The sequence below is a fragment of the Danio aesculapii genome, chromosome 23, assembly GCF_903798145.1.
Source record: "Danio aesculapii chromosome 23, fDanAes4.1, whole genome shotgun sequence".
NCBI classification, from domain to species: Eukaryota; Metazoa; Chordata; class Actinopteri; order Cypriniformes; family Danionidae; genus Danio; species Danio aesculapii.
This window is the reverse complement of record NC_079457.1, coordinates 15,934,703-16,066,157: the sequence shown is the minus strand read 5'-3', so window position 1 is coordinate 16,066,157 and position 131,455 is coordinate 15,934,703. Positions and strand designations below refer to the sequence as shown.

The window sequence follows — 131,455 nt, the reverse complement described above, 5'->3', positions numbered from 1 at the left end:
TCTGGCAGGACTCTCCATTAGAAGTTGCAATGTTGCATTGGGGATTTGCATGCATTGAGACACGAAGATAGTGAAGTGAGCTGCTGATGTTGGTAATAGAGCTGGCCTGAAATCTGCATTCCAGTTTATCCCAAAGTGCACTGTGGGGTTCATGTTTGGCCTTTGTCAAAGACAGTCAAGCTTTCCTAAGAGTGCCATATTGCATTTTGAAGAATGTTGATTGTAAATATGAATATCAATGGTTACAGGTTTGCAACATTCTCCAAAATATCTTATTTTGTGTTCAGAAACAGAAAAGCTCAATCTGGTTTGGAACAAGTAAAGGATGAATAAATGATAACAGAATTTAAATTTTTGGGTCAACTATACCTTCAAATCATAGGTCTCAAACTCTGTTTCAGGAGGTGCTGCAGCTCTGGACAGTTTTGCTCCAACCCTAATCAAATACAGCTGATCCAACTAATCAAGGTGAGCTGCGGCCCTCCAGGAATCGAGTTTGAGACCAATGTTTTAAATCAAGTTGTCAATCAAGTTCGGTCTTGGGGGACCGGATGTCCTGCAAAGTTTTGTTCTAAACATAGTTCTTAATATACCTTAAATCTTCCATGCAGGTGTGTTGAGGGTAGAGTTGGAGCTAAACTCTGCAAGACACCGGCCCTTCCAGGACCAAGTTTAGCTGTTTAATTTGGAAAAAGCAGCCCAACTGTTTTTAACATAAATTAAAAATCATTCTTGAGCAGTAAACCAGCATATAATAAAGACTTCTGGAGGATAACGAATCATTGAAGATTGGAGTAATGATGCTAAAATCACTGACATTGCAGTAATACAATTGTATTGTATAAATATTTTAAAATAATAAACCATGAGTACCGACTCGCAGACTTTTCCCAATCCTATCCCACCTCTCTCAAACACTTCTTTTCTATCATAATAAAGACAGAAAATCTCTAAAAACAGAAAACTCTTACTTCAAATTGTAAAAAAAAAAAAAAAAAAAGTTGAGTATAACCTTTTCACTGTATTGGATCAAAACAAATGCAGTGTTGGTGAGTGCACAGGAAGCTCATGTTATTTAACTCCTTATAACACATGCTATATGGAAAAAGACAACTCTCAATTTTAAAAATTCGAAACATTCCAACCTCTTTGGTTTTGTCAGGTCATCCTTCTCAGATATTTTTAGTCATGTGCTTGCTCTGAGGTTTTTTGGATGTGTACATACCACTTAATTTCATGTAACATGCACTGTGGAACATCGCGCACTGGTCTTTTAACCATATATCACATATGTGGAGCCGGTTGCTAGGTTCAGAGTCAGGCACCTGTTGTTCAATCAAAGTGATTTATGTCCAGCCGTTAACCTGCGGGACAGCATTAGCTCCCCCTATCTGTACCTTGCTATACTGCATGTCAATTTGTGGCTCTCCAGACTACAGCATGCCTTGACCGCAGCCTGGCTTTTGAATCAGATTGAATTCATATCATCTTCCTCTGAATAGCCAGTTTGTTGTCTCGACTGGACCGTAGCTTAGCACACTGATTATGTAATGATATGCAAATGTGCTAAGATAAGGTCTCATGACTTTGGCAGGATCTTGATCTTGACCTTGAGAGGATATCGACTGAGAGCACGAGTCCCAAAAGGCTTTGCTGAAGCCAGACAGCTGCCTTGTACCTCCAAGCTCAAGCTATCAAGTGTAAACCACCAACTTGATCACTGTAGTTTTATTTCAGCCTTTTAATGAGGACATGTGTTGCTCTTGAAAGGACCGTTCATCCAAAAATAAGATAAATAGCTGGCCTCTCTTCTCAGTAGAAAGTCTTGCTGGGAAGACAACATGCTTTTCAGGGCAACCTGCAAGTTAGCATCCACCATGATGTTAAAGGGGAAATGAAGCACTCAGTCAAGTTTACATTATTTTGTATATTGGATTCCACTGTAATGAAAATATATTAAACTCGATTAATGTAACCATTTGGAAGAAAACGGCATGTTTTACTTCAGATTTTAGACCTAGGGCGCCGTCATCTTGGAATGTCGCTATGTCTGACGTCACAGGGTTGGTTCCGTTCCCTCAGTTAAACAGATACAGTGGAAGTAAAGGGCTGAACACGCAGACTGGAAAGCCTAATTTAACCCAATGTGTGAAGTTGTGGAGCTGGAGCACAACTTCTAAATGGTTACATTAATCGAGTTTGTTACATATATTTCCAATAAAGTGGCAATCAATTAACAAAATAATGTAAACTTGACTGAGTGCTTAATTTCTCCTTTAAAAGGTTTTAAATCCCATTATCTGCAAAAGCAAAAAGATAAGCATTGGCTATAAAAAATAGATGCAAGTCTTCAACATTACCACCAATAAGCAAAGATCTTTCCTCAATGTTTGGCTGGAGTACGTGACAATAATCAAAATATTTTGGAAATTTTTTTAAGAGCAGGCGACAACAAAACTAAGGGTCACCAAACTTGGTCTTGAAGGGCCGGTGTCCTGTAGGCTTCAGCTCCAACTTGCCTCATAACACCAGCCTGGAGTTTTCAAGTATTTCTTGTAATAGTGCGTTCAAGTTATGTTGGATAAATCTCGGTGGGCAAAACACATCTGATGCAAATTCTTTGCTCTTAATTTTTTATAAGCAGTGCTAAAACCTGCTGTATTTTCCTGTTATTTAACAAACGTAGGTACAACGCCAACTTGTGCCACCGAATGTGACCAGTAGTCCTTATTATGATCTGTCAACTCGTAACGCCTAGTTCACACTAAAGGATTTTAATGACTTGAGCCTTATTTGCAAGTTAACAAGCTTGCTGACAGAACGGGCTGTGATTGGGGGTAAATCTGCACATACTACTGAACAACGCATCAAAGAGGCTCGCTGACGCATCGGCGACACCTTGCAAACAAAAGTCCAATATTCAGCATGCTAAATATTCTAGATCAGTTGGCCAACTCGACTCCACATATGGTCAGATGTAGTGATGAGTTGCAGCTAATGAGAGCAAATCGTGAACTGAATGGCCGTTGTGTTCAGGAGCTCAACAGAAATGTCTGTGATTGGCCAGAAGGTCTATCGATACACTCGTTCCCTCCTGCATTTACACAGATGCAAGAGTACGTTAAAGCCAAATCTATCAGATGAACCGTAAAGATATATGAACGATGACACCTCAGCTGATTGAGGATGCTTTTAAATGCTCCCTTGAACACTTTGTCAGTAATGTCATCATCACACAAGCTGCCAATAGTGTTCATCTCTTACTGACGGCTGTGTCCTGAACATTTCATTGACTGTGGTTTGGGAATTGGATCATCTGCCGATGTTTAAAGTCATGTAGTGTGAACTAGGAACATCAAGACATACTGCCCTTCTAATTTTCCCCCAGCTTCATCCAAGAAGAGTCTTGCTCATCTTTCTCCAAGCAAAATAATCCGCTATAGCAGGGGTGTCAAACTCAGTTCCTGGAGGGCTGCAGCCCTGCACAGTTTAGTTCCAACCCTGCTTCAACACACTTACCTGCAGCTTTCAAACAAGCCTAAAGGACTCAATTAGTTGGATCAGGTGTGTTTAACTAGGGTTAAAGTTAAACTGTGCAGAGCTGTGGCCCTCCAGGAACTGAGTTTGACACCTGTTCCCAATAGGATGTTATTATTTGGGGCAATTTACATTAGCTGTTAAACAATCCACTTTCTGTTCTTCACACTTTATTACAGCTGACATGTCTGAGTGAGAATCAATCCACTTTCATTATCTTTTCTAACCAAATTATTTTGTGGTGTATCGGCCACAAATGGGGAGTTAATGCCAGAGGGGGTTCATAGTTTTGTTCAGAGGGGTTAAGATGATTGTGGATGTGATGGTTTTTTCTATGTCATTTGAAAGATACTAGTGAATCAGCAGTCAGTGTGGGAATGGGAAAATCATTCGATCAGCGAGGAACATTGAATGTTAAGGTTTTATAAAGTGACTTATAGTGACTCTGTGATGGTACCACAAGTGGCACTTACTGACTGGAGGGGATCTAGACCTTAAGGAGCAAGTAAGGTAAGAGCGTGCAGTACCAGTGGCTATTCTGTAAGCAAGTATCAATGATTTGAAGTTGATCTGGGCTTTGATCGGTAACCAATGCAGAGAGATAAAGAGAGGTGTTACTTGGGCATCAAAACCTTCTCCACCAATCAAAAGGGCATATGGTGAACAATAATTTCTTTATCGCTAGAGCTGCTACTTGAACCAGGTGTCAGAAGCTTAAAGTTGTGTAGCGTCATCTAACGTCAAGGAGTGATTTTGCATACTCTTCTGCTCGACGCCAGTGAAAATCGCTTGGGTTTGAATCCGGAAAAACGTCTCAAAACGCTGACACTAAATGCAAACGAAAAGCGTCATGGTGTGTACGAGCCTTTATGCATTGCAGGCCAGTAGGTGGCAATGTCACTTTGCAAAGAAACATTTTACACCTGTGCAAATATTGCCCTGTTGTCCGGTGGTTACAGTATTGTTTTAAAAATTCTGCACTTTGAAACCCTTTATCAATTCTCAGAATTTCAGACCCACAAGACATTGTTGTATTGGGAATGAACAGTCAGAATGTATTTGAAATGTTTTTAATTTATCAACTACTAGCCTTTAAATAATACATTTCTTAATTTGTGCTAACTATTCAAAGTAGAATAAGTAAACAAGTTAACCTGTCTCACATTAAGACTGTTGAATACAACTGGCTGACTAACTTAGCCATGTGTTAGAAAATGTTTTCATAGATGGTGCTGCTGCCTAGTGACTCAAAGATCAGCAAAGCAGAGAGAATTATCAAGTGATCTACTGATTTCAAGGATCATTATCTGGGTCATTCAAACATTTTACTGACATCTCTGAATTTGAATTTGTAAAGTGGCATTGTCTTTTTATATTATTTTTATTTGTTGTCATAAACACACTTGGCAGCACGGTGGCTCAGTTTATTCGAGTCCCGAATGGCCCAGATGACATTTCTGTGTTTGCATGTTCTCCCCATGTTGGTGTGGGCTTCCTCCTGGTACTCCGGTTTCCTGCACAGTCCAAAGACATGCGGTATAGATGAACTGAATAACCTAAATTGGCTGTAGTGTATGAGTGTGAATGTGAGAGTGTGTGGTTGTTTCCCAATACTGCCTTGCGGCTATAAGGGCATCCACTGTGTAAAACATATGCTGGAATAGTTGGTGGTACATTCCGCTGTGGTGACCTCTGATAAATTAGAAACTAAGCCGAATGAAAATGAATGAACACATTCTTTGTTTCTAGAGCAAGTTGTTTGACCGTTTATTCCCAATTGTTATTTCTGGTCATTTCCCCAATAAGCATTCAAACCAGAAGTCCTAAAACAATCACAGAAAATAGCTTACTATTGGGATTTATTTCATGTCAGGTGTCAGTGTTGTCCAGTAGGTGACACAAAATGCATCTTCATCTGCCAATGAAAAATAGCTCAAATGCTTGTGAGGTGAACGAGAGCCAAAGACATCTGTTTTAATGTATCATATCACATGTGCATCCTCCAGCTTCAGACCTTTACAATATTTAATGCACTCATTGAAATATCACCATAACAAAGTTGACAAAATATTCTACTATTATTATACACCAATCAATAAATAATCATTTAAAAATAACTAATAAATAACTCTGAAGTCTTTCCGACTCAGATTGCGAGCAACAGTCTGTTCCTCACACAAAATCACAATATAGAGAAAGGAGTTTAATATCAGTATAATATTGTACGTTACATTATACTTATATTAAACCATGTACCATTTTTGTTTCATCACTATAGTCTTGATAAACTTTTTGTTTCGATTATTATTGTGTCTATTCATCAAAAATGTGGACTTGTATTGTACAGGAATCACAGAGCCTCTAAAGCGGTGCTTTCTAAAGTTCAGGCATTCCTCCAGCGGGCTTAAGTCACCATTCACCTTATCCAGTTCCACTCCTGGCGCTCCAGTAAATAGATAGAAGGCCATATATAAATATAGACTACATAAATTACAGCAGCGAGTTCGTCAAGGGACTGCAAGATCCTGAGGCTCGGGTCTATCAATCCCCCTGTTTCGCCTGAAGATGCAGAATGACTGACAATGCGTTACCAAGATGACATAAGAGACGCACAGATGCTAGGGTTGGGGGAAAGTGACGAGTAGACAATGTCAGAGATTAACTAGGATAGCAATACTTCTTAAAACAATAACTTAAGGTTTTATCAAATAAAAAATATTGGAATTTGGAAAAAAAAAAAACTTTCTGGTTCTTCAGCACATTTTGAGCCTGACTTGATCTCACATCAAGCTACCTTTATACAAGAGTCACTGTAGTCTCATTATAGGTCTCACACGCCATCTGCTGGTGGTTTCCTTCATTATACATAAGGATGATTTTGTGTCTCTGAAATTTTATTTTTCAAAAACTTATTAAAAAAAAAAAAAAAAAACTATATCAATTCTTCACTCTTAAATATGTATGTGTATTTAGGGACATTTGGACTTGAAAACAAACTTAAAGATTCCTACTTTACCTATATACAGTATTCTGTCTCTGCCTCCTGATTCATACATTCAACTTAAATAGGCTAACTTTCATCTTTTTTTTTTTTAGTTTATTGTTGTGGCAATTTAAAAATTCATCACCGAATAAAAGACAAACATGTCCAATTATATTTAAAGATGATTTTATGCTCTTGCAAGAGATTCAGACAGAAACGCAGGTTGCTGCAGAGTATGACAAGGAAAAGAGGGCTTTTCTCCACAGTTATTCAAATTACATTACAGACCTGCTGTACTTTTCCACACAAGACAAAGAAATTAACAAAAATATGTCATATCTCATGCTAAGGCCCAAAAACCACATCTTTAGAAACACAATATTTCATAAGTGTCAAAGTTTGGTAACAATACGTTTTTCCTTCACATTATGCTACAAAGTTAAACATTTGCACAAAAGATGTTGACCTACGTTCTGGTCAACTATGTTACATCATTTATTAAAATGTGTAACAATAAAGCACTGATTAAAAAAAAATGTGATTAATCTCCAATTGATTTTACTTCCACTCACGAGAAACTCTGAAAGGCAGTGAAGCAGGTCATTTAGTCTACTCTCATTAATTTGTACAAAATGTTTAGGATACACCAATAGTAGATTACCAACACAGCAATAGCGTCTGCTGCAGCAGATTTTATAGCACCAGGTTAAACTTTCTGACACCTTTATGGCAATCAAGAACATTCAAAATAAATTCAGGCCACAGCTGAAGATTGAGAAAGATCTCTGATTGGCGGTAATAAATGACTATAAAATGATATGGTTTTTAAACTGTTGCACATTTTTGTGTTTTCAATATGCTCCTGCTTATAAGCCTAATGTTGTATGAGCAACATTGGCATATTTATAACCACCTCAGAGGAATTAGGGGGTCGCAAGTCACTGGCATTGTTATTATAGGGGTCACGGGCTGAAAAGTTTGGGAACTCCTGGTAAACAGAATCAAGTGTTCCACACCACATTTAAACATGTTGTATATTATTTTACATTTACATTGCATTGTTTACTGTAAAATATACATTTGTTCTATGTTTAGGAAAATGAATGGAAAATGCTTGAAATGTCCCCACAATTCTGGAATGAGTTTATATTGTTTTTTTTTTAATAATTATTTTACCTTTATTTTGACAGGACAGTAGAGTAAATTGACAGGAAAGTGTGGGGAGCAGAGAAAGGAGAAGGATCGGCATAGGACCTCGAGTCGGGAATCGAACCCGGGTCACCGCGGACACCGGAGTACATGTGTCGGTGCACTTTCCACAACGCCATAGGCACTGACTTTTTATTGTTGAGCTGATGTCGATAGTAGTGCTGTGATTACTGGTCAGTCATCAAGTGAAGGCTGGCTAACACCTCATGAATCCCCAAATTTGATACTAGGTCACACTGCTCTGAAATGAGAAACATGTCTTTCCAAAGCCTTTGACACTTGATTCGTGTAGACATTTAACACATGGTTTAGCAGTGTTGGTGTGAATTCATAACCATATTAGACACTGGTGTGCCCTTGACGAAACACGATAGTTTTCAAGTTCCTGGACAACCTTGTGGCAGTAACCAATCTACACCCGGAAATAGAAATAATAACTGCGACAGGCTAGCATGGCACTCGACAAAACTGTCAATTAATCCTTGTGTGCTGTTAGGGATGTTTATATTCACTCTGGGGTGATTTTGAGTCTTAATTTGGCCATAACTTTCTCTGTGTTTCAGCAAATGGAATGTTTTTTTGTGACAAATCTTATTTTGATGCATGTTTTGGGTAAATGATTTGGAAAGTTCAGAATTCAACAATACACTCAGGGCAAATTGATTACCCTTTCGTTATGTTTGTGGCAGTTTTTGCCCCATTGGCTTCTATTATAATGTGATGTTATTTTTTTTTTTTAATTGCAAATCCATGACAACAAATAATCATGCATTCCTGGTTGTTGCTGGTTTTCCCTGTTGGGAAGAGGTAAACAATTTTTTTTTTTGTTGATAGTAAAAAAAAAAAAGTTGCAGTTGCAAAAAGACCTTTCTGGACAAATATTATATATGAAGTATAGTGTGTGTGAGAGAGAGACATTTGCGCACTTACCTTGATATGTTTGAGAAATAAAAAATGAGCAGCTCAGCTCTCAGAACATAGTAAGTATATTTATGTACGCACACTAGAATCTGCTGTTTTAGTCCATAAGACTCCATATAGAAGACAGAAACTTTTTTTTTTGCACACACCTATCTAAAGGGTTAATGCTGCCAACTGATGATAAACAGAAAAAATGAAAAGTTTTACCTTTTCCCAACAGGGAAAACCACCAAACAATCAAGAATGCTTGATTTTTTTTAATGTGTCATGGCTATGCAATCAAAACATGTCCTTATAATGGACGTCAATGGGGTAAAAACAGCCCCCAACATAACAAAGGGGTATGTAATTTGAACAATATAGAATGGTTTTATCTTTATAAAACTTATATCAGTTTGTTTCTTCTGTTGAACACAAAAGATATTTTGGGACTTCTAAAGTAGGAAAATGAATCGCTATGGAAGTCAATGGGTGCCAGAGAACAGCATTTTTCTAAATATCTTTTATTGTATTGAACCTGAGAAACTAAAATAGGTTGAGTTTCAAGTGAAGTAAAGGTTAAGTAAACAATAGTGGAACTTTTATTTTTGTGTGAACTTAAAGGCTATGACAGAGTTTCTGCAGGTTTTACAAAGTCAAATTGAAGACTTTTTAACACCATGAAAAATGACATTTCAGGCTTAATTAGAGCTAAATGTTAAGGATTTTTGAAATTGGCCAACAGAAAAAAAATGTACTTGCCCCATCAAAAAACTAATTCTACTTAATTTTTTCTTAACCACATATTTCATAAATGTGTCAAAACAAGCAGACTCTAGTTGTATACATACATTTTTTCAACATAAACTCTTTAAAAACTAAATGTATGCACAACAGACTGTTATCATTTTTTGTTATAAATATAGTTTTGCCAAAAGTTTTATTGACATGTATTGTTGGTAACTGGATGCGCGTTGGATTGATTGGGTAGTTTTACATAAACAAAAAAAAATTAAGACCTGTTTAAATCCGTTTAGAACTTACAAGACAATATTTCGGTCAATTTAAGACTTAAGGCCTAAATTTTGTTTTTGAAAGTGAAGACATTTTAAAGGGCATCTATTTTACCCTTTTTTTAAGATTAGTTTTTTGTGTCTCGCACTAAACTCCAGAATGTCTCCACAAAGTTTCAGCTCAAAACACACATCAGATTATTTATTATAGCTTTCAGAATTTTGTAATTTTCAGCTCCGAAAACAATGTAGCTGTTTTTGTTGCCTGTGCTTTTAATGCTAGTTCTCCCCGCCCACCGTTCCCATGTGCCTGTCAGAGTTTGCCTCAATCTCCACCTTGGCTGCCTCAGATAAACAGCACAGTGACAGATATGAAGGAAGCAGATCTCACGTAACATTTGTGAGAAATACAACTGTAAGAACTTTCCCAATGATTATTTGATGTATTTGTTGTGAAGTTAATTCAAGCCTTTCTGCAACGATGAGTCACACACAATGTCGTTACAAAGTTGACACACACACAGACACACACACACACACAGTGCATGCACTTAACTTTGCACTGTTTTTGCATGGCAGATGTGACTGGATACAGTTAATATACACTGCTGTATGGATATCCATTACGTTAATGTACAAAATAAACCTGATTTAACGTCCCCAAACCAGTATTGAAGCATCGTCTTTTATAATTGTACCAATTTTTGATGTCGTACTGAACATTTTGTTGTTGTTGTTGCTGCCATTTAAATTTTTTTTTTTTACTGTTTCTTTTTTATTACTCATCCAAATGTATCATGGTTTCATTAACAAAAAATAAAACTAAATAAAAATAAAGATGAATAAAAAGCATTAAAAAAAATCATGTGACAATGAAAATAGCAAAATAATAATTCTGACAATTTTGCTTTGTCATCAGGGATAAACATTTTAAAAAGAAAAATATTTTAAACAGTTATAAAATATTTCATAATATTATTGGTTGTATTCTTAATTAAATTAATGCAGGATTGGCATAGAGATAAATCACCCAGAGCTCATCATGAATGCGCTCAGGACAGTTTAGCTGTGAATAATATTTATAAGTCCTCAATGTATCGTTAGGAGCCCACAAGTATTATGTTTAGCTTAAAACTTTACTAAAAGTTACTGTAGGAAAAGTTCCCCATATTTTAGATTGCCTAAAAGTAAATAAATGAACTAATATGAATTTTCCTTTCCATCTAAATGTGCTAGATTGTCTTTGTACATAAAGTGTGAATAGAGTTAAGAGTTAATAGCTTGGCTCTTAGTTGGCTTCTGTACAAGTGGCTAAATTACCCATAAACACTGGTTTGTTTAGCTGGGCTGAATTTCTGCTCAGGCCAGCACAGGGTCATGTGTCCCGCTGTGTGAAGCTGCGCGAGAGGAACCGGTCCTCAAGTTACTCTGCCACTGGTGCTAATACTCCCTAAGCATCACTCCTGGATCTGTGTGAGTGGAAAGATAGCAGCTGGAAACTGGACAAACACTATAAAAAAACATATCGAGCATGCCGTAACATGATTTGCAATGAATGCATTCACAAACAGAAAACTGCAGAGAGGAATTTTAGATGAACTTTCCAGATGTTTTCAGTGATTTTACACATGCGCTCTATGAGATCACACATCACTTTCACAATGTATTTCTATGTGAAACATGAATGTTAAGGAAATTCAGTACTCTTTCTTAAAATCCACATGAACCGGAAGCTGCAACTGTTTTTTTTTGTATTGTGAAGCAGTTCTTAAGAAACAGAATATTAAATGAGTACACAGTGGGTGTGGCTTGTTATTTCTGCTGCGAGGTGATTGGATGCAGTAAAGTAGACATTTCATTCAGAAAGATCAGGAATCGAGTTTGGGGATTAGTTATTACAAAACTAAGGGGTGGAGGGGCGAAGTTAAGTATGTTAGCCATGCCTCAATATCTTTAAAAATACTACTCTGAAAATGTAACTGAAAACAAACAGGAAGTGCATTTTTAGATTACAAGGGCAAACAATTTTTTTCTTAATGACATACACAGATGAACTGTTCACCACATTTGAGTTAACAAAATCATATGGTTAGTAAAAATGACTTTTTTTTACCCTTTACTTGCTCAATAACAGTTTGAGATTTTGTGTTCTATTGAACATAAAAGAAAACTGGTAACCACTGACCTCCAAAGTAAGGAAAAACATACTATGAAAGTTAATGGTTACAGGTTTCTAACATTCTTCAAAATATTTTCTTTTGTGTTCAAAATATGCTAACTGGTTTGGAACAAGTCCGGGCTGAATAAACGATCTCAAGTTTGCATTATGATCAAATTGATGGTATTAGCCAGACATCTCGAGTTGTGACTGAATTTGATCCACTAGAGGGCAGTCTCTAAACACCAATCCACTTTCCAAATCCAAAGTTAACGATGCTGTTTGCTGACTTCGTGCCATCACTACTGTGCCAGTTTATGTATTTTTTTTGGCGGCTTTACTTCACATTTTACAATGTTTTAAATTAAACATTTAAATGTGAAAAAAAGGAAATTAAATAAATACACTCATACAATCTGGTAGATTTTTCCAACTGCTTTAAATGTGTTATATTTTATATATTTTAATACTTTTAAAGTCCTTGTGTATTTAACTATAAAAATGACACTGAAAACAGAATCCTTGAACTATAGATGTGGCGTTAGAAATATTTATACAGTGTTCAATGTAGGTCTGGGGTAAAACAATTATAATCGCATAAATTACTGTCATGAGCTGGTTTTACTCTGCTCATATTAAATAGAAAAATATGAAATGCTGGAAGTCCAAATGGAAAGCACCACGAAGTAGAAAAACACAAGAACAGAAAAACATGTTCACAAAAAAAGGCTACAATTGTATGTATTAGAAGTATTTGGAGGGCATAAAAGTCAAATGTTATAACAAATATTCACATTGAATTCTGTTAGAGATATAAAATGAGTGTTTCCCAGTGGGTTGAGGCTGGAAGGAAAATGAATGAATATTTATTGTATATATAGATCTTGTTTTTAATTTTTTTAATCTTGTTAAGAAAAAAGTGGTAGTAGTAAGAACTGTTATTTATTAAATTGATCATGAAAGTGATGTGCATGGACAGACCATTACTAATAAACAATGCAATCTCATAGAAATGCATAATGTCCACTTAAAAAAGAGGCAATGTGAATTTAATTAAAACTTACGGATGTCCCTAAGACATCATTAAAGTCATGTGGGGAAATGTCAGAAATGGGAATGAAATCTCACACTGCAGTCGGAGTGGCTTTTACACATGTTTGAGAGAGTGGGCAGTTCACCAGCCCAGAGAATGTGAGAGTGGGCACAATCAAAAGAGCTCTTTCTGAGTTCATGAGCACACTGAAACAATCAGCTTTGTGTGAGAGACACAAAACAGACCAGAACTTTCGGACTCAAATCACACTGAGTATTATTAAAAGGTTAAACTTGAAGATCTCTTCAAAGTTGTGACGTATTTGGGAAGCAGAATCATCCAGACCTTCCTTCCAACAATAAGCAACATTGTTGACCGGCTTTGCTAATTTCCACATTTTAATAGGGGCAGTGGTTGATACATGGGGCACACTTTACAATAAAGATTCAATAGTATGACCAATACTTGTACAGTATTTATTAATTATAGTTCAGAATTTACTAATGACCCATTAAAATCCAAATTCATGCTTATTTAATGCACTATGAGTTAACCTGAACTAACAATGACCCGTATTTTCATTAACTAACATGAACAAATACTATAATGAATGTATTGTTTATTGTTCATGTTAGTTAATGCATTAACTAACTAATACAACCTTATTGTAAAGCGTTACCGATATGTTACATGGTTCCAGCATGAATGCACATGAAGTTGCTTTTGTGATCGAACATATGACTCTTGCTGAAGGACAAAGTAATAATAATAAAACAAACAGTCTCACATTTATGAGAGAGCCATTTTGGGGGGCAGAATATCACCTGAAAATCTTCTGAAGACTTTTATGACTGAAACAATTATTTAAAAAAACAGAAATGTACTAAAATTACTCTCAACACCAGAAATTACCTCATGAACATCTGCAACAATCAATCATTAAGAACATCTTCCTCTGAAAGACTAGTTTATATTTACTTTTAGCCTATGCTAATATTTCACACTTAGTTTAACTTGACATTCAGGACACTGGGTGTCACTATGGACTTGTGAATGTGGAGGGTGGAGGTGCTCGTTGTTTGCATTCCCAGATCTGAACAGGAAAACAGTCAGGAAGCTACGCTGAAGCTCAAGCTGCGGCCTCCGCCAGGAAAAGGAGAGGCAGCAAGTGCTAAGAGGAACACAGCTTCAGCCAACACCTCCACCGCTGCGTCTGATTTCACTCCAAACCCAGGACCAACGCCATCTATGACTCATTCATGCAGATTCAAGCAGTCATTTTCATTTATCCTTGTGTTTTTTGCATCCTCCAACACTCTGCTTTAAGGTACAGCTCACAGAAAAAGCACAACAGAAATACTGTTTCACAGTTTCCCTGATTCACGCTGTCTTTCTGTTGCCAACTGGGTTTTAATAGTAGAATGAAGACCTTATTCAACCTCTTGTGTGTTTCGTAAGAGAATTATTTTCATCTATAATTAAAGTGACAAGCTCTCTGAACTCAGAAATGTTCCCTCAGGCATCAAGATGAAAAAAAAAGAAAGAAAATGAAACATCATGTCCTGTTCGTTCTGATGTAGCTAACCTACTCTGAGGTGACAAACCACACGATGTCTAAATCTAGCTGCATGGCTGAAGATATCATGGAGTCTAAGCAAACGGAAAACTTGTGGCAGCCAATAAGAAACCACAAAACTTCCTCTTGCTCCAGACACAGAACCTGACGCCTACGTGACAATAACGTGACGGCTGCCACTTGAATCTGTCCATTCTTTCATTGTCGTCATAATTATTTTCTTTAATTCACCATCATGTTTTACAGTATGATTTAATATCTCTCACTTTGATTAATACTGTTATGTGACTAATACAGCAGCAGTGACATGAATGGGGATTTTAGAGACGTTTCACTTGTGTCATTACAGGGGAATATTTCTGACTGTCTTAACATTTCATTTCAGATTTTTTCCTTACATGACTTTATGCACTTGCTCTTTATAATTATCCCAATAGCTCACACCAAAATTTAATTGCAGTGTTTGTTTACTCTAAGGCCATCCAAGTCCTTATCTCTATTAATAGAACATTCAATTCAAGAGTTCACACTTAGATATTGCTTGACAATAATAGCAGGCTTGGCATGCTGTCCTGGGAGAGAACCCTGAGCGTGGAGATAATTGAGCCCAGGGCTCCCGCTTGGTCAAAGAGCATGTAAGGGGGTAAGAGATCAGGTAGTTCTCGAGAGCTCCCCCTGCTAAAGGGGGAGATGGGGTGGATGGGGGATTCTACAAAAAACAAAGATTAGAGAGTAATGCTAGACAGGCTATTTATAGTGAGTTTGGAATAATCTTGATTGGCTTACTAATGATTACAGATGAGAGACCAGCCGCGATCAATCATATCACCTGCTCCTCTCAAAATTAGTTTGTTAAATTTCACTTATTTTTAGCTGAAACCATGGTTCTTGGTGATTCATTAAATGCAAGTCAATATACACTCACTGGCCACTATATTAGGTACACCTGTCCAACTGCTTGTTAACGCAAATTTCTAATCAGCCAATCAGATGGCAGCAGCTCAATGCATTTAGGCACGTAAACATGGCCGAGACGATCTGCTGCAGTTCAAACAGAGCATCAGAATGGAGAAGAAAGGGGATTAAAGTGACTTGAACATGGCATGGTTGTTGGTGCCAGATGGGCTGGTCTGAGTATTTCAGAAACTGCTGATCTACTGGGATTTTCACGCACAACCATCTCTAGGGTTTACAGAGAATGGTCTGAAAAGAGAAAATATCCAGTGAGCGGCAGTTCTGTGCCATGTTGATGCCAGAGGTCAGAGGAGAATGGCCAGACTGGTTCCAGCTGATAGAAAGACAACAGTATCTCAAATAACCACTCGTTACAACAGAGATATGTAGAAGAGCATGTCTGATGCACAACACGTCCAACCTTGAGGCGGATGGGCTACAGCAGCAGAAGACCACACCGGGTGCCTCTCCTGTTAGCCAAGAACAAGAAACTTTGGACAAATTGGACAATAGCAGATTAGAAAAATGTTGCCTGGTCTGATGAGTCTCAATTTCTACTGCGAGATACAAAAGGAGGTCCAACCTGGTCCTAGTAAGGTGTACCTAATAAAGGGGCCAGTGAGTGTATATTGCCACTGAGTCAAAAAATAAAACCACATATAGGCAAGACAAAATGAATACCCCTGGAATAAATTCATTAATAATATAATACTAATCTTCCACAGAGTGATCCCTTTCACATCATTTTACCTAAGTTTTCACTCAGTAGTCACACACATTAATTCAGTTTAGTAAACGTGGCCACTGTGCTGAGAAAACAGAAATTTCCATCTAAACACTCAAAAAAAACAATTTTTTTTTTTTCATGGAAAATTTTAAAGTACAGTGTTTCTGATTGGCTGATTGAGACTTTTGTTTGTAAAAATTTGGAGCGACAGTGATGGTTCAGTAAGAGAGAGAGAGCAGTGTGATTAGAGGCAGCTGGTCAAGATGACCTATTTTATCTGGAATTTACACTGGGAAACACGAGGGAACGACATACAGGATCTCCAAGTTCCACGCTTTCAGCTCTTTTCCTCTTGCTCCTGGAGCGTCAGGATGGCAAGGCCCTCTTGGAAAACCCTGATGCATCAACATCCGACCTCCTGATAAACATGCTTAACAGAGTTACAGAATGGACTAGGGAAGCCAAGCTGTTCAAACACACGCACACACACCAATAACATTCAGTACGTGAGACCTGGCTGGACAATATGTTCCACTTGTACTGTTTTTTGACAACGGTAGTGTTTACAACGAAGGACAAAAAAAGTAATATTATGCATTTATATTGCGTAATTACTGCGAAGACATTTCCTGGAGAGCTGAGATGGAAAGCTTTTACTAATGCATGCATTCATTTCTTTTAATAACCTAGTGGAGACACTACACCGTGCATCGTGTCTATTCTCTGATCACCACCGGGCCATCTTTGATCTCTCAGAGACAATAAACAAATTGGACAATGCAGAGCGGTCAAAATAAACTCTGATTACATGCAGCTTTATATCATTTCATTTTCATTTTGATGAAAGTCAAGGTTTCTATTGGTGCAATGCAACTGCTAGAGCATTTTAGCTTTTTCTATACTGTCCAACTCACCTACATAAACAATACGCAAGATTTTTCATGCATTAAATCCTGCTTATTTAGCATATTTAATCCAAAGTGACTTACAAGAGAGGATAAAAAAAGCACTTCAAATCATCATAGAGTACAGTATATACTGTAAATGCTTTATACTGTAAATAAGTTTATTTTTTTATTGTTATTTGAGTTTCTACCACAAAGGACTTTGCTTGAATTCCCATGTTGTCTATAAGAGACTGAACATTTCCAATTCAAAATTACGAATGTATATATTTATTAATGACATGTCAGCATCACATGCAATGTTTATACTGTAGCAAACAAATTAATTATAATTTAATTAAAATTTATTATAATGCAAATATAATTTCAGATAATTTTACACAACTACATAAACAAACTAACTAAATAATATACAAATACACACTAATAACAGTTTTATAACAATCTATCGATTTGATATTCAACAAAAATTCTAGTATTTTTTCCAGAAAAAAATCTTTTTGAAAATATTCATTATATTCAAGAATATTGTATAAAATAATATTTAAAGCTGGAAATTCTAATAAAACAGATAAGAACATTTACAAAAATCACATATCTTCCCTGTTCGATAATGAACATGATGAGTGTGACCGATTTGACATCATCTTCAGTCATATACAGTTTAGTCATTTCTATTTTCAAATTAAATTAATTTAATTAAAAAATTAACCATAGAAATTCAAAATTAATCTTACATGCTAAATGTTAAACGTTTGGCCAGCGGAGAAATTAAAATGGTCGTGGCCAACTGAGCCTGGTTTCTCTCAAGGTTTTTTTTCTTCATTTCCGCCATTAGTGAAGTTTTTTTCCCCTCTCCGCTGTTGCCACTGGCTTGCATGGTTCGGGATCTGTAGAGCTGCGCATCGTTGGATTTGCCCTTCAATATTTGGACTCTCAGTAGTGATTATTAAATCACACTGAACTGAGCTCAACTGAACTGAACTTAAACACTACAAACTGAACTACACTGTTCCAATTTACTGTGACCTTTTATGTGAAGCTGCTTTGACACAATCTACATTGTATAAGCGCTATACAAATAAAGGTGAATTGAATGGAAAAAAAAAAAATGTATCTGCTCCAGAGTCTCAGACATTTACAATCACTATAAAATTCTCATCAGTCGACCTGATGCCAGTGAATTGCAGATTGTATGCAAACATCCACATCAATATAATTAGATGCTTTCTTAACTGCGGTTTTCTCATTGCTATATGCACTGTAAAAAAAATGCAGGGTTCCACACAATTAATTAATGTTGTCCCAACACAAATCGATTAGGTTAACTTAACACTTTTAACAAATTTATGTGGATTGAACAAAAAAACATTAAAGTTGTCCCAATGAAATCTCAGGAATTGTGTTGTTTCAGCTCATTATAAATATGTAGTTTGAACAAGTAAAAAAAATAAAAAAAATTGTCATAAACTGAAAAGTATACAGCGCACATATTAACATATGATATACATTCATTAATTTTCCTTTGGCTTAGTCCCTTATTTATCAGGGGTCGCCACAGCGGAATGAACCGCCAACTATTCTAGCATATGTTTTACACAACGAATGCCCTTCCAGCCACAACCCAGTACTGGTAAATCACAGTACAACTTTCAACAGCATGGATGACGCTTTTTACCTTTAACTAATTAACGAAAGATAGGTTTTATAGCATATTTTAGGTAAATATACTGACGCAGTGAATACGAATACTTTCTGCATTTAACAGTCCTAAAAAGATACATTCAGAATTTTGTCAATATTGAAAATAGCTTGCTTTTAGCCGGAAAAATCTAGTATTTAATGTTTTGGCATAGTGCGGAGCATAATTGAGTACACCCCTTTTTGAAACTGAATATTTCTCAGTGAATATATTTCTCAGTAATGTATTTTAGTGCATTTAAACAAAACATTTATTAAACAGATATATTTATTAAAATAATATTTTAGTCATCGAGCTTCTTTAGAAATCGAAAGATAATACAATTAAAGTCATGTAAAATATTGCAAAAAAATTACAACCTACAAAATTTTAACTAAATCTTACCATTTTTTTGCTTCGCTTGAGTTTTATTCTTTTTAAAATCTGCATTTAAAATTTTTCTATAACATAAATTTGGCTGTACTAGTTTTTGGACCTATATCATGAGTTATTGTGTTAGATGAGCTCCAGATTTGGCTTCAGTACTGACTAATCTAATGTATATGCACAAATATAATGTTGTATAGCTTCCTTTGATTTCATAACTATCAGTTTGATTTGAGCAGATTGTATATACATGACAATTCACAGCAAACATTACACAGTTCATCCCTCAAAAACTGCAACCTGTGACACTGACATTATTCATAGAACAGCACTATTCATCACTTCTCTTTTATTTTGTGAACTGACCTCTAGCTCCAGAAAAAAAAATCTCAAACATTTTATGCATTTGATGAAGTAATTTTCAGTGTGTTTTCTGTGACCTCCAATTACCTACTTATCAGTGCTGTTCATGGTGAATGTCCTCAGAAGCTTCCTGCAACAACTTGATTTTCCCTTCCTGCCTTGCTCGTTAGACTTACTATAAAAAGCTTTAGGAATCGTGAAATTCTATTTTTTTCACCTGTAAGCATTGACACATGTAGTTTCCACATTATAGACCAGCTTATCATTATTATTATTATATAACTACTGTTCAGATGGCTTTCCCGTCTCAAAGGCTGTCATGGAAATAGACCTTGAAATTACGTTGGCAAACAACACAATCTCATATCCAGGTGCACACTGATTTACCAGCACCAGACAAACATTAGTCAGAAGATGAGAGGAAAAACGGTTGTAATTGTGGGCAGATGGCAAGCGCTCCAGAACTGACGTCTGGGCTGATAACCACTAGCAGAGAAGTTCTGTCATCATAAAACCACCGAAAATGAGGAACTAAGTCTGTGGCCCGACTACAGGATGGAGTGCAATTTAGATAGTCTTCTGTTTGAATGCCCAACAACAGCCTCCATATCCTGGTTTAAAAATTTCGAAATGCACACACACACACCACCAAGGTTATTTTAATAAAGGAAAACTAAAACTATAGGTCAAAATACATTTTTGTAAACTGAAATAAATCACTATGAATGAAAATCTAAAACTAAACGAAACTAATAAGAGAAACTGAAATAAAATAATTAGCAAAAATAAATACTCATTTTCAGAATTCATAAGCACTCATTCTGTGGGGGGAAATCTGACCTGTGACTATTTAGAGAAACAACTGTAGATGCGTTTTTACAGCCAATCACATCAGTCTAGCGCAAGATAATTTACAAAGACATCTTTTCTAAAAACCTGCTCTAAATTTTCTTTATTTGCCAAAAAAAGTAAACTAGGCATTTTTAACTGTATATATATCGTCTGAGCTTTAATATAAAGATGATTTCCTGAATTCATGTTGCATTTGTATGACTTTGTATTCAATGTTTGTTCAAAAAATTATTGAATTTTTATTTCTAAGAGGTTTGCAGGAGAGTTAATATAAGCTGTTCAAACACTACAGATTGCTGTGTCGACACTGGACAGGTTCTGTGAACTCTTTCAAACTCAATTACTCAAACTAAAACTGAAATAAATAAAATAGAAATAGAAATGTTTCACAAGATAAAAACAAAACAAAACTAAAACTAAACTGCACAGCAAATTGAAAAATATTATCACAATAAAAACGTATTTAAAAATGCAAAACTATAATAAACTTGCACAAACACACAATCAGTGTTGGTGAAAGTTACTTTTGAAAGTAATGCATTACAATATTGAGTTACTTCTTAAAAAAGTAACTAGTTGTGTTACTGTTTATGGTAAGTAATGCGTTACGATACTTTTGGGTTACTTTTGCATTACTTTTTATTACCTGGCTGAGGCTTGATCTCTTTAAGAACTTGTTTTTTTTCTTTCTTTTAAATAGAGGAGCTCTGCAATTAACAATGCACTGTATAACCTTTATTTACCTTAAAAAAAAAAAAAAAAAAAATAATAATAATAATAATAATAAATAATAATAATAATAATATTATATATATATATATATATATATATATATATATATATATATATATATATATATATATATATATATATATATATATATATATATATATATATATATATATATATATATATATATATAAAAAATAAAATAAAATATATTAGAGGATAATGTTTCCTGAAAACTTCCTGACCCCGGAGCTCTACATGCCGTATATACAGATTATTTAAAGTTTAAAGCAATCTGTTTGCTGCTTTTGTACTTTTTGTCTTAGGTAAAATAACTGTCCATTAACACTATAATCCCCTGTTTCTTTTCTTCACTGCGTTCAAAATAATGAGCACATTCTCTCCTTGACTGCCTGATTTATAGTGATTACTTTAATTTTAATTCAGCTATTTATTTTGTAAAAGCTAATTAATTAAAATAAAAAAAATTCAAGGTACATTTTCAAAAACCTAAATATTATTATTTATTATATGTGATGTGTTACTTGTTACTTAGAAAAGTAATATTATTATTTAACTCAAGTTACTTGTAATGTGTTACCCCAACACTGCACACAATCCTACTAAGAGTTTTGGCTCACAGCCAGAGGGTTTAATGTGTATTAGAGTCTTGTTTTGTTTGAGGGTTGCCCTTAACTTTCTGACTAAAGCCATTACTCCAGATCTTTCCAGGTTTCTGAAATCAGCGCACACACACAGGTCAAGTTATAGCCAGGCTGAGCCTTTTGCTTCACTATCCTATGAGGAAAAATTAAGATAGAGAGGTGGAAGAGGTAGACGGAAATAGCAACGTTCATCAACAAACACTAATGCACCTGTTACAGCCTGAGGCGCTCAAATGCATGTCCAGTACAACTGAATACATCTTGTAATGTGAATTGACCCTTTTCACATTTCCAGGTTTCGCAGCAGCAGAAGTTGTCATAGTTGGGTAAACTTAGAGCACAGCGAATAGGACAACAAATTATTTTCTTACAATCTTATGGGCTGAAATAAAAAAGGTAAAACTCCATGATGGTGTTATCAAGACTTTCAGAAAAAGGAAAAAAAAATGTGTGAGACTGATAACGGCAGCTAAAAAACAGAACAACGTCAAATTTACTGACCTGCCCCATAGACGCTGCATTACAAATGCAACTCACAAGTAATAATTCTTTTGTAATTTGATGCAAAGATGATATAATAAATACATATAAAAGTTCATACCTTTTTAAAAACATCCCAATATTAAAAACTTCCAAGGATTTAAGATACAAATGATCATTAAACGCATCATAACAGTGTCGTGAAAAAGGGTCCATTAAAATGATTAGCAAGCAAGCGGTGAAATATCTCACTGTGAGAGTAACTACATTATTATCTAATAAATCAAAACAGGGATGTTCCATACTCATTTGGCAAAGCACATATGCTTGTTTTGAAAGCGCTCACTTGGTACAAGGCCATTATTTACTCACCTGCTTCTGCAGGCAAAGTCATATTAAATCCTGTAGACAGAGGGAATATGGTCTCAACCAGGCAATAAGCTGGACGTACACCCTCAGTGTGTGTGAATGGAAAGAGTGAGCCAGTGCAGAACTTGGATAGTAGTTAGAAAAGTGCTTTATTCTTTTCCTGAGTCCTCTGGCATGACGGAGGCCTTCAACAACACCTCCTTTACAGGTTAATGTGTGTATGCAGTCGACAACTCAATGCATGATGTAACCTACAAAATGCACTTTTGGGCATTTTAAAATTAAGGATATAATATTGTTTATGAGTAGGATATACGAGTTTAGTCTCACATTTATACAAGCAATATAACACAGGTGATGAGTGTAAAATCACACAAACGATGTCTTTGCCTACAAGTCGGACCAAATGTATGTGATTTTGATTTCAATCAGTCAAAATAAATTAACATTACACAACCCCAAATCAGAAAAAGTTGGGACCGTATGGAAAATACAAATAAAAAAACGAAAGTAGTGATTTCTAAATTTTCCTTGTAGACAATTCAACAAACATTATTTAACGTGTTCCTCATGATTGTTATTGTTTAGTTTTTTTTTTTTCAAAATTAACACATATTTAAATTTTTGGTTCTTGCAACACATTTCGAAAAAGTTAGGACAGGAGCCGTTTAGGGCTAGTAATCAGGTAAATTGGTTAAACAATGATGTGATTTGAAACAGGTTATGTCAAAAGGTGATTGTGATTTGGTACAAAAGCAGCATCCAACAAAGGTCTAGTCCTTTAGGAGCAAAGATGGGCTGAGGGTTGCCAGTTTGCCGACAAATACATGAGCAAATTATTGAAATGTTTAAAAACAATGTTCCTCAAAGAAAGATAGGAAGACATTTGGATATTTCAACACTGCATAACATCATTAAAAGATTCAAGGAATCTGGAGGAAATTTGGTGCGTAAAGGACAAGGGCGCAAGCCTAAGCTGACATACTGTGATCTTCGATCCCTCAAGTGGCACTGCATCAAGAAACCTCATTCATCTATAAGCGATAACATTAAATAGACTCAGAACTAGTTTGGCAAACCTTTGTCAAGTAGCACAATACGATGTTACATCCAAAAATGCTAGTTAAAACTGCACTGTCTCAAAGGGAAGCCCTATGTTAACAGTGTCTAGCAGCGACATCGACTTATCTTGCCTCAGAGGCATCTGGGATGGACCAACACACAGTGGGTAGAAACGTGTACTGTGGTCAGATGAATCAGCATTTCAGATATATTTTGGGAAAAATGGACACGTACAGACCAAAGAAGAAAAGGAACGTCCAGACTGTTACCAGCAACAAGTTCAAAAGCCAGGCTTTGTCATGGTATTGCAACTTTGGAACATAAAATAATTACAACTAATTGTATTAAACAAAAACTTGTCACACTTTATTTTGATGGTCCGTTTGCTAAATTTAAGTTACACTGCATCTACATGGGAACTAATTCTCATTAGATTATAAGTAGACTGTTAGGTTGGGGTTGGGGTTAGTGTAAGTTGACATGTACTTGCAAAGTTTCTTATAGTCAGTTAAACATCTGTTGAAGGAGCAGTATCAACAGATATTAAGCAAAGAGTCTACTACTACTCAAATGGGCCATCAAAATAAAGTGTTACACTGAAGGCTGGAGTAATGATGCTGAATTTTCAGCTATAAAATCACAGGAATAATTACAAATTCAAACTAGATACAATATGAACCCCCAATTACAAACAATATTTCACATTTTAGTACTGTATTTTTGATTAAATAAACACAGCCTTGGCGAGCTTCTTCTAAAACCACTTAAAAATCTTCCTGAAGCCAAACCTTTTGCCAGTAGTTTAGTTTCGGTGAAATTAACGGAGGAAACAATGACACTGTTGGGAATTATTGGGGAAGAGAAATTTTGTAACATCTTATTATAACCTGGGGAACTTTTTAGGTGGAAAAGAAGTTTTACTCTGATTTCAATCTCGAAGCATTATGTAAATACTGTCCTGTGAATCCCCTTCAAATGGGACTAAAAGATAACACACGAAACTTTTCTTTCTCTGGAAGTCTTTTTTTCATCAGGCAGCACAGCATTGTGATGCATTTCCTGCACAATCTCTCTGCCACATCCTGCCTGCACACGTGACTCGAATGTCTCTCTTTCTCTCTCTATATATATTATACACACATACACACACACACACACACACACACACACACACACACACACACACACACACACACACACACACGTGATCATGCCAAGACGCCACATACTATACATCAACACATTCAACTTCCTTAGCAACACACAACAAAATACACATGCTGATAAAATATCATTTTGCACTTTTGCCAGCAAAGACATTTGACTGATAGCTGCTGCTTCTCTATTATATTGTTAGTTAACCCAAAAATGCAAATATGCTATTTACTCACCCTCAGGCCATCTGAGACGTCGGTGAGAGCTTTTCTTCAGCAGGACAATAAAGAAGATTTTCATCTGAAACTGAAGTTCTCTGTGATCCATCAAATGCAAAATGCACTTTGAGAGCTGAAAAAAAAAACATTTACAGGCAAAGCAAAATTAATACTTGTGGGTTTTAATGACACAGGTCTTGTCAAGCAATATGATTAGTTTATGCATGAAAATCAAAGATATTTTCAACATTATTACCTTTAAACTGCCTGAGTGCCTTTATGACAGTCTGGAGCAAGAGCTTCCTGCTGTAAAATGACAATATTTGTAATATTGGCATCCTATAATTGCATTATAAACATGCTCAACCTATAAACATGCTCATTACATTATAATTGCTCAACCTAAATAACTGTATATTAGATGTACAAATGTACACAAATCTACTTATTAATTCTTCAAATACATTATATATGATACATGAGCCACATCACACGAGTAGCAGTGCAATATGGCAGTATATCGGCACTGGTGAGAGGTGTGCGTTGGCTCGAAGCCACAGGCCGATTGCCTTAGTGTCCCATCATGTACAGCCATATCACACTGATTCGAGTGTGATATTGCGTTTATACAACAGTTCGATGACATAACCGTGTATATATAAAAAAGAAAATCAAACACGGAGAGTCTAAAAACCCTTTAGTATTAGGAACTACTTTCTTCCGCCATTCATTCACATCTGCAGCTGACATCAGAACAGCAGAAGCCGTTTATATTTCACCAACGTTACTTTAGAGCCAGTATTTGAATGATTCTCTTGCGTAATGTCTAAAGTGACAAAACAGGTTATTTTGCTTACGTTTTAAGATTATAGGACTGAATGGCATAAATTGCCATCCATCTAGAGACATTTCCCAGTATTTCTCTGTTGCAATCAGGATATCACAATAATTAACCCTGAAAAAGCCAAAGCAGCGCAAACACTACCAGATTACTGTTGTGTTTGCGATAAGGAAAAACGCTAAACACATGCAGGCGTTTCTTCTTTCTTTCTTTTTACTGAACTAGTCTGCAGTAACGAAAACAGGAGACTCATTAGAAACAAACAGATGGCCAACTCTGGGTTATACAAAGAGTTGCCAACACAAAATGCATGCATTCCTGATATGTGAGTCCCATCTCACACTCAACAATTACAATGGTATAAATCCAGCACTGAAACATACAAAAGAGAGATCGACTTTGAATGACACTCACCAATTTAATAATGATTTGATCAGCTGAAGTTTGAAATTACGCTGAGTTTTTCTCCTCTAAGGGCTTATAATGCAGTCTCTGTCGCCATCTTGTGGATAGACAATGTCAACTGTCTTTTTTCTGGTAAATGACAGGCTAATGGCCATGGATGCGCTGTTTTTCAGAAATTATGAATATTTAAAATAGGCACTATCCTTATAAATAAACCGCATAGTTGCAATCTAAACAATTATATTCCCGCCTAGAAAAGCCTCAAAAGTATATTATGTTGTCCAACAGCTGCAATATTTGTCAAACTGTAGTGAGTTTATTGATCTGCTGTCACTCTATGTGTGCGGAGTCATACACAAGAGTGAAGAGGCTGTAGGAGTTCTGATATTGTAGAATATCGCACGGCTATCAGTCAATCAGATTTGAGAAATTGTATATATAAAACAAATATAAGAATTTATACCATCCAAAGCTATTTTAAGTGTTTTCTTTTGTTTTACATTGCATTGGATGCTTCTGTTGTTAGCAGTGTGATTAGTGGTTTGTAGGGATGTTGCTGCACAAACATTTTTTTGCCTACACCCTCTGGACAAATAAGCCAGACCAAGAAGATCTAAAAAAAATCAACCACAAGCCCACACCACATTCACTTCTGGTCATAGCAGACATTAAACTGACAATTCACACTGATCAAGGGTCAGTTTTACTTGTACAGACATAAGTTTGGCTCTCCTAAGTTCAATGTAAAAAAATGAAAGGAAGAAAATCTGGAAGCAGCACCAAGATCTGTTGCAGACAGAAAATGACACGTTTAATTCAGGACTCTCAAAGTGTGATTGATGTTGCCAGGACAACAAAATAATAATGGCAAAACATGAGTGCATTTATGCAGTGATGGAGGCAGATTTGTTCCATTCTAAATATTTTCTGTTGCTTTTTTTCAAACATGTCTGCCATAAAACCTTTTTAAAGTCTATCTTATGTAGCCTCGTTTAAGACTAATTAAATAGGGCCTACGGCTCAAGTGAAGTTTAAAAGTCAATAGACTACGAGGGTGATAAAATGCATAGGAAAAGTTAAATACATTGTGTCCTCAAGTTATTATATAACAGACTCTAATGGAAAACATGCACGTTAGACACTGGCTGTTTTGTGTGAGAGACGCAGTCTTGACGTCAGAGCTCACACAAAAACTGGAACGTCGCGTCACATTTGCATTTCAGTTATAAATGTCTGGAGAGAAAAGCAGTTGTGCATAAAGTTAAGCTAACTAACGTTAACTCGAATACAAGTTGTTTTTACTGTTGATGCTGAGCTAAGGCGAAACTTACCCGTCATGTCTGACTTTGTTTCACATGTTAGCAACAAACAAACACACTGCTAACAACAAACCGCTATATTGTGTTAAATATATATGTGGAAGTGCATTGGCCTGTTTTTTCATAAATGACCACTTAGAAAATGTGTGTTTATGTGCACTGACTTACGTTTGGGTGCAGGAGTTCCAACAGAAATACAACAGGTGACAATACAACGTCTGCCCCTAAGCATGATAAAGACGATAAATGAAGGGAGGGGGGAGGGGCACGTGCTTCCAGGTAGTAATTTGCATAAAGCAAGGGCTTTCCGCACGTTATCTGCATATTTCCGGTTTGTTTTGGTACAGGTATGTTTTTTAAACTGATTTAAAAGGACACTTCACGCTGTGTTGAATTTACCTAAAACTTCACCTTTCACCACTTATGGACCCTTTTTTCACAAGACCATAGACTGTAAAAGATTTAGGTTATGGCCTATGGTTATGAGGCGTTTAACGGTCACCATAATCTTATATCCTTGAAAGTTTTAATATTTAGATTTTTTTTTAAATGTATGAACACATGTATTTATTTATGTATTATATCATCTTCGTGTCAAATAACAAAACAAAAAAACGAATTACCACTTGTGCGAGGCATTTGTAATGCAGTGTCTATAGGGCAGGAGAGTAAATTTAATGTTGTTCTTTTTTCTATAATAATAATTCCTTACATTTATATAGTGAATGAGATCTCCTCATTCACCACCAGTCTGCAGCATCCACCTGGATGACGCAACGGCCGCCATATTGCGCCAGACCTCTCACCGCACACCAGCTGATTGGTGGAGAGGAAACAGAGTGATGAAGCCAATTATGATATGGGGATGGTTAGGAGATCATGATGGACAGAGGCCAGTTGGTCAAATTTGGCCAGGATGCCGGGGTTAAACCCCTACTCTTTTTCGAAGGACATCCTGGGATCTTTAATGACCACAGAGAGTCAGGACCTCGGTTTAACGTCTCATCCGAAAGACGAAGCTCACTAGAGTCCCCTTCACTATACTGGGGCGTTAGGACCCACATAGACCCACACAGTTGAGCACCCCCTGCTGGTAATTATTTGTTTTACTCTCCCATTCACTGTGCTCCATGTTTAACCAACTGTGACAACCTCTGCCGCTGAGAAACCTGCAAATGTGAAAAGGGTCTATTGACTTCCATCATATTTTTTCCCTACTATGGAAGTCAATGGGTGCCAGCAACAGACATTTTTATAAATATCTTCTTTTGTGTTTAACATAAGAAAAAAAATTCAAATGTTTAAAACCACGTGAGGAAAAATAAATTATAGGTTGAAGCATACATTTTTGGGTGAATTAAGCTATATGTACTGCTAAAAAATAAAATAAAATAAAGGGGACACTTACATTGTGTTGTTTAAGTGTTCCTTTTATTTATTTATTTATTTTTTTAGCAGTATATTTAGGTTTTTACAATAATTCAATTCAAAAATGAATTTCGAATCATTTTAACAATTACTTGCATGTGCTCAATTAATGACAAAGCAAAACTGCAAAAATACCTGCAAAAAAACAAACAAAACTTCTAAAATAAACTAAAAAAAATGACACAGTTATTTAGTTAAATAGAAGAATAACAGTTAAATAGAAGTTATGGTCCCTATGATCATAATATAGGACCATGGCATACCAGTGACCAGGATATCCACTACAAATAGCTTACGCAATTAATCTATAGTGCATGTCTTTGAACTGTGGGGGAAACTGAAACACCTAAAGGAAACCCATTCACATGGGGAGAACATGCAAACTCCACAGAAATGCCAACTGAACGAGCCGAGGCTCGAACCAGCAATCTATTTGCTGTGCCTCATATTATAATACACCCACTAAAAGACACTCATTCACTATTATTGCTGAAATGAATATAAAAGGGAATAAATATATACATTTACACAAGTAAATAAATAGATTTAATGATAGGTTCAAAAATCTGGTGATTTATTTGGACACAGATTCTACGTGGACCTACTAATTACATAAAAATGCATATTAACAACCTATAGTGCTCATCTCTACCAAGCGGTCATCTCTCCTGCAGTTCTCATCACGCTCAGCCCACTGTCAGCCCATTGTTTTGCCAAACCATTAAAAGACCCATTCATCGCTTGGGCTCTCCTAATTATGCATACAGACTTTCTTTTTAAGGTCGTCATGACTTGAAATGACTTCGAAATCTTCCCAATTACGTTTTGAGCTGACAAGGTACCCACACACCCCTCTGTGCAACTCAAAACAACAATAGCTAATCAAGACTGAGGAGAACGGTGCAAAAATGACACCAGCGAGCATCCAAAGAGAATGACGTAACGGCCACCGACTGTGAAGCCGGACAAAAGGGAAACGACGAAAAGACAGCTAATGAAAACAGAGAGGTTGACCTGGAGGGTCATCAGGGTGAAGATTGGGGTTTGTCTTCTCAAAGCACCATGGGTGAATGTGTTTGTGTTTGCGCAGGCAGAGGCCAAGGGTTCAGCTCTGACCCAAAGGAAGAGAGAATCAGGGCTTGTGGTCAGAAATCCTAGGGTCACTCTTTAGATGCACATTCCAATGCATTTTCCTAACAGCGATCCGCACATTCCCTACAATGACTTCATTTGACATTAGTGAAGGTCTCAGGACTGGAGGAATGCAACAGGCTACAATACACACAGTCTCTGCCCCATAGGAAGATGTTGTTTTTGAGGTTAGGAAAGCACATCAGGGGTGTAGGCTTTTGTGAGAGCTGCTGGTATCGCAAGTGCAAAGAAAAATATTTTGGGAAGAAATCAAAGCCGTCCCGCACAATGAAAGTGCTTGTGTTCTAATGGCAGGGAATTTAGCGTGAAGTAGACTTCGGGGAAAATAACCGGAGTCGATGTGAATTCAATGAACACCAGGGGGAAATGATCAACCTTTTATTTTCAATCTGTGTTTTTAAAAAATATAGAAAAAACAGAAGTTATTTACACATACATGCCATGAAGGCACTTATTAAATATCCTTCAGGACCGGAGTATTTTCAAATAGAAATGAACAAGTAGCGATAAAAAAAAACAACACACAATCCTTCATTTTGTACATCTTCAAATAACAAAACTAATTCACAAAAGCTGAAAATAAACATTAAATAAATAACTTAAACATGAACAAAATATGTACAAGTCACTTCTTGATTTAGATGCTAAATCAAACCAGGAAGTTAAGTTAGAGAATGTTAACAAGTAGTTAAAGTGATTAAGAAAAGTTGGCTGTTGTTGTTGTTAGAGTCTATTTTTTACATTGTTAGCTGTTATATTATTGGTTACTGATTTATGTTAAACAATATTCCAGCAGAAACACACCCACATTTACTTTCAGCATTTTAGACAAACCTGAATATTTCAAGTCTAAAATGAAAGTCTATGCCTGACCAGTGTTTGTTGGTGTCTTGTAATCAGACTCAAAAGCAAAGGCTTTGAAATGCCAAACTTAAAGGGATGGTTCATCCAAGAATGAAAATGGGCTGTAAGTTTACTCCTCATCAGAGCATCATTATTGTTTGTTTACTTCAGTGGAATATTAAAAAATACTTGCACTTTTGGAGTCAAAAACAAACCAACAAACCAACAAAATTAACCCCTGTGGTTGATGATCGACAGATATTTTGCAGCAAGGTGATTGGTTTGTGCAGGAACAAGAGTTATACGTTATTACCTTTAATCTACAAACTAAGTAAACAGTCCTCAGTGCGTTCACGATAGTCTGAAGACTCTCCAAGTGCAGGTAGCCATTGACTAAAAGATTAAAAATCTTCTTTAATATTCCACTGAAGTCTCCTAGAAGACCTGAGGGTGAGTAAAGGAACAAAACATTCATTTTCACAAGAACTAAATGACTAGCATTCTCTGGATCTCAGTCAGTCAACTGTTTTTTGGTTTCTCCTCCAGTTTTGGTCTTTCTTTGGATGCATTTCTCGAGTCTCACAGTTTGCTTTCCTCCTCCTCCAGAGGTCTGTTGAGTCCAGGGATGTACTTGAGCAGCCTCCGCCTGAAGCTCTTCTGTTTGGGTTTGCGCTGCAGGCTGCTGAAGCCTCCACACTGCTGCTTTTCTCCGTTTGGCACTGCTGATGATGATGATGATGATGATGATGATGCTGGAGCCCTCATGTAGCTGCGTGTGCTGGCGCTGCGGGTCAGGCTGGTTTTGGCGGTGGTAAAGAGCTCGCTGGCGGGTCGGATGAGACGTGGGCGAGTGTTCTCCTGTTTAGCGTGGATCTGGTCATTGCTGGTGTTGTTGAAGACGCAGGTCTGGTAGAGCGGGTCGTCTTCAGCGGTGGCAGCGCTCAGATGGCTGACGCTGCTGCTGGTGCTGTCGGTGCCCCGTAACGCTCGCAGCGCTGCAGGACTCGGAGCTCCCAGACTCCCATAAACACCGGCTGATTCCAGAGACTCGTACATTGCCACATCACTCATCACGATACCTGTGAGAGGGAAAACAGAGTTATATATACACGCACACACATATACAGTTAAAAACAGAATTATTAGCCCCCTTTAGAATTTCCCAAATGATGTTTAACAGATTCAGGAAATTATCACAGTATGTCTGATAATATTTTTTCTTCTGGAGAAAGTCTTATTTGTTTTATTTCAGCTACAATAAAAGCAGCTTTTAAATTTTTGAAAAAACATTAAGGTCAAAATTATTAGCCCCTTTAAGCTATATTTTTTTAGTCTACAGAATAAACCATCAATAACTTCAATAACTTTTTTACTGTCATCATGACAAAGATAAAAGAAATCCTTTTTAGAAATGAGTTATTAAAACAATTATGTTTAGAAATGTGTTGAAAAAATCTGCTCTCTCTGTGCATTACTTGTCAGTGTTATTGTACAAGATTTAAGGTTTTTAGTTTTTTTTTTTCATTCCGTTTTGGACAATTAATTACAACTGTTGAAAGAATTCTAAATAAATTTAATTTCAAATTTAATTTAAGCACTTTCAAGGACACTTTCAAGAAAAAAAACATTGTTTGGTTTTAAGTACGTCTCAAATTCCAAGAAATTTCAAGAAGCGTGTGTTGCAAAATTATTAGCTCCCCTGTGAAATGTTCATTTTTACTCATTTCTTCTGTCTTTGCCATGATGATGGTACATAATATTTGAGTTGTTTTTTTGCAAAATACCAGTTTTCAACTCAAAGTGCAAATTAAGGGCTTAAAGACATTATTAAGGCTGGGCAATTTGCCCTAAAATTCAAATCTTTATTAATTTTTGACTCGATTACGATGTACAAATGATTATTTTATTTATTTATTTATTAATTTTTTGCCCTCAAAGTTCACAGACAAGTTTTGTACAGTAAATATGCTCACATATTACAAGTCAGAGGTTTCTGAATGAAGGTTGTATTACTTGATTTTGAAATAATTTAATTAATCACACACTATCTACTATCTATGATTATTTATTAATCATCAACAATGAACAACTGATATTAAATCCCACATTACCTAAAACCAACAGTCATTTTTTTTCTTATAAAAGAGTGAAAATAAATAACTTGCACGTATGGAAACAAAGTAAGTAATTTTCAAATGTTTTTTATATTAAAAGTAGAAAATAAGCAGTATCTCTACTAAATAAATTAACTCATGTGTATCCTTTAAATTATATTTTAAACAGTGCATTTCTTGCATCTTCTAAAACAAATATTTTAATGAAAATAATCATTTTAATGTAATAGAAAATATGCCATCTCAAGACATCTCTGCACTTTATTGATGATGATTGGAAGCTGAGCCAAAGTAAGGTCCAAGAATGGGTCCATCGTCCTACTTGACCAGAGAACAGATGTGGCTGCATAAGTATAAACCAGCCTTAACAGAGCGGGGTCACCAGACCTCATACGCGGTGGGGAAAGTCATTGAAAAAAGAAAAAGGAGAAAAAAAAAAAAAACAACCTGGAAAATGGGTTCGATTATAGGTTCTGAATGTGATTTTGATTACTTTGATTAATCACCCAGGCCTACATGTTAAAATAATAAGGCAAGTCATTTTACAACAGTTTGTTTGTGACCTTAAAACTGTTACAAAATTATTAATTATTAAAAAAAGGTTTTATTCCAACCAAACAAAAAACAAATCTTCAGAAGAAAAATATAATAAAAAATATTGTGGAAAAACTCAACCTGGGAAATATTATAAAAAGAATAAAACTTTAAAGGAAAAAATGTATATATATGTATAAAAGTCCAGAATCTCAAAGCTGATCAGTCCATGAAAAACCAATTGTTTTACCTTAAAGTATTAAATTATAATTATCATTAAACTAAATATTAAAACTCTTAGTCTTTTATCCTTTGACATTACTCAAGCCACTTTGAGGCTATCAGTCCTCTTTATAAAATCAAACCGTAAAGACTAGCAAGCGCTTCTAAAAATGTTTCTCCCCATTTACCACACTAGCCCTCTATCACATTCTGTGCTTGCATTAACTGTTTTGTATACATGCAGAAGTGCTCAAATGTCACATGTCCAACCTTTATACACTAAATCAACCACAAACAGTTGAGGACATATCTAAAGGCCTGGGCTAAGCAAGATCACTATCATGTGTGAAAACTCACCATGCACAAGCCGCTGCTCTTGCACCATCAGAGACCTGTACTCATCCCATTTCTCATGCAGGGTTTGCTGGAGAGGAAAAAAAATATATATATATATATTAGATGTGTTATTCGGATGCTCATTGTCATCATAGAGAACAGGGAAGTGTGTGGTCAGACTTTACTCTCGGTTCTCCATCGCTACTTCTCTCGTCAAACTCAGCACAAGCTTTTTGATTGCCATTACATCTATTTTTACACATTTACTAACGTTTGTATTTATTTTTTATAATGTTAATTAATTAATAATACAAATTAATAATAAACAAATACAAAAATGTGCAATTTTTTCCAGACACACACACACCAGTATTTAATCAATCAGTTATTAGAGATGAGTTATTACAATTATTATGTTTAGAAATGTGTTGAAAAAAAAAAAAAATCTCTCCGTTAAACAGAAATTGGGGAAAAAATAAACAGGGGGGCTAATAATTCAGACTTCAACTATATATATATATATATATATATATATATATATATATATATATATATATATATATATTTATATATTTATATTATACATACATATATATACATACATACATACATACATACATACACATACATATATATACACATACATACACACACATGTATTGCGATCGTGATTTTATAAAAGTATTACATCCCTTTGTAAACATTTATTCTTATCATTTGTTGAGTCTCCCCATGCAGTTTGATATAGCGCTTGGACCCGGAAGTGGATATTTTCTTATATCTTATTTAACTTTATTAGACAATACACATATCAGATATTTCTGTCTCCAGTTGTTGTCTACAAAAGATATTTAATTTGTATTTAATAACTTCTTGTTAACTCATGACAAATGCAATTATGCCAAAACATGTCCATTTTAAAGGGAGAGTTTAGTTCCTAGACATATCGGCCTAGAAAATAGCAACTTTCCATCAGTTTTAGTACATCACGTAACTACGGAAGAGTCAAGTAGTTATAGTCAATCAAAATCTTCTTGAACTCATTTGAGTAAGATGCTAATGGTCTAATCCGATTCAATGATCTATGCTAAGCTAAGCTTTATCGTCGGTCTCAGTACATGATGTAACTACAGAAGAGTCAAGTTTTCAATAGGAAAATTATAAACATCATTATAATTATCATATAATTACACATTATAATATCAAAACTCTTTGATATTCTTTGAACTCATTTCTTAGTGATATGCTAATGGTCTAATTCGATTCAATGGTCTATGCTAAGCTAAGCTTAAAGTGCTGCCACCAGAGCTGGAGATCGGCTGAATGAATTCAAAAATAATAAAAACTTTTTGCTCCTCTAAGTTAAGTCAACTTAACAGTTTCAAGATACAACAAGTTTACTCACTTTTTTTAAAGTAAAGTCAACATGTCACATTTAAGGCAATGTAACTACTCACAATTTGTTTAGTAAAGTAACTAATCACTTTTTACTGTGTACAACTTTGTCATTTGTTTACCATTTAATTTTTTTTATTTGACAGCTCAGGCATCGTCCTTTACGCAGAACAATGTGGCGAGGAATGTAAAACTGTGCTTTTCTCCTTGTGTCAGCTGTACTGTATGTGGTATGTGAGGATTAAGAAGGGACAGGTGTAGCGTGAGGGGAAACAGGTGTGATTGCCGCTAGTGTTTCTGTGCCAGCTGTGTTAACACACTCGCCTTACATTACAGCGCTTGTAAACGCTCGATATGTGCATGTCGCTTTACACACAGTTGGAGAGACTCACCTTTAGATATTGCAGACGGGCTTCCAGTTCTGCTTTTCTTATAGAGTCGCTGTAGACGGTTTCGAGCCTAAACACAGGAACAAAACAACACAGTGTTGCATGTCAAAAGTCATTTCCTTTATTGTGAGAGTGAAAGATTAGATGTCTGATTAGGATATGACTGCATCAAGATAAAGTTAAATAAGTGAGTTTATATAGATTGAAAGCTTATGAAATGCAAGAAATGTGTCTAGTGTTTTAAATAAAAATAAAATGAATAAATATGGGTAAAATATTTATGTAAAAATTCTTGTTGTTTTATTTAAGGTTGTACGGGCTTAAAAAATAAATAGAAATTAAATAAATAAATAATTTGAAAAAAAAAAAAAAGTAGTAAATAAACCTATAAACCTATTAACCTAAAAAGTTAAATCTATCTTACTCTCTGCTAGCAGTGTGCTCAAGCAGGCTATGGTCCCAAAAATGTTTCCTTTTGCTCCCAGAAGACAGGTCAAATCCACACCCATCTTAAATTTCATTGGTCACCAACTTATTAAACCTTTTTTGTGATCTATATATATATTTTTTAATTAATTAATTGTGTGGATGATGGGGCAAATTTTTGGTTGTGGGCCAAAAAACTGCCATAGAGAGTTTAATGAATAATTTCAATTATCAAATAATTTATTTTGTGCCGAATATGCCTCTCACTAATGTTACTAATTAGGTTATTATTTGTTAAATTGATGATATTTTACTTGGTGTCTTCTGTAAATCATGGTAAAAAGGCTTCATGTATATATTATGCTCATCATTATACTGTATATTATGTTCAGAAAAGCATAATATACTTTCAGATTTTTTTAATAGCTTTGAAAACTTTATTATTAAGCAATTTTACACTTAAACCTACTAAACACAGCAATTAAAGGCCCTTCAAAGCACAACAAATCTGAATAGGAGCTCAGCGGTAACCCAAAACTCCCCTTCCCCCAAATGTATATGATTTCATTGGTGTCGTGAATATGAAGCGGGAGCCTCTTTTTAACGGGCTCCTGTAAACGTTCTCATTTACAGCAGGACCCCCGTGTTTAAAAGTGGAAATAATTGGGTTAAAAGCCATGTAGGGCCTTCATGTGGTTCACATCTTCACTCTCCACACTTTATAAACGGAGGTTCATTTTCACAGGACTTTCATCTTTTATTGAACAGGAAATAAAAAGGGGGAAGGGAAGTGTGCTTCCAATCAAGTAATAGCAGATCTAATTCTTCAAGCTAATCAGAAAAGAAACCACTGGTACACTGGAACTATTTAGATTTCATTTAACTTCTTTATTGGGGAAAGTGTGCTGGTGTTTGGCTTCTTTAGAAAATCAGAGATGATAGAATGTCGGATATTTACAAACCTAATGTTGTTTCCTGATGATTTAATGAGCTGGACGATTTCTTTATGGCGAAATCCATCAACTGAAGTGTCATTCACACTGGCAATCGTGTCGCCTAAAAAATAAATAAATTAAATTACAGAGAAAAGTGTTAAACTGAGAACACGTTTGGCTGGGAAATAAATAAAATAAAACCTAAAAAAAAAAAGTTGTTAGTTCTCTGGATTTGCTTTTAATAGCCACGTGTCTGTCATAAAATGTTAAATCTATGTTTAATTTGATAACTAAGTGTTATACATAACTACTGAATAATACATATTTTAAAACACTTTAGACAAAAATATTATCATTTTAGACCATTTATTTGCTGAAAATGACAATAGGTCATTATAAAATATTCCATATTTGTAAACCTTTTTATGAAAATATTTTAAAAGAAATACAGATTTTATTAATTTTTTACACGCAAAAATTTTATTTACTCAATGTTTCAAATATGAAAAATATTTTTTTATTCATTTTATTTATTTATTTACACACATTTAATTTACTCAATATTTAAAATAAGAAAAATCAAATCAAATAAAAAAGATTTTTCACATTTTAAATATTGAGTTAATAAAATGTGTGTAAATAAATAAATAAATAAATAAAAATAGTTATTTATTTACGCGGACATTTTATTTACTAAATATTTGAAGTATGAAAACTATTTTTATTATTTCATTAATTTATTTACACACGCATTTTATTCACTTAATATTTAAAATATGAAAACAATTTTTTTAATTTATTTTATTTATTTACACACATTTTATTTACTTGATATTTAATATATATATATATATATATATATATATATATATATATATATATATATATATATATATATATATATATATATATATATATATATATATATATATATAATTTTTTTATTTATTTACACATACATTTTATTTACTTAATATTGAAAATATAACACTATTTTTAATATATTTTTTATTTACACATACATGTTATTTACTCAATATTTAAAATATGAAAACATTTTTTCAATTAATTTTTTTTATTTACACATACATTTACTCAATATTTAAAATATGAACGATAAAATAAAATAAAACCTTTTACTTTAAACATACCTATTAAACAGACAATTCAGAAAGGTGTAAAAACTTTTAGTGGCCTTTTAATTTTTTCAGCACTCAGTCACGTATTTAAAAACCTGCATTGCCATATTTTCCAGAATACAGCCACATCTTTTAGCATGCAAAACATGCAATAACACGTCAGTGTGTTTTTTTCCCCTTCTTGGCGTGACTTAAAACTGAAAACACTGCAAAATTTTCTTCATCACATCAAATGATTGTTTCCCTTAAGGGTTTTTGGGACGCATCTGTTGAGAGCCTGAATGGCACACATCAGTCTGTAATAAAACAATTCCTTTTCTCCTCTGAGAGTTTTGGGTTGTCTGGTGATGAGGTCATGCACTTTTGAGCGACAGGCCAGGCAAGACAATGGCGCAAAGCATGCAGGGAATGCAGGAAGCGAAACCAACATACGCACGGCAATGCCGGGTAGGAGTTCCTCTTGACTGCTGATCTGACATCAGTTTATCTGACATGCAGAATTGTCAAATCGTGGACATGGAAAAGTTCAACTGATCCCAAGACAGAGTAAGCAAGTTTTCAGATGAAGAACTCTGTTCTCTTTTAGATAATAGAAAGGAATGCAGAATCTGCATTTTAAATTTCTTTCGTGAATATGGTTTTCCAGGATAATGACACGGATGTATTTTAGAGACATTTCTTGATCTTCTTCTCAACTGCTTCTGCATAAAGTTGCCATCAAACTTCCATAAAGATTAATACACAAGTTCCTGGTCAACATCTGGCAACCGTTGTAGCAGTTTTCTGTACATAGTAGTGAATAATAATAGATATTCCTAGGAGTTAAAAATAAAAATAGCAAAATTGTATGATATATGATTAATTTCATAGAACAAAACAGGCTTTAAGTAATTTTAAAAACAGGCCTCAGTTTACTTGTACATTTGCACAACTTTTTCAAAACAATTGTGGTGAACAAGTTTTGATTTAGAAAGAAATCATTAAATAAATTGATCAAAATTGAATAAAACTATTAAAATGTTACAAGTAATCTGTATTTTTTTTTTAAACTTTCTTTTTGAACTTTCCATTCATATCAGATCAGAAAATATTCTACAAAACTATTAAACAGCAGTGCTTTTAATTCTGATATAAACAAATTCTTTCTAAATAATCCTTTATCACTGGAAACAGACTTATCAGGACAGCCCTTTTTAATTTATGACATGTAAATATTAATGCCAAAACAGAAAGAGCAAAAACAAAAAGGAAATGATGCTCAGAATAAAAACCTCAGATCAAAAAATGGATTGTGAAGAAGCAAGCATCCCACACACGCACACAAATAAAATAGTCTGACTTGACTATGGTTGTACTAAACGGTTGTACTTCTACTCACCCCAATTCTTTTCTGTACATAGCAGTAAATGATAATAGATATTATTAGGAGTTCAATAAAAATAGCAAAATTGTCATTCAGAACAAACAAAAATAAGTCGCATTATTTAATTAAAGACTCATGTCAAGAAAAGGACGTTTTAAAACAGAAATAAATGTTTAGAAATAAACCATGTGGCTGTGTCCTGTCTACTACAGTCTACTACTCAGTACGTACTACATTTGAATGTACTACTCGACTGTTAGAAAAGCACGTTCTATACAGTATGAATGGAACTCGGATGTACTACATCCGCCATTTTGTCATGATCACGTGACCTACGCCGCTTCACTCCCATTCATGAATTCTCTCGAGGACCATCATGGGATAGCGCATCAGATGCGCACTTCAGAATCTCGCCGAAGGTAGTAGGTCACTTGGGATCTCCTCGCATACTGTTTTTCGAATACTATGAATTCAGACATACTACTCGGCTCGCATACTGCTTTTAGTGTACTATATAGTATGGAAGTATGTAATTTTGGATGCAGTGTCAGTTTAAAATAAGGTTTGCGAATTGATGTGCAACCCACAAAAACAACTTCTATAAAAACAAAACATAGACTGACTTGATGATAACCGATTGTATAGTTTGAAACAGCTAAACTCCACATACAAGCGATTTGTGCTGGGACAACATAAAGGAATTGAGTTAACTTGTTAGTGTTTACAAATTTAACTGGATTGAACATAAAACAAATCAATTGTCCCACCAAAAAACTTGTGTTGTTTCAGCTAATTTTAAATAAGTAGTTTAAACAAACGTCATTTAAGTCTACATGAGGGCTGCACAGTTGTATTTGCTCTTGCTTAAACAGTAGATCCGCCACTCAACCGTCCTATTGTTGACAGACTGACGAGCTCTCACAGTGAGAAAACACAACACTTACAATCTCTCTGACAAAAAAAATGACTCCAATTCAACACGCTCTCATTTTACTACATAACAGGATGTTGGAGAACTGGATGAGGGAAAGCGATCCTTGTTATTGCCTTGAATTGCACTCCCTGTGACCTTAAGGAGCTCCCTGAATATTCAAGCCCATGTGTCAAATGGCAGTTAAAAGCCGATCTCAATGAGCAAACAAAAAGGGCGCCGTTAGTGTGAGCACACTTACCAACTTTAAGGCCTGCGAGTAAAGCGGGACTGTCTTCGTGGACTTTGCAAACAAAGGTGCACATCTCCACCGAGTTCTCACTTTGGTGATGAAGCCCGTATGTCTGTTGACACACAATAAAAAAAGAAAGAAAGTTGATGATAAAGTCGTCTCATGATGGAGAGTAATGTCATGTACATATACGCATTCAGAAAGTAAACAGCAAGTACACTGAAAAAAATGATTCAAAGATGATTCCTTGGATTTACTTTTTTTAATTAAGTCATTGTAAACAAACAAATTAAAGTTAAACATTTCTAAATATAATTTGTTTGATTAAATTCAACCCATATAAATTGGAAAAAAAGATTTCTGCAAAATTGTTGCGAACAGTGTAGGGCTGCACAATCAATCAATCAAATGAAATCACAATTGCCATGTTACAAAATGTCATGCACATCTTGTAAAGAAGCGCGGTTGTGTGATCAGCAGTAAATCTCCTCCAAAAAGCCAGAGGGCGCTCTTGTGCAGAAACTCCAAACACCCATGAAGAATCACAGGGAAATCCCCATAACAGTTAGCGATGGGAAGTTTGGATCATTTTACTGACTCTAATCTTTAAGTCTCAATCATCCTGTCATTTTGTTCAATTTCCCAAAACTTTAAAATGTTACGAGATGCTTCCAAACACATCTACAACTAGCCCAAACGTTGATCACACTACAAACAAGTCATAACTAGAATGCTACTATACACCGCAATGCTTTAAGAAAGAGAAAATAATCCTTCATTGTTTACCTGGCGTTTTATCTATGATTAGCTCTGCTCACCTCTTCTGGCATGTCTTCAAATTTGAGTCGTTCTGTCACCTGACACCCATCAAAATATTTCTCCGGCTCTAAATGCACATGATTGGCTTCTGTCTGTCACGTGATGAACGAACGACTCAAACAGAGGACTCGAGAGATGAATGGATCAAATCTTTTTCCGGCTCTAAATGCATATGATTGGCTTCTGTCTTTCACGTGATAAACGAACGACTCAAACCTGATAGAGGACTTGAAAAATGAACTAATCTTCTCCTCCACCAGCACAAACGCGGGCATGCGCGAATGAACGAATCACTCCCTGAGGACTCAACATTCTCGAGTCACAAAAGATTTGTTCAAAATGAACAAACCGTTTAAGAACGACCCATCACTAATATCAGTTGTTTGATGAAGTAAAGATTTAAAGCTGCTGTAAGTTTTTGACTCTTCTAAAGCATAAAAATCAAGCACAATGTGTTTGAGGTTATTTAAAAAATATGCGAAAGTTCAAATACTAGTTTAACCATTGAACAATGCGCATTTCATTTTAGTTTTGATGGCTGCCTCAAATGTGGGCGCGACTGAAAACGTGAGCTCTGGAAGACCCTCGAAGCCTCCAAAATGAGCCGTAGATTCATGAGGTGTTCTTTAATTAGCAAACAATACAAATATTACAAACATAAACATTAGCCGATCAGCTCACAGCAATCTGACAACCTGCGTATGCGTCGAGTCATCGGATTCAAACGCTAGGACAATCTTGTACTGGACTTTTAATTGCTTTCATTGATTTAATGTGTATGATAAATCACACTCCTTCACAATCATCACATAGAAGAATTTGACTGAAGGTACGAAGCGAGTTAGGAGTAAAAACATTAAATTTGTTATTTTGACATGCTTTTAGATGTACAACTGTGAGTATGAATGCAATATGATTATGAATGCAATTTTGTGTAGCTCTTTGACAAAACGGCCGCAGAAATATGCAAAAGTTCAAACACTAGTTTAACTGAAAAACAATGCACAAGTCATTTATTCTCCTTTGAGGATATTGGAAAGTTTCTATTTGTTTTGGTCTGGGCAAGTCTACCACTTTTTTTTCAGCAATTAGGGTTGCCTTAGAAGAAAATACAGCGCATTTCAATTCAGTGAAAATACAGCGCATTTCAATTCAGTGAAAATACAGCACATTTCAATTCAGTGAAAATACAGCGCATTTCAATTCAGTGAAAATACAGCGCATTTCAATTCAGTGAAAATACAGCGCATTTCAATTCAGTTTTGATGGTTGCCTCAATGTATGTGGGGGCGCGACTGAAAATGGAAGACAGAAGCCACCAAAATGGGCCATAGATTCATGAGGTGTTTTTTATTAGCAAACAATAGAAATATTACAAACGTAAACATTGGCTGATCAGCTCACAGTTTAAAGCTTGATCGCCAGACATACTTGTTCCTGTTGATGTTGTCAATCATTCATCAGAGGAAGGGTTGAGTGAGAAAAACCCGTCTAATATTTTGAATTTGGACTGCAATACCTGGTTCAACCACGAGGTAAATCTTGAACTGAAGTTACGAAGCGAGTTAGGAGTAAAATATGCACAGCTGTCATTATCACAGAACGATTATCTTCAATTTCATAATCACCTGATTAAATATCTATGATTATAAACGCGTTTTTGTGTAGAATTGACAAAATGTGCACAGAATTGACTTCGATTACCAGCAAGTCAACATATTAAAATGATTTTTGATCATGTGACACTAAAGACGAGTAATGATTCAGCTTTAAATCATAGGATTATATCACGTTTACAATATTTTAAATCTCCACTGAGTTCTGACTTTGGTAATAATGCCTGTATGTCTAAAAACAAACAAAGAAAAGTTGTATGGTAAACAAAGGTGTCTTGTGAAGAGAGTAATGCTATTTTTAGATATGCATTCATAAAATAACACGCAAATCAACATACTAAAATGATTTCAAAAAGACCATGCGAGACTGAAAACTGGAGTAATGATTTGGCTTTGAGTTATAGGAGAGAGTGCATCCCTCCCATCCCTCCTAAATAAAAAAAATTAATAAAAGAAGAAGATACTAAAAGTTAAGCCAAACTAAGAAGTCTTGTACATAGAGTAAGGTTTTTTTGCATTCAGAATGTAAACAAAATGACTCATTGACTTGCTAGCAAAGGTGTGGCTTTTCTTTTTTCTTATTGTTCGACGCAGCGTTGCTAAACCAGGTCTGAAAGCGTTTATACAGAGGCTTAACACCATAATACGCTCAATGTGTAGAATGTTGACCTGCAGGGCTTCACAAAGACTGACTGACTCAATGACAGACTCAATGGCTGAAAGGAAGCTGAACGTGAGCGGCGGCTCCAGGTGGTTTACGCACATGCAAACATCTATGATAAACAAGCCACACCGAAACTGGGCCACCTGAAAGGCATGGCTTTTTGTTGTCGTTTCAATGTTTGAACTGTATTTGTAGTTCATCAACCTTGAACAACTTAAAGCCACGTGGCTGAAGCTGACAAAAAAAATTGTGCTAATCAGCAGTTCACATTTTAGCATCCCTTCAAAATGTTAAAGAAGGATATAGACCGTTTACTTGGTGTGAAACCAATTTTCTTTCGCAATGTGCACATTTCTGAGAGAAAACTGATGATATTCGGTTAAAAGTGGATTTTTTATTTTTGCAAAGCGGTTATTTTGATTGAATGTGAATATAATTTTTTTTTTAATAAAAATAAAAACTACATGACTAGGGAATCATCGCACAGAATTGATTTCAAACACTTGACTGAAGTCAGGAGTAAAATTATTCTAGAACAGTTATCTTTAATTTCATAATAACTTGATTAAATAGTCTACGATTATGAATGTTGTTGTAGAACATGTTTGTTGTTGTATGTTCTTGCGTAGAATTGACAAAATGTGCGCAGAATTGTCAAAGAATCATGTGACACTAAAGACTGGAGTAATAATTCAGCTTCAAATCATATATTTTTTTATTACGTTACATTATCCACTGATTTTGCTATATATGTGGCATACCATATGCAGAGTCAGTGATATAATACACGTGTAATATTTAAAATAAATGTAAAAAGCCTTATCAATTTTGTACACTGAATATCATTAAATATATTTATTTTCTTCAAAATGCTTCTCGTAGGCATCATCTAAAAAAGAATAATTCAACAAACATATATATATATTTTTATCATAGAATTAAATTTAATATACCAAGTAACATTACGTACATGACAAGCAGTTCGCAAAGGGGATATTATGTCTTTACATTATGTTATTATTATAGAATATATATTTTAATGTGTATTTCTGCGTACAATATAGTTTATTACATTGTTATATTACAATATAATATAATAAAATATAATATAATATCTTTACAAATATATCTTTACAAATAATAAACATCTTCATTTAACATTCATTTTGTCCAATCAAAATATCCTATTTTTTCAGTGTTTCTTTGTTTTTTTCCAGAGGATTGTGAACATTTTCTTTCATGGATATAGTTATTATTGCGGTTAATAAAATTTATTCTATGCAAAAAATAAATAAATAAATAAAATGCACGGGCACAATTACAGCCTCCAAAAGTTTTTGCATTAACTTTTTATTTCACGTGATCAATTCCTGATGCTTTTCATTATAATTGTATTCATTAATCACCCAGTATGAATGATTTTGATGCAAAATATTTATTAAACTGATTTAAATGAAGACAACGGTAAAAGCAGTATCATTTCTGTATTAGGAAATAGGAACTCATTGAAAAAAAAATTACAAATAAATAAATAAAATATAATGTAATGTAATATAATATAATATAATATAATATAATATAATATAATATAATATAATATAATATAATATAATATAATATAATATAATGGGCGACGCAGTAGGTAGTGCTGTCGCCTCACAGCAAGAGGGTCACTGGTTCGAGCCTCAGCTGTGTCAGTTGGTGTTTCTGTGTGGAGTTTGCATGTTCTCCTCATGTTCGCGTGGGTTTCCTCTGGGTGCTCCGGTTTCCCCCACAGTCCAAAGACATGCGGTATAGGTGAATTGGGTGAGCTAAATTGTTAGCTGGAAGGGCATCCGCTGCGTAAAACATGTGCTGGATAAGTTGGCGGTTCATTCCATTGTGGCGACCCCGGATTAATAAAGGGACTAAGCCGAAAAGATAATGAATAAATGAATATAATATAATATAATAGCAGATATAAAAAGTAATTTGCGCCACTAAAGTCCCATGCAGTTTGCAATAAACAACTTAAGCAAGCTGCAACTCTGTGTAAACTAAGGGATGTTAAATGGTTAAAACCTCTCATGTCGGTGTGAGATATTTCAACTGCAAACTGGAGCAAAATAAATACACATCTCTTCTACACAGCAAGAGAAAGAGGAAGGAACTTTGTTTGACGCCAGTATGCAAAACAGCTTCAGTTTCCACCATAACTGTAATCAGTAATTCACAAGCTGATATGCAGAATCCATTTGGGAGTCGTTTGCATGTTGGTGCCCTCGATATCGCATGGGACTTTGGTTCATTGATGTGTGCAGATTCAAATGAGTGTGTATGTGTGTGTGTCACTTCACTGTTAGTTTACTGACATGCACAGCTCAAAATGTTTGCTGTGGTCCACAAGTGCTTTCACCACAGAGACCGGCTGCGGCTGCAAGACACTCTCACGATCTGCAGTTTCACAATGAATGACAATTTCTTAAGCACCTTCAATGCGTAGGACTGACAGATGACTGATGTTGCTTCTTATTTCCTATAATAAAACCTAAAGCTGTTGTTGAGGTTAACAGCTTCGTTAGTAAAAGACACTGTTAAACCTCGTTCTGTCAAAAAGAAAAGAGAAACTGACTAAACTCTACGTGACTCTTGACGTAGACTCTTAAATGGACAAACCTCCCCCTCCTAAAATTTTCCAATACCGTCATGCCTTGTAGTAGCATTATAGACCAATATGACTTACTTTTACCATTAAAGGGCACCTCTTTTACCCCTTTTTCAATATTTAAGTCTTTTGTGTCTCCAGAATGTGTCTGTAAAATTTGAGCTGAAAACACCCATCAGATCATTTATTATAGCTTTCAGAATATTGGATATTCTGCTCTGAACACAGTGTACATGTTTTTGTGGCCTGTACCTTTACTGCTAGTTCTCCCCACCCATCATTCCCACATGCCTGTCAGAATGTACCTGCATCAGATAAACAGCACAGTGACAGACATGAAGGAAGCAGATCTCATCTAACGTTTGTGAGAAATACTCCTGTAAGAACTTTTCAAATGTGAAAGGATATGGGTTAATATCTACTGCTGTATGGATATCCGTTATGTTATTGTACAAAATAAACCTGATCTAACGTTTACAAACCAGGATTGACATGCAGCTGCGGTGATAAAGTAAATCGCTGTAATTCATTAACATGCACTCTTTTAAAAACATTTTAACTTGTAAAACTCATTCTTGATCACATTTGATGATGATTGATGATCACAGAGAAATGAACAGATCTTTTAATTCCAGTTGGTCTGCGCACATCCTGTGTTGTTGATATGATTATACGCGTTTCTACGGAGACGTGTTAATACACAACTGTCAGTCAAATTGGCGGGCGGGGAACCGAACTCCTATGTCACGTTGTGGTGCGCCTCAAAATGGGAGGGATTTGGATCCTATTTTAACGTCAAGGAGAAAAAAAAAACACACTAAACCTACACACAGTTCTGTCCAAACAGCTTACATCATAGGTGCCCTTTAAGCTCTATTAAATTAAGTGTTAAGTGGAGATGAACAATAAAAGTATTTTAGCATTTTAAACAAATGTACACTCCATTTTTTGGAAATAGGCTGTATTATTGCAAATAAAAACCTGTGTTACAAAAAAAAAAATGAAGTGTGTTTTTATTACGTTATTACAGAGCGGCTGACTGTAGTATTAACTAGTTTATTCAGTAAACGCATTTCCACCAACTATTATTCGCATTAAGCCTTTTTTACACAAGTCCGAACCACCTCAAGCAACCGTAAAACTTTTGTAAATTAAATATTTTTTTTGAAGATTAAGGGATTTTTGCTTAAAATTTTAGCATTTCCGTCACTCGCTGCTGCGATACTTCAAAACGCATATTAAACCGCCTAAATGTGTTCAGGTGCCAATTTTTCAGAAAGCAATTTAAAGGCACTGTTTATTCACCCTCAAGGTATTCTAAACCTGTTTGAGTTTCTTTATTACGTTGATTAAAATAACTGACATCCATACAGTGGGAAAATTAACTAAGGAACTCAATGGCTGCCGGATTCCAACATTGTTCTAAATATCTTCTTTTTGTATTTAACATGATAAAGAAACTCAAACAGGTTTAGAATCACTTGATGGAGATTAAATGGTGACCCCGTTTTATTTTTGGGTGAACTATCCCTTTAAAAAAAAAACTATCCCAATTGTTTTCCCATACATACAGTTGAACTCAGAATTATTAAATATAAATTTATTATTTTATATATATTTTTTGCCAATTTCCGTTTTCAATAACTCATTTCTAATAACTGATTTCTTTTATCTTTGCCATGATGACAGTACATAATATTAGGCCAGCTAGCAAAGTGCTATGCAGGTAAAACTTACTCCTCTGACCTCAAAAGGTGCTCTAGCAACAGATGCTAGAGATCATGGTCTTAGCCTCCTTGTTAGAGCAACCGAATTCAATGCAAAGAATTGCTAGATTGATTCCAGCTCAGACCGGGTTGGGTACAGTAGGACTGGTGGGTTACACTAGTTATTTAAAGGCCTAACTAGGTTAATTAGGTTAACAACTGTATAACATTGTATAACAATGGTTTATTCTGTCAAAAAATATTGCTTAAGGGCGCTAATAATAAATGACCTTAAAACGGTTTTCAAAAAATTTAAACAAATCAGACTTTCTCCAGAAGAAAAAAAATATTATAGGAAATACTGTGAAAAATGGTTTCCATTAAATATAATTTGGGAAATATAAAAAAAAAAAAAAAATTATTGCACAGGAGGGTGAATAATTTTGCCCTCATGTGTTTATGTAATACAAATGTTAATTTTATTTTAAGTAACAGTATTAAACTGTATTATTTGAATTGTTGACACAATTCAACTTCAGACATTTAATTTAAAGACTGCTGGCTCTGATTTCCCTTCATATGTAAAACAGCTCCAGTAAACCGATATATAAAGACTGAAGTGCTCTTGTGGCTTTCACAATAAAAGCAAAATGGAGAATATGGCCATTTACTTCCATAAAGGACAAAAGAGAACACACACACACACACTAAAGTTTAAACCAATGTGTTATATATTAAAGCCTTCCAAAGCCATGCCACAGACATGTGTGAAGAACATGCTGAAATGTATACTGAAACAGCAAGTCACCATTAATTTCATCGTTTATAAAGAGAGCAACATTTCCATTCTCATTCTGCAACAAATTACTTATTTCCTGCATCATGGAAGAAAGTAAGTGCTTCATTTGCAAACAACTCTGCAATGTGAATCATTCGCAAAGTGTTTTCAAATATTTGGAATGGTGTGCTTCCTTCCTCTTCCCACACACTCCAAACTCTCACACGAATGTCGGAGACACATGGAGCGCCTCAGGAGATGCAAAGTGCAGACGTATTTACATAGCAGATATGGCCAACCGTGTCCCTGCTGCTAACACACTCTCAAAACAATGTTGTCTAAAGCACAGCATCCAAGAAAACAATTCATTTCTTGATATTTTGCCTCTCATGTGACAGAAAGATGATGTCATATCCTGTACTAGAGGACAAAGCCGGAAAGGAGTGGTCACCCCCATCTGCAACTATTATTCCTTACTAATTATAAACTAGCTATCTGGTGCATATGTCATGAGGAATGACAAACTGTTTTGAAACAGGATGAATGATTGTTATTAAAGTTATAATCGTTTCACAATGAGGAACCAAGAATAAATAGCGGAGAAATCAAGACAGAGAAGTTCTCAAGCAGTTAAAAAATAAATTTATATTGATATGCTGTGTGCGAGGGTCTGCTTTATTTCAGTAGTTCATATAATACCGACGAAAACCTCCCTGAACCAGATTTACCTAATTTAATTACTTCTCATTTATGAGTTACACTTATTTTCTGTGTTTTTGTGGAGCTACACTAACTCACAAAAGTCTTGTCGCCTATCCAAACTTTAGGAACAACAAATAATAACTTGACTCTTAGTTGATCATTTGGTATCAGTAATGGCTTATATGAAAGGCAAAGCCCTTAGTTTATGCTTATTTTACCAATAATGATCATGTCTTGATTTTTAATTATTTATTTAGGACAGTAAGGTCTGACTTTGCTTAGACAAAAAAAGTCTTGTCACTTAACAGAAATAATGTACAGTATAGAATATAAAGTCATGCTGCAGTGGAAAAAGAGTTCACATTGTGTTTGACTCCCATGAGCTTGGAGGACTGCATCCATACATCTCAGCAATGACTCAAATAACTTATTAATAAAGTCATCTGGAATGGCAAAGCAAGCGTTCTTGCAGGACTCCCAGAGTTCATCAAGATTATTTGGATTCATTTTCAATGCCTTCTCCATCTTACCCCAGACATGCTCAAAAAATTTTCATGTCTGGTGACTGGGCTGGCCAATCCTGGAGCACCTTGATCTTCTTTGCTTTCAGGAACTTTGATGTGGAGGCTGAAGTATGGGAAGGAGCGCTATTCTGCTGAAAAATTTGCTCTCTCCTGTGGTTTGTAATGTAATGGGCAGCACAAATGTCTTGATATCTCTTGCTGTTGATCTTCCCATCCACTCTGCAGATCTCTCGCACGCCCCCATACTGAATGTAACCCCAAACCATGATTTTTCCTTCACCAAACTTCACTGATTTCTATGAGAATCTTGGGTCCATGCAGGTTCCAATTGTGTTCTGCAGTAATTGTGATGATTGGGATGCAGTTCATTGCAACAGATGATTTATCAGAAAAATCGACCTCCTGACACTTTTCCAAATGATCAACTAGAAGTCAAGTTATTAATTGCTGCTCTAACAACTGGGATTAAGACGTTTGTCAGGTAGTGTACAGTAAATTAAACAAAAACATTTAAAAGATGCCCTATTTTTGATATAAAAGTCTAGTTTGACTTTACTTTTAGGCTATATATAGATTTGTAGATACAAACAACCAATTTACAGGGAAAAAAAGTGTCTCTTGAACACTTACAGTGCCTATCTGTGGGCTGGATCTGCCCTTTTCAGACCACACTGGAAAGTCTGCATCACTACCTGCCACGATCATGCATTGGCATCATAATTGTGGCAAGGTCTTTTTGTATTTTTTTGTAAATTGGTTGCTTGGTAGCCTAAAAGTAAAGTCAAGCTATACTATATCTGTGTGTTTTTAATAGAGACCTATGCTCACACTAAGGTATACAGTAAACAGTAAGTCCATCTTTTAAGCTTATCCTGTTTTAGGGGGTGCAAACGTAAAACTGTTCTGAAGCAAGGTCAGATTTATACTTATAATAACTTACTATTATTATTATTACAGATCAGGGCAAACTATTTACCAGTTTGACAACCTTTGGGAATCATTTGTTAATTAGTGGGGTCAAACCCCACTGATTCTTGTTTTTTGTTTAAAAAGAGGTCAAGTAAACATGTCATCCATTGTATAGTGAGACCTTAAACATAACAGCTAACAATAGCTCTATTATCATTCATAATGAGCACGTGTAGAACATTTAGAAGCTAAGCCACGCTAGTAATATAATTCTCCTTTTAGAGACTCAAAGGGATAGTTCAACCAGAAAAGAAAATCTATGCATTATTTACTCTATTTAATCTAGGCATTATTTATTTTAAGTGGTTCCAAACCTTTATGAGTTTCTGTCTTCTGTTAAACACAAAAAAATATATTCTGAACAAGGCTAAACACCTGTAACTATTGACTTTCATAGTAGAATAAACTAATACTACTGGCAGTTTCATACACATTTTTACTACTAAAATTCCAGGATTTCCCCATGACTTTTACAAAACTTTTAGGTAAATATTGATGATCTAATGTTTCTTAAAATGTGTACGTACATGTGGTAAATAATAAAAAAATGTATATTGAAAAATTACATATATATTTAAAAATTTCTAATTTATAACAGCATATCAAAAATGGGACGATCTTTGTAGTTTGCATTTATTGTTCTATCTGTAAAATAGTATCTTGTTGTGTGCCTTAATAGAATCTTCCCTCTGTAGTTAGAGATTGTTTCTGGACATTACACTCAAAATGTAGCTTGAACTACAATGAATGCGAGTGAAGGAGAAGCGAAGCTGAAACTGCAGGTTGCTTCTTACCCAACACATAGAACGTCACGTGGAGAGACGAACTGCACTATTGTATTTAAAATTTATTCTCAAATATCCTCTTAAATATATTCAATACACATATATATGTTAAACAAATTTCCATGACTTTTCCAAAACATTTAAGGATTATCTGTTTTTCCAAAACTTTTCCAGGCCTGGAAAAAGCCTCATCAAAATTCCATGACTTTTCCAGGTTTTTCAGGACCGTATGAACCCTGTATTAAAGTTATTGGTTACAGGTTTCCAAAATTTTTTCAACAATCATATTTTGTGTTCAAGAGAAGAACCAAACTTCTAAAGGTTTAAAAAAAAAAAAAAGAGTGAGAAAATGGTAGAAACTTTTATTTTTGGGTGAACTATCCCATTAAGGAATTCCTATAATAAGTTCCCTATATTTAATAGTCTCTAAATCTCTCTTACCTGGATCTCGAAGCCAAAGGACTCCTCTTCTTTCTTCTCCAGGATCACAGTTTTTCTGGAAGGAAATTCAGAAAGGAAACAGAAGATATATTCTGTTAGTATGAGCGGAAAAAGGGACCGTTGTACAGTGACGTTCTGAGTGGTTGATCTATGAACTTGACTGTTGGTCAGTGCTTACAGGAACGAAGATGATGAAAGATCAGAGAGGAAATGCATAATCAAACCCATGATACTGCTGTTTTAGAGAATACGTCTTTATGGTGTAACAGGAAATGTGAGAAAAACTCAAATGTTTTAAAAAAGCATCAAATTGGAGGGTGTAACGTGAACAGCTCATTCTCAAACTATGTTTTCACAGTGCTTTCGGTTTCATACTAACACCCTTTGTTACACACAGTTTTGTTTTTACAGTTCACAATAACAACAGCCAGAAGGCATGAATGAACTTCTGTTGGGTAGAAGTAGATGTCTAGACAAATTGAGCAATCTGGGGATTCAAAAATCCCGACATAAGCGTATATATACATACACTTCATTAGCATCTCATGAATTATGCATTTACTAAACAATAAGCTGACACATACAGTGAGATGCAACCATCTGGCTGATCAGATTCCCTCCAGCCTCATTTTATTCATTCTGTCCTCTGAAAAGGGCATTAATACTTCCATACTTGGAATTGTTCAACACAGAGGATTATTTTTATTCCATGACACCTTGTAAAAGACGTGATTGACTACAGACTGACGTCTTTATAACTGGAGTGAATAGAGAGTATTTTAGGGAAACAACGATGACGCATGCAATCAAACCTGTGTAGGTGGAAGAAAAGCAGTGGCAGTTTTACCTTTGCGGTTCTGGAGACTGCGTGAGGGGCTTCCATTTCTGCAGCCCACCGTTCTGTTCAGCACGACAGAGAGATGAAGGGAAAAACAGAAAGACAAAGAGAGATGAGAATGAGTGTCTTTTGTGACATTTGGAAAATGTGTCCTTGTACACGTGGAATCCCCCTGATCAACAGGTCTTTTCCCTGAGTCTGAGCTGTAGCTTGTGTAGTCTGTTCATTTCACATACACTATGGCTTATGGCTTGTATTTTGTAGTTCTTTTTCCAAATATTTCCCAAATGACAAAATTTTTTATAGTATTTTCTATAATATTTTTTCTTCTGGAGAAAGTCTTATTTTATTTTTTTAACGTGTGAAAATTACGGACAAAAATTTCAGATTCAGTGTGCAATAACCTTAACTCTTTCCCTTCCATTAACGAGAGAAAACACCTCCATGCATTGACGAATTTTACAGCAATCTGTGTTCTAGGTATTTTACGGCAACAGAAGCCCTATTGCATGATGTACGTGACGTCAGATGCTCCGGGGAGTGAAATATGAGAGAAAGTGAGATTGTGGATAAAAATAAGAGTTACACAACCTTTCTTTGGCGTAATCACTACAGTTTTAGATATGTTTTAGAGAGAAGTACCAAAATAAAGAAACTTTATTTTTATGATTTCTGTCATTTTCATTGTGTCAGATTGCACACCTAACATAGTAGGCTACCTAATATGGTAAATAATATATATATATATATATATATATATATATATATATATATATATATATATATATATATATATATATATATATATATATATATATATATATATATATATATATATATATATATATATATATATATATATATAAATTTTATCTAAAAAAAAACACAAAAAAGAACGTGACAAACTAGGGGGTGTGATTAAAACTGTTATGTGTAGAAAAAAAAAACTTCTTTCAGTTAAACAGAAATTGGAAATATATATATATATATATATATATATATATATATATATATATATATATATATATATATATATATATATATATATATATATATATATATATATATATATATATATATATATATATATATATATATATATATATATATATATATATATATATATACACACACATACAATGGGGCTAATAATTCTGACTTCAACTATATATATATATATATATGCTGTTAGACAGCTCGCATGACTCTGCAGAAATAACCTGAAATGCATGTTTTTCTGCTGTTTTCACTTAACCGTTTCAGTCTCAGTTTTTTTTTTTCATCTCCAGTCTGGTTATCGCTGAAAGTCTTAGAAATTATCACAAGGAGAATCTAAGATGTAGCCAGGTTGCCGAATACAAGTTTTGTCATGTGCTAACAACAACAACTGCCCTGGTGTTCTGGCCGATAGTAGAGAGCCCAAACCATACAACGGACATAAGAATTCATTCATAATACACCCGCTCTTACAGAAGGCCATTCAAGCGGGCTCTACCTCAACAACTTCAACTTCCCACAAAGTGCACTTTGTAGTTGTACCAAAGCCCTCCTAATCTAGTAAAACGTTGCCTTTCTTTATTAACTTACACTTTGAGAATTGTCGTAGGGTCCCCTCAATGACTTCATTTATTTCAAATGTAACTAAGAGGATCCCTTGGGGGCAGTTGGTCAGGGAGGCGAAGCGCTCCTCTGCACAATGCCCTGTTGTGGCCCGGCGTCCACGCAAAGTGTAGGAGTCCAGATACAGAGAGCTGTTCATAAACCTGCCCTGCCCTTACAATTCAAGAGCTTGTAGTCTAGTACTCAGCTGTGAGTAAGCTTTGTTTAAGGCTAATTTCTTCAAATTAAAATGCAATTGACATTAAAATGGCAATCGCTAAAAAATTGCTGTCATTCCACCCTTATTCGAATAATTAAACATTTTTGTGTAAATAGCAGCAACATTGTCGTTAAGGGATAGTTCGGCTGTCTTTTACTTGTCCTCACGTCTTTGCAAACTAATGCTATAATGTTGAATCTTGTAATTAAATAAATTAATATATAATAAAAATAAATAAAACTAAACCACAAGAAAAACCCCAATCAAAATACTAAGCCAAAACTTAACTAAAACAAAACAGAACTAAACCAACATAAATACAACCAAAACACCAAATCAAAACAAACAGAAAAACCCTTTCCTCTCCGTATGCACCAGACACTTTCTTATCAACACTAGCTGATTCTCAAAATGCATTCTTCAGCGATCTTGTGTCCTCGTGTTCTCGAAATCAACTGCCAAAGTTCAGTTCCAAAACCCAAGATTGCAAAACTGAGGAGGCGTGAATGTTCCCGGATGTGTTCTTGGTATCGAGGATGTGCCGATGCAGACTTGAGCACCGAACTCATTCTAGTATCCCAGAATTCATTTCGACTGATTAGAGGTGGGAAGCGCAGAATTTTATATAGATTTATTATTAAAATTCAGAGATATCACTTATTTATCACAGGAGTTTCCCTAAATGAGACTGTGAAAGTAGACATTAACATGAAAATCTTCATAAAGGCATAAACACAACAAGGTTGTTTATTCGAAATTCGTATTAAAATGAGTTTTATTTGTATTGTGCAAAGTATATTTGTAGGATTTTTGTGCATGTTATATATATATGCAAAAGACAATATACAATAAAATGTTGTATGAATATGAATGCTGTAATGTTGAAATAATTTTCCGTTAAAAATGCGTGAAATTCATGTGACAAATCAGGAAGAGCGTAGCATCTCATTTCTCACAGTACACGTTCTGTTTTCGTGGTCTCTCGAGTTCATCCGAGGTGACCTGGCAAGAAAGGTCTTCACAATAATGCAAATCCGTTCTCTAAGTTCTTGGAATTGCGAAACATGTTTCTGACAAACGTGCAATTCTTAATTATTAGGTCGCACTGCATTTCGCCCCATAGACATCCATTCATACGCAAGCTCCTGCAACAAGTTTCACACATCACTGCATTCGAAAGTTTGGTGAACTCTGACCTGCGAAATCATGTCATGTGATTATGTGAGACCAATAGAAGATCAAAACATGACCTCGCTGTACAGAAATTTCTAATATGGAACAATCACTAGCTTTTTAAATGTCTAATCATCTTGTTCAATCCCGTCCCTTTTCATAGTACTGTACAACAAAATTTCACCAGCTCAAACTCTAGTGTGACTGCGGCTTTAGTACGCTTCACGCAGGTGAGTGGGGTTGACAAACCACCTGTAGGTGACACTATTTTCCTCTCCATATGCACCAGACACCTTTTTACAGGCAATAAACTAAATCACCTTTAAATATACCGGTCATAACATTTATGTACTGCGACTCTCTGATGCTTTGAAGATCTTTTTTTATCCTCACGTGTATACATCTTTGGATAAAAGTGTATGCTAAATGTAAAACAAAACACAAAATACAGACATTTCAAAATACCACACAGGTCTAGAACAAGTTGACTAAATAATAGCAGGCTTGTCAAATCGGAGTGAACTTTCCCTTTAAGAATATCAGCGCCATAACATGCTAGATGTTATTTTGATTGCCAGCAGACAGCTTCCCGGAGATACAGCGATCCTATCAGACCTATTTGAATTTCAACAGCCATTTCATTACACGGCAAAACAACACAATCATGCTGAACACCGGTGGCTCGAGCTCGTTCAATTCAGCAATAAATTCGCTCCCACACCTCAAAGGTCACAGACAATTCAGAGGGGTCTTCACTGCACTGGACACTTGGTCAGGCTCAATAAAAATGGCTCGACTGGCCACACAGGAGGTGGACTGTAAAAGAGCTGGCCCAGAATGCATCAGGGACACATACGAGCTGTTTACAGTCAGTGGAGTCAGACCTGAATGTGGGTGGTCCAAAGGCACCGGGAAACACTTTACACCATGAGTGACCATGAAACACACTCCAGTGTTTAAACCCAAGGGCCAGAACCAAGCAGACTTGCATCTGTACGGTCAAAACCCAGGAGAGTAAAAGATTTCGCCAAAGCAGAGTACAGTGTAGAGGTGATCAGCAGATTAGTGTCTCTCTCTGGATTTGGATGGAAGTGTGGGAGACAGTGAGCTATTTAATCATTCTGTAAATGGCCAAAAAAAGAAAAGTTGAACCAATTTCCATTTATTAGTTCACTTTAGATATTACATTTAAAAACAAATGTAATTTTTATTTAGAAAATGTTAAATATATCTCTCTTCCACTATATTTGTGATGTTCTTCAATGGAGATTTAAAAAAATAATAATAATATTTTTTTTTTACATGGCCATTTTAAAAAAATTAAGTTGATCCAATTTCCATTTATCTATTTACTTTAGATTTACATTTAGTACAACAATTAAGTTACATTTTAGACAAACAAATTTGATTTTCATTAACAAAATAGAAAAAAAATTCCACTAGAACTGCACGATATTGGAAAAAAACGGACATTGTGATATTTTGCTTTACTGCGATATCCATTGCATTTCATTTAGCTTTGTTATTCTATAATAAATATAATATCACTGAAAGATAACACTTACAGTGGAATGTACAGCATGAATTGTAATCTCTCTACGGCACGATATGAGTGATCATCAGTAATGCATGAACATGAAATGATTCAGAGTCACACAGAAATGAAAAAGTTTGGTCACTCATAAGTTGCCACATGACTGCTCACACGCAAACACGCAAATGAGGCTCAACGATGGAACAGTCACAGATGCGCACTGATAGACAGGTGTGAATGAGCGCAGGTCAAGAATTTCTTTACATGCCATGCAAACTATGACAACTGCCTGCTTGAGCCATTCCATTTGACTACCTAAATTGAGTCTAACGGCCTTAACTATTGCCTTAACAGTGGTTGTTAATCCTCGAGTACTCCTGCAATGAATATTTGGGAAACAATGAGATAATAATAAGCTTCAGGTGTGTTAATAAGGGTAGCATAAAATGTGCAATGCTTCAAACTAATCAAACTTGAGTGTTGCATCTACACTGCTGCTTCTAATCATAGCAAACTCGTCACAGGACTGTTGTTTCTGTGCTTAATTAAGTCCAGGCAACACCACACAATGCATTCAAGATGTACTTGCATATGAGAGCAGATATAAAGGAGGCAAACAAGTGTAGTGTTACTTGTCAAGTTTTGAATCTAGTAGCTGATGTTAAAATTAGTTAAGAATTGTGAGGTCAGAGTTAATTAAGTAAAACTTTGTGGAATTTAATATGATGGACTCTTAAGATGAACTTTTGTTTGACTAGACTGAGATTTTAGTTTAATCATCTCTGTTAGTAATACACATCTTTCACATAATGGCTGTAAATGTCAGACCAGTCTTCAAATGGTTGATTAGTTATAAGATGGTCTTATTTTGTCATCTGACAAGCCAAACCAAAAAATAAAGTTTCCAAAAATTCTCTAAATCCTGGTTTTAAAATCCTCTAAAACCTGGTACTATTTGAAGAACCAGGTTGACCATAGCAAATCTAGCAATGAATTTTAGGCTGAACCCAAATGCAATCAATCAATCAATCAATATATATATATATATATATATATATATATATATATATATATATATATATATATATATATATATATATATATATATATATATATATATATATATATACTTTAATTAACATACCATAAAAGAAATAGTTTAAAAGCATTCGTCAAAATTATTTGTTTGGGGTTAGTTGGTCTGCTTAAACTGTTAAGTGCCAGGAATTCCTTTAAAATGGTCCAAAATACTAGTCTGGCCATGGTTTGTAAGTTGAACACGGACTAGCAAACAATCCTAGGCTGGATTTATTTAACAAGGAATTTTAAAATAGCCAGTCAAAAATTAACTGTTGATCTTATCTGGTTTATGATGGTCCTAGCTGGTTTGACTTGCTGAAAAAAAATGTGTCTAGAAATTATAGAAACCAAACAAATTATGAGCTGTAAGGTTAACTATATGACTAGCAAATAACCTCAGGCTGGACTGAAGCATTTCAACTGAACATTGATGAACTGAAAAGTGCACAAATCCCACATAAAACCATACAAAATACAGTACAAGTCTGCCCAGACTGAGATACCAGTTAAATCATCCATGTTAGTAATACACATCTTTCATATAATAGTTGTAAAAGATAAAACCAGTCTTAAAATGGTTGACTGGTTTTAAAATAGTCTTATCTTGTCATCTGTCCAGAAATCCTCTTAAACAATTCAAAGTAGGATGACCATAGCAAAACTAGCAATCAATCATAGGCTGAGCTAAAAAGCAACAAGGAATTATAAGGTTTACTAATAAGATATCACTAAAGAGATGGCTTCAACAGTCAAAATTATGTTCTTCTTTGCTGGTCTGCTTAAAAACATCTTTAAAACTGTCTAAAATACTACTCTGGCCATGGTTTGTAAGATTAAAACAGACTAGCAAATCCAAGGCTGGATTTATTCAACAGGAAATTTTAAAATATCTAACTGTTAAAACAGCTTAAACCAGTCAAAAATGAACTGTTGATCTTATCTGGTTTATGATGGTCCAAACTGGTTTGACAAAGTGTCCAGAAATGGAAAAAAAAACAAACAAACAAATGATCATGAGCTGCAAGGCTAACTATGACTAGCAAACAACCTCAGGCTGAACTGAAACATTTCAACTGAGAATTGATGAACTGAAAGGTGCACAAATCCCACCTAAAACCAGGCACAATACAGTACTAGTTTTACCAGACTCTTATGAGTTTTATCATCTCTATGAGTAATACACATATTTTATATAATGGTGGTACAATGTCAGACCAGTCTTAAAATGGTCTTGTCTTGTCATCTGACAAGCTAAAACAAATAGTCCAGAAATCCTCTAAAACAATTCAAAGTAGGATGACCATAGCAAAACTAGCAATCAATCATAGGCTGAGCTAAAAAAATGTAACAAGGAATTATAAGGTTTATTAATAAGATACCACTAAAGAGATACATTTAAATAAAACATATTTAAAACCGTCTAAAATACTACTCTGGCCATGGTTTGTAATATTAACACAGACTAGCAAACAATCAAATGCTGGATTTATTCAACAAGGAGTTTTAAAGTATACAACAATTTAGCAGCTTAAACCAGTCAAAAATGAACTGTTGATCTTATCTGGTTTATGATGGTCCTAACTGGTTAGAAAAAGTGTCCAGAAATGATAGAAAACAAACAAATGATCATGAGCTGCAAGGCTAATTATTACTAGCAAATAACCTCAGGCTGGACTGAAACATTTCAACTGAACATTGATGAACTGAAAGGTGCACAAATCCCACATAAAAACACAAAATTCAGGTTTGACCATGGCTTTTGGGGCTAATGAAGTCAAGCAAACACATTTAGTCTGGATTAGACTAATTCAACAAAGCAGTTTAAGGAAGGTAAACGTATCACAGCATTAAAATAGCTCAAACCAGAAATGTTTGGTTGTCCTATTTGACTTTTATGGTCTTAGCTGGTCTGACGGGCTGAAAAGTGCCCAGAAACAGTTTATAACAATCAGAAATACCAGAATTATTAAAAAACCAGTACATAACACCAGGACTGCAAGCCTAATCACAAATTTAAGTTAAATATCCTAACACAGATTAACGTTAAACTAGTGTAAAATGGTTTGTTGCTCTAATCTAGTTTTAAAAGAGGTCTTAGCTGGTCTGACTAGATTGTAAGTGAAATGATCCAAAACAATCCAAATTACAGGTTTCACTATGGGCTGCCAGGCTAAATGCATTTAGGCAGATAAATATCATAACAGAAACCTATCGTTTGACAATGTAAACAGTAAGGAGTCAAACACAAAACTAAATCTCAACATAAATGAAATACTAACCTTTTTAAAGTTCCTCGGTAGGGTTCCCCCGGAGTAAGCAAGGGTTTTATAATTGTAAACCTCGGTGGAGTTTGAGAGTCCACGATTCACAGTCCCATAGCTGTCCGATTTAGAGGACGTGAAGTAAATATCTCCACTGTCGTGACACAACGACCCGCTGTCCGGATCGCTTGAATTCAGCTTCTTTACTCGTCGGAAAGTCATATTTTTCATAGTCCGCGTGTCACTCAGTAAGAAAGAAAGGAAGAATGAAGTACAAGAGATGAATGGTACTGAGTGTGGGTGAAGAGACACCCACTTGCAAGCAGCCTACACTTTTTGACTTGTGCAACAATCTCCAGCCTCTGCTCAGTCTCAGCAGCAGCATCTGCAAACACACTCGCTGGGTTCAGAAAAAAGCACATGTGAAGGAAATACTTGAACGGGGGAGGGAACGAGCGAATGGGGAGTCACACAACGTTAGGAGGGCGGGGCCACACAATTGGCGCAATGTGATTGGTCGTCATGTACAGACGCTATGTTTTGGTTTTCAAAACTTTAGGAACAAGGGTAAATTCGCGTTTTTTATATTATATTGATGAGACAGTTATTCAAATGTAATGGACAACTTTTTAAATATTGGGAATTTCATAATTATTACAAGATCACTATAACTGCTAAAGAATTTGCAATAGTATTTGATGCAATTCCTAGTGGACTTCTTCAGCTCTTATCTGGTAATATGTCTTCTGAATGCAATCTTTACATACAAATCTGTTGAGTATCAACAATGTAAAAGTTATAGACAATAAATTTAATAACTTTTACATTAAAAAAAGTTATGCAGAACCACATTGTTGCCTAAATACAAACCTTTTTGGAATTCCTTATTTGAGCAGATTGAGCGGAAAAAAGTTTGGAGCTTACCTACACTGTACAACCCAAAAAGTTAAGGTAACTCAAACCATTTGAGGTAATCGATTGCAACAAACCATTTAGGTTCAAAAACGAGTCCTGTGAACTTAATCCATTTGAGTACGCAAAGCAATTTGTGCACAGTAAAACCCAATAAATGAAGAGAACTCAAACCAACTGAGAACTGTAAAACCCAATAAGTTAAGGCAACTCAAACCGTTTGAGGAAACCAATTGGAACAAACTATTTGAGTTTTAAAAAACTATCTGTATGAGTACTTACTCCATTTAAGCTGAATTAATGAAATTTTTAATTAACTCATTACCTTCAACACTGAGTTCAAAAGTCTTTTCAAATGAGTAACTTTCAGTAAATTTTGAGTTAACTACACTCATTTGATTTGATAAAGTTGACTGTTGGGTTTTACAGTGTAGTAAATACTGCCTCACCAATAAAGTTAAAAGAGGGACACATCAACTAATTAATTTAATCTATCCAGTGAAACAGGTTGTTAAAACATTTTTAGACACATGGAATCTGCCTGCACTTTTTTGTTAATTAGAGGAGGAATCGATTAAACACCTGTTTTTTTGAATGGACATATACCCTAATATTTTGGTTTGATGTTGAATATCTTATATTCAAACTTACAAAATTAAAAATTCTGTTTTTTTGACATACAATAATAATAATAAAACTTTGGAGCAAATTTTGTTTATTAATTTAATGATTATATGGGAAGTACCATATACACCAACAAAAATGGTCCAATGATAACCAATGATGTTTAAAATTGAACTTAAGCATTATATTGAAACCCTAAAAGACATTAAAAATAAAAAAACTATAAGGATGTCTGCAATTTTGGCATCATTTTCTTATGCACATTTCTTGTAATTTATATATGCCCTGTAATTTTATTTACTTTTTGTTTTTTATTCTTTATTAATTTGTTGTGAAAAAGTGTAAGCACTTTTTTATGCTATTGTTCTTGTTATAATTAAAATAAATCATGTTTTTTATGTTTGAGTAGTATTACTGACATTTAAGGCATTTAGTAGACACTAATTACAAGGTTTACTTGGGTAAAAAACTAATGTAATGTAGTTTTAAGGGTTTTAACCAGCGGGCTTTTATCAGGTTTAATGCCATACTGACTCAATTCAGAGACTCGGTTCTTTAGAGCAATTCGTTAATATCAGTTTCTTAACTTGGAAAATAAAGCTATAGCTAGTTATAGAGTACCTAAATATAGTTTCTATTAAAATTAGTTAATTCTTCATTTAGTATTTATTTGTAAGTTTTGCATGTGTAATGCTAATTATAATATTATTATTTATTTATTACGTATCCCGGGTTTAGCATTAGAGTTGAAAACTGCTTCACAGTGAAGTTAGCCAAATTTCACAAACAAGCTTTTATGGCGTGGATATTGGTATTTAAGCACAATTTTCCACCAAACAAGTTCATTATTTGGAATAATAGATGTATTTAATATAAAAATAAATTTCTCTTCTTCCAAAATTGGTATCAAAATGAAATTATATTAGTTAGACGACTTCTAAATTTAAATAGTAACTTATCTTACAATGAATTTTTGGATCAATTTGGTTTTCTGATTACTCCAAAGGAATATGCTATTGTATTTGATGCCATACCTCAACAACTATGGAAATAAGACTATTAAGAGACCTTAATATCATTAAACAAAGTTATACTAATAAATACATTAGAAATGTTCTAACAGGTGATATATTTAAAAACTTAAAATGGAACAATGTATTTATGAATTGGGAAAAAAGCTTAGCGTTCTTGTGAAATATATTGGTTAAATAATAAAGTAAAAGAAGTTACATTTAAAACTTTACATTGAATATATCCAGTTAAAGAGGTTTTTAGAGAGATTGAATTTGGATAGTGATTATTCCCGTGATTTTTCCTCAATGGAAAAATAATCTATGATCAAGTTGTTTTGTGATTGTATATACACAAGAATTTTTTGGGGTGGATATGGAAAATTTTCTTAGAGGAAAGACCAATATTATATTTAGATTACACAATTTTGATAGTTGAATTTATTATGTCAATATATGTAATGAATTCACCTTCCTTGTTAAGCATTTTATTCTTTGGGAAAGTTTTATATACATAAAAATTGGACTGGATCAAAGCCAAAGTTTATTCTCTTTCTAAAAGAGACTAAGGACAACTCGTTTGGAGAACTTTGTTAATGAAAAAGTAAGGACACCTTATAATATTCTTCAGGAATATAAGATTTTTAATTATTGAATGTTTTGTATGTTCACTCTGGCATGTGTTTTTTGGAATAGACCATTTTCGGGGATGTAAACAAAAACAATAGTCCCAACGTATTTCCTGTTTTACATTTTTAATTTCTATAGCTTCCGAGATTCCAAAAAGAGCCACATATTGATAAATAATGTTACGATCGCTGTTTTAAAGTTATGATTGAATTGCCTTTTGTTACAGTTATGAAATAGTTTGATAACAAGAAGGAAGTGTTCATGGGTCAATGACATCACCACATTGATATGGTCTATATTACTGTATAATTCTGTATTTTTCACAATAAACTGATTCTCAGTATTTTCTATTTGTAATATTTCTGCTGTTTTTGAATATTATAATAAAGTGCTTTTAGCCACATCATTTATCTATCGCCTAGTTCACCCCAAATGCTCAATAAGGAACCATATGTTCACAAGATAGTTTAATAAAAATTATGGCATTATTAGTAATTACTGGATGAATTATTAGCCTAATCAATTTTTAAACTGAAATGCATTATTAATTATTGACGTGAGCTACAGAATATCATTTCATAATTACAGAATGCCACTGAATAAATTACGTAACACTTTTCTTTTTTTCAGTTAATTATTTTATGACATAATCTGTATGATATGAAACAATAAAACAGCAGGATAGACGGCAGACTGCTGTATATCATTCAAACTAATGGCGCCATCTAGTGCTTGTATGTGGTAAACACCTTACGAGCGACATTATCAAACTTGCACCAAAACATAGATATACACTGTAAATCATCAAACACTGAAATGTTTATTCAGACAAATTCACAAAATTAACTGATCCTCTACATTCTTAGGTGCATCATAAACTCAAAAGTCTACCAGAGTGCCATAAATGAGCGATCTAATTTAAACCCTATAGGATTTCATCTACACAACAGAATGACTAAAGGACGATCACTGTGTAAATGTATGAAATGCTGCAAAAATCACATTTACACAACTGACTCAATACATTCTTTATACATTAAAAATAACCTATTAATAGAGCTAATTTTGTTTTAATTTACTGTCTAAATTGTACACCTACTATTTTAGGTGTTTAAGTTTTAGTGGGCAGTATATTAGATGCCTCCTTAAGCTTAATTATCTAAAGCTAATCACTGTTCTGGCAAGAAGCACACGTGCACTTTGTTTAGCGTGGATTAATCCTAACATTCATGATTATTTATGGCAGCAGCAGCAGAAAATTTAGGCTGAAAACTAAAGAAAAAACTAAAAGCCTTATGCAGAATTATCACAGATCTGCTTCTTGTTTTGAAATCCACTTTACAGCAAAATAACTGCATCAAACCTCGATTCGTACACTTGAAGCTTATTTTATGTACACCTACATAACCTTAAAACAAGCTATTTATTTGGAATGACCTGTGCACATGATATGTGTATCACAGCAAAAAAAAAAATGCAGGCAAAAATGCATGACCTACAGTTTGAGCACTATATTTCTTTAAAGAGAGCATATTGGATATCAGTGAAAAGTTTGTACCTCATGTAAGGATCATCTTCTAAAAACACACAAGGATTTCAGTATAAGCTAAAACCTTATTAAGCATCTTCTTTTGCAAAATGTACACAAACTGTCATTGCCTTCAGTCCTTTTAATGCACACAGAGTTTTGAAGCAAACGGGATCATCCTCATGCGTAGATGAATCTATTTGAAAAAGCCGGATTTGGCTTGAGGGCCCATCAGCATACTGGCTTGGTTCTTATGTGTGATGTGAATCTGAAAGATATAAATACAAAAAACAACACAGTAAGTTAATTGGTCTAAATTGAAATTAAAAATCTGTTTTTGTCAGGATAAGTGCTGGGAGGATGAATTGACACTTTAATTACAGTCGCACAAAATGAAGTATTCATACAAGTATAAATATGATCAGTCTGTCACTCGATCTTGTTGCAAATCAAAAGGTGATCAAGATTTCTGTGTTGCGGCCCCAAGGCTCTGGAACAGTCTACTTCTGAACATCTGGATTTCTCCGTCATTGGATGCTTTTAAATCTAATTTAAAGACTTATTTTTACTCCCTAGCCTTTGAGTGAAGAATTATTATTTTTTTCTTTTTTAAATATTTCCCAAATGATGTTTAATAGAGCAAGGAAATTTTTACAGTATGTCTGATAAAATTTTTTCTTCTGGAGAAAGTCTTATTTGTTTTATTTCGGCTAGAATAAAAGCAGTTTAGAATTTTTTAAAAACATTTTAAGGTCAATATTATTAGCCCCTTTAAGCTATATATTTTTTCGATAGTCAACAAACCAAACCATCATTATACTATAACTTGCCTATTTACCCTAACCTGCCTAGTTATCCTAATTAAGCCTTTAAATGTAATGTTAAGCTGTATTGAAGTGTCTTGAAAATATATAGTCAAATATTATTTACTGTCATCATGGCAAAGATAAAATAAATCAGTTATTAGAAATGAGTTATTAAAACTATTATGTTTATAAATGTGCTGAAAAAATCTTCTCTCTGTTAAACAGAAATTGGGGAAAAAAATAAACAGGGGGGCTAATACGTCAGGGGGGGCTAATAATTCGGACTTCAATTGTATATATTTTTTCTTTTTCTTAAATTTTTAATAAAAGTTTAATTTATTATTATTTTTTTTTTTATTCATTAAATACTTTATTTTATTGGAAAGCACTTTGGATCAACTACAGTTATGTAAAATTGGTCTTCTATAAATAAAGTTTGCCTTGCCTTGCCTTTTCATATAGTAACAGTCTTCTAAAGCAGTAATTTTATGTAAAGTATTCTTTAAAGACTCCTTTAGGATTACTGTTGGTTTCTTTAGACCAGAGGTGCCCAAAGATGGCCAATGGTAACCTTTGATTTGGCCCACCATCCCATCTGAAAAGTGAGGGAAAATGATGGGGAGTTGGTTAAGGCGAATGCCTTTGACAGAGACGCAATTTTAAATAAAATATAACCTTTTGATTCTTTGTTTAATTGAGGAGCTACAAAAAAGCAAACTGAAATAAAACGGTTCATTTAAAAGTTGTAAATGAATCAGACTGAATCAGACATCACTTGACAGATGCACAAGACATTGGTGAACAAATCAAGGCAAAGGCAGACGCAGCTCGACTCAGCATTGAACTCCATTGTGTTATAAATGGGATTGTTTATGTTTTTACTATAATAAATTCATTATAAAATGATAAAAATGTTAGTGCATCGTTGTTTAATGTTTTAAGGCAACATTTTCAAGTTATTTTTAAATAATATGCAAATAAATTTGAAATGACCCATGGCAAATTTAATGTAATACAGTTTGGTATATTTAGTATATGGTATTTGGTATATTAAGTTAGGTTTTTGACCCTTTATAAGAAAAGGTTTGGCACCCCTAACTTGCTAAGTATACTACAAATTTAGTATTGATCACAAATATTTTAAGAAGGGACTTAAGAAGAATTAGTGGCACTCAATAAATTATGGATAATTTGTTGATGAATGTGTAACTATATAATATAAGTGTTAGCATTTTAAAACAATGTACTTTAAGAACTATAATGTACTCTAATAACTATATTTTTGGAATCTGATTACATAATCCACACTACATGTAATCAGTTACTACACACTTTTAGTTAATATTACATTTGAACAAACATTTATCACTCACTAAAGCCTTTAGTTTACACTAATAACTATAGCTGTATTTAAAAAAATAAAAAAAAAAATATATATATAAACAACACGTATGATGCTTACACACCATTTATATAGCATCTAACAGTATATTATATTCCAAAATGTACCCTTGAAAACAATAAATGTAACATTTTCCATAGCATAAAACAAAATGTAAAGACTTTTAAATTAGTAAAAACAACAACAATAATCTATTTAGTAATATTTTTTTAAGGTAATATGTCTTTGGCTGTTTTTTTGACCATGTCATATGCAAATCTGGAGAGAATAAGGAATAAATGTAAATGTACTATGAATTTATTATACTATATGAAGTTGTCCAATGCTCATGTGTAATATATGATATGATATGATATGATATGATATGATATGATATGATATGATATGATATGATATGATATGATATGCTATGACATGATATGATATGATGACACAGTGGCTCAGTGGTTAGCACTGTCGCCTCACAGCAAGAAGGTCGCTGGTTCGAGTTCCGGCTGGGCCAGTGCTCCGGTTTCCCCCATAGTCCAAAGACATGCGCTATAGGTGCATTGGGTAAACTAAATTGGCCGTAGTGTATGTGTGAATGAGTGTGTATGGTTGTTTCCCAGTACTGGGTTGCAGCTGGAAGGGCATCTGTGTAAAACATGTTGGATAAGTTGTTGGTTCATTCCGCTGTGGCGACACCTGATAAATAAAGCCGAAATAAATAAGCCGAAAAAAAATGAAAGAATGAAAGATATATGATATGATATATGATATGACATATGATATAATATGACATATGATATAATATGATATATGATATATGATATGACATATGATATAATATGATATATGATATGACATATGATATAATATAATATGATATGACATATGATATAATATGATATATGATATGACATATGATATAATATAATATGATATGACATATGATATAATATAATATGATATGACATATGATATAATATGATATATGATATATGATATGACATATGATATAATATAATATGATATGACATATGATATAATATAATATGATATGACATATGATATAATATAATATGATATGACATGATATAATATGATATATGATATGACATATGATATAATATAATATGATATGACATATGATATAATGTAATATGATATGACATATGATATAATATGATATATGATATGACATATGATATAATATAATATGATATGACATATGATATAATATAATATGATATGACATATGATATAATATGATATGACATATGATATAATATGATATAACATATGATATAATATGATATGACATATGATATGATATTATGATATAATATGATATGGGGCGACGCAGTGGCGCAGTAGGTAGTGCTGTCGCCTCACAGCAAGAAGGTCGCTGGTTCGAGCCTCGGCTGGGTGAGTTGGCCTTTCTGTGTGGAGTTTGCATGTTCTCCCTGCGTTCGCGTGGGTTTCCTCCGGTTGCTCCGGTTTCACCCACTGTCCAAAGACATGCGCTTTAGGTGAATTGGGTAGGCTAAATTGTCCGTAGTGTATGACTGTGAATGTGTGTGTATGGATGATTCCCAGAGAGGGGTTGCAGCTGGAAGGGCATCCGCTGCGTAAAAAATATGCTGGATAAGTTGGCGGTTGATTCCGCTGTAGCGACCACGGATTAATAAAGAGACTAAGCCGAAAAGAAAATGAATGATATGATATATGATATGATATGATATGATACGATAAATGATATACTCATATTGCACACAATACATTTGCTTATTATCACTTATTTCAAACCTATAGAAAGGGCCAACAAACAAAACTTAATTTATGAATCTGAACAAAAAAACAGATAAATCTTCACCCTATGGTTTAAAAATGCAGTATTGTGTAAATGATGAACGCTTACAGTACAAGGCGGCTGCATCCACGGCTCTCCATCAATCTGCATGGGCAAAGGCTTCTTTGTCCTATACATAAACATTTTTTACAATTTAACATTTATACAGTTATAATGTATCAACATTGAATTACATAGAATTCTTACAAAACAAACAGGCCATCACCCTTTTTTTAATGACAAAAGAATTAATGGGATGCAAACGGAACATTCTAACCTTCTGAATAAAACGCAAACGGGTATGCAAATGCACACAAGCATGTCCGAGCATGTCTTTACTCATTTTCACCCATTTCAGGACATTTTCACAGCGTTTGTTTGCAAGCGGTTGTTTCACCTGATGGTAATCTGAGATGTTTTGGCAAGTCTGACTGCGCTCTTTAAGCCGGTGTAAATCTGTCCCATCTCCATGGCTCCTTCCAGTCCCACCACTTCCAAACGTTTATCACTCATATCTGTTCAGAGACAGTTGGTTAAGTGTTTTTGGATAACTTTCATATTAAAACTTTCTCTCCGCATGGAAAGAAACGTACCTTGTGGGCTCACTTTTAAGATTTCAGGGTCTACTATGACTTCTGGCAACTTTTGGTCCATTCGGTCACTTTTTTTTGCCTCACCCCAGAGGTTGGAGCCTCCGTGCATGCTGGGAATGTTGAGGATGGCGATACCCTCCAGTGAAAGACTACTCAGATCCAGCTGGGTCCCACAACACTGCATTAGGCCAGAGAGAGTTGCAGAGGTCAGTCCTTTTGTGCTTTTCAATTATTTCAGGATAATTAAAGCGCCCATTTTTAAGTAATGAACTGCATTTGCTTCATTTTGTGAATTAATGCCCCGATCTGATAGATTGAAATGGGCCCGGTTTGAGCTCTAATACCAGAAGCAGGTTAATAATAACAGGTGTTATCACTCTAATGCCCTCACTGCGCTCTTGCTTTTTAGTTGATGCTATTTGATGGGCTTTCAGCACAAGGGAAGAGGGAGTTAAAGGTGGCTGCGGTGATCAATAACCTCTTTGAACTCGCATAGAAGCGTGATCCTTTTTTCTTACCTCAATGGTGAGACACTCTTTGAGTTTTTTGCAAGATGCTGAGATCGTCTCAGACGTGGCAAATTCAAAATACCACAGTTTGTTCTTCATCCTGAAAGACATATATGCATTTGTGAATAGGAAGCCGCTCACATGGCTGCATTTCTTTGATGAAATAAAATGTATTAAATATTTTAATCGTTTTTAAGCAAAAAAAAAATGTAAAGCGATACATATTGATAAGCAGATCAATCTGTCTGTAATCTAAAACAGTGTTTCTCAACCATGTTCCTGGAAGACCACCAGCACTGCATGTTTTAGATGTCTCCTTTGTCTGTCACACCCATTACAGGTTTTTCAGGCTCTGCTAATAAGCTGATGATTCGAATCAGGTGTTTGATTGAGGAGACATAGAAAATGCACAGAGCTTGTGGTCCTTCAGGAACGTGGTTGAGAAACACTGATCTAAAACATTTCCTACCTGCTGTTAAACTTTTGTGGATGTTTCTCCCTCATGGTGTGGAATCGATGAGCAATGGAGGCATCCTGTTCAAGACACATTCAATACAGTGGCAATCATAAACCCACTCCAACATACAGCTTTAATAAATACCTCATCATATTAAAACAGAACATGAAGATTTGAGTACTCTATGAGTCTCACCACTCCAATGGAGAAATAGTTGTTGATGATTTCATAGGGCACAGGGTCTCCTCTCTCCTGACTATCCTCTAGAGTCACCTGTATACTCCAGCGGTCCATCGGTCCCTCCTCACTGACCTCGATGTCCTTCAGGATCCGGCCCAGATCCATTCCATCATAACCTATAACATCAGAACCATCAGATATACTACATACAAACTACATTAAGGCTGCACAGTATATCATTTCAGCATTGACATTGTAATGTGCGCATCCGTAAAAATCACATCACAGGAATGTCAAGTCATAATTGACCAGAGTCACTGTTCAGAACACAATGTGCTTTGTGGATGCACTGTAGTGCAAAGTGTAATCACTACAGTGAAAATGTATAACTTTCATGTGTTTTAAGGCCTAAGACTAAAAAGTATTTGGACACAATAAATCACAGTTATTAAAGTTTCTAGCTTTAACAAAGATTAATTGTTGAATGTTCAAAGTGCTTCCTCACTAAATAAAGCAGGGAAAATAAGTATTGAACAGGTTGTCCTGGGAATAATATTTCTAAAGGAGCTGTTGACATGAAATTGAACCACATTTTGGTAAAAACCCAAACAATACACACATAAAAATAAAACAAACTAATGAAATGACATTAGAAACATATTTAATACTTTATATAAAAGGCTTTTTTGGTGTTAAAAAAGCTTAAAGACGCCTATTTTTTGGAGAATAAAGTCACATGCATTGCTCAAGTGTCAATTTTTTCACAGACTTTAAAAGGTGTAAAAATCTTGATGGTTCTGTTGGTCTTGTCTATCAAATCTGATCTTTAAATTGTATTTTCTAATGGATTCAAGTCAGGTGGTTGGATGGGCCATTTTACAGCTTGATTTTCTTTTTCTGAAAGCATTTGAGAGTTTCCTTGGCTGTGTTTTGGATCGGTTTCATCTTCATCATCCTGCTAATGTAGATGTTGAACTGAAGCAGCGAATATTAATTTATAAATGACGAAGGGCAGAGGGCTGCTGAAGAACTACTGAAAGTGTTCAGCTGCTGTTTAGGCCTCCACTGCTTTTCTACACTTCCCTTCCTTCATGTGTTCAATACTTTTTCCCTGCGTCATTTCATTTTAATATGCATAACTTCATTTGTACACATGTTAGATTTGTTTTTTTGCATAGATGGATTTCTCTGGTTGTTACAGCACTTTTAGAAATATGTTTTCTGAGAAAAATGGTGACAAGTTTAATACTTATTTTCCCCTCTGTAATTTCAAGAAACTGTTAAAAGCTCACCATTTCAAACTTTCTTATCATGAATATGTTACCGACTGAGGGTTTTGACTTGATCCAAGTTGTTTATAATGTAATATAATATATATTTTTTATTGTCTTACACTACCTTTTTTGTAGTGTGGCTGTGAGAAAAGCTCCTCTTAAATAAAATGTATTATTATCATTAATAAGTGTATTTGTTTGTACGATGAAGATTATACAGTGTTGTTTCTTATTTGATTATACAATTTCTGTACCTGAACACTGTTAGACTCCAGGGAAAACTATAAAGTACTGTTTGTTTCATTTGGATCTTAACTCCACAGTATTTATCAATGCTTATGAATGGTTTATTATATTTTATCCAGATGCACTTCCCTACAAAAACATCTCAGTTGATCTAAAATGAGGAATAGATTCCTAATATAGAGCCATTACAATCATCTGGTGCAATTGAATTTAAATAGCAATATGCCAATAAGTTATGACTTTATTTTGATGGTGACTTTAACACATTTTGTGTATTATAAGTAAAATAGCAACTACATGCCAACTAATTCTTATTAGAGTATTAGTAGACTGTAAGGTTGGATTTAAGGTTAGGGTTAGTGTAAATTAACAAGTACTTGCAAAGTCAGGAGAATGTGTTCAATGTCTGTGGATCAATGTCTGTAGATATTAAGCAGTTTGTCAATAATAGTCTAATAAGAATTGGTTGAAATGTAACTATAGCCGACTAAAGCTGCAAAAGGGACCATTAAAAAACAGTGAAACTAAATATAAATCAAAATTTCCAATATTGTGCAGCCCTTAACTACATACACATATATGTTCAATCTTTAGGTACAGGTAGAAGCATTTGTCCTTACCTCCTCCCCATCGAAGACAGCGTGCGAGATCATTTCCTGTACCCAGAGGAAGCACAGCCACTGGGGGGCGCACTGGCAGATTGGCTTTATCTTTGAGGAATTGAAAAGAGCAGTTGGTTGAAAGTGAAATCAAGAGAAAAGCTTGTTCACATGGATTTGCTGTGAATGAGTGTTTGTTCCCAACCTATAGCATCAAGAATCCAGCCAACTGTGCCGTCGCCTCCGCAAACTAATATTCTGTAATTTGGCACGTCTCTGAAGAAACTCAACCTGGTTTGAAAACAGAGTATTAAATCGATTATGACCACCTTCAAGCATCTTTTAACCCTCATAATGCACTGATATCCATAAATATCCATAAAGTTGTCTGCATAATGTTTAGTAAGGGAATGAAACTTTCATGCTTTACCCTCAAAATACACAGGATTTATTTAGATTTACTGCAATTCTGTTTTTTTAACAATGTATCCACTAAAACAATACACTTTTCATGTTCAGGTCATTTTAGATCTGAGTATGTATGGTGCACCAATTTATTTAGCTTATCTGACACTCGTTTGGGATTGAATTTTGTTTATAAACATGTATGTATGTATGTATGTATGTATGTATGTATGCATGTATGTATGTATGTATGTATGTATGCATGTATGCATGTCTGTATATGTATGTATATGTAAATGTACCATTTAGAGGGATGTAAGCAATAACTATAGTCCTAACGCATTTCTTGTTTTACATTTTTCATTTCCATAGCTCCCGAGAATCCTAAAAGGTCCCCATATTGATAAATAACGTTACGACAGCTGTTTTAACGTTGATATATGATTGAATTGCCTCTTGTTACAGTTATTAAAATAGTTTGACAACAAGCAGAAAACGTTCAAGGGGCAATCGCATCACCACATTGAAATGGTCAATATATATAGTGATAAGCCATTGTAGCATAAAACATTGACCAATGTTTTCAACTCAAAATATTCATGCAAGTAAACTGAAGAACGTTTTACATCTTAAATCACATTTTCCATCATTTAAACATTAAGGCGTATACAGTTGAAACTATTATTAGCTTTTAATTAAATTATTATTCAATTGTAATTAATTTTTACAAATATTTTTGAAGGGATGTTCAATGGAGAGAACATTTTAATGACTAATAACTAGGGCCAGGCAGAATCTGCGGACATTTTTTGCTATTTCTGCGCAGAATTTTGTAAAACATCTGCAGCTTTATGTGGAATAATTTTGGGAGTATCATAACTAAAGACTTAATATTTGAAATAAAAATAATACCTTTTTATTTTTTCTTTAATGTTTACAGTGCACATCCAATTAGAACTACTTAACTTGTGAACAAAGCAAGTTTCTTATATAATATGTCTAATAAAACACAAAAAATATTACTTTACAAACTGTTTTGTAAATAAATCATATGAACATTTACATGTTTGTCAATAATACTACTAAAAGTCATTTTAAAACTGAATAAATATAAATTTACACACATTTACACAAGCAAATAGACAAACTGATGGGCTAAAAATCTGTGAATTTCTGTGCACACAGATTCCATGTGGGCCTACTAATAACTTATTTCTGATAACTAATTTCTTTTATCTTCGCCATGATGACAGGACATAATATTGTTATAGATGTTTTAAAAGAAATGCAATTTGAAAGCTTAACTAGATCAATTAGTTTAACTAGGCAAGTTAGGTTGATTAGGAAAGCTGTTGGACAACATTGCTTTGTTCTGAAGCAAACTGAAAAAATACTATTAAAAAAAATTAAAAACTGCTTTTATTCCAGTCAAACTAAAAGACTTCTTTTAAAAGAAGGAAAATAAAAAACAAAACATTATTTGCTGTGTTAAAGGGGTGGTCCACTACGATATCATATTTGAAACTTTAGTTGATGTGTAATGTAGCTGTGTGAACATAAACAACATCTCTGAATGTAATATGCTCAAAGTTCAATGCAAAGGGAGATATGGCTTTTACAAAGTTAGCTTAGCAAAGCCTACAGCTAACGAAGTTTGGGGACTACAAAATAATACATCCGGGCAAGTGAGATCACAGGGGCTTCCGGTTACGTGCATTCACCACGCGCACACACCCTGCTCAGCGAAAAGGCGTGGCCAGAGGTGCTGTAATGTTATGGGAGAGAAAGCAAAAATGCCGTCTAAACGCTGCTATTTCCACAGAGCTTCTTCTGTTTCTGTATTTGGGCTTCCAAAGGACACGACACAGTTACAGTTTAATTTTAATGCTTACAGTTCAATTTTAATTATGTTCCAGAGAATTAAAAAAATATATATAACTAGCATTTTGCAAAGGAGAACTTTCAGAATCTCTCCTAGTTCAGTGCTGGATTCGGTTAAACCTCCTCCAATCGACGAAGCTGTGGATTGTGAGCCATAGCCTGCAAGTGTTTTTATTTGTGAAAATTTAATTAATTACATGCACAGTTTCTAGCGTTAATGGTATGTTGTAGCGAGGATGTAAACAAGGAAAAAAAACATCAGGAAATGCTGTTTGGCACCGCTAACAATTTAGCTACAAATTCATTTTTATTAGTTAAACCGATGTATACATCCACAATCTTCAGCAGCGCATTCAGTCTCCCTCTATGCGTCCGCTTTCCGTGCGTTCTACATCTCAAATAACGACCTCGCAAAAGATAATATAGTTTCATATTACTTACACATGCTTATTCTGAATATATGTGAAAGACACTTGTCAGATTTTATTTTAGAGAGCAGGCATGAGGTTTAGCTGTGTGCTCTTCATTTTTCTGTCTGATTCAGGCAGCTAACTCTGCTAACAGCTGCTCTGACTGGACTGTTTACACAGCGCACAAGCTTGTGCTTGTAGGGACGTGGTGACGTGGAGCCAATCCACGAATCACAGCACATTACGTTAGCTGACCAATCAGAGCCTCTTGAGGGCAGGCCTTTCAGAGGAGCTAGGAAATATGACAGTCGGTTACATGTTGGCAGAATAGCTGAATATAATCAAAGTAAGACATATGAAAAAGTTATGTGATTTTCTACAAATGAAGCATGAGGACACATTGCTTTGCATCTTACAAACACAACCAAGCCTTAAAAATACACTGTGGACCACCCAAACATCTTGCACTTGAAAAAATAAAATTACATAAAAATAAATATCACAGGAAGGCTAATCATTTTGTATATGCTGGAACTGTAGTAAAAATCCTTACCCTGGTCCTGGTCCACCATTGGAAAGGTTATAAACCTGCCGAGGATTCAATAAGTATTGAAATTTCCGAAGGACCCTATAAAAACACATTTTTAGTGAGTAAAAACTGACAGTAGTTTAGTTTACTTATGTAGTTTAGTAGTTATGTGGTTCTTATGCATGTGTGTTTTAAGCGCATGTACGAACATATTATGTCAAATATACATATAAAATAAATTATATATATATATTAAAATTATATATTAAAAATATATATATTCTTTAAAATTTATTTTAGTAATTTTAGCACAATTTTTTATGGTCAAGATGATTTTTTAAATATTGTTGTACTTGTGACAATGATAATGTATTAGTTGGGTGGATGGCAGTGTTCTCACCTTTCTCCCTGTTTACCTCCACTTTTAGGATTGACAAACACCAAAAGAGGACGAGTGTCTGGAATGGGGCTGATCTGTTTGGAGAAGAGAAGACTGTGCTTTAGTTTCACTCTCATCATTCAGTCTGTGGATGCAGGAGTAGAGATATATCAGAGTCTTACCCGCAGCACCTGCCCATCAGGTGTGGTGTTTAGCTCACTGTCATCATCTGGAAATGAGCCGCCGTTCTTTATGCAGTTCGGCCTTTCCTAGATGAGGAAACACAGACCAAGAGTTACAATAAAGGATTATTAGCCCTCCTGAAGTATAAGCCCCCCCTGTTTATTTTTTTCCCCAATTTCTGTTTAACGGAGAGAAGATTTTTTAACACATTTCTAAACATAATAGTTTTAATAACTCATTTCTAATAACTGATTTACTTTATCTTTGCCATGATGACAGTAAATAATATTTGACTAGATATTTTTTAAGACACTTCTATACAGCTTAAAGTGTCATTTAAAGGTTTAACTAGGTTAATTAGGTTAACTAGGCAGGTTAGGGTAATTAGGCAAGTTATTGTGTAAATTTCAGAGGGGGGCTAATAATTCTGACTTCAACTATATATATATGTATATATATATTATTATTATTTTTTTTTTTTTTTTACAATCTAGCTCATTTTAAGCAGATTTTCTAAACTAACTAGTCAAGATGATGTTTGTATTAAGCTTTTGTACAGTCATGGAGTTTTCGCAGGCTAGCATAGTGTTGTTCAGTTTTTCTTTATACTAAAGGTTGGCCAAAGATTTTGGTAACATGTTATAAATTATAAATATATATGTTAAAATCATTCCTAATTAATGTTTAACAGAAAAAGGGCATTTGCCACAGTATTTACTATTATATTTGTCTTTTGAAAAGGGTTTGAAAATGTTTTAAAAACATTTTAAAATGTAAAATAAAAAAAAAAATTAATAAATTAATAAAAAAAAAAAAAAAGATATATATATATATATATATATTATATATATATATATATATATATATATATATATATATATATATATATTTAAATTATCAATATTATAGTTTCTTTATAATAGTTTTCTTTATAACAGTACAGAGAGTTTAGAGAGTTGTTTCCATTACCTTGATAACAGGATAAATGGCCCAAGGTGGTAAGATATGAACCTTGAAAGGGCCACAATCACATGTAAATGGCTCCTGGGTTGCACATGCATCATGTCTCTAAAATATCAGAGTAAAAAATCAAGTTATTAGAAAAACAGGAACCAGTATAAAGATTAAAAAAAGGTTTGATTACATTTGATATTGAGAGTGATATTTTATCAAAATTGATTTAAAAGCTCATTTCCTTTTTAACCAACTGTTGCTGAGTACACTTTAATCTGTTATTTTATAACGGTTTTCAGTAAGTGTAGACTGCGCAGTAGTCCCAATCTCACCATGGTGTGACACCACACACAGCGCTTCCCGGTAAGACCGTGCAAACTCTTGATCTTCTTCTGACACCCGTCACACTTCCCAGAATCACAGTTTCCACTCACCCAGTCATGGACCGCGATCTGTTTGCAAAAACAAATGAGATGCGCATATGCTGTTTACATTTCCAGTGTCCATTTGATGGCAGTCCCAAAAATGAAAGCTTAAATAATAAGATATACAACAGAAGACCTGCGAAAACCTGCGACAATGTTCATGGTCTAACAATAAAATAAAGATTTTTGCACATTTTTGTAGCGCTCAGCATAATTGAGCACACCCCATTTTGATGGATAATGAATATTTCTATCCATTTCTCAGTGAATATAGCAATGTATTTTGGTGCAAAACAGATTTATTAAACAGATATTTTTATTAAAACAATATTTTAGTCACCATACATATTTAGAAATTGAAAGATAATACAGCTAAATTCAAGCATAACATTAAACAAAAAATTACAAACTACAAAATTTCAACTACATTTTTCAATCTTTTTGCTTCTCTTGATTTTTTCCTTTTTTAAATTTGTATTTAATATTTTTCTATGTAATAAATTTGGCTGTACAAGTTTTTAGACCATTATCGTAAGTTATTTTGTTAGTACTGACTAATCTAATGCAAATTCTCAAATATAATATTGTATAGCTTCCTAATTAGGCAAGTTATGGTGTAACGATGGTTTGTTCTGTAGACAGTCGAGAAAAAAAATTGCTTAAAGGGGCTAATATTTTTTTTTCTTAAAATGTTTTTTAAAAAAATTAAAAACTGCTTTCATTTTAGCCGAAATAAAACAAATAAGACTTCTCCAGAAGAAAAATGATTATAGGAAATACTGTGAAAATGTCCTTGCTCTATTAAACATAATTTGGGATATATTTAAAAAAGAAAAAAAAATTCAAAGGGGGCGAATAATTCTGACTTCAACTATATATATTTATTTTTACAATCTAGCTCATTTTAAGCAGATTTTCTAAACTAACTAGTCAAGATGATGTTCGTATTAAGCTTTTGTACAGTCATGGAGTTTTTGCAGGCTAGCATAGTGTTGTTCAGTTTTTCTTTATACTAAAGGTTGGCCAAAGATTTTGGTAATATGTTATAAATTATAAATATATATGTTAAAATATTTCCCAAGTGATGTTTAGTCTAATGTAAATTTAAAATATAGATTTGTGAGGGGTGTACTTATATATGCTGAGCACTGCACATGTAGTTAGATTTTGCAATATTTATATGTGTAATTTTCATTTATTTGATTTCCTTTTTTATTCTGATTCCATAATTGTTCGTTTTACTCATATAAAGATATTTACATTACATGCAAAGTTATAAATAACACGTGACATACAGTTAGCATGGAGTTTGTGTTTTATTTGACTTTTTATTTTTATAGTACTGCTTTTAAAATGTAATTTAAGATTTTATGTGAAATGAGGTGCTTACCCCCGTCTCTTTCTTTGACATCACATATGTGCGGGTGCATGGAGCTGGGTTTTTATTGGCACATCGCCCATGGACTGTGTATCTGCAGCCTGCGTATGATAGCAAACAGTTATGATACCAAAATGAGCAGAAGTTCACAAAATAGACTGACAAAGGTGGTGTATAAACTAGATGGATCTCTTGAAAAGTTTTGCGTTTTAATCACTAAAATGAACTTTTTTTAATTGACAGATTGCAGAAATTACATTTGGCCAAACAATCTGTTAACCTTTGCTGTGAATTACCCAGAATTCCACTCACAGGTGCAGCAGAGACCCTGTTTGCGCAGCCCGAGCAGCATATTCTGACAGACGTTGCAGTACACGGGCTTGTTGAAATGCTTCATCCTCCACAGGTGCTGGCCGTCTTTCTGGGTCATCTTGAGAAAGTAGAGAATGATTGTGTCAGAGGACTGATTATGTACTTGATAAACTAAATGTGCAAAATGTAACACTGCATCATCGTGTTTCTGTGAGCTAATGATTCATGTTCTTTTACTCTGTAGCCTCATGATGAAAACTTTAATAATTATTCACTTCCCGGCACAGTACAGTTGACCCCAAAAACAAATATTCTGTCATAAATAGTTGTCATGTACGGGAACACTCTCAATGTTTTTTGATTATTTATTCATTATATATTTATTATATAGTAAAATCAATATCGGCAGTACATAGTAATACAGCACTCTTGATTGTATAGAAGTATATATACACTACCTGACAAAAGTCTTGTCGTCTATCCAAGTTTTAGGAACAACAAATAATAACTTAACTTCTAGTTGATCATTTGGTATCAGAAGTGGCTTATATGAAAGGCAAAGGCCTTTAGTTCACGCTTATTTTACCAAAATAAAATATGATCATGCCTTGATTTTTAACAATTAAATTAGGACAGTAAGGTCTGACATTGCTGAGCCAAAAGTCTTGTCACTTAACAGAAATAATGTGCAGTATAGAATATAAAGTCATAGTGAAGTGGAAAAAGAGTTAATATTGTGTGTGACTCTCATGAGCTTGGACGACTGAATCCATACATCTCAGCAATGACTCTAATTACTCATTAATAAAGTCATCTGGAATGACATAGAAAGCATTCTTGCAGGACTCCCAGAGTTCATCAAGATTCTTTGAATTCATCTTCAATGCCTCCTCCATAATCTTACCCCAGACATGCTCCTTAATGTTCATAACTGGTGACAGGACTGGCCAATCCTGCAGCACCTTGACCTTCTTTGCTTTCAGGAACTTTGATGTGGAGGCTGAAGTATGAAGCCTGGTTTATACTCGACGTGTCCGCTAGTTCGCTTGAGTGCATGCGGCGAATGTGATGTCATCGCTGTGTTTGTGGAGGTTCGCTTTGGGTGCGCGTGACATGATTTCGGAGGGTGGAGCACATGATTTTTTTTAAACTCAAGCTAACAGTTCGCGCTGCACCACATTTGATCTGAGTTGAATATTAAACACTTTGAAGAGATTTTGTCTGAAACAGAACGACTGTACAGATATCTTGATGATCCGTGATCATAGAGATAAGATGATCAATAATTCTTGGCTAGAAATTGCAACAGCTGAGAGAAAGGAGGAAAGTTTTTGTTAAAAAGTTTGGAAAAACCTGAAGGATAAGTTTATTAAAACCAAAAGGGGCCATGGCAAAAATGGAGACTAGGGTACACAATTACAGAAATATGTTTTTTCACCATTTATAGGTTTTACACTGATGTATATGTCACAATTTTGAATTTAAAACAATTTAATAGTTACAAAACTAACATGAAGTAACAAATTAGCCAGACAGTAATGTGTGAATTGTGTAGCTAGCTAAATCTAAAAAAAGTCTGTATTTGTTTTTGGTAAGTGTACTTTTTTGCTTTATTCTTGCCATAATAAAAATATATATTTTTAGAGCAACCCATGTTCTGTTGTCATTAATATTTTAATAAACTAACAAAAGCAAGTGATGCATCAAAGTTTGATTAAAAAAAAATCTTGAATGGTTATACAAATCCTTTGTAATCATTAAAAAAATTGTTAAAATAATAGAAATAATTAGTTTTAAAATCTTAAATGATAATAATGATATGATGTAGTTGCGGAAACTTTCTACTTGTTTACTTGTTTATCTGTCTGACTTTATGGTCAGTTTCTTTTGACCGCCCCCTGTCGTTTTAAAGAACATCACAACGGCGAACATGGCAAGTATAAAAGCCTTGTCCGTTTTGAGAGGTGCGCGTGCAGTCAGCAGAGGTGCGCGATGCGGCGCCAAACGAAAGTATAAATTCAGCTTGAGAAGGAGCACTATCCTGCTAAAGAATTTGCCCTCTCCTGTGCTTTATAATGTAATAGGCAGCACAAATGTCTTAATACCTCAGGCTGTTGATGTTGCCATCCACTCTGCAGATCTCTCACACGCCCCCATACTGAATGTAACCCCAAACCATGACTTTTCCTTCACCAAACTTGACTGATTTCTGTAAGAATTTTGGGTCCATGCGGGTTTCAATAGATCCTCTGCAGTATTTGTGACGATTGGGATGCAGTTCAACAGATGATTCATCAGAAAAATCGACCTTCTGACACTTTTCCAAATGATCGACTAGAACTAGAACTGGGATCGACGACAAGACTTTTGCCAGGTACTGTACATGTATTTATTTGTGGGGGGCCTTTTTCATGTTTTGCAGATAGAACAGTAAAGATATGAAAGCAAAGCTGAGAAATGTCGATATATTAAAAAATATTTACTCAGTAAGATCCTCTGAGTACATATTATTTCAGACTGTATGACCAAAAGTAATGGAGTATTTCATGTTTTTTCCTCGTTTATCTACATCTGCTGTTCTGCATCTGCATTTATCTGCATCTGCTGTTATCATCCATCTGCTGTTATTCTTAATCCAATTTTGTTCAGTTTTACCCTGTACTTTTCAGACTGTAACTTAAATCTTTATTTTGCTTACTTCAATTCACTTCTACATGCTGAATATATCATTTAGATGCATTGCAGATAATCAGTCTGCATTGGTCTGACATAAACATATTTTTTTTTCCAGAAATTATAAATTATTTCCCCAGAGAGAGGTCAAATAGACAGTGTGAGTGATGTGGCTGGTAGGACAAAAACAACAAATCAATTAGTTCAATAAAAAGGAATCGACTCACTCATTGACAGATTCAATTCACTTTCTGGAAAGTTAATTGTAAATCACAATGTCGACAATATAATATGACTTAAGAAGACTTTAGAGTGCACAAGTCACAATTATAATGTTTTGTTCGATTTTCTTTTACTTTCACTTATCAAATGCATCACTTATCAGCTGTCACATGGAAGACGTGTTTCATAAGAAAATAAACCAACAAAATACAGGCTTGAAAAAAACATGAGGGTGGATAAATAATGACATAAGTTTCATTTCTGGCAAAAAAACACCTTCAATAAATGAGATGAAATATATTGAGAAAAGGACATGACCATACTGCTAATCAGGGGAAAGTCACTCTCGGTGACTCACGTAACGGTTGTCTTGTTTAATTTGCATCGCATCCCTTATTTTACACCTACTTGCTATTCTTCATGAATTCAGTGGCCGGCTGGGGGTGGTTAGGGTGGGCTGAGCACATTGACTCATGCAGTCACATCAGAGAAGTATTAATAATTCATAATATCATTGCTTTGGATGACTCAGGCGGGAACTTCAGGCGGCCGAACAACAGGTCAGAAACTGCAGCCCACGCAGCCATACTAAAAACTGGGCCTGATGGCTCTGCAAAGCCCTCGTGGGTCGCTTTGGGCAGGTGGAAATAGCACACGGGGAAGTCCCTGGCTTTGATACATGCTTCATCATGACCATGATACAAGACGGTTGGGAATATGATTCAACACTAGAACTGTCAGAATTATAACACTACTAAAAATGGCCATAGCAGTCAGTCACTGTAACCGTTCATGCAAGATACCGAAAGCTATTTCTGTCAGGTCATATTTACATTTAATGCTTCTTTTGAAGTTTCACAAGTAAGCTTGGAATGTCTGTTGTTATATTAAGTGTCTAAGACTAAATGCCAACTAATATACAGCACACTAAGTTGACTACTTTTGTATACAAAACATGTTGTGAATTTTAACTACCTACATATCTATCTTCTATGGTAACACTTTACAATAAGGTTATATTAGTTAATGTTAATTCATGTATTTACTAAGATGAACAGTAAATTTATAGCAGTATTTTTAGCAGATTTTTGTTCTGTATTTTGTCGTTTTAAAATATTAATGTTTATTAAAGGAGTTAAATGGGGTTTATTTCAACAAGATTGCATTATAAAATAAAAAATTTATTAAAACTACTGCCTTGGAAGCTCTATAGTGTTAAAATAATACATGCGACGGCACAAACAGCATCTAACTGACTTTACAAGAATGTCTTGTAATGGTAAATAGCATGTTGACCTTGCCAATGTGGTTGAACTGTGAAGCAGGCTTATTAGTGCTAAATGCTTATTTCAAGGTGTGAACTAGAGACTCTAGCTTTGCATTTAAGGGTTGAATTTTGCTTTTCATTATATTTAGATGTAATTAGTCATGGAAAAAGCTGCTGTTAACATTGTGGCTTGCCTCCAGGTCATGAACTGGCACAGTAAGGACAGACCGAAGAGTTTTAGGAGTTACACAGCTTATGTTCCCTCTCTTAAGGAGTGTGAAGCCAGAAACTGCTCTAGCATTACTTGTTGGATGCTTGCATTTCAAAGCTGCCAGGTGGCTGGTGTGGAAAGATGCATGTCAGGGATATTCTGAATCCATGTATGCCTTCTTAAGATGGTATTTTAATAAAATGTTATTTAAAGTAGATCTTATATAGACTTTATATATTTAAAGTCCTATATACACACACATGAACATAGAATTATTAGCCCCCCTGTTTATTTTTCCCCCCAATTTCTGTTTAACTGAGAGAAGATTTTGTCAACACATTTCTAAACATAATAGTTTTAATAACTTATTTCTAATAACTGATTTATTTTATCTTTGCCATGATTACAATAAAATGATATTTTAGTAGATATTTTTCAAGACACTTCTATACAGCTTAAAATGACATTTAAAGGCTTAACTAGGTTAATTAGTATAACTAGGCAGGTAAGGGTAATTAGGCAAGTTATTGGATAATGATGGTTTGTTCTGGAGACTATATATATATAGATACCCATCCATACATACACATATACTACCGGTCAAAGGTTTGAGGTCAATTTTTTTTCCATGTTTTTCTTTTTTTTTTTTTTTTAGAAAATTATTCTGTTCATCAAGGCGGCATTTATTAAATGTACAAAAAAATTGTTGCATTATTAAATAATTATAAAAAAAATTAAATAACTGTTTTCTTACTTTATGTAGTTTCAGATGAAATTATTACTCCAGTCATTGTTGCTTTAATTACTATTACATTAATAATAATAATAATAATAATAATAATAATAATAATAATAATAATAATAATAATAATAATAATAATTATATTTATAATTATAATTATAATAATTAATATTAGAGGGATTTCTGAAGGATCATATGACTCATCTTTATTTCTATAGCGCTTTTACAATGTCAAAGCAGCTTTACATAGAAGATTAAAGTCATTCGAAACAGTGTCAGTCCAGTTTCAGATTTGAAGTTCAGTTTAGTTCAGTTCAGTGTGGTTTAATTTTCACTGCTGAAAGTCCAAACACGTAAGCTGGAGTAAGCTGAAAAGTGGAAGCTGAAATTTCATCTTTACAATCACTGGAATAAATGATTAAATGATATTATAACTACTTTTGAACAGTTATTTTATAACTGTTATAAGATCCATTAAAAAATGTCTTTAATTTGATGATAAAATCAAAATTTCAAAAATACATAGAAAAACATTTATAATTTAAATCTTTAATACACATAATTTAAATAAAACTGAAAATAAAAACAATAAAATACTGTTAATTATGCTAATGAGTATTTGGTTGTGCATATGAGTGAGTGTGTGTGTGTGTGTGCGTGCGTGCGTGCGTGCGTGCGTGCGTGCGTGCGTGCGTGCGTGCGTGCGTGCGTGCGTGCGTGCGTGCGTGCGTGCGTGCGTGCGTGCGTGCGTGCGTGTGTGTGTGTGTGTATATGTGTTAGAAGTGTCACCGTTGCTTGCACCACTGCAAAGTCAGCAGGCTTTTGAAATGCTATAGTGAGACTGAGTGACACAACAGAACCTCACATAGTACATCTACTGAAATGCACATTGTTTTTTCCTCTTTGTTTCTTTTTACCACTCTTTCTGAGCAATGAAATCTGAGTTATAGTCCTAAAATAGCACCACGGCTCGCTGACTGAAGCTCATCTGAATTTGCGTTTTCCTACCTTCAGCCCTAGTAAAACCAGTAGCGGGACGTTCTTCAGTCCCCCATCCACCCATTCCTCTGATGACACTGTTCCACTGCTGTCTGCGTCAATGGCTGTCATCATATCCTTCAATACCTGAGAACAAACACAATGTGCAATGAGAATGCATTCATATTTGTCTGTCTGCATTTCTGTTGTAACCTTTACATGATGTAACCTCAGGGAACCTCATGTGAATAGCAAGATTACACAATCATCTTGTCATTTTCTCCTTTCCTTATTTTGTTCCATGACATGTTGATTCATGCCACATAATAGAGGAATGTCTCAGGGTGTGGTTACGTTTTGTAAAGTTTTTTCACGTCACTTCTTTAAGAGAAATTGTTACACACGCATAAAAAAAAAATGCAACTCACAGGCCTCAGTTCAGACACATCCCAGCCGAGGTAATCCGCTGCATGCATCATCTGGGCAATAATACGATCCACTTCCTGTTTTGCAGAAAAATAACTGGTTATAGATATTACACAAATTATGTCATTTGAGCAGGGGGATTCATTAAATAATGAGGAATAGGAAGTAGATTATGTGTCAGGGTATAGGAAAGACCACCCACCGAACTGTCCAGGAAACCATTGCCATCTCTGTCGTAGAGTTTAAAGGCAACTGTAAAAGACAAAAATATGGGCATATATGGCTGACATGTTGATGGTAATCATTATAAAAAAAGAAGAGGAAAACATTGAGACTTACAATCAAGTTTGTCCCTGGGCTGCCCCTCTTCCAGGAGAGAGAAATAACAGGACACATCCTTCAGAAAGACTTCCCCTAAGAGAAAAACAAGTAAAGCTGGTTACTGTAATTTAATAATAATAATAATAATGATAATAATAATAACAAAAATAATAATAATAATTTTATTAACAAAACAACATCATTATTATTGTTGTTATTATTATTATTTACTTTTATTTTTATATCCTCTGAATGTAACTGAGATTAGATTGTTGTTGTTGTTGTTGTTGTTGTTGTTACATTTTTTAATTACGGAGACATTAGTCAAGCATTTTGGTAACACCTTAGTGTGGGAAGAAATTCTCATTCTTAACTAGTTACAAGTTTGTAGAGTGGCTGTTTATTAGTACTTATCAGGCACAAATGAATGCTATATTTTGCATGTCCATGTTCTAAATCCCTTATCATATAAATAAAATTGCTATGACTACCTTAATAACTAATAATAAGCAGTAAATTAGAAGCTACAGTAAATGAGGTAAAACTCATAGAAAGTCATAATGTGTTCCCTAATAGGGTTGGGTTAATAGACAATGCCATTGCCGATGGCCGATAGACATCACGATGCTGAGCCGGCATCGCGATCCTCCACCCCGCCCCGCCCCCGTCGCAACAGCAACCCGCTCGTGAAAAATACACACTTAGGCCCCATTTACACTAATACATCTTAGTTGTAAATGGCATTTTAGAACGAAAACGATGCACATCCTCACTGGCGTTTCATCTAGCATTTCTGAAAAGCCCTCTGTCCACACTATACTGCTGAAAACACACATCACGTGACTACACACACACTCTGTCATGCGCTGCAGCATATGCGCATGTCTGAGCTCCAGCAGTCAGCGGGTGTTTTGAGCACAAAACCCCAGAGAGCAGTGCACGTTGGACAGTTTATCAAGGATGTACCGCTGGATCATGTCTCACTATAGTTGTTAAACATGATATTTAATTAATCTGGTCTCTATATAACGACTCTTCAATCTTTTGAATCCATCAGGTAACGTGTCACAGCATCAGTACACTGCTTCAATCTTTCGCTTTCACGCTTGTACTCAGTATTTTTAGCGAAGACCTCAGATACTGTTGGTTGGTTGCTGTTGGTTGTGCACCTTTTTACCAACCAAGTTTGATGACGCCATTATAATGACACAGATCACTCTGCCTATTCATGCTAGAGTCCTGCGGAAAAAGTGATGGACAGGTGGTAATTTGTGTGTATCTTATCTTTATTTATGATTTGGTTATGGGTAAAACAAAGACCATGTGGGTCAGGTAGTTGAAACGGTAGGCTACAAATAATTAATTCGTTATGAATTAATTAATTATTCATAAATAATAAATTCACCACCGCCTATGACGACGATCGTTCATCGCAATGTTTCACATAAGACATCGTACGTTGCCAAATTAGTCGACATCACCCAACCCTATCCCCTGTTCTACAGTGTTACCAAATTAGCTGATAGCATGTGTCAGAGATCAACCAGAAGCCACGCCCTCACCTGAGCACCAGCACCCAAAATCCCCAGCACCTGTTTCACCCCATGATTCCACACAGTTTAAGAAACACTCTCAGTCAGTTCCCAGCTTCCGGTTTATTGTCCACATACATGAACTTACCAGACTTTCTCCTGGCTACTCCTTGTTTCTGTTTCCTGTTTCCCATCGTTGTTTCCTTGTCTGGTGTTCCCAGTGTGTGCAGTGTACTAAAATCCTCATCTTCATCCTCAATCCAACCTCAAGATAAGCAAAGACTCACAATACCTGAACTCATTCTGCACATCATTGTCAATAAAATTTGCTTGGATCCTTCACGCCTGAACCCCTTCGTAAAACTGGTTAATGCTCTTAAAGCATCCCTTATCTAAGTTCCAGTTACCACCATTGCTACATTTGTCTTCCTAAGTCCCATGGTACTTCCTTCTTCCTTTTCTAGAGCCGCTGAGTATAGAAGTTTTCTATTACAAGTGACATTGTTTATTGAGATGCAACCAACGAATTACCCATTCAGCACTCTTTGTCTAAGTGACAAAGCTCTGCTATGGGCTAAATCAATATGAAACAGCAATAATGCCATAATCCTCAACTATACTTGGTTTGCTAACTATTTCTCTGAGGTCTTCAGCACAGCCACCAAAGCACTCTCCACCACCAATCAGCTGTTCCACCTCTGCCAAACTTTCTCTACAATCACAGACTACAAGTCGGAACACACACCCACACTGCCTGGCAAAATAAGACTGTCTTTACTGCAAAAACACTGGTCATTTCATCCAACAGTGTCCCGTAAAATCCCATAAACTCAGTTTATGTCCATCTACAATGAGCCATGAAAAGAACAATTAGGTTTGCTGATCCCAGGTAATTGTACACTGCCTAGTAACAACCTGAAGACAAGGTCTGGTTATTCAACCAGGAACTGTGCCTTCATCTGCCCTGTAAGAAACTGAGTCTCCACTTCATAGGTTCATTCATCATACAGAGGCAGATCAACAAAGTCACCTATCACCTACAACTCCCCTCTTTAGGTACAGAATTCATCCCACTTTTCATGTGTACCCTTTAAGCCCTTCTCTCCCTTTGCCACAGAAGACCCCGGAGATGAGACAAATCCCCCTCCTCCAGATATGCTGGACCACCCTCCATGTAGTCTTTGAAGGGATTCCTGGATTTGCCATGCCGTGGCTCTAGTTTGGAAAAAATATTGACTGGCATGTTTTTGGCCCAGAGGAGACCCCAAGGACTCTCTGTGACAATATTCTTGACCTGGCACTCCTAGAAGAATTCCCCCATAATTATCAAAGTTTTCCAGGCTCTAGAGGTCGTGGTCATCACCAGCATCGCAAAAGGGTGTCAGGAGCAACCACTGGAGGTGGGGTAATGTCAGAGATCCACCTCCACATTCACATTCACATTCAGTTCTAATCTCTAGCACCTGTTCACCCCATGACTGCACACATTATAAGAAACACACAGTCCGTTCCCAGTGTCTTCATCAATTGGTGAAGTTTGTTCCTCGCCACAGGCTTGCTTGGTTTGGGACTTGTGGAGCTGTGAATCGATGGATTTGCTCTTCAGTGTTTGGACTTTCAGCAGTGAAAATTAAACTACACTGAACTGAACTAAACTGAACTTCAACTCTGAAAACTGGGCTGACACAGTTTTAATTTACTAGAACTCCTATGTTAAGCTGCTTTGACACAATCTACATTGTAAAAGCGCTATAGAAATAAAGATGAATGAATGAAAAAAATACATGTTTATATTTATATGCATGTGCATATTCATATATAAAAGTGCATATATGACTTACTGTTTTCATCTGATTTCGCTGACTCTGAATTCTGGAAGGATCTGAACAAACGTTGACATAAATCTGATGGGAAGTCCTCCACTTCCAAATATGTCTTCAGGAAGAGGCGGAAACCTTCTTCATCAATGCACTATGTGAATTTGAAGAAGACAAATAATTTGATTAGTTTAAGATGAGTGTGCTTTTAAAACCTTTTAAGCATTCAAAGAACACACATTAACAAACAAGTGAGGCTGTGTGTCCTCCAAAGTATTTTTAGGCCCATTTACACTAATATGTTTTCGTTTTAAACCAAAAAATTTTGCTACGGTTAAGCCATCCAATCCACACTACCCCGGAGTATTCGAATGCCAAAAACTGAGCATTTTGGAAACACTGAAGAGGCTGTTTTCATTTTAAATTGCTGCTGCTCCGTGTCAGTGTGGATGGGGGAAAACAAAGGCATTTGAAAACGGAGGTGTGGCTGCAGACATTCCCCTATTTGATTGGGATGTATTCCTCAATATTTCTTCCTTTCTTTGTAAGTTCCGACTTCGCAAGTTTCATATGGAAAACAAACTCCAGAGGACACGTCGGGTAAATCTTCAAAGGGAAGAGTGTACTTTATAACCTCATTCACATCCCCCTGGCTATGTTGTTTTACTATCTTAACAATAAAATGAAAACATGATATAAGGAAGTGCTATTTTTCATTTTGTTATTAACCACTTAACGGACACCAAAAATGTTGAGGCATCGTACTTATTTGATCGTCATCTTCACTATATGCATATTTATAACAAAATGGAGCCCATAACATAACTGCTTCCATTCATTTTCATTGAAAAAAACAAAACATACCCTCTCTTTTGCTGAATATCAATTTTAATAATCAACAATGGCCAAGTAAAATGTACAATAAGTTTATACATTATAGGAAATAAAGGCAAGCAATCAGTCAAATGTGCAAAATCAGTGTACATTACATAAATTAATATATTAATTTATCTTGTTCTCAGGTAACGTGTTTTGGCTGAGCACAAAGTAATAGATTCAAAAGTCAAAAAGTTGGGGAATATGTCATTAGATATAGACAACAAGATGAATTAAATATCACGTTTAACACATATAGTGAGATGAGATCCAGCGGTATATCCTTGATGAACTGTCCGATGTGCGCTGCTCTCACCTGGGGTTCTGTGCTCAAAGCACACACTGACCGCCTGGAGCTCAGACGCACACACACGCTGCAGTGCATGCCAGTGTGTGTGTGTGGTCACGTGATGTGTGTTTTCAGCGGTATAGTGTGGACGGAGAGCTGTTCAGAAATGCAAGGTGAAACGCCAGTGTGGACGTGAATCATTTTTATTGTGAAACGCCATTTTAAAACCAAAACATATTGGTGTAAATGGGGCCAGCTGAAAAATGCATCGCTGTGAATGCTTAAATGTTATTGTTTTTGTCGATGTTGATATGGAAAATCTGTATTAATGTTACTAATCACTGTATAGAATAGATACAGGATCAAAGCGCTCCTTGTCCAGACTGACATTTTTACTGTATTTCAGAAATACAATATGGGTCCACATTATACAGCATAAAAAGCCTGATAAGTGACCATTCACACTCACTGGGCATGTGCATATTTTCGCTGCATTCATACTTTTAGTCTACTGGTTGTGTAATTGTCAAAGAGGCTATATGTTAAGCTCAACCCACTGATTAGGCAGAGTCTAATTGGTCGTTGTGGCATTTACCCAGCCTAGCCAATATTGTTATTGGTTGGCTGGGCAAGAAGTGACAGTGATAAGAACTTTATTTATCTTAATGTTGAAGATTCTGTAATTCCCAGCAACCATAAATAAAAAGTGGACATGCAATGCTCAGAGGGAAATAAAATCACAGTCACGATGCTGCTGTTTTTAAAAGATGCGGTGCTCCCATTGTAAACATTTGGGAAAAACAAGCCTTTGATGGACACACAGCCTTAGTAAATGAATATATCATTAAGCTTTTTAATAAGATCTATTTCGGTGATGATTCAGAAAGTACACATTATTGAAAACTAATAAAGTCATAAAAACGGTCTGGAACCTTCTCAAGGGGATGTAATTAAGATCCAATTAGATTCTGCACTACAAACCTAATCCTCGTTCTACTAACTGTGCCTGCTGTTCCTGGCCTAGTTCATAAATAGTTAAAAAGAAAGAGAGAGAGGGAGAGAGAAACATCAAGTTGTATTCAAACTTCAAGGCCTCAGGATACTGCTCTTCTATCTAGGGTAAATCATAGATATATATACTAGATATCGCATACAGACCTCGAGCATACGTCAATAGCGCTGCCACATTTGTACAGTGCTCCCAGCACAAATGTCATTCAACCGCACTAGTCAAGACAGTGTGACAACGTGAAGATGCTGGACTTTTAGCACTGTGTATGGGTGTAGTAACGTGCAAACAAAGAAAACAAAGCACAAAGGCATAACACTTCATAGGTAAGAAATTTTACGGTTTTGAATGTTATAACCTTTTGTGCTAAACAAGTAACGTTATTGATGATAATACAGTCACTTACTGCGTTCACCATAAGGCAAAGCACCAACTCGCACTCAATACCAGGCTTGTGCTAGTTTTGTTGAATAAAATAAGCAAACAATGTAAATGAAATATGACAACAGGATGCTGCGCTGCCAGAAACTTGTTTTATTGTCGGCTAAGTGAGCGAGTCGTTCATAACGTAGATTCATTTACAAAGGAATCGCTCCCTCCATCGGAATGAGAAAAGAAAGCAGAAGAGGGGGAGTGTTTCTGTACACGGATTACATCAAATTTAACAGGGAGGGAGGATAGTACATTTCCATACACACAAACACATGCTTTTTGTCAGGAATGCACATGCGATCATGTATCCATCAATTTAGAAAAGTGATGTAAAATTATAATTTTTGTAATTAAAAAAAATTTGCATGATGACCACTGGGAAAACTCCCGATCGTAGATATATGTATATATCTCTGGCTCTGGATGGCCACAGTCCTCCACTGCAACTTGGTCCCGCATTCATTTCAAAGGAGCGCTACCCTGTACTAAAATGGCGGCTCTATTGACGCATTCCTTTCAATAGACAGCAACAGGGTAGACAACATCTAATGTAAATATTTATGGGGTAAAATGAGGAAAACTGAAATATAGCCTGTGTTCCACTCCTCCCTTCCTGACATACATAAGAGATCCAAGTCATTGTTTATTGTTAGTCACCAAACATTGGCCAGTTATAAAGCTCAGAATGAGATAAACACAATAGTCTATGAAATAAAACATTGCTTATTTACAGTGTTTGCAAGTCAGCACACTGTCAGCTGGAAAACTAGTGCACATATCAGCTAGACTGAACCAGTATTTGCAGTATGAGTCTGTTTGAATGGAAGAGCTGCAGATCCACAATTTCAGACAAACCTGTTCCCATTTTACACCTCATATCCTGTTGTTACACTATTGTCATTGTGATCTGAAGAATTAAATGCAGGGTCAGGGCATGCTATTTATTCTGTGTTTACCACAGACACGAATGATAACTTCAAGGGATAGTTCATCCAAAAATGAGAACTAGTTTTTACTCATTATTTACTCGCTATATAAACACATTTTATTGATGTTATTAAATTCTGTCATAATTTGCTTACCCTCCACTTGTTCAAAACCTGTTTGGGTTTCTTCTGTTGAACACAAATGCAGATATTTTGAAAAATGTTGGAAATCAGCACCCACTGACTTTAACAATGGATGTTTTAAGAATTATACTAAAACCAAATCTTAATAAAAAAGTAAAAACTATTTTTGGATGACAGAAAACATGTTGACTATGGGTGTGCAATACTAACAGTTTTGGGAGGACTTTTTCCTTTAACAGTTTTGAGCTATACATTGGCTGGTTCAGGTCTTTCATGAATAAAAAAACATGACTTAAGCTACAATGACACTCAAAAAACAAAACAATTTACTAAATCATTAATTTCGATTCATTTCAACCTAAAGCAAGATTCTGTGTTCATGAACAGATTATTGAATCACTGACTCAAATGATTCATTCAAAAGCAGATTCATTCATGTATCGAATCAACTCAGCACCAGCACGCACATGTTTTTCTCTGGACTTGTTTGTGACTATCTTGGATATTGAAAGAGCAACAATAATAGACAATATTATGTTTAAACTTATGTAACTTACTCAATATTAGCTTGTGTATTGGACTGTTGTAAAAAATCTATATCATATTTGTTGTTGCGTTCTCATGCTGATATTCAGAAAAAAATGGCATTTTTTGCTTCTGTGGAACTATTTATATAACTTTGTCATTAAAAATTCTGAGACGAAATGCCCTTGACCGAAAAGAAAAACTGAAAAATGCTTGGTAAAATTATTTATCAAATTAAATAATATCATTTTGTAACACTTTTTTAATTGAACACAATAACTTAAAGGGCACCTATGATGAAAATCCACTTTTGTAAGCTGTTTGGACAGAACTGTGTGTAGGTATTGTGTGTCCACTGTCATATTAGAATGATATAAACCCAACAAGTCTCTTTTTAAAATGTTCCTGACGTTAAAATAGGACCCAAAATCCAGTGATTTTGAGGCCCACCGCAACGTGACATGGAAAGAGTGCGGTTTTCCTTGCCCACCGAATTGATTGACAGACATCGTGTTTCTATAATAACATGTACAATATACACACGTCTACAGAAAAGAAACTGGGATTAAAATATCTGTTCCAACTCTCTGTGATTTTTTTTTATAGGTTTAAAACGTTTTTAAAACAGTGATTAAGACCGTACAATCAATATCTAATTCCTAACTGCTATAATCACCATGGCTTACAATTAACTTACATGGTATTTTTGACTAATGAGCTGTATTTCAGCTTCATCCATGTCTGTCTCCATCACTGACTGCTGTTTATCTGATGTAGCGCATGAGATGCATACACACACATTGGAACGGTAGGCGGGGAGAAGCAGCTCATTTGCATTTAAAGCCACAGGCTAATAAAACAGCTACAAAGTACTCAGACAAGAAAATGGGAAGATTCTGGAGGATATAACAAATTTCTGATTAGTGTTTTGAGCTGAAACTTCACAGGCACATTCCGGAGACACTAAAGGCTTATCTTACATCTTGTAAAAGGGGTAAAATGGGTGCACTTTAAATTATATTGACAAAAAAACACAAGCCTATAAAATAACTACATTTTATTGACAGTGAAATTTTATTGACTGAACAAGTCAAGAGGTGTCATTTTAGCAGCGTTGCGATGACAGCAAACTATTGGAATTTTCAGGCAATAATTATTGGCAGCTGAAAATTCGGAGCATTCGGTGCAAAATAAATCACTCTTTAACACACAGTCAAAGCTTTCAGCCTTTCAAAACTTTTTTGCTAGGTGAGTTACAGATGACATAATTAAAACAACTATTTCATAATATACATGATCAATTTCGCACACTCCTAATGTACCGTTGAAATCAAAATCATTCACTCTCCTGTGAATTTTTTTCATTTTTCAAATATTTCCCAAATGATGTTTACCAGAGCAAAGAAAATTTTACAGTATGTCTGATAATATGTTTTCTTCTGGAGAAAGATTTATTTGTTTTTTTTTTCGGCTAGAATAAAAGCAGTTTTTATTAAAAAAATATTTTAAAGGTCAATATTATTAGCAATATTTTTTCAGACTATGTACAGAACAAACCACTGTCATACAATAATATTTTACCTAATTACCCTAACTTACCTAATTAACCTAGTTAACCTGCACTTTAAGCTGAATACTATAGTATCTTGAAAAATATCTAGTAAAATATTATTTACTGTCATCATGGCAAAGATAAAATAAATCAGTTATTAGAAATGAGTTATTAAAACTATTATGTTTAAAAATGTGTTAAAGAAATCTTCACTCTGTTAAACAGAAATTGGGGAAAAATATACAGGGGGGCTAATAATTCACACTAACTGTAGATGACAGTGCTCAAGTTTTGATTAGATTGCCAATTTAACGGTCTTAATCTTATATAATAAAAAGTGGGTATTTATATGGTTCAATGTGCTCCTAGTTGCAGGGGAGGATTTAGTGATTTTGGGGCCCTAAGTAATTCCAGCCATAGGGCCCAAGCCCTGAAATGCACCCTTTCTACTTCTATTTAATTTTTATTTATATTGCTGTTTTTTTATATCACTCAATCTTCTTTTCAACATTTTAAATAAATGCACTCTCTATGTTTTAAATGATTAGTTTTCTTAAAATTAATTTACAACTAAAAATAATAAATATTTGTTTTATAAATTTGACTGCTGGACTGCTCCATGGTGGATATTTTATTTTGTATTATTATTATTATTATTATTATTATTATTATTATTATTACTACACTATAACCTTACATTATTATAATAATATTATATTTGACTGTTTATTAAATAATATTTAATTATATTAAAATTGTATTTGTTTAACTCTCACCATACAAAATATGGTAGAAAACAATGTTATATGCAGTTGAAGTCAGATTTATTAGCCCCCCTGAATTATTAGCCCGGTTTATTTTTTTCCCCAATTTCTGTTTAATGGAGAGAAGATTTATTCAACACATTTCTAAACATAATAGTTTTGATAACTCATTTCTAATAACTGATTTATTTCATCTTTGCCATGATGACAGTAAATAATACTTGACTAGATATTTATCAAGACACTTCTAAACGGCTTAAAGTGACATTAAAGGCTTAACTAGGTTATTTAGGTTAACTAGGCAGGATAGGGTAATTAGGCAAGATATTATATAACGATTGTTTGTTCTGTAGACTACTGAGAAAAAAATATGGCTTAAAAGGGCTATAAAATATTGACCTTAAAATGTTTTTAAAAAATTATAAACTGCTTTTATTCTAGCCAAAATAAAAGCAAATAAGACTTTCTCCAGAAGAAAAAATATTATTAGACATACTGTGAAAATTTCCTTGCTCTACATATAAGATTACTACAACAGTACTATAATAATCCTGACATCAACTGTATAGTTTATAGGTATAATTTATACTTCTAGATATTTATTGGGCACGCCTAAATTTCCTTACCTCGCTTATTGGTTAAATCCGCCCCTGCCTAGTTGATAAAAAGTACACTTGGGAAGACTTGTTCCAACAAAATAGCCTACATGTATAGCATTATCACTGAAAACACTGACCAGAAAAAAGCAATTGTGACCACCCACGACACCTTTAAATCACAGCTGCATTTATTGCGTGGGAAACGCCACTAAAATCAGCATTGAAGTGCACACAGCACTCACTGACTAAGCAGGTACGCGTTTCAGGAATATTCCGGGGGATGAGCTCTGATATGCTTAACCAGACGTGAAGTGATTCACATTACAGAGATGGATGGGTCTGTTCATGGGTAATTGGACTAAGATGCTGTAAAAGCAGAGTGCTGAATGTCTGCCCTCGGTTCACTCACCTCTCCGTGTCTGTACTTGGCTAACCTGCCATCTGCATTGAATTCCTTTAACACGTCTTTTACTTTTAGACTGCAGTCTGTAAAGAGACAGACAGGAAGAGTGGGAGGCGCAGAGAAAGACAGAAAGAGAGAGAGAGAGAAAAAAAAGACAACATGACATTTTGGCACAAAAAAACCCACAGACATGACACGTTTTAGTGAACTGTATCTGCATCGACTCTGCATGAACAGTAAACTTTGAAGAAGCTCAGAATAAAAGTACCTATAGCACTTTACAGTAGGAACACCATTTAATGGTGCACAATTGAAGGAACCAAGGGGTCAAGGTTTGCATAACCCTGTTAAATCCTGCTGGACAGATGCTGAAACGACACTGTAAGAAAGTTGACTCAATGTAAAATTGTAAGGCAACTTGCTGCAAAGCTTTTTTGAGTTGACTTAACTTGAATGGAGTCAACCCAGTACTTGGTTAAAAGTTGAGTCAACTCAAAGCTCTGAAGCAAATTTCCTTACACTTTTACAATGAGACAGCTTTTTTTTTTACAGTGTACAGGACAAAATTGCACTCCATTGATGGGCCTTCAAATTAAGCTATGGAGATGATATATAATTTGATGAAAATATTTTAATGAAATTCAAGCATATTATAGATGTAACATTACACAACCATTATCGTAACAACATTGTAATATTATATCATTAACATGAATTCATGGTTTGTTATGTTTTTGTTTGGTACAACGGTGGGATAAAACTAAACAAAAAACTTATTTTTCTTCTTCTTCATCATCTTCTTCTTTTAAGATCAAACAATTGAGCAATTTCAAAGTTATGGATGTGACATTTGCAGGAAAAACTCAAAACTCAAAATTCACATAGAAAACATATGTTAAGGTTATATTGAAACATCGGTTTATTTTTTCCAAAACTATCCAGTCGAGATTGAGTTATGGGATCAGAAAAATATCAATCTATAAACATTTTTATATTTAAATTGAGGAAAATAACACGCGTTATGGATGTGACCAAAGAAGTTAGTAAGTTTACTGTATACAACATAGAACGCAGCATACAACGTAAAAATTCTGTGACTAAAACTGCTCAACCCAAGAGAAATAATGCTAATCAAAAAGAATAAGAATTGTCTCTCTATAGAACAAAAATGATTGATTTTATTTGATATTTTAGCATTTAAGAGGGAAAAGCTTGGTTATGGATGTGACATCTCTCCGTAATGGACTGTGACTTTGGTAAATCAAATATAATAGTTTTAAAACGTCTACAAAGATATTTTGGAGTAATTTTACAGTCCTTTAAAATACAAGCCTACACAAAAAAAACTTATAAATGGCTTCGCTATTTTGGTAAAAATATTATTTTTTATGGCAAGATTGACATTTGCATGAAATTCCTTAACTGGCCGGCAGCTAGCTTTCTACAACTCTCACATGGTCGTCCACTGAAGCTAAGGACGGTTGCGCCCGGTCAGTACCTGGATGGGAGACCACATGGAAAAGCCAGGTTGCTGCTGGAAGTGGTGTTAGTGAGACACGCAGGGGGCGTTCATCCTGCAGTCTGTGTGTGTTCTAACACCCTAGTATATTGATGGGGACTCTATACTGCTCAGTGAGACATTAAACCGAAGTCCTGACTCTCTGTGGCCGTTAAAAATCCCAAGGGTCCAAATTTGCCTACTGGGCTCTGTCCATCATGGCCTCCTAACCATATCATATTTGTCTTCATGCCTCTGTCTCCTCTCCACCAATCAGCTGGTGTATGGTCTGGCGCAATATGGCTGCTGTCACGTCATCCAGGTACATGCTGCACACTGGTGGTGGATGAGGAGATTCCCCACAAAAACGTGTAAAGCGCTTTGAGTGTCGAGAAAAGTGCTATATAAATATAAAGAATTATTATAATTATTAATTGTCTTTAATTTATTTAAATACATTCTAATTACATTTACAATTTTATTAGAGATAAAAAAATTCTCGACTAATGCGACAAAGAACCCTAAACCTAAGATTAACCCATGAGGTTAAACTATTTTATTTACCCAGTTCGTTCTTGGAAAAGTACACTGCAACTCCCTGCTGTAAATGATATGCAACCACTAAAGGTTTCAAATTAAGTTCACATTTAATTTAGTTCTGCAAGTGCACTCATTAGTTTAAAAATTGCTTCCTCGTAGAGTAGAAAAACAGGTGTATCAAATACAAAAATCTTCATTGTTGCGGTCATGACATAATCATGCAACATTAAAGGCACAATGGTGCAATTACCATGTTGCTTTTACTGGTTTGTTTGTTGTGCTTGATTTGTGCTGTTAATCATTTTAATTAGGGCACATTGATTTTAAACATCAGGATAATGTTTGATTAACTCTTAAATGGATTAGATGTGTCTTGATGAACAAACTGCATGCAACAACATTTAACACTTAGGTCCAAGTGAGCAAGAATATTATAATTGATTCACAAACCATTTCTTTTGTCTATTACTTAATGCTTATATTCTTCTGTTAGTGGCAGGAAATAAAACAGATTGATTAAATGAGACACCCCGATGATGACCATGACATGTATTATACTTAACTAAACTAAACTAAAAAGATCCCAAACTTTTTTGTTGTTGGTTATTTGAAATGAATCTAATAAACTGCAATAACAGAACAATCACACTAGACTGCTTTAATCCAGCCCATCGTGAGCACATTAAACCTGTAAGTGGTTTTCACATTGTAAAGGCTGAAGTACCGTTGATAATGCTATATCAGTTATATTTGAATTGTTACTGTTTCTTTACAGTAGACTGCAACATTGTTTAAGCAACAGTAATATAGACTCAAGATTGCATTATATGTCGAATAATCCAGGATTATTATTATTTGTGAAAATGTCAACATTAACTAGGGGTTGCCAAATCAAAGAAAAATTTCATGCAAAATGACTACTCAAAACCCACCCAGAAAATAAAGTGTTTATTCTCTTTGTCCAATTAGAGTCAATTGTTGGTTTACCACAAATATAATTTATATCAAGTTTACTATATCTGACATTTTTTAATAAATATATAGTTGAAATCAGAATTATTAGCCCCCCTTTGAATATTTTTTTTCTTTTTAAAATATTTCCCAATTGATGTTTAACAGAGCAAGGAAATTTTCACAGATGGAATTTATTTATTTATTGGATGGAAATCCTGCCCTCAATTAAATTGAGTTCATCCAATGAGTTTTTTTGTGTGTGGAATGTAACTTTAAAACTATGCATTTGGGCATTTATTCTTCATAAATACCAAAAAAAGATACATAACTGCTAAATACAGTGAATGGCATGATATTGTAAAAGAGATGTTTAATATGGAATTACTGACCCTTTCCTTAAGACAACAATCCTATAAAATATCTTCATACTGGGGAAAGTAGTTGAGAAGAAATGTAATGTAGAGAAATGTAAATGCCATATTTTAATTTAATCGTGGAGCTTTTATTAATATGTATCTGGGATCTCCCTACAAGAGCTTTTGATATGTAACCCTTAATTGAACTTTACATGGCAGTATCTAATCAAACATAAATACTGTATGAATGTAAATAAGATTGTATCCAGTGACCTTAGTAAAAAAAATACTAAAAATAAAATAAAACAGTAAATTTGTCATTTTCATTTATAATCAGTGAATTTTGGCACATTTTCTTTCCCCATCACATCATTTTTGTAAGGATATCACTTTCTGCATAATGCAAATCAGTCACTAGTCGTGCTACCATAAATGACTTAAGCAAATGTGCATGCATGTGAGGCTATAAGTAAACTGGATGCACACGACTGGCATGTTTTTCGACCCTGAGAATAAAGTGTCATTTGGCACTTAAGGACTGAGAGTGAGTCATGGTTTGTAATAAGGCTGAGCGTTTAGTGCGAGTGGGAGGGATGTGTGGGCATCACAGACTCACAGTCAATGTACTGCTGGAGCTGGATGAAGTCCACCGGCCTCAGCTCTCTGTCATCTGAGTCGCCTGGGTCTGACATCACACCAGAGCCTCCGAATATCACTGAAAGAGTCGAGGAGAAAGAGAAACACACAGATGAATTCCAAATGCATCTTCATGTCCGATGCATTTAAGACAGGTTTGATTTAGTGTGTGTGTGTGTGTGTGTGTGTGTGTGTGTGTGTGTGTGTGTGTGTGTGTGTGTGTGTGTGTTCAGTTACAGCAAGCGGAAAACCCATGATACACAATTTCCTTTAAGAGACTGAGGATGAAATAAAAAAATTAGAGTTATACACAATTGCGTATATACAATGTAGGCACATTGCTCTCATACTTGTAACATATACCACAGCTCATACCAAAGCCATGACGTAATCTAAACATGAGGACAAAATAAAAGTTTAGTGCTTTTTTTCTTCATTATTGATTTTCTTTTTTTCTGTTCAACACTGAAGAAGATATTTAGAAAAAGCTGAAAAGCTGTAACCATTTATTTTTTTTATTTTGAATATTTATTTCTTGAGTTTTTGCAGTTGCAATTTAATAATAATAATAATAATAATAATAATAATAATAATAATATAATAATAACAACAACAATAATAATAAAATAATAATAATATTATAATAATAATAACAACAACAACAATAAAAATATAATAATAACAATAATAATAAAAATAATAAAAATAACAACAACAACAACAACAACAACAACAATAATAATAATAATAATAATAATAATAACAACAATAATAATACTACTACTACTACTACTAATATAATAATAATAATAATAATAATAATAATAATAATAATAATAATAATAATAATAATAATAATAATCATCATCATCATCATAATAATAAAATAATAAGAATAATAACAATTCCTTACATTTATATAGCACTTTTCTGGACACGCAAAGCGCTTTACACATTGGGGGAATCTCCTCATCCACCCCCAGTATGCAGCATCCACCTGGATGATGTGACGGCAGCCATATTGTGCCAGACCGCACACCAAACACCAATGGGCAAATTTGGCCAGGATGCTATTACTTTTCAAAGGATTTTTAACGACCACAGAGAGACTTTCGGTCTCATTCGAAAGACAGCGCTCATAGAGTTCACTTCACTATACTGAGGTGTTAGGACCGACACAGACCGCAGGTTGAGTGCCCGATACTGGCCTCACTAACACCACTTCCGGCAGCAACCTAGGTTTCCCATGTGGTCTCCCATCCAGGTACTGACCGAGCACAGCCCTGCTTAGCTTCAGTGGGCGACCATGTGAGAGTTGCAGAAAGCTATTTAAAGCAGTACATTACCCCTCCCCTACCACAACCACGGCATTGAAAGAGAATATACACCTACACATTTACACACACATAAAAAAAGTAATACAAGAAAAAAGTAAACGAATAATAATAATAATAATAATAATAATAATAATAATAATAATAATAATAATAATAATAATAATAATAATAAAATATATATCTTTCCAGACTTTCTGAGTTGACAATGAAACAAAGTGTCCCATATTTGTTCAGTCTATATGTTATCATTTAACATGAGAGGCTTGGCAACATCCAAAGAAAAAGGTAATATACAAAAGTGGAACATCTAAATAAATAAATAAATAAATAAATAAATAAATAAATAAATAAATAAATAAATAATAAATAAATAGGTCATATAATCCTAAATCACAAAACCTTCCAGATATATCAAAGTTATCAGGGAGGGAATACACCATTTACTTTAATAGTAGTAAAACAATACTATGGAAGTCAACGGTTACAGGTTTCCAGCTTTCTTCAAAATATCTTCTTTTGTGTTCAACAGAAGATAGAAACTCAAAAGACTGAAACAAGTGAAAGTGAAGTTAATGATGACAGAATGTTTATTTTTGGGTGAACTGTCTCTTTAAATGAGATCATGAATCTGGGGAAGCAATTTATTAAAAACAGTAACAGTTTTTGATGTTTTTAAGTCCAATATTGTTTATACTTTCTGGTTAAGAAAAGACTGAAATGCATGTCCACAACATATACAAATTAAAATTCTGAATATGATGAAAAAGGCTGAATGCAAGAGTTTAAAATTACATATTTACATACACTGAAAAAAAGATTAATTGGAATTACTACATTTAAGGTAAGCTGGGCTGATAAATGATTTTATATCAAATCACGATAATATTTATGTCAATAACAATGATAAACACTGTCCTTTTTTACTCTATAATGATCTAAGAGCCAATCACACAGCAGAAATGTGCAACAATGGAAATCTAAAATTGTGTTTATATTAGTGATGCACTGAGTTTTCAGCCACAGAAAATTTATCGGCAGAAAATATGTTATGCCATTTAATGGACCCTCTACTTTTTGAGGCTTCGGTCATTATTAGGATACTCTTTTAAATCTGGAAGCATTAACAACTGATATTGAAATCGTCATCAATCATCATTCAAAATAATTATCAAGTTTGCATTTTTACCATATCGCCCAGCCCTATTGCAAACTATTGATATGGGCTGATTTTAAAGAAACAAATTAAGTTGAACATTACTAAATTTAATTTGTTTGTTTAAATTCAGCCCATACAAATTGTTTGCAACCACTTACCTTAAAAAAAAGTAACTCCAATTAATCATTTTTTTCACTGTACTACTGTTGTATACTTATAACAATTGCAGTCATTATGTTTATTTTTTTGTGTGTTTTAGTTTCTCTGGTAATTGAATCCAACATATTTCCTAATGCCATGCTCTACCATTTGAACTACATGAAATGTTTTACATTTAAAGAGTATAAAACACCAGTTGAAAACAAATAAAGTAACAAAAGATAAATACAGTTGATGTCAGAATTATTTGCCCCCCTTTGAATTTATTTTTCTTTTTAAAATATTTCCAAATAATGTTTAACAGAGCAAGGACATTTTCACAGTATATCTGATAATATTTTTTCTTCTAGAGAAAGTCTTATTTGTTTTATTTCGGCTAGAATAAAAGCAATTTTTAAATTTTAAAAAACCATTTTAAGGTCAAAATTACTAGCCCCTTTGAGGTATATATTTTTTTGATAGTCTACAGAACAAACCATCATTATACAATAACTTGTCTAATTACCCTAACCCACCTAGTTAACCTAAATTAACCTAGTTAAGCCTTTAAATGTCACTTTAAGCTGAATAGAAGTGTCTAGAAAAATATCTAGTCAAACATTATTTACTGTCATCATGGCAAAGATAAAAGAAATCAGTTGTTAGAAATGAGTTATTAAAACTATTATGTTTAGAAATGTGTTGACAAAATCTTCTCTCCGTTAAAAAGAAATTGAGGAAAAAATAAACAGGGGGGCTAATAATTCTGGCTGTTTAATAATTCTGACTTTAACTGTATTTCTACTTTAGATCAATTCTGTTCTTTTAACTTTCTATTCATCAAAGACTCCTGAAAAAAATGCATTAAGCAGCAACTGCTTTAAACATTGATGACAATAATACATGTTTCTTAATCAGAATATGAATCAGAAGGATCATGTGAGTCTGAAAGCTGGCATAATGAAGATGAAAATTCAGCTTTGACAATACAGGAATAAGTTACATTTATATAAACTCAAACTTCTGACTATCAAACTATCTGTTCAGATCAGGGGTGTCCAAACCCGGTCCTGGAGGGCCAGTGTCCTGCAAAGTTTAGTTCCAACCACAATTAAACACACCTGAACCAGCTAATCAAGCTCTTTCTAGGTATACTAGAAACTTCCAGGCAGGTGTGTTGAAGGAAGTTGAAACTAAACTATGCAGGACGCCATCCCTCCAAGACCGAATTTGGACACCCCTGGTTAAGATAAACAAACTATTTCTTTTCTTCTTGTTTTACTTTAGAGAAACCAAAACAAACTACTGTAAAAACTACTGTTCTTACTGTATTTTGATCAAATAAATGCAGACAGGTTAAGTGAATGAATGAGTTTGTGTAAATTGTTAATATCCGTTTTATCCTATATAAGTTATGACATTCCTTTCAAATTTGAATATGTCGTCAGTAGATGGAGCATATATACAAGCAAATATGTAACATTGGCAATTACATAAATGCATTAATCATATAAAGCTTGTTTTTAGATATTGTCATGCATTCCAGCCTGGCTATGCAAATCAGCGCATGTCAAATCAATCGCTCATTTGCATACTGAAGTCACTGCTTCATGCTCAAGAAACCAAAACTATGTGAACACAAAACAAAACACACTGCTCAAAGGCCACATGTTTAGCGAAAAGACTGTGTTTCAGATTAAAAGGTTCAGTGAAACGCTGACAGAAAAAAAAGAGAATCATACACCACTGAACCACAAAATATGTTCAATATCAGATGATTCGATTTAAAAAAACGTGTATATAATCAAATAAATGTGTGTGTGTGTGTGTGTGTGTGTGTGTGTGTGTGTGTGTGTGTGTGTGTGCGTGCGTGTGTGTGTGTGTGTGTGTGTGTGTGTGTGTGAGTGTGTGTGTGTGTGTTTCTGGGTCTCATCTGTAATGGAAAATGGATCAGCACTCTCATTAAGGAAAAAAGCCATCCAGGGAGATTAGCATGCTAGTGCCAAGCTAAAGTTTTTCTTGTTTCCTATGCACATTCATTAAGGTGTCTTCAAACTTTCTAACACAAGCCAAACAGCTTTGATGGAGATTAAATGGGTGACCTATTTAAAGTAAGCGTTATGTCCAGAGATCTATTCATTTTTGCAACCAACAATTCTTAATAGTGCATGCAGGGGTGTAAATTTGTATCTGATGTTTTTAATAGTCATTTTATTTTGATTACAGCAAATATGTATTATTTTGAAGAATTTGTAAAATTAAACTGACAACTTGTGTTTTTTCATAAGTGTGTTTGTGAAGAAAAAAATTTACTCCTTTAACTTTTAAGTACAGTTTTACATTATATTGTCTTGCACATAATTTACCTTAAATATACATGGTTGACAATAATGCTCAAAGGAAGTTTGCTCTCAGAAAATAAGCATTTAATTTCAGCTTGTTATAACCAAACATCTGCCTTCAAAAGCTTTTTAATCATTTAATTAATCGGAGGAAACGTTGCAAAAGTCAAATAATTATTTTTTGGTCAATCGATTGATCTGTCACTTTCTATCTATTTATTAAACAGGCAGCTAATCACCAAAAAAATCATATCAATCAATCAATCAATGATGAGATTGGCATTTCTGTGTGGAGTTAGCATGTTCTCCCTGTGTTCGTGTGGGTTTCCTCTGGGTGCTCTGGTTTCCCGCACAAGTCTAAAGACATGCGCTATAGGTGAATTGGGTAAGCTAAATTGACCATAGTATATGTGTGTGAATATGTGTGTATGGATGTTTCAGGGCATGAAACGGCATCCTTTGCATGAAACATATGCTGGATAAGTTGGCGATTCATTCCGCTGTGGTGACTCCTGATTAATAAAGCAACTAAACGGAAAAGAAAATGAATGAATGAATGAATTTTCTCAAAATATATGTGTGCATGTGTGTATTTATATATACATGATAAATATGTCAAAACAAACTTTTATTTTGGATGTAATTAATTGCAATGTTTGCCAAGCACTACTTTTTACTTTTACCTAAGAATACATATAGTTAGGTAATTCTACCTTTAATTTAGTACAGTTTTCACTATTTTATTATTTCACACTATTAACCCTAACCCTAAACATCATTTTATTTGACAAAAATGCCAAATCTACATTTTTCTGGCTGTTTCTGACAGTATTTTATGGAGATTCTCCAAATCCCCTCTGTAAAAACTGACTCGAATATGTAAAAGAACTAAATAAATAAAAACAAACAAACCTGACTTCACTGTGTTCAGATTTCTGTGCTATAGAAACGTATGCAAATTAGTGCATATGTCATGAAATACTTGCATATCGAAGCATCACATTTTAGAAAACCTGTCTGCAATTCTATGAGTCAACATGGTATATGATAATAATATTAGTTTTTTTTCCCCCCTATTCATCTATAGATGCTTGTCAGAGAAGACACACACACAAAACTGGCCACACATTTAAAGCCAATAAACAAACATATGCAAAGCTCGTACCTTGACTTGACGTTTGCTAGCATGAAAACAACAGAACGAGTCTAATTCACTTTAAAGGCATGTTTATGTTCTTCCTATAGTGAAAGAGCTGAGAAACTGATAGGGCAGAAAATGCAGAGAGAATGAAGCCGAACACCCACTCCTCACATGTGATGTGAGCCAACAAAGGGTCACACCGTTCTCACTTAATTCCCTCAAAAGGTTAGTGTCGTTGCCTAGGAACTTTGTTTGTGTGGCCTATATGTGGGTGTATGTGTGTGTGTGTTTGTGCCTGCATGTGTTTGTGTGTGATAGGGGGAGAGAGGGAGAGAGAGAGAGAGAGAGAGAGAGAGAGAGAGAGAGAGAGAGAGAGAGAGAGAGAGAGAGAGAGAGAGAGAGAGAGAGAGAGAGAGAGAGAGAGAGAGAGAGAGAGAGAGAGAGAGAGAGAGAGAGAGAAAGTTGGAAAAAAAGCAATACTTTTTAAAGTGGACAGCGGAAGGTAGCCGGTGCATGACAGACTGTTTTACATACACACTGCAGTCTTATCAATCACTTCTGAAAGATAAAAGGAGACATTTTAAATGTTATATTTATGGTGATAAAAACAAAAAAGATCTTCTAAGATTATGAGCTCTATTTTAACGAGTTTAAGCACAAAGTGTAAAGTGCATGGCACAAAACCATTAAGGAGGATGTATCTGAATCCACTTTTGCTATTTTAAGGAGTGAAAAAATACACTCTGGACAGTAGCGCATGGTCTAACAGTGTTGTGCTTACTCTCCTAATAATTTATGGGTGTGTTTTGAGCATAACGTATATTAATCATTTCCCATTCCCTTTAAGAGTCAGTTAAGTCGCACCATGGTGCACTTGCTATTTACATGGTGGACTTTGTAAGTGGAAAAACTGAACACTTCACTAGCAAGAAAACAGTTAAACAGACCATCTGCAGTGCAAGAATAAAAAACGAGCCTCCTCCATTTGGTCTCTTTACTTTATCTGTACTTTACTTTTTACTTTACTCCTTTACTTTAGTGGATAAGGAAACTCACTCCACTGAAGACATCCATTAGCCTACATATTTAATTTTGTTTGTTAAGTGCAAAGATTCGCTTCAAGACTATTTCTAAATTCAGTTCTGATTTCCAGCAAACGAATAAATGAACAATAATAACAAAGTGTAGTCAAAAAACTGAGTTACTGTTTATCCAAACATATGTTTTTTCACAGATGGTCATGAGATTTTGACCATATGGTGAAAATATCGAATATTTTTGCTTTAACTATACATGTTTTTTAATTGCATTATTTCAATGATTATTACTTACATAAGGCAAAAGGGTGCAAAAATGACTTTTGCCTAAATGGGCTTTTAACTATCTGATTACTGACTGTAATAATCAGGCAGTTTTTGAGTTTAGCTATGGGAAAGAAGTAAAAGAGATCTAAAATATAATCATGCACAATAAGGCTTTTTTTGTATTAATAAACAGTTAAAATGCATGCTAATAATGAGAATTGGTCCCGAAACTAAAGTATTACCAAAAGAAATCTCTTTCTCATAATATAGCTCAAATATTTCCAATAAGAAATAAATTTAATAAAATCTGTATTAATTAAAGTTAAGTCAAATGTAATGCCTAAAAAAGACATTACTGGATTTTAATAGGCTATACAGAGAAAATAGGCAAATTCAGTACAAATATTGCTGTGATGTTTACTAAGAAATATATTTTACAAATTAAAAATAAATGTTTATATTGCATACATACATATATACATACATATATACATACATACATACATACAGTGGGGGAAATACTGTAAGTATTAAACATGTCATCATAAAATAAAATGACGCAGGAAAAAAGTATTGAACACATGAAGAAAGGGAGGTGTAGAAAGGCAATGAAAGCTCAGACACAGCTGAAATCTCTCAGTAGTTATTCAGCAACCCTCTGCCCTTCGTCAGTGTAAATTAATATTAGCTGCTTCAGTCCAACATCTACATTAGCAGGATGATGAAGATGAAACCAGGGTGGACATTTCAGCAAGACAATGATCCAAAACACAGCCAAGGAAACTCTCAAATGCTTTCAGAGAAAGAAAATCAGGCTGTAGAATGGCCCAGCCAATCATCTGACTTGAATCCAATACTACAATCCAATGTGACATACATACACTGTACGTACATACATACATACATACATACATACATACATACATACATACATACATACAGTACATGTCACAAAAATAATGTCACCACAAGAAAATTAAATGATTGTGCCTAAATCTAGGGTTTGTTTTCTTTGTATCTTTAGTTGTAAAACACTAGCATTACATAGCACATAAGCATTACAGTCATGCTGTATATTTCTAGACAGTCACGTCTGACACCAGCTTCAGCAGTTATTTATTTTTGAATCTGCTGATGGCTGCAGGTCTTGAATTCGCTCTTTTTCTCTGTCTGTCCTCCTGAATTTCTAATTGTTTGGGTTGAGCACAGAAGCGTGGTAATTCGATTCTGGGCTTCCTCATCACTTATTTGCATGCATGGCTCTCTTTATAGAGGGAGACAAATCTCTGCTTCACCAAACACTTAATAGTGCAATAAAACACAAGGCAAGCAGCTCTTTGTCAACACAGTTTTGAGACTGTAACATCACTCTACTTGGAATGTAAATGTGTTTCTAGAAACAACTGCCAGTCATTTACTCTCTGAAGATTTACATTTAGTGTCCATTTGGATTGACTGATTTCCCATTATAGAAGAGGTTTTAACTGATAATGGATCTTAAATACTTAATAACATTTTTTTCTGTCAGCAAGATATTTGTCCCAGCTGACCAATATTGATGTAACATTTATATAAGTGCTTTATTGGAGCTGAAATCAATATTTCCATTTATATTTTTATTGACTAATTGATTAGTTGCAGAATATGTTGGATAATGCACAGTCTGCAGCTCACAGTTCATTCATTCATTCATTTTATTTTCAGCTTAGTCTCTTTATTAATCAGAGGTCGCAACAGCGGAATGAACCGCCAACCTCTCCAGCATATGTTTTACGCAGCAGATGCCCTTCTAGCTGCAACCCAGCACTGGGAAACACCCCGACACTCTCATTCACACATACACTACTGACAATTTTAGCTTACCCAATTCACCTATACCACATGTCTTTGGACTGTGGAGGAAACCGGAGCACCCGGAGGAAACCCACGTGAACAAGGGGAGAACATGCAAACTCCACACAGAAATGCCAACTGACCCAACCGAGGCTTGAACCAGTGACCTTCTTGCTGTGAGGGGACAGTGCTACCCACTGCACCACCAGCTCACAAAGTTCATATCTCCGAAGTAGCATTTTTCTGTTCTCTCTACATGTCTAATGTTACACTTGGCAGCCTCTGCTAGTGCATGACAGTCATGTGTCTGCTTAGATCTTTATCCTTTTGTTATTCCAAACAATGCAGGTAAAAATGTCAGAAGAGTTACAGAAATGTCAGCTTTAAGGAAGTAGTGGGTGCTTGTAGTAGCTAGTTTAGTGCTGCTAAGAGATTCCTTTGTATTATGCCTCATGCTTTGAATTTTTTACATGCGTTTCAGAAAAACAAAGTATGTCAATGCATCTAGTGTATATTTTAAATGCTGTAAAATGAGTATTTGATAAACCTTCAGAAAGAAATAATGAAAGAAAAAGTGATAGAATGGTAGAATAAAAGAAAGAAAGAAAGAAGGTAAAGAAAGAAAGAAAAAAGAAATTAAAGGGAGGTAAAGAAAGACAGAAAAGAAAGAAGGTAAAGAAAGAAAAGAAAGAAAGAAAGAAAGAAAGCACACAGACCAGTCACGTCATATTATTTCTACTGAAATGTAAAATAGGCCAAACCAACTTTATAAACATGTTATTTTCCCTCTATTAAGAAAAATATTTGAAACATAATATCAAGCCTAGACTAATTTATTTAAAAAAATAATTGTTGCATGACAACAACTAAAACACAAATCTGCGAAACAATAAAACTCAAATTCTGTATTATGTATGCCACTTCATAAAGAAACACAAAGGGCCCTATATCATACACCCAGCGCAATAATGCGCAAGTCGTGTTTGGCATGATTTGTTGCTCTTTTCAGACCAGCGTAACCAAAAATTGTTACGTTTTACGGCCTGTTGTTTAAATATCAAATCCATTTGTGCTACTTTGTGGACTCATGGGTGTTCCGGTCTATAAAGCAGTTGTGTTAAGGTGCATTGTTGATGTGTTGCTATTTTGAGGAACTGAATTAGACTGCGCCATTGACCAACTAAAAGTTGGTCTAAAGTCCAGAGCAGAGCGCATTAGTTATGTGCCTATACGTGGGTTCAAACGCTTACACCTCACTTAATACACACAGGATGTACAGCAATACACAAGTATCTTTACATATGAAAAAATGTAAGAAAAAAAGTTACAAAAATTATTATTTTCTACACAAATATAAAAAACACTACCTCTATGCCTTCTTCATGCCGGAGGGCTTTTTCAGTTTATTCATGACAGTTTACATTTTTATTATAAATGTTATTATTATTAGCAGTATTGTTTATTATATGCATATTTATATTTGTTTTAATAAAAACAAGTTTAGATTTGTCCACCTGCCGGGTTTTGGAGAATGCTGTGTATTTGGATATAACTCTGTATATCCAATACAATGCTGTTTTTTGGATATATTTGGTTTTTTGATCACACTTCGTTATTATTGTTTATTTATTAATTTGCTGGAAATTAGAACTGAATTTAGAAATAGTTTTGAAACAAATCTTTGCGCTTAAACAAAATTAAATATGTAGGCTAATGGATGTCTTCAGCGGAGTGAGTACAACACTGTTTCATTACTCCAGGAAAGTAAAGGCGTAAAGTAAAGAGTCAAAGTAAAAAGGCAGAATGGAGGAGGCTCGTTGGACTATTGTTGGCTGTGGACTATTTAGCTGCTTTCTCGCTAGTAAAGTGTTCAGTTTTTTCACTTAACAAAGTCCACCAAGTAAATAGCGAATGTGCCATGGCGCGATGCAATTGACTGTTAAAGGGAATCTGAGATGAGACTCTGATTGATTTAAGGGTTTAAAACACACCCATAACTCATTAAGAGAATGAGCACAACCCTGTTAGACCATGCACTGGGGCGCAAAGTTTATTTTTCCATCTTTAAAATAGCTAAAGTGGATTTGTACACACCCTTGATGCTTTTGCACCATGCGCTTTAGACTTTGCACATAGATCGTTAAAATAGAGCCCAAGTGCATCCAGTATCTTTGGTTTCGGTCTAGAATTGTCGTTTCGGTGTGGAAACATTGTGTAAATGTTCCCTTCATTTTTGCCACTCTTTTTTATGACAGTACGACTAAATTTTCTGGCACCAATGTCACTTCAGGTTAATCTGAGGTAAGAAATGCATACAAATAATTTGTATTTGGTGCAAATCAAACCAGTTCACATTTTGTGCAAGTTTTGATTGCTTATAGATTATATAGATCAGTTATTATGTAAAGTACAGCCAGATATTACAAAGTGACATTCCAGAAAACTCTTTTTTTAAAAAGTGAGTACGTTTACATGGACACCCATAATCTGATTTTAATATAATTAAGACAATACTCTAATGAAGACTCTACCATGTAAACAGCAATTTTTTATTAATTTAATCTGATTAAGGTTATAATCGAACTAAACAGAAATGGAATTAAGACATGTGGAGTATTCCTATTTTAGTTGCATTATTGAAGTGCAACACAGACATGTAAACACCGCTATCAAATTATTCCCGTTCTATAGGATTTTCATCGCATTTTGCAACAGGATCACTCAATATACACATGGCTGTTTGACACTTTTCTCTGGACCTACCAAGTCAGAGAAGGACTACACACACCTGCATCGCAAAATCCAGTTTTGGATTTTTTTTTTTTTCCATATTTTCATGAAAACAACACCCTTCCAGCAGTTCATCCTCGCATCCAATATCTTGTTTGTCACAGGGGACACACATGAAATGTTCCTGAATGAAAGTGTAAATAAAAAAACAGAAATGACATAAAACTCCAGAGGAAATGTGGATAGTGGAGGAACATTCAAAAAGCAACTCATGTAAACACCTTAATCATATTATTGTCTTATTCAGATTAAGGCAAATAATTTGATTACTGGTGTCAATGTAAATTTAATACAGTACGATTTACAATTAGGCAGGAATTAGAAGCACATGATTACACAACAAGACAATAAGATGTCAGTTACTTAAATGCACAAAAGGTACACTGTAAAGAGGAAAGTAAAAGAATGTAAATGACTGTTGCATAAGGCTGACAAATGACAACAGTAATCGCCTGTCATCGTTCACTATCTCGCCTATTAAACTGCGTTTCTAACCCACTTTACCAGAAAAGCTGGACTTGGAACACAACACAGACTATATAGTGACGTAGGTGGCATGGGTGGTTCTCACGCGAGATCAAAATACTGCGGTCACAAACCTGTTCTAGTGATCTAATATTAGCCATTCAAGTATTATTTGCCTTTGAACTCTATATTTAGGGACAATACTGCTAAAGCTTTGTGCTGTTTGTTCAAGCTGCCACAAAATCCGCCGCTCTGGATCTACAAGAGCTCATATATTCAAGTGTTTCCTCTCCTTTCCCAGAGGAACAACTGACTGCTCAAAGGTTAATTTTGATAACCTGTGCTGCCTTTTCTAATATCATTTTGTTACAAATAACAAAGCAGAGTAAAGAGCTTTAAATGTAATGTGAATAAAAGTATATAAAAATTAAGATTTATTAAGTATTTAGATCACAGTTGTAATTAATGACCTTCAATATGATATTTACACATTATGACCTGCAGTTATCGATTGTTTTAAGTATTTCTTTTAGCAGCAAATGCACATCTAGATCACATTCCAGTAATTAAAAAATAGATGTAAATTAAAATAGATTATGCTAGGAGTTTGAGAATTATACTTCATGATGTGCTTGAAATATAAAAATTCTTTCTACACCAAATTTGCAAGGAATCAAATCAAATAATTGCTGCTGCTGTTATTAGATTAATTAAACACTTGAATGACCTAAATTTGATTGAATTACCCCAATTAAATTACCTAAATTTAATGAACTAAACAAATAGATAACAAATATTGATGCTGTTGTTATTCTTATTGTTCTTATTATAATATATTTGCTTAAAAATTGTAATGAATATGTAATTTACATTTATATAAAATATCATTTGCAATGCTCTACCTTAATGAATAATAAATACTGCCTATATAATAGAAATAATGTTAACATTTAGAAATAAGATTAACAAATTATTTAGAGTATTTTTTATTCTAAGTTCACAATACCAAATGCATGTATCTATTATATATCAAAAAGGTTTTATAGTAAAGTGTTACTATAACAGAAGGGCAATTCAAATATTGTCTCTGCATATTTATAATGCAGCAGCACTTGAACTAACTAGAATCACTGCCGGTTGTGACATAAAATTATAATTGTCATTTTTCTTGGGTTACCCGTCTGGTTCTGAGGGGAAATGTTTGTTTTGCTGGTCATTATGAGCTGCTCTTTATTAGATTAAATCAAATCAAATCAAGCCATTTCAGCTTTTCCAGGGAAACACATGTGCATCTGGCCAGAGGAGAAAGTTTCCCTGTCACTGACAGAATGAGCAGGGAGGAGGAGGACTCATGGGTTCTCCTGCTGCTCTGCTCCACCTACGCGCACACACTCTGACTGCTCCACACCTGCTGATCTGAGACAGAATCACTGTCCTCCAACAAAAGAAGATTTTTGTATGTAAATGTGCAGCCTGTGGTGCGTTCAGGACATTTTGCAAACACTAACAAATAAAAAAAGGTATAAATAATTGGCAAAACACATCTAACTGTAAATTTGTAATTATTATGATCATTAAGTATTATTACTATTATTATTAATAAAGGTGCTGTATGTAAGTTTATGACTCTTCTAAAGCATAAAAATACCATAACATGTTTGCAGATATTTAAGAAACATGTTAAGTGAACATTCTTGTTCATCTGAAAAACAATGCTGAAGTCAGTTATTCTGCTTTGAAAATGTGTTTTCTGTGACTGAATGGCTGTCTTTGGTTTGGTTCTTTTAACCCGCCCAATGCCAGTTTAGCCAATTATATTTCATCAGCCCGGGTTTCCTTTTGGAAAACAGTGCATTTCATTTATTCATTCGTTTATAAATGCTCTGAAAGCATGTGTCTGTGACCAAAATGCAACCACCGGTGGACAGTATAGCAGACTCAAAAATGAGACGCAGATTCAGAGTTCCACATGAGGTTATCAATTAGCAAAAAATGTAAATATTACGAGCGTAAACATTAGGTGAGCAGGTTACATTGTAACCCCGTGTCCTAACAACACGCTACGTGACAGGATTTGCAGTGATAAGCAATTTAGCTGTTTGCACCAGACGAAACACAACAGAAATTTAATTACAGCCATTCAGAAGCACAGAATATGCACTCACTCATGAAATGTTAAGGTTTATAACATTATTAAATGTAACATTTAACACTTTAACATTATTAAATGTACATGCTGAATCACTCATATGTGTTTGGTTCTAAAGTTTAATTTCAAACGGTTTATTTTTTATTTTCAATGTCTGAGGTGAACTATCTGCTACTTCTTTCTGTATATGGCAATAAATGTCATGTAAAATAGCATTTAAACTCACATTATTAGCATTTAACACTGAATAAAGCACATGAGGTTTACCTGAGGTGATCGTCATAGATTTCTGTTGTTCAGCTGTGAGAAATAGAAGCCGTTTCTAATATATTACTTCGAGGTGTTGGTCAAGACAAAAACTCCTTTTAATATGTAAAATATTCCTTCTATAGGGTGCCGTTGTTTTCATTTAGAACACAGTTTTAATCACTTGCTCCTGTCCTCAATCTGGCAACTTGCCCTTGCGTTTGTTTTGATCCAGGAGTGCAATACCTAGTTCAACCACTGGGTGTCTAACGTACATACTGCAAGTTTAACAATAGTAGAATATTAAAATGTGTATTTAATTACAATTGCTTAAATAAATACATAAAAAAATCTATCAAACAAATATAATATAACTGAACTTGTGAATTTCTTAATTTATGTATTTCATAATAATAATAATAATAATAATAATAATAATAATAATAATAATAATAATAGTAATTTGAATAATGAATAATGATAATAATAATAACAACAGGAAAAAAATACTGATTATATACCATTTGTAATTTTATAACAGTAAATTGTATTATTACGATTACCTAACATTTTATTTAGTTTTACAAATAACATTTAATATGAACAAACTCTTTACAAACCTAAATGATAGAATTATCACTTCTCTTTACAAACTACAGAAGATGTTTGGCACATGATGTATTTTCATGTTATCAGAGACTTAAACTCACAGCACTGAGAGATGAAGTTACTGGGGATCCTTTACTGCAAACCAAACCAAAAAACAAAAAACTAATGTATTTGTTGTGCATTTATTCATTCATTCATTCTTTTCCCTTCGGCTTAGTCCCTTTATTCATCTGGGGTCGCCACAGTAGAATGAATCGCCAATTTTTCCAGCATATGTTTTACACAGAGGATGCCCTTCCAGCTGCAACCCATCACTGGGAAACATCCATACACACCAATTTATTTTCACTCAAAAAAACTGTCACACACGCACACACGCACGCACGCACGCACGCACGCGCACACACACACACACACACACACACACACACACAACGGCCAATTTAGACTGTGGGGGAAACCGGAGCACCCGGAGGAAGCCTACATGAACATGCAAACTCCACACAGGAATGCCAACTGGCCCAGCTGGAACTCAAACCAGCAACCTTCTTGCTGTAAGGTGACAGTGCTGACCACTAATCCATTATGTCTCTCTGTATTTGTTGTTGTTAAAAGTGGCATTATTAGAATTAACTAAAGTTACTAGTCAATAGGTGAGTAAGAGAGTTTCAGACACTCAGTCACAAGTGAATCAGAAGTTTAAAATGCAATCAGTTACTGAATCATTTACTGTTATTACTGTATTCACAAATGACTCCCTGACTGAATCATGGTGTTTTGATCAATTAAGGTGTTGTGTGCAATTGTCCACCTCAGCCTGCAAAACAACAACTGGAAATTTGTAAATTATTGGTCCCTTTGCACATGGGTGGATCAAGATCATTTTTTTTTTGTTTACAAAATGAAGCTTTAATGATGTTTTAAGCACATCAAAAGTGTGCTGAAAAAGTCAAATGGAGAGAAAATATCCAAAATACATATATTTTTGTGTCTGTACATTTTAAACACAAGGCATATTTTCAGTAGCACTTACATACAATGACCTTTATACAGAATATCTGTATTTATTCTGAACTAAGATGTAAATTCTGAAATTGTAGATTCTGTTATAAGTAAATTCTTAAGTATGTATGTATGCATGTATGTATGTATGTATGGAGTTCATACAGAGGGAAATGTATAATTTAAATTATACATATATATATATAGTTGAAGTCAAAATTATTAGCCCCCCTGAATTATTAGCCCCTGTTTATTTTTTCCCCAATTTCTGTTTAATGGAGAGATTTTTTTGTATTCACATTTAAAAACATAACTGTTTTAATAACTCATTTCTAATAACTGATTTATTTTATCTTTGGCATGATGACAGTAAATAATATTTGACTAGATATTTTTCAAGACACTTCTATACAGCTTAAAGTGACATTTAAAGGATATGATAATTAGGCAAATTATTGTATAACGATGGTTTGTTCTATAGACTATCAAAAATATATATAGCTTAAAGGGGCTAATAATTTTGACTTTAAAATGGATTTTAAAAAATAAAAACTGCTTTTATTCTAGCCGAAATAAAACAAATAAGACTTTCTCTTGAAGAAAAAATATTATCAGACCTACTGTGAAAATTTCCTTGCTCTGTTAAACATCATTTGCGAAATATTTAAAAAAGAAAAAAAAACTCAAAGGGGGTTTGATATAATTAATATAAATAATTCTGACTTCAACTATATAATTAAAGACATTGCCAAAATATAATCAAATTTTTAACTTCACATCAAATGAGCACATTGGCTCATTTGCATATTTAAACATCGCAGATAAACTTGTAATTAGGACTGCATGATATTGGGAAAAAGCTGAGAAAGCAATATTTTACTTTATTGTAATATATATTGCGGTAAGAATATAATTTCGCCAGATGACTTGAATCACTCTATTTGTAAAGAATTCATAATTTTAGATTGATTGATATGATTTTTTTTTTAAAGTTCAAAGTTAAATACAACAGAGCAAAGATAAAAATAAGAAAAACAATGACTTATGAGATGAACAGTAATCAGAAACAGAAATTAAATAATCAAATGTAAAATATCGTTTTCATTGCGTAAATAGTTATAAAGTGTACAATTACTCTTTAAGATACAAATGTTTAATTTATTGAGCCCAATTGTCTAACATTTGCATGAAATTGCTACAGTCACATTGGCATGTTATAAAGACAATAGGTCTCTTTTTACCAGACGTTACAATAGGATTCAAATCACTGCGATTTTGAGGCCCACAGCAACGTGTCGTAGGAGTGTGGTTTTCCCTGCCCACCAAATTGACTGACAGGCACGTATTAACATGTCTTAATAGTAACGTGTATGCACATCCAGAACAGGATTTGCAAAGAAACTGGGATTAAAAGATCTGTTCAGCTCTCTGTGATCAACTACATCTCAAGAATAAGTTTTACAAGTTTAAAACGGTTTTAAAAGAGTCCAAACTCCACCATAAATATATCAAAAATTTAATCCATAAAACAAATCCTGAATCTGCTTCCTCTGTGTCTGTCAGTCTCTGTCAATGTGCTGTTTATCTGACGTAACACATGAAAAGCCGACATGCACATGGGAACGGTGGGTGGGGAGAACCAGCTCATTTGCATTAAAGGCACAGGCTACAAAAAACAGCTACACTGTCCTCAGAGTCTAAAATAGGTATATTCAAGAGGCCATAAAAATGATCTGACGGGTATTTTGAGCTGAAACTTTACAAATTGGTAGCATTAAACACACTTTTCACACTGGTGGCACCAAAGACTTATATTACATCTTGTAAAAGGGTTCAAATAGGAGCCCTTTAAAAACAAAAGCAAAATAATAAAGTTTCACTCCAAGACTAAAATTTGAAATGACTCCACTCTGCTTCTGAACTTTAATAATCCACTATATTCCCGACTCATTACTACATTACTGATGTTGCGATGTGACTATTGCAGATTCGCACATTGTGATTTCGATGCTGAAACGATATATTGTGAAGCCCTACTTGTAATTAAAAAAAAAAAGGTTTGCAGTGTGCAAGTACACTGATAACTAGTTAATAGTTTTGCCCTGTTCACCTGCAGTATCTTGCCTTAAACACTCTGCAAAAACAAATAGCAGGCAAAGTTCAAGATGTGCCATAAAGCACAGGCCTGGAACTGTAAAGCAGCACGAGTCACACCTTATGTGAGAACAGCTGCTGCTCTCGCCTCCCTTTCTTCTACACTACAAGTTGCATTTCAATGGAAAAAGTGTCAGTGAGGTTTTCTTAAAAGCAAAGAGGCCTCAGCGGTACGCAGGAAACCCTTTCAGCACTGACTATAACCCGCAGGCACGTCTGAGCTTGCAAAGCGCTGGTGCAGGGCGTCCTCCTCCAGAAATGCCTGCTGCAAATACACACACACACACATGCTCAAGGAGACACATGTTAGAAACAAACTTACACCCACAATAGAGACACTACAGCAGAGCAGACACGCAGGAACTGTTGCGCTCGCTCGACTTCTTCCTACACAGAGCAATATCAAGAGTCAGAGCCATGGGCGAAGTGATTTAGATTTCATTAGCGTGCACAAGAGAGGGCAAGAGAAATCACAGACCGTCGACAGCTGAAACTGACTCCACTGAAACATTACCGGAGGCATAAGTGATGATACACATGTAAATATGTCATCTGTGGAGGCTAAACTGCACCAAAAACACTTCAGAATCAAAAAGCAAGCGCTGGAAAACCATTACCTCCAAAGAGTTTCAAAGTGCAATGAACACACTCAGGGCTGCAGATCTAAATCTATTGCAATAAAATAAGGAATCATTATTAATTAATGTATTTATATCTTAATTAATTTATTATTAATAAAATGATACACTATTATATTATTATACAATATAATAAATATCAATACATATTAACATATTGTTCTCGAATCTGACTGGCTGATAGCCGTGACATATTCTACAATATCAGAACTCGTACAGCCTCTTTACCCTTGTGTATTACTCCGCCGACATAGAGTGACAGCAGATCAATAAACTCACTACAGTTTGACAAATATTGCAGCTGTTGGACAACATAGTGTAATTTTGAGGCTTTTTAATGCGAGAATATAATTGTTTAGATTGCAACCATGCAGTTTGCAGTAGTGCCTATTTTAAATATTTTAAATTTCTGAGATACAGCAAATTGGCATCCATTAGCCTGTCATCCAGCAGAGCAAAGACACTTGACATTGTCCATCCACAAGATGGCGACAGAGACTGCATCTTAAGTCCTTAGAGGAGAAAAACTCAGCGTAATTTCAACAGCCGATCAAATCATTATAAAACTGGTGAGTGACATTCTCGATCTCTCTCTTTTTGTCACAGTGCTGTATTTATAACATTGTAATTGTTGTGTGTTGAGTGTGAGATGGGACTCGCATATCAGGAATGTGTATATTTTGTTTGTTGCCCGCTCTTTGTATAACCTTTACTTTTTGGATGGCCATCTGTTTGTTTCTAATGAGTCTCCTATTTTCATTACTGCAGGCTAGTTCAGTAAAAAGAAGGAAAGAAGAAATGCCCGCATGCGTTTATCGTTTTTTCCTTATCGCAAACACAAAAGTAATCTGGTAGTGATTGCGTTGATTTGGCCTTTTCGGGGTTAATATTGTGATCTCCCGATTGCAACAGAGAAATTCTGGGAAATCTCTGTAGACTGATGGCATTTCATGCCGTTCAGCCTTATAATCTTAAAATGTGACTAAAATCACCTGTTTTGTCATCACTTTAGATATTATACTACACATTACATACATACACACAATTATACACACAATTATGCCGTCAAACTGTTGTTTTAACGCAATATCACACTCGTAGAAGTGCAATGTGGCTGTATATCGTCAATGATGGGACACTAAGGCACTCGGCCTGCAGCCTTGTGCCAACGCACACCTTCCACCAGTGCTGATATACAGCCAAATCGCATTGCTACTTGTGTGATATTGCTTATATACAGATGAAGTCAGAATTATTAGCCCCCTGTTTATTTTTTCCCACAATTTCTGTTTAACAGAGAGATGATTTTTTTCCATCACATTTCTAAACATAATAGTTTTAATAACTCATTTCTAATAACTGATTTATTTTATCTTTGTTATGATGGCAGTAAATACTATTTGACTAGATATTTTTCAAGACACTTCTATACAGCTTAAAGTGACATTTAAAAGCTTAACTAGGTTAATTAGGTTTACTAGGCATGTTAGGGTAATTAGGCAAGTTGTTTGCGATGTAATTAGGCGATGGTTTGTTTTATAGACTATCAAAACAAAAATTAGCTTAAAAGGGCTAATAAATTTGTCCCAAATATATATATATATATATATATATATATATATATATATATATATATATATATATATATATATATATAATTATAATTATGTATTTATTTATTTTTATTATTTCATTTAGTCTAAATAATAAACTGCCAATGTTTATGGTTGTCTTAATAGCTTCATTTTTAAATATTCCAATTGTGTGACAACAGGTTAAAATTTAGTTTGGTAAGCTGTTTTGTAATGTAAACTGTCCATCACTCAGAACCAGAAACCATTGCTGTAATCTTAACCCTCCATAAATACACTAGTGAGAACCGTGATATCTTTTTGGCTCCTAATGTTTCATTTTCTTCTGTCTGCAGGCCTGATACTCTTGGGAATCTGCACCATTTTGGTTTCCAACTATACAAGCCAGAGAACATGGTGCTGTTTTACTGCCCACAGAGTGGAAATGGGAAAACACGAGCACTTTACAGCAGCAATTTCCAGTATCTGTTTACCCACTTTTTAGAGATTAATAAGTACTTAGCACTCACCCTGTTAGAAGTGAGGAAATTTGTCTTTAAATGGATATTGACCCACATTCTATTCACAAAGCTAGACGTTCATCTGTCCCTGTTGTATAAATGCAGTCAGATCATGACTGAGGTTTGGGGAAAAAAGTCCAGTTCCTAAGTCCAGTTTGGCACATGAGTTGTAAAAAACAGGAGATTACTGGGAAAACGAGTAAACCAATCCTGTGATTTTCTAGCCAAGCCCATAGGGCAGGGGATCCCTCAGAGAACGGGTTACCATTATCTCGTATACGCCTAGAGCTCTGGAGAGAATGAGAGACTAAATTAGGACTTTTAATTTCTTTAGGGACGTCCACAGATTTAGTGTAGTTTCAAATGAGTCAGATATACAAAATTGCAAAAAACTAAAATACAAGCAAGCTGCGCTGATAAGGATGCATTCTGGTCACGGTATAACAGGAGCAAGAGTGGAAAAACAAGAATGATTGACTATGTAAGCAATTTGACAATAAGGTGTAAATGCACCGGAGCAGAACGTTTGCTTCAACCGGCGTGACTTACTGCACAAAATATAATGTAGTGGAAGGGTTGAAAACATGTATGATGATGAAATGAGGCATGAGTTACTGGAAACTTTTGATAAAAAGAAAGTTTATTTAGGAAAACTTTGCATTATTAAAGCAGTCTGGGCAATGCTGGAATAATGATATTCATTAATCTATTGATAAATCACAGGACAAATCCAGACAATGCACCATTTATTTAACCAGATTAGACAATCGTGTCAAACAACATCACGACACATTATAAGAAGCACACAAAATACTTTTTAACCATGGTGAGGTAATAAAAAAAGCATTTTACCCCAAGCTCTGGTGGTTTTGATGGTCTGTTTTGAATTGGTTTGTGGGACCTTTCAGTTTGGGAGAACACCTTAACCAATTCAAACACCTTAATTTTCACCTTTTTTTCACACCTTTTTTTGAGCATGGTATGCTTTAAAGCACTCTGGGAAACCATGTAATTGTATGTTTTAACATGCTTATCTAAGCCTTTTGCTTCTGTTTCAGTGGCTTACATTTTTTCAAGCAGTTCACAAAACCGTATGACTCAGGGTCCACAATCAATAAAAATCAGGTAAAGTTGGTTTTATATTTGCACATTTGTTCAGTGACAGCTTTATATATTGTTTAACATGCTTTTGGACTGAAATATTCGGACTGAAATCACATGCAAGTATGACTTCAAAACAACATTAGCACTATTTAATTGACTGTGAACAATGTTGTACTTCGATAGTTGTTGGCTGTTAATATGATTTCACAATTTAGGATTTGCAATGAATACTTTTCTGAAATTATATCCTTATAATGAATGTGCAAATATAAAACCAACTTTAGAACCATTTCAGAAAAAGACACCCATACCAAACTAACAACCAAATGCAATTGACTGGTGCATTTAAAAACACAATTCTGTTCAGTAACAGTGTTTGATGCACCAACACAACAACTGAATACAACATTACAGAATACAGTGCAACGTAGACCGACTCCCGAAAAAATGACTCGTTTGAGCCGCTTGTTTTTTAAGAGAATGAATCTTATGAGACTTCTTTTAGTAACTTAAACACTTAAAAACAGGAGATTACCTGAAGAAATACGAGTCATAAACCACATGTTATTAATTTCGTCATCATTTACACCTCGAAAACTTTTACTGTATTATGTTAGCAACTCGCTGTTTAGATGACATGATACACGTGATGAGCTCACTATAAAATAAAACAATAAAATATATTAGACTATTTATTAAATAAGTGAAATATATCACTTTTAAAACGTTATATTTGTATTTAATACTTAGGACCAAGTGATAACTTCTGTATTTAGACTGTATTTACAAATGTGCGTGAAAAGTCATTTTATTTTATCTTATACATGTTATATATCGATCTATGTTGTATTACAACCTGAAATTGTCACATAATTTGCTAAAAACTCAGCTGATATAACAATATTTCTTCGTCAAACTACTAATAGATTCTAAATGGAACCGTTAAGGAACCGAACTCCTCAAGAAGATTCGAATTTAGAACACATTCCTTACGATTCCATTCGTCAGCTAGTCAACATTCTAGGCATCGATAAAAACGTTCGAACACAAACATGAACGCGCCGTTTGGACAGACGTGAGTTTTGAGTCTTGTAAAATTATGCTTATAACTACATGTAGCACAGTTTATAATCACCGTTACAGCTTTAAATGTTGTCAACTGTCTATAAACTCGCTCGTTTGACCACAATAATAAACAAACATTGCCGTTACCTTGATGTCTAGAGATCTGCAGGACAGTGATTCTGTCTTGTGTGTAAAATAGACTCCAAAAGCAAAACCCGAGTCAGATGCGACCAAAATCTGCTTCGGCGCTTGAAAAAAAATAAGTAATTAAGTGGCGAAGGAGTCAGAAGCAGCTTCGTCTGTGAGAAAGCGTTTAGCTGTGTTTGTCCGGTGGAGAACTGACAGTGAAGTGAACACGCCTAACTGTGAGTGACACTCCCATACAGTCACAGCACCGCCCGCGCTCAACCGAGCACTTTGATGTCAGACAGACAGTTATCAAATCCGAAAATCAGTTTTGCAGTGGTGCTGGAAAGGATGGATAGATAGATAAAATGATGAACAACTGAATGGACAGATAGATAGAAAGATAGACAGACAGGAGGATGGCAGTATTTGTGAAAGATTAATCAACTGGAACTTGTTATATTTGGTCACACACTAACAGTCAACAGGGTGGTGTGACATTTACACTATTAAGTGTCATCATTAAAATGACATCGCTTTTGGTTGTGAGATTTGTCATAGCTACACTTTTAAACTGTCTAGTTGCTCTAACAGTTGGCTTTTGTGATTGCTTATGAGATTTTAATATGAATGAAATCCAAAGACCAGCTTCGCAATTGTGCCAAAATGGATGGATAGATAGAATGATACACAAATATATGATGGACAACTGGACAGACAGACAGATAGATACACTCACCGGCCACTTTATTAGATTTACCTTACTAGTACCGGGTTGGACCCCCTTTTGAACTTCAGAACTGCCTTAATCCTTCATGGCACAGATTCAACAAGGTACTGGAAATATTCCTCAGCAGTTGCTGCAGAGTTGTCGGCTGCACATTCATGATCCCACTTTGCCATTTCACTACATCTCAAAGGTGCTCTATTGGACTGAGATCTGGTGACTGTGGAGGCCATTTGAGTACAGTGAACTCATTGTCATGTTCAAGAAACCAGTCTGAGATGATTCACGCCTTATGACATGGTGCGTTATCCTGCTGGAAGTAGCCATCAGAAGATGGTCATAAAGGGATGGAAATGGTCAGCAACAATACTCAGGTATGCTGTGGTGTTGACACAATTGGTACTAATGGGCCCAAAGTGTGCCAAGAAAATATCTCCCACACCATTCCACCACCACCAGCAGCCTGAACTGTTGATACAAGGCAGGATGGATTCATGCTTTCATGTTGTTGACGCCAAATACTGGCCCTACCATCCGAATGTCGCAGCAGAAATCAAGACTCATCAGACCAGGCAACATTATTCCAGTCTTCTATTGTCCAATTTTGGTTAGTGTGAATTGTAGCCTGAGTTTCCTGTTCTTAGCTGACAGGAGTGGCACCCAATGTGGTCTTCTGCTGCTGTAGCCCATCCGCCTCAAGGCTGGACATATTGTGTGTTCAGAGATGCTCTTCTGCATAGCTCGATTGTATCGAGTTACTGTTGTCTTTCTGTCAGCTGGAACCAGTCTGGCCATTCTCCTCTGACATCAACAAGGCATTTGAATATTTTCTCACTGAATATTTTCTCTTTTTTGGACTATTTTCAGTACACCAAAGATATTGTGGTGCGTGAAAATCCCAGCAGATCAGCATTTTCTGAAATACTCGGACCAGCCCGTCTGGCACCAACAACCATGCCATGTTCAAAGTGACTTAAATCACCCTTTTTTCCCATTCTGATGCTCGGTTTGAACTGCAGCAGATCGTCTTGACCATGTCTACATACCTCAATGCATTGAGTTGCTCCCATGTGATTGGCTGATTAGAAATTTGTGTTAATAAGCAGTTGAACCTAATAAAGTGGCCGGTGAGTATAGATAAATAGAGAGAGAGATAGAAGGATGGCAGTATTTGTGAAAGATTAATCAACTAGAACTTGTTATATTTGGTCACACACTAACAATCAACAGGGTGGTGTGACATTTACACTATTAAAAGCGTCATATCATTACAATGCCATTGCAAGATTTGTCATCAGAGTGATGTATTCACATCTGTACTTTTAAACTGTTCAGTCACTTTAATAGTTACACAACATAATTAAATGAATAACATACAATTAAATGGATAGTTCACCTAAAAATAACATTTTACTCACTAGTTACACTCCCTCAACAAACATTGTTTTATATATATATATACTAAAAATTCCAAACATTGATGTTCTTTGTCCTGTTGACCACAAAAGATGTTGGAAACCCTTAAGTATTGACATCCACAGTAGGTAAAAAACAAATGGAAGTCAAAGAAGAGACTCAAACAGGTTTGTCACAGGATTTGACTTATTTTTATTGTGTTTGGGTGAACTTTAAGCTGCAATATATTTGATTGCCAAATGCTTGATTAACCGATACAGGAATTTGTGGTACCAGATTGTAAAAGCTCCAATCAAATCCTTGTTTTCTGAAAGGGATTAAAGACCATTTCATTTATTAGGGAGACATAAAACAAAAAAACTGTTAAACTGGTCAGGCATTTGCGATTGCTTATGAGATTTTAATATGAATTAAATCCAAATATCAGTTTTGCAATGGTGCTGAAATAGATATATAGATAGAATTATGCATGAACAAATGAATGAATGGATTAATTGATGGACAGATAGATAAAAATAGACAAACAGACATATCGAAAGAGAAAGATAGACAGAAATGGACAGAGGTAGACAGAGGATGAACATATAGACTCAAAAATGATTTTTGCTGCTTGTTCAAACTACTTAATGTGAGTTGAATTAACACAATGTTTTAGGCTTTTTTGGGGCAACTTAAAAGTTTTATGTTCAATCCACTTACATTTGTAAAAACAATTAGGTTAACTTAATTTGTGTATGGAAAACAAAGGAATTGTGTGGAACCCAGCATTGTTTACATCTAAAAAATGACGTTTGTTTAAACTGCTTATTTAAAATGAGCTGAAACAACACAATTCTTAAGGTTTGTTGTGACAACTTAATCGATTTATGTTCAATCTAATTAAATTTGTAAAATAATACTTAATTTCTTTACGTTGTGCGTAAAAAATCGATTATGTGGAACCCTTCATTTTTATACAGTGTACATGTATGAATATTGTATATATAAATGGATGGCTGTCATCAAAAGTGAGATCAGTGAGTGTTGTCAGCGTGGAGCAGGATCTGGAAAACAATGTGACATTCCGTTCCTCGCCACCTCTATAATGGGCTGGATTAAAATGACTTGCTGCATTAGTGGCCATGGCCTGCTCAAAGAAAATACCAACAACAGGAGGATTATTCCAGTGGGCACGACTGATGTGTATGTGCGTGTGTGTTTGCGCGTGCACTGTTCAGGCTCAAAACACTGAACACACAGAGATCAGCAGATAAAAAGTGTCCACACGTTCACCAAATAATCAGAGCATCAGCTCAGTTAGCTGAAAACAGCACTGGCAGTTCAGACTGTGGCTCATCTGAGGAGCAAAATTGTGCATTAGTGACATTGTGTGGTAGAAGAGAGGAAAAACAGGAACAAGAGGACGAGAGCTCTCTGTGATGCTTAAAAAAAAAATTGCTGATATATCAACAACAATTCAAGTCATCTTGATTTCTATAGCGCTTTTACAATGTAGATTGTGTCAAAGAAGCTTAACATAGAAGGTCTAGTAAATTAAAACTGTCAGTCCAGTTTTCAGAGTTGAAGTTCAGTTTAGTGTGGGTTTTTTTTTCACTGCTGAAAGTCCAAACACTGAAGATCAAATCAATCGAAGCTCCACAAATCCCAAACCAAGCAAGCCTGTAACTTCACCAATTGACGAAAGTGAAGGAAAAAAATACCTTGAGAGAAACCAGGCTCAGTTGGGCATGACCATTTCCCCTCTGGCCAAACTTTTAGTTCAGAGCTGCAGTCTAAGCGCTGGAAGCTGGAGAACGCTGGACGTACATCATGGAGAAGCGGCAGATGTGAGTAGATCACCAGTGGGTGTTCAGGCTGGCCCACAGGATCAATGCGGAGACTCGTCTGTCACTGGGGTCTTTCAGGAATCAGTCTCACGCTCTCCACTCCTCCATGACCTGGCACCTAAACTTTGGAACAGCCTTCCTAGCACAGTTCGGGAAGCAGACACACTCTGTCAGTTTAAAACTAGTTTAAAGACATCTCTATGCATTAGCATACACATAAATCACCAATGCTTTTGGAATCCTCTAAAGCAGGGGTCACCAATCTCGGTCGTGGAGGGCCGGTGTCCCTGCAGGGTTTAGATCCAACTTGCCTCAACACACCTGGCTGGGTGTTTCAAGTATACCTAGTAAGACCTTGATTAGCTCATTCAGGTGTGTTTGATTAGGGTTGGAGCTAAAATCTGCAGGACACCGGCCCTCCAGGAACAAATTTGGTGACCCCTGCTCTAAAGGATCGTTAGTCTGCATTTTAAGGGCAACCGGAGCCGGGAAAACTTCCCAAAAGACATTATAATTTGTACGCCATCTGCGCTTATGTTAGACTGTTTTTATTATTCTCGAGGTTTCCATAATCCTGGACCAGGCAGCTGCTGTGGTGGTCATGGAGGAGTGGAGAGCATGATTCCTGTTAGCCCCCAGTGACAGACGAATCTTCGCATTGATTCTGAAGGGCCAGCCTGTACTCCAGCCGGTGACCTCTCCTCCTGCAGCTTCTCCACGATTGACGTCCAGCGTTCTCCAGCCTCCTAGATGTTTGGCCATAGGAGAAATGGTCGTGCCCAACTGAGCCTGGTTTCTCTTGAGTTTTTTTCTTTCACTTTCGTCAATTGGTGAAGTTTGTTTCTTGCCGCTGTCACCACTGGCTTGCGGGACATGCGCATCGATGGATTTGCTCTTCAGTGTTAGGTTCAACCGCTTCAATTTACTATAATCTTCTATGTGAAGCTGCTTTGACACAATCTACATTGTAAAAGCGCTATAGAAATCAAGATGAACTGAATTACCGCCACAGCATCTGCTCAGGATACAGCCAAGATTATGGCCACCTCTAGAATTTCTCATCATCTCAACACAAGCAACAAGAGGACTATCAGGTTAATAATAATAAAGATGACAAAGACACAGGCGTCGTATTGCAAAATCAATGATATTTATTCATATTCTGTCAGTAACCCACAGCACAAAAGCAAGAATAAAAGACAACAAAAACAAACAAACAAATAGAAGAATGCCACATCCACGGACAACGCTGCAGCGGAAACATGAGCTCTTTGAACATTTCATCCCTGACATCAGATGATAAATCCTGAGAGTCAAGAAAGTCCTGCGTGTC

General features: G+C 34.8%; 3 protein-coding genes across 4 annotated transcripts in view; all 3 read right to left on the bottom strand.

The window, feature by feature from the left end:
- Window positions 1-31,166: 31,166 nt before the first annotated feature.
- tamalin (trafficking regulator and scaffold protein tamalin) lies at window positions 31,167-61,738 on the bottom strand. Its single transcript, XM_056449961.1, has 8 exons — window positions 61,332-61,738; window positions 53,456-53,508; window positions 52,609-52,663; window positions 40,970-41,072; window positions 37,323-37,416; window positions 35,938-36,004; window positions 34,172-34,238; window positions 31,167-32,023 (listed from the first exon to the last, which is right to left on the bottom strand). The coding sequence occupies exons 1-8, from the start codon at window positions 61,542-61,544 to the stop codon at window positions 31,524-31,526; spliced, it is 1,152 nt and encodes a 383-aa protein (XP_056305936.1). The 5' UTR covers window positions 61,545-61,738; the 3' UTR covers window positions 31,167-31,523.
- A 3,552-nt stretch (window positions 61,739-65,290) lies between these two features.
- On the bottom strand, window positions 65,291-126,376 carry dgkaa (diacylglycerol kinase, alpha a). Of its 2 annotated transcripts, XM_056449030.1 has the most exons (25): window positions 126,175-126,376; window positions 102,443-102,541; window positions 98,485-98,561; window positions 90,984-91,113; window positions 89,291-89,407; window positions 87,629-87,703; window positions 87,492-87,541; window positions 87,292-87,366; window positions 86,894-87,010; window positions 80,771-80,888; window positions 80,471-80,559; window positions 78,988-79,107; window positions 78,671-78,769; window positions 77,701-77,787; window positions 77,540-77,613; window positions 77,164-77,238; window positions 74,120-74,205; window positions 73,936-74,025; window positions 71,811-71,971; window positions 71,628-71,692; window positions 71,168-71,258; window positions 70,650-70,827; window positions 70,454-70,571; window positions 70,126-70,186; window positions 65,291-66,285 (listed from the first exon to the last, which is right to left on the bottom strand). In XM_056449030.1, the coding sequence occupies exons 2-25, from the start codon at window positions 102,516-102,518 to the stop codon at window positions 66,214-66,216; spliced, it is 2,301 nt and encodes a 766-aa protein (XP_056305005.1). In that variant the 5' UTR covers window positions 102,519-102,541; window positions 126,175-126,376; the 3' UTR covers window positions 65,291-66,213. The 2 variants fall into 2 exon arrangements, with proteins under 2 accessions (XP_056305005.1, XP_056305006.1); XM_056449031.1 differs by lacking the exon at window positions 89,291-89,407 and having other exon boundaries at window positions 126,175-126,375.
- Window positions 126,377-131,250: 4,874 nt separating this feature from the next.
- Window positions 131,251-131,455, bottom strand: part of rnf41 (ring finger protein 41) — a 25,074-nt gene continuing 24,869 nt past the window's right edge. Inside the window, exon 7 of the mRNA XM_056449238.1 lies at window positions 131,251-131,455. This exon is cut by the window's right edge and continues 2,401 nt beyond it. The gene's annotated coding sequence lies outside the window, so the exon portion shown is untranslated.

Coding starts and splice junctions, on each gene's coding strand:
- tamalin (XM_056449961.1), bottom strand. CDS start 61,544: ATGAAAAATATGACTTTCCGACGAGTAAAGAAGCTGAATTCAAGCGAT. Junction 36,005..37,322: donor TCATCAGGAAACAACATTAG/GTTTGTAAATAT, acceptor TCCTGTGTTTAG/GCTCGAAACCGTCTACAGCG. Junction 32,024..34,171: donor AGAGCAGCGGCTTGTGCATG/GTGAGTTTTCAC, acceptor TCCCTCTCACAG/GTATCGTGATGAGTGATGTG.
- dgkaa (XM_056449030.1), bottom strand. CDS start 102,518: ATGTCAGACCCAGGCGACTCAGATGACAGAGAGCTGAGGCCGGTGGAC. Junction 87,704..89,290: donor AGTAGCCAGGAGAAAGTCTG/GTAAGTTCATGT, acceptor TTTTTCTCTTAG/GGGAAGTCTTTCTGAAGGAT. Junction 70,572..70,649: donor CTTAAAAGTGAGCCCACAAG/GTACGTTTCTTT, acceptor GTCTCTGAACAG/ATATGAGTGATAAACGTTTG.